Raw genomic sequence first — 143,199 nt, forward strand, 5'->3', positions numbered from 1 at the left:
GTTTCCCATCTTTGCTGATGTCAGTGATGCACAATGATTGTCCTTCTGGGGCGACATTTCACAGAAGTGGGAGCCCATCTGTAGAATAAATTCCGAAGTGGTGGGAACTGCTGATTCAAAGGGCATATGCAGAGTAACTTGCATGTTTGAATTCATGGATGTTAAATTCGGTACATTCGTGGGAAGCTCCGTGGGGCGCCAAAGCAGCTCTCCAAAGCTGCGGTTATTGGGGTGAGGATTGCAGGACCCACAGAGCGAAGTCCGGGTCCGGCTGGGAGGGGCGCTGCACGTTCTGCCCCGGCAGCGGGTCTGCAGCCCCGGGCCCACCCCTGCACCCCTGCACCCTGCACCCGTGCACCCCTCCACCCGGCGGGGACCTGCGTGCGCCCCGCCCGAGCCCTGGACCCACGACCCAGCACGTGCGATTCCACGTGAGCCTCCCGCTGGCGCGCAGATGGGGAGTGCGCATGCGCCTGCCGCTGGGAAAAGTAGGTCAGACTCCTCCTCTCACGTGACCGCTCCCCTCAGCTACCCCGGCGCCTCTCCGCTTCTCCGCCGGGCGCAGTCGGGATGCGCTCTGCAGCCAACGTGACGGGGCGGGCGCGGGTGGGGCGGGCCGGTGCGCGAGCGCCTGGCGCCCGCGAGGATTTGCCGGTTCTCCTCCCTACGGAGCCCTGCGCTCCGAAGTCGGGCGGGCGGAAGGGAGCGCTGCGCGGAGGGCGTGGGGCTGGAAATGAATGGGAGGGAAGACTGCACGTCCCTGGCGGGGGGGCGGGGGGCACCGGCTGAGCCCCCTTCCGTGCTGTCTGAAGCCACGCTGCCTGGAGGGAGGGAGCGCGGGTAGGTCTCGGGGTAACTGGGCCACACCTATCGCTTGCAGCCCCCTTTTGTATATAGTGTAACTCAGACATTCCTGGAAGCAAACTTGTGAAAGGAAATGGAAAAGAATGTTAATGGTTCGTGGAGCTTTGCAGGGATATTGGGCAGGCCCCATTTCTAATCTCCTTCCACCCCAGCCTCAGCCCCCACAAAGACACTCCCCCTAGAAAGTTTTTAAGCAGATTCCTCACCTTCCCCAAGAGATTCCGGAGATGCTGGTGGTGGGTGCCAATGGGGCAGCGTAGGGTGGGGGGAGCTGAAGGCAGCTCTCAATCAACCGAAGCCTGAGATTTTTGTTTCAGGGATAATTTTAGTTGTTGTCCCTCCTCTCCTGAGTTTTAACTTGTGGCACAAAGGGCATTGTATCAATGAGTTACAATCCAGCGGGAAGACTGATAGGCAAAATCAATGGGTTATGGTGCAACTAGAGACCAGATGCACAAAATTCTTGCATGGGTAGGGTCCCTAGGCCTGGCCAGCAGTCAGGACTGATCTGTGGGGTGACCTGCGCCCCTGCTGCCACCGCTGCCAGAGGTCACCTCCCTCTGCAGGGTGAACCAGCAGGGTGATTCTCCCCCCTACCCCCACTGGCACCCACCTTGGCTGGCCTGGGGCCTGTCGGTTGGGGGAAGCCTCGGTTGGTGGTCAGTGAACATCATAGCGACTGGTCATTCCACCTGTGGTTCTGCCTTGGGTCGATTTGCATATTAGCCTTTTATTATATAGGATGGGCTACCAGCCCCTTAATAGCGGTGCGTCCAGGTGTTATGTAAGCACCGTGGAGGTGGCGGTGGGACAGCCAAGTGCAGGGGTGGGTACCCTGAGTCCTGAAAGCTAAGTGGGAGTTAGCTGGCAGAAAAGTAAGGCCGAGGGGGTGGGAAAGTGTTCCAAACAAAGGGAAGTGCTAGCAGTTACATAATATTTCCCTCAAGGAGTTCTTTACTATAATTGTCTTAGCTGCACATATCGTTGGAATGTATGTTGTTTCCATTCATGTTATTCTAAGCCAGTCTTTAGCATAATGTACTTGTGCATAATGCTTTCCCCCTCTACTTTAAGTAAATTCCAGGAGCAGGATTGCTATGTAAAAGATACAAATATTTTGTAACTTTTGATAAAACATTGTAAATTATTCTCAAAAAAAAAAGTTGCACTGGTTTGTACCAAGGTGGCATTTAAATATTTATCATTCAGGCAGTAAATAGTCCATTATTTTTTAAATATCTTTATTGATTTTAGAGAGGAAGGGGAGGAGAGAGAGAGAGAGAGAGAAATGATGAGAGAGAATCATTGATCAGCTGCCTCCTGCATGCCCCCTACTGGGGACTGAGCCTGCAATCTGGTGCTCTTGACCAGAATCGAACCTGGAACCCTCCAGTCCACAGACTGATGCTCTATCCACTGAGCCAAACCAGCTAGGGCAGTAGTCCAAATCAATGAAACCCGATAAGATTAACACTTGATTTACTAGAAATGCCATAAATCATAATATAGCATTTCTGATTTTGGGGACTCAGGATAAAATTCTAATTGAATTTGAGTTTGAAACACAGAAACTATCAGATCAATGCATTTAATCCTTACAGGGAACCCCCTGGCGTGCCCATGTGGGTGGGGGAGAATAAGGATGAGACCATCTAAAGCGTACCACATGCCTGTCTCTGGTTGCTCCTTTCTTACTGTAAACCAAGGGCAACCGAGAAAGTAACTCCACACAAGCCAGGGCAAGCCCAGCCGTTCCCACACCTCTGCCTAAATGTCAGAACAGCCACAGAATCAGGCTGTATTCCCAAGAGGCCACTGTAACCTGCAGGAGGAAGGCTGGTCATGTGTTTGGGAACAGAGTTCCAGAAACTGACAAGTTTCCCAACTCAGTGTCTGCTGGCATCTATACCTTCGAGGAGAAAGCAATGCTATGATGTTCAAACGGGCATTTAAGCTGGCGAAAAAGGTGCCAGGGTAAAGCAAACACAAGCAAACACAAAACTCATAGACACAACAGCAGTTTGGTGATTACCAGAGGGAAAGGGGAGTGGGGGGAGGTAGAGGAGGGTGTAGAGGGTGAAGGGGGTAAATGGTGACGGAAGGAGATGACTTGGGGTGGTGAACAGGATACAATATACAGATGATGTGTTATACAATGGTATGCCTGAAGCCTATGTAATTTTATAAACCAATGTCACCCCCAAAATTCAATTTTAAAAAGGGACATTTGAGAAAGTGGTAATTTAGATGGACAATGAAAGCAGAATTTTTTTTTTTTTTTGCCTGTGTTAAGCTAGGTCATTAAGGAAAACTGAAGCCTGGTGTAGTGATAATTTTGCAGAGACGTGGCTGTAGTTCATACTATGGTTGTTTTTCTCACATCCATTGTGCACGGTCTGTAAGGAATGACCTTCTGCTTTCGCAGCCTGGATGTGAGGTGGGGCTTACTTCCCCTCAATTTCAAGGGTTGTCCTTAATTAAAGTAACAAGTCAGGGTAGTTCCATTGTCTTTTTATTAAAAGAGTTAATTCAGCAAAAGCACTTAGAAGAGTATCTGGCGCATGTTTAGTGCTCAATGAACATTTATTGTTGTTATTACTGGTGTAACAATGAGTGGTTCAATTAGAGGAAGCCTGGACTTGTTTCCATGGTTATATGATGCCATTCTTTCTCCTTGGGTGGGGGTGAAGAAGCATGTGGAACTATTGGTGCCCTCTCTCCACCTTGAGCGGGGAGGGGAGCCAAGCCAACTGCACACCTGATGGACAAGAAGGGGCAGAGGAGGTCACACCCCGATCTAACTGGATTGGCAGCCTGCACTTCCTCCTGACAGGCCATTTGTTTGCGCTGAACACATCCCTTTGTTACTTCAGTCCCTGGAGTTGGGTTTGGGTTTTCGATTATTCACCAGCAGAAGCAAATGATCAATATAGGGATCCAGTGTATTTGTCTCCTAGGGCTGCCATAATAAAACACCATTGGGTGGTTTAAGTGACAGAAAATAGTTTTCTCACAGTTCTGGAGGCTAGATGTCTGAGATCAAGGTGTCAGCGAGGTTTGTTTCTGTTCTGAGACCTCCCTCCTTGGCTTATAGAAGTCCATCTTCTGTGTTCTCACATGGTCTTCTCTCTGTGTGTCTGTGTCTTAATTTCCTCTTCTTAAAAGGACACCTCTCATAATGGACTAGGGATCACCCTTGTTTTAACTAAATTACTATTTTTAAGACCCCATTTCCAAATGCAGTCACATTCTGCGACACGATGGGCCAGGACTTCATAATATAAAATTGGGGGAAGGGGCATAGAATTCAGCCCAGAACATCCAATAAGACATTAATAATAACATGTAGATGATTTAAAAGTCGATCTCTACTCTTTTCATAGTTCTCTTCTCCAAGGTTTTGTTTAGGGGTGTGTGTGTATGTGTGTGTGTAGTCTGGGGAAGGGAGAGAAACTGAAGTTGCAAGAGCATCTCTCGAAGTATAGATCCAGAAAAACAACATGCAATGAAGCCCTGGCTGTGTCTACTCTTAAATACCTATCTGTCCTCAGGTAACTATTCGCATTGATGACAGGAAGGAAATGTAAAGGCAGCTTTGGTGGTTTTACTCTTTGTGAAGATGGGCAACTTTTCTAAAGAATCTGTTTCAGGCCAAACTCTCTTCTTTGTTTCTCCCTTAACACATCTTAGCTGGACCTTTAAGTTCTTTCTTTTTTTAATATGTTGATATTGCTTTCAGAAAGAGGAAGGGAGAGGGGGAGAGAGAGAGAAACATGTGCCCTAACCAGAAATCCAACCATGACCTCCTGGTTTATGGGTCGACACTCAACTACGAGCTAAGTAATTCATAACAATTTACCTATTTTGGTTATCATTTCTGAAACCAGGTGTGGGGCGCGGCTACAGTGTTTTGGCCAGGTTCAAGCCTCGGACTAATGAAAGGACAGGGTCCTCTCATTGCCACGTGCAAGTCCCAGCTGGAAGGGCAGGGCCCTCCCAGCACAATCATAGCCAACGGCTGTGGTTGTAAGCTTGAGCCTATGGTCCGAACATGTGGCCCCACGTACCTTGTGATAGAGTTCGGGTGCATGTAGTTGAGTGGGGATGAAACTCACGAGAATGCTGTAAACAACATGATCACGCCCCTACTTTGCCTCGTGGCATCTGCTATAAAATAAAGACATGGCTTGTGGGCGCTGTCTCCTCATCAGGGAGCAGCGTCCCACCGAGACCCAGCTTTCATTCTCTTGTCTGTCTGTTCTCAATCCTTTCACTGCCCCACTCAGGATCACCTTTGGCCGTAACAACCAGGTATGTTTTTCTGTGGAACTAATGTGCTCTAAACAACTATAAAGCCTGTGTGGCACTAGCAATAGATGGAGAGGAATATTTGGTATCAATGTTCTTTGTTAAATCCCTGAGGTACAGTCTAGTATGACAGCACTAAAAAACAAAGGTGTGATACCATTGACCCCCCTGGCGGCCTGATGTAAGAAAATTGAACTTGTTTGCTGAACTGTAAGTTAAGCAAGTTCTAGCCTTCCACTCCTTCAGACTCTCATCTCCATGGCTGCATATGAAATTTGTTCTCATTGAGCTCCAGTGAGGACCATTCAAGGAGAGAAAGATATTCAAAACATAGAGAAACGAAGAATTTCCTGTGTCCTCCAGAAGTCCAGCTCTTGGAGCTGAATAAGCAAGCCTTCTGGAGTCTAACAGAACTGACTCAGTTCCTCAGCTCCCTTTTGCTACAACTGGTCTACCTGCATCGTAACTCTGTCACCTCACCTTCTGAGCTCCAGTGCTCTTAATCTGCAACTGTGGCCAAAGCCACAGGCACAGGGCAGGGCTGCTGTGAGGATCAGAGTAAAGATGATGTCTGTAGCTCGACCGCCATGGCTCAGTGGTTGAACGTCGACCTATGAACCAGGAGGTCATGGTTCGATTCCCCGTCAGGGCATATGCCTGGGTTTCAGCTCAACCCAGTGTGAGGTGTGCAGGAGGCAGCCCATCAATGATTCTCTCTCCTCTCCCTTCCTCTCTGAAATACACACACACACACACACACACACACACACACACACACACACACACTGATGTCTATAAAGTGCTTGGCACCCTCATGTGGTTCCTGGCATCATTGGCATTATTTTCTTAAGGAAAAAAAATAGGTGCAAATAAGCAAGAACCTACTTTTCTTCATAGTTTCCGGTTATTGAGAGGAATTCAAAGGGAATCAGACTAAATTTGGAAGCTCAAGTTTGCCTGTTGGTGAACCGGGACGCCAGCTCGGAAGTGGCCGCTTGTCTACAGAGAAAGCGCACGGTGCGCACAGCACGGTGCGCACAAACAGGAAGGCGCAGGTGACGCGCCCCCAGGGAACCAGAGAAGCCCCTAAGCTCCCTTTGAGGGTCACGGTAGCAGCAAACAGGTCGTGTCCCTTGCAATCTGGTGAAAGCACGGGCCCTCTCGGGTTGAGTTGCTGCTGCAATCTAGCACAATCCTTTTCAATACGGGGAAGTGGATTCAAACGGGATATGCAGCATTTACAAGTTCTCAAATTCTTGCAGGACCTAAGATTAGTGATACAAAGCAGGTGGCTGTAAACTCTACCTGGTTATTATTGGGGAGGGGAAGAAAATTGAGCCCTTTATAAAAAACATTAACCCGTTAAAGTCTGAACTTGCTCGGGGCAAATTCTTACATCAACCTGAGTGTTCAGGAAAGTGGAAGCAGGCAGGCAGGCAGGCAGGAAGGAAGGGAGGGAGGAAAGGAGGAAGGAAGGGGGTAAGGAGAAAGGAAGGAAGAGCAAGGGAAGGGAGGACTGCCTATCCTCACACTGAAGAGAAATAAACTTCTATATTAATTAAGCCAGTGCTGTGTAGGGACGTAGGCAGCAATGACACGTTGTACTGCTGGGCCCTGCCCTTAAAAGGAAAGACCGCTTTGCCTTTTCCTTGCCTTGTGTCCAGGATGCGCACGGAGGCAGCAGAGAAGCAGTGATCTTGCGTCTGGGAGTGGAGTGTTGTCTTGAGAACAGCAGGGCCACCTGCTCGTCCTGCGCCACCCTGATGGACAGCTATGTGAGAGACAACTTCCAACCTGTCAGAAGCCCTGTGCTTTCAGGGTCTCTTTATTATAGCGTCTTGGATCCTAACAGATAGATTTCCTTTCAGACTTCAATCTGAAGTCCTTAATACGGAGACGAGCATGCCTGTCCCATAGGGACGCTAACACCTAGCGCAGTATCTGGAACAAAATACATTCTCCAAACATGTCCATGCCCCACCCACTCCCTTCACAGGATTTTCACACCTGAAAGCCCTAAGATCAGGGGCTAAGTTTGAATGGGAATCTAAATATCTGTCATTAGAAAGGTTTTCTTAAAAGGATAGAATTACTAGGTATGTATGTCAAGAGACATCTCTCTAAATTTTTTTGACATCAAAATGTTCCAATTTGGAACCTTTGCCACAGTGGGCAGGATGAGTTCATGCCTTATAGCTGTCATTCGTGGCTCTCCGTGCAGCCTGCGCCTTGACTGTCCGGCCCTCCTCCGAGGGCCACAGGAGGCGCCCACAGACCTGCAGCGGCAGGAGCACGCTGGGTTCGCTGCGTGGTGGGGCCACTCTTTCCTGAGACAGTTAAGGCCTGTGAATGTCGCCCCACTGTCAGGCCGTTAAGGAAATTGGGCAGCGGTCAGAGCCATGGTTAGGAGATTTGTGGAATAATGAGCAGAGGCCTCATCCTGCTCAACACCCACCAGGGGGGAAAGGCAGCCAACTGCGATTACCAAGGATGAGACAGGTGCTTTGCACACATCACTTCCTTCATTCCTCACCAGATCCCTAGGAACCAGTCATTATGATCCCTCATGTTATTGATGAGAAAACTGAGGCTTGGCAGATTTGACTATTTGTCCAAGAATGCTGCACGAGGCAGTTAATAAAGCCAGATTCCCTTCCATGTCATTGTGTGCTAAAACCTCATGTTCCTCCTCCCCCTCGCACCCTCCCCCCCCCCCCCAATTCTATCCCCTACCCCAGGCCCCTGACATTATGATAGAGATGTGAGCTCTGGATTAGGAGTGAAGGGAGGTCATTCCCATGACCTTGGGCTCAGTGTCCCCTCTGAAAACGGTGGGGCGCTGGAGTTGGGCTAGAAGATGGTGTAGGACCTGCGGCTGGTGCGGGAAGGACCGGGTGCTGCACAAGCCGTGCATTAGGCGGACCTCTCCGCTCCATTCTTCACCTCCAGGCACAGCTTGGAGGGCCACCGCTTCCCTGAATTCCAAGAGGAAGCCAAGGGTTAGCTGCTTCGTTCATTAAATATGGATTGAGCACCTTCTGGATGCCTGACATCGTGCCTGGGTCACAGTGATGAACAAATAGATCTGATGCCTGGCCTCACTTTAATGGGGGTGGAAGGGGGCGCCTATAAACAAACAATTACACATTTTTTTAAGTATTAAGAAAGAAAGAAGACTTTGAGGAAAAGACTTTAGAGAGGGTCACCAGGGAGGCACACACAGGAAGGTGACCTTTAGGCTGAGCCATTCAGGCTGAGAAGAAGGCAGGAGCTCTGGGGAAAGCGGCAGGAAGAGCTCTACACAGTGGGAACAGCATATGCAAAGGCCTGGAGGCTGGAAAGACGTAACAGGTTTGAGGAGCAGGCTTGAGTAAGTGAAGCTGGGAGCATAATCAGGGGCCAGAGTCGGCGTGGCAGGGCTGGAAAACGGTGGTGAGGAGTTTAGATTGTAACTGATGTGCAAGAGAAAGCCAGACAAGGATTGTAAACAGCCAAGAACAGTGATCCAACACCCCTCCCTTTTTAAATCCTGTGCCCTGTGGGGTAAGTTGTTTAGAAGTAGAACATATATTCAGAAAAGTCCACCTATTGTAAGCGTTCAGCTCAATAAATTTTAACAATGTGGAGATCACTATTTAACTAGCATCCACATCAGGAAACAAAACATGACTCCAAGCCCAGAATCTCCCCTCACATCTCGTTCCATCCATTCATCCACCCCCATCTTATGCTGAAGCTGGCCTCTAGCAGCTCGTGAGTGATGATGGCCAGATTTTCAGGAATTTATGAGCTGGTTGTTAAACAGCCACTATTAAAATTAAGCCTGGCTGCCCAGCCGGCGTGGCTCAGTGGTTGAGCACCTACCTATGGACCGGGAGGTCCCCGTTTAATTCCCAGTCAGGACATATCCTTGGGTTTCAGGCTCTGTCCCAAGTGTGGGACATGCAGGAGACAGCCCCACCCTTGATTCTCTCTCATCATTGATGTTTCTCTCTCTCTCTCTCCCTCTCCCTTCCTCTCTGAAATCACTAAAAATATTTTAAAAAGAAAGAAAAAAGTGCCTGGAACATAGCTCACTAAATCTTGGTGGAAAAGCTAAGTAAATATGGACTAGACTAGGAAGGTTCGAGGAGAGTGGAAATCAAGTGTAGGTGGGCGTGTGAAGTCCTTTTAGTCCTGTGTTCTCAGGTGGCCTTAGCTGTGGGGGCTTTCTCATGTGTATGTGAGTGAGGTGCCGGAAAGATCACTGGGCACAGAGAAAAGGGTAATAAGTACTCAGAATTCACCGCTTCCTACTAGTCGACTACGTTGTACTACTATTTATGCTCTTGAGGCCATTTCCATCTACTGTATCTGTCTGGTGGAAATGCCACATAATGTTTTGCTTCAGCACAACTTTTCCCAGCTCCGCGGTAAGTGACATGACGTTAGTAGCTAGAAATTGGCCAAGTTCGGAGTATTTCCACCAGGGAAGTCAGCCAGTACTGCAAATCATGGCTTTCCTTTCAGGAGAGCCAACTGTTGAACATTTATCAGCCCTGCTCCCCAGAGTAGGCGCTACTAAACCGGCCTCCAAACCCGTGGAGAGTCTGGGTACAGGACAGACTCTTGGGGATCTGATCCCTCTGGCCCCGCCCACACCGTGTTTGTGAGACTCATCCATGTCCCGGTGTGGAGTGGATTCAATGAGGGGAGAATGAATAGCAGGGGTACAAGGATGGGAGAGGTGGACACCAACAAAGAGGGACTTTCAGCCGGATTTTGCTTTTCGGGATAATGTCTGAGAATGGAGTTAGAAAGGGGAAGCGGAGCTTTGGGATGGAGCCCAGTGTGATTGGCCCTGATCCTGATGTCAAAAAGGGTCACAGCTCTGGGAGAGGTCGTAGGACCTCCACTGCTGTGGGGGAGAAGGGACTGAGGACTGTTTGGAAGGTAAAAATGCTTAAGGAGGGGCAGCAGCTAAAGGATTTGTAACCGATAGTTAGAGGATTAGGTGTGCAGGAAATGAACGTATGGTACAGGAGACGAGGCTTGTAGACAAGGCAGATTGTAGCCATGAAATTAAGACGCCCCTACCTTTGCAGAAAAAGCAGGTATTGTTGTAGATCCCTGGTTTCAAAGACTTCTTTGGTTTGAAACAGGATGGGGGAAGGTGACTAACACACAGGAAGAGAAAGGGGAATCTTCTCTCCATGATGAAATTGTGCTGATAAGATATAGGGAGGAGAAAACCTGGAAAGGATTATAGAGAGGAAGGGCTGATTTTTTTCCCAAGGTGCAATATTCAACAATATTTTGAATGAGTTGAAAGAAGAGGAGATACTTCCATTCTTCTGTGTTTGTTCATCCATGCAAGCGCCTAATAGGTATGTTCCAAGCAGTAGGCTCGGTGCGTTTGATGAAGAGGCAATGTCGGAACCTAGAACTTAGCTTTGACAGTCACAGTCTTATTTGAGTGGCTGGGAGGGAGAAGATGAGGCATTCAGGAGGCGGGCGGAATGGGGGACACGCACAATATAGAGCAGAGGCTAAAGCCGCCCTCTGCCTTCCCTCCCTCCTCTCCACAGCCATGGGGAAGAAAAGGTGTGCTCCACGGAGTGGAGTTCATTCTCCTTTTCTTTCTTAGATGTTAAGCTTGCTAGGATCCTAGTGTAGGACTGTCTGGAGGTCACAAAAACTAGTCTCAAGAGAAGTTCTAAAACTGGGCAGCGTTTCTTACAGACAGCCCAAGAACCCCACAAATCAGAATAACCTCTATGGTGGGCTAAATTTTGTGCCCCCCAAAAAGATATGTGCAAGTCCTAGCCCGCAGTACTGGGGAATGTGACCTCATTTGGAAGTAGGCGCTTTGGGGGTGAAATGAAGGCTCTCCAGGTGAAATCCCCCATGTTTAAGATGGGTTCTAACTCCAATGACTAGGATCTTTGTAAGAGAAAGGAGAGGGGTGTTTGAGACCCACAGGCACAGAGGCAAAGGCCACGTGAGGAGACTGGAGTGAGGCAGCCGAAGGCAGAGACTGCAGTGAGGCAGCCGCAAGCCAAATGCCTGCAGCCACCAGGAGCTGGGAGAGGAAAGGAGAGAGTGACCGCTAGACCCTGGGGGGCAGTGTGGCCCTGCTGACACCTTGACTTCCCACTTCCGGCCTCCAGGACTGTGAGAGCAAAGTTTCTGTTGTTTGCAGACACCACATGTGTGATATCTGTAAGGGCGGCCCTAGGAAACTGTCCCCTTTGTTAAGAAGGCAGAAACTAGCCCGGCCAGCATGGCTCAGAGATCCAGGATCAATTCCCGGTCAGGGCACATGCCCAGGTTGCGGGCTCCATCCTCAATGTGGGATATGCAGGAAGCATCAGATCAGTGATTCTCTCTCATCATTGATGTTTCTATCTCTCTCTCACTCTCTCTTCCTCTCTGAGATCAATTTTTAAAAATACATATTTTTTTAAAGGCAGAAATTAGGCCCTACGCTGGATTACCAAACAAGACTTTCCAGCAGCAGGCCCAGGCCTCCGACTCTTAATGAACTAACTCCTCTAAACTGTGCTCAAGTTTGACAACTACTGGTAAAGAGCAGCTGAGTATGGCTTCGTCTTTCAGGACTGAAATGGCCCAATGTTTCAAGATTCTTTTAAAAAATAAAAGAAAGGAAATCCCATAGGCTGTCTGCCATTTTCTTAGCAAAGAGCCCGGGCTTATTAGGCAATGATACAAGATACCCAGATTACTGGTTATTGGAGACTTGTAATCACTTAAGCGTTGACCGTGTAGCAACTGGAGACATGGTGACGGGTCTAAGAGCAAGCTGACGGGTCTCCTTGGACAGGAACCCTCTCTGATTCAGCGTGTGCGGAAACTCACAAGGAAGGGGACCTGAATGGCCGAGGGTTAGTCCAGGCGGGTAAGCAGAAACCGCGCTGAGAGGTAATGGAGAATCTGGGAAGCCTTGATAACAAGCATGATTAACCTGCAGATTTGGATCAAAGCTGACACGCAGAGGAGGAAGCGCCAAGCTACTTACTGATCTGCGACCGATACCGTTCACTCCCTCCAAGGTGGGCAGGAAAGAACAGTCGAAATGTGAGAGTTGGAGGAAATGATGCTTAGGCAAACTGATCAGCACCAGTGTTATTTTTTAAATATGTTTTTATTGATTTCAGAGAGGAAGGGAGAAGGAAAGAGAGAGATAGAAGCATCAGTGATGAGAGAGAATCATAGATCAGCTATCTCCTGCAGGCCCTACACTGGGGATTGAACACTCAACCACTGAGCCACACCAGCCGGGCTGATCAGCACCTTTAGGTGACCCAGGCAGATGACTCTGAATTTTGGTGCTGCCCCCATGACATGTATACAGTCACACCTTCAAATAACTGTCCAATGTCCTCTGTGTAGTGAGTAAAGTCTTAGGCACACTGAGGACCATCCAGAGGGAAGAACCACACCCCAGGCAGCAGAGGGGGTATGGATATGAAAGCAAGAGTTTCAGGCGCACAAAGGGGACTAACATTTTCTGAGGACATCAGGGAGGCGTCACCGAGGAGTGACAGCTGAGCTGAGCCTCAATGGTTGAGACCGACATTTATCACATGAGCAAAGGGAGCGAGCATGAAATGTGAGAGCATGCAAACTCACATTTATTGAGCTACTACTTTGTGCCAGGCACTAGCATAAGCCCTTTATGTGTATGCATGCATTTAATCCTCACCTGTGAGCTCCATACAGTTACTCTTCTCATCGTATAGTTGAGGAAACTGAGGCACCAAGAAGCCAAGTGACTTGCCCAAAGTCACCCAGCTAACAGGTGGTGGAGCCAAGCTGGGAGCTCTAGGCAGCTGCCATCAGAACACTGCCTCCTGCTGGTGGGATGGGGTAGAGGTGGAGGGAGGTGTTGGGGCAGGAGCCAGAAATGAGTGGATTGATGCTCAACTGGGAGGCGTCATCTACTGCATGAGAACGTGGGTTTTATTTTACGTTTCGTGCAGAGACACTGAAGGCTCCTGAGCAAGAAGATAAAATAGAATCAGTACTTATTTATTTATCTATCTATTTATTTATTTTTATTGATTTCAGAGAAGAAGGGAGAGGGAGAGATAGAAACATCACTGATGAAAAAGACCCATGATCAGCTGCCTCCTGCACGCCCCCTACTGGGGATTGAGCCTGCAACCCGGGCATGTGCCCTTGACCAGAATGGAACCTGGGGCCTTTCAGTCCATAGGCCGATGTTCTATCCACTGAGCCAAACTGCTAGGGCAGAATCAGTACTTTTGAAAGATAATTCTGGTGGACGATTGGCTAGAGATGAGAATGAAAGGGAAGTGCACAGACAGCAGTCAGTAAGGAGGCTGTTGGAATCCCCAAGGGAGAACAGAAAGTCTTAACAAAAGCAGTGACAGGACCGAGGGAGAGGGCATTTCTGAGATTAGTTAGGCTCCATCTTTGATGTTAAACATTGCATTTCGTTCTTGATATGTCACCCGGGGGGATGAGGAAGAAAGCAGGCCCAACTTGCCTCTCTCCATCTCCATGCCAGTGAGAAAGCTCCCGGGAGGGTTTCCCTACAGGGCAGGGAGCACCCTGTCCAGCTGGCACACAGTGTTAGGTATTGCATGAAGGTCAGCCTCCCTGGCATGCCCAGCGCTCCTGTCCAAAGCCACGCCAACCTGGCTGCACATGGTTTGTGCCACGTGTCGGAGTTACACCAGCTGCTTTGGTCTCTCGTCATGGAACCAGTTACCAAGGTCCCAACAGCGACGCCCACTTAGAGCACAGGTTGGCCAATCGCTTATGAGCTGGCTCACGTGGAACCCGGCCCAGTGCGAGAACGCCATGTGAGATGGTGACAGTGTCCAGGGGTCAGCTGGCCCTGCGTCGCCGCGTCACCCGGTAGAAGGCCATTGTCCCAGTGCTCCCAGGTCTGCAGGATGCCTTAGTCCCGGGAGAACTTGGTCCAGGACAGCGTGCATTCCTTTAGCAGGTTTTGGGCTCGTCCCCTTTGCCTGTTTAGCCTAACAGTAAATTCTCATCACCTCAGGACACCTGGTCTTAGATTTTCTTTGCACCTAAAAGGGCCTGCCATGTCCCCTGGAAATTATATTTCAGAGTGCAGTTCATGTAAGTTGATTTTGCTAAGCATGATCGACCCGGATCCTGAGCAAATGGAAGACTAGATTCTGAGTCGTGGCAAGTTCTTGTCTCTATCGCTCAACCATCTCTAGTTCAGCTATATTTACTAGATCTGCAATAATTTTTAAAGGGCTAATTAACCCACAAATTTGATTTCTCATCTCTTAGTGAGATACAGGAAATGGGCATCCCTTCCCTACTCTGGTGAAGGGGCTATTTGGAATTAGCTGTGTTTGATTTTTCATTGAACTTCAACCTTGGGTTTATTTTGGAGACTGGAAACAGTATAAGGTGGCTGCGCTGGAGAGAGAGAGAGAGAGAGAGAGAGAGAGAGAGAGAGAGAGAGAGAAGGGTGAGAAGAAGAGAAAGGCATGTGTGTTTGGGTGTAAAGTAGCCTCTAACATCATGGACTAAATTAACAGACACGAAGGCACACAGTGGGGGCATCTCTACGAAGGAACAGAGAAACCAGAAAATGCAAAAGTGCTTCCAGTTAACCAGCCCTCACATTCCTTAGCCCTTCCCACGGCGTCACCTCACTTAGTCCTCCTGGCAGCCCTGCAAGCTGGAAAACACAGGCATTCGTTTATATTTCACATAAAGGAAACTGAGGTCAGAGAGGTCATCCATGGTTACGGGATAGGGGCAGAATTTGAACCTGCCTGTACTGCATGGAGGTTAAGAACACACGCTCTGGAGTCAGCACAGCCATTTTCAACTCTCAGCGTCTCCAGACATTGGCTAGCTAGAGGACCATGGCTAGTCACGGATCTCTCTGGGCCTCACTGTCCTCATCTGTAAAATGGGGATAAAAATGCTACATACCCTGTGACTGTAGCAAGTAATACAAGATATAATACATTAAGGGTGTTTAACACTGTGCCAGGACACAGTTAAGCACACAATAAATGTCCCTTCTTCTCCTTTGTGTTATTATTTTAATATAGTAAATACCCACATGTGTCTGGCCCCAAACCCCGTGCTCATTCTACTGCAACCCACTGCATTCACTGATTTTTTTCCTCTCCCCTTGCCACCTATATTCTTCTTTTCTTTCTTTCTCTTCTCCAGTTTCCTTCACCTTCCTTCCTATCACACATTCGTAAGCCTCTGACTCTGAAGCACACACACACCTGCCTTACTACACTTTGTATCCATCTGTCTGAGTCTTTCCCACTGACGTTTACCAGAGCTGCAGGGACTCAGAGAAGGGCGAGGAGAGCCTGCCACGGCCTCTGCATGAGTCACCCTTCGGCGGAGAGCTCAGTCTTCCCAGCTCGCCTGTTATTGCTTTTGGTTTGCCTGTTCCTGCACCGAGCCAACAGGTCGGAGTGTCTCCGGTAGTTAAGCGAGTTAAATGTAATTTCCCTGTTTGGGGTTTTAGTTGAGTTTGGAGGTTACAGGAGGGACAAGCTGCGTTCGGCGTAGCCAGTGAACCGCCATGTGATGCCTTTCACTTCGGAATTAATTCCCTGGATCAAATGCCCTTTCTGGCAACAAGATAAACAGGTTCAGCTAGAGGTTTGGCTGGTTGGCTTGGAAGCCCTTTAGCACCGCGCTCACCTCCATCCACCCCAGGCCCTGGCCCTGGTAGGAGACAGTGGCGGGCATTGTGTGCTCGCCCAGGCTTCACACCCACCGGGGACCTGAAAGACAGACGCTGCGGACACTGCACAGATCTCTCCATAGACCTGCAGGGCCGGGCCAAGAGGCTCCTCACAGCTGCGCCCAGGGCCTACGGAAAAGGCTTCTGTACCCACCCTCACGATTCAAACTCCCAAAACGGGGCAGGTGGAAACGGCTGGCCGGCAGAGGCTTCGGGGCAACGTGGGGCTGTGCTGGCATCTCTTAAGCAGTTGATTCTGAAAAGCCTTTCTTCTACGGCCATTGCTGTTTCTAGAAGAGTTCCAAGCCTTGGGCGCCTTTGCTGTCCTTCCTGCCCTCCTCCATGAGCCCAGTGAAGGGCTTCCCACTGACTTGTCAAATCTTCTAATAATGTTTATTAGTTTGGATGTTTTCCAAGAAGGAGATTTCTTTGGGCTTTATTTTTATTGTTGTTGTATTGAAGTATGATTTACAAACAGTGAAGTGCTCAGATCTTAAATATATTGTTTAATTGGTTTAGACAAAGGTGTACACGCTTGTGTAACCCACACCCCTCATCGCCCCAGAAAGTAGCATAACTTTTTAAAGTAAAACCCAGAAAATAAAAATAAAAAAAGTAAAACCCAAGGCCATTCTCTGTGGGTCTTTGATAGAAGTACCCACTTCCACTTCACAGAATTCTAGCGATTGGATTAGCTAAATGAGTAACTCGGCTTTAAAATTATTTTTTTCTTTTTATTGAATTGATTGGGATGAGGCTGGTTAACAAAATTATACCGGTTTCAGGGGCACAATTCCACAGCTCATCATCTGACACTGTACTGTGTGCTCACCACCCCAAGTCACTTAGAACGTTACCTTCATGTTTTGTCGTACTTTTCAAACGGGGGCAAAATGTAGAGGTCGCTTGATCATATGCCCCTTTATGGGGAAACGGCAGCTCAGAGAGAGAAAGGCAGCTGCTAGAAGTCACTCTGCCTGGGCAGGTGGCCCTCCTGGTCTCCTGGCGTCCAGGTGCCTTCTCTCTGGGAGGCTTCCCTCCTGGGGCTCCAGGGAAGTGGAATGCGCCAGGACTCCGCTGTACCCCACCCCGGGATGCAGCCTTTACAGGGGCCTGTATATTCCAGAAGAGCTTTCCGTCTCACTGACAGAGCATTTTCGTTCATTTGTACCCATTCCTTCTTGCAGGCCGCCCCCCCCCCCCCCCCCCCCCCCCCCCCAGATCCTGCCACCACAGTCTCAGCGGGAGATGCGGGGAGTGAGGGGAAGACCCTGCCTGCCTGGGGCTCTGCAGGCCTGGGTGCCACGGCCCAGCCCACCCGGGCCGGAAGGGGGTTCCACCCACGCCGGGGACAGGGGTGCCCACAGCTGCAGTGGGTCAAACGGACAGCGGGAGATGCTATGGCAATGAACGCGGAGATCTCCTTTAGGGATCGTTTACAAAAAATCATTTTAATGACCATGCTGACCTCTTAACTCGAGGCCATCTGTACTCTCCTGGAGCAGGTATTCCTAAAATGCCACTCAGTGTCTGTGTCTCTCCTGCCTTCATTCAATTGCGCAACTGAGTATCCCTGTTCAGACCCCGCTGGCGGCGTGGGAAACAGTTGACAGTGCTCCTTCCCGCGCTCCCCCCGCCCCCCGCTCCCCTCTCCAGGGTACTTTTTGTATCTTATGAGAACTTCCAGTAAGGAGTTATTTTCGGTAGTTGAGGGAGCGGGTCAGGAGTGGGAGGGGCCAAGCCCGCTAGGGCCAGGAGAAGTATTCAGAAGAGTATCTACCTTCCATTGATCTACACTTGTCCTTCGCCAACTTGACTGCTCCTGGGAACCACGGGAGAGCTTTAAAGACTAAGGATGCCTGGATGTCAGCGCGCAGGTCTGACTCCGTGATTCTGGGATGCCGCCTAGGCATCTGGATTTTGAAGCTCCCCCGGCTGAAAACCACTGAAGTAAATTCCTCCCTCCTCTTCCCTCTCCGGCACAATCAGATTCTCAGTCCAGGTCCTGGGCCCTGGGGATCGGGCTCCTATCCCTTCGCAACCTGCCGGCTCCGCACGGTCCCGAAAAATCCGCGCGCGCGACCACGCCAAACACGCCGCGGCGGCGGGCGGGGCGGGGGCGTGGCCGCGCGTGGCCCCGCCTCCTGTACGCCTATCGGCGAGCGGTGCGGGCCCTGACGTCACTCTTGTCAGGGCCGCCGCACATGGGTGGCCGGATGCGCTGAGCCCGGCGCTGCGGGGCCGCGGGGCGCAGGGGAGCAGCGGCCACCCGCGCGGGGAGGGTGTGGGGTGGGACCGCGCGCGGCCTCGGGTGCTGGCGGGACGGGGCCGCGTTGGCGCGGTGTCTTCCGCCCTTCTGCGATCCTCTGCATATTTTGTCTTTTTTTTTTTTGCAATTTTAAACATTTTGCAAGGCGGTGGGTTCAAGACAGGTGAGAGCATCCCGCAGGTCGCCGCGCAGGAGCCGGGGGGCACTTGGCGCGCTCTCCGGAGACAGGCTGCACTGGAAACCTGAAAGTTTTTGGCTTTTATTTTTTATGCAGATGCACTTATAAAGATATAAGTACATTTTTGTTCTTCCCTTGTCTCCAAGCGAGTACTTTTGGCAAAGGACGGAGGAAAAAGCTCAGCAGCATTTTGGGGGGCGGTTGTTGTATTTTTTTTTAAGAAAAATATTTGCATCGCAATGGAGAAAATGTCCCGACCGCTCCCCCTGAACCCCACCTTTATCCCGCCTCCCTACGGCGTGCTCAGGTCCTTGCTGGAGAACCCGCTGAAGCTCCCCCTTCATCCTGAAGACGGTGAGCGCTGCCCTCCTGGCTGCCCCGCTCTGGGAGGGAACGACGCTCCTGGGGTCCCCTTCCTTCGCAGGGCACCCCCCTCCCCCCGCCTCTCCCCGCAGCTAGCTGGCTGGAGCATCCATCGCCCTCCGTTCCCAGGGACCCTGGCCCTGCTTTAATGCCATAGAGGAGCTCACCCATCACCCCACCTCTCCTCGAAAAATGGGGACCCCCCCTCACCGTGCAATGTTTAAAATAGTGCTGGGGACCCGGCCCAGCCTCCCGGGGTCCCGTTCCGGGTGCGCCGGTGGGAGATGTAACTTGACAGGTCAGTGTTTCACTGTCTGAGGCTTTGGCGCCCGCAGGGAAAAACCGCCCGCGGGAGCGCAGAGCTCTGGCTGGGGGAGGAGAAATCAGGGGGCTTGCTTCCGAAGGGGTGGGGGCCCGAATGGGGGGCCTCACTGCCTAGGCCGAGTATTGGGATCATATATTGTTTCTGTTATTAATTCGGATTTGGAGCTCACGAGGTGTGCGCGGAGACCCGAGTTCTCCAAGTGAAGAGTAATTGAGAAGCGGGGGGTGGGGGTGGGGGGAGGTGAGAGCTGGCGGGGGGTGGGGGCGCGGGGGGGGTGAGGGGTGGGCGCGGGGGGGGTGAGGGGTGCTGTCTCTCAGCGGGAAGCCGTGCACGCCTCCAGCGCCGACACTCGCCCGCTGCACTTTCTCGGTGGGAGGGGAGCAAGGAAGGCTCACGTGTAGCCGCGCGGGAGCCTCCTCTGGCCTGAGCCCTTTCCCGGTAAGTCCCAAACCTTCCCCCGCGGCGTTGGCTGCAGCGGGACCTGACGGAGGGGTCAGGGGTCGCGCAAGGAGGCGCTGAACCCAGCTGGTGCCGCCAGGGATTTGCGTTTGGGCTGATCCCAGTAGCAAATGCAGACCCTGTGTGGCTGGGAGTGTAAGGTCCAAGAGATCCTTTGGCTGCGAAGAGCTTGGGTGTGCTTGCATCTTCTTGCATCTTCTTTCCTGGCAGGGGCCAACCTGTTGCATTGCACAAGTTGAGGGGTTCCTTCTTGGTCTGCAGAGCACAGCTTTCCACGGAACTCGCCTTTAAGGAGTAGCGCTTGGCAGGGAGGTGCTGCCTGCAGTCTTTTTTGCATCCGTGGGTGTTTTAAGTCAGATTCTCAGGAGATGAGACTGTAGAGGATTAGAATGGATGGCGGTGGAGGCTGTGTTTCTCCGAGGAAGAAACTCAGAAGCCAAATTCCTTAATCCCAGATTCCACCGGCGCCTGAGTACTAGACTTGGCAAAATTCTGAGCGCTGCTTACAGCCCTCCTGGGGGGAGGCAGTGCTTCCAGGTAAAAACAGCTGCACACCTCCAGCGTAGGGATGCCAAGGGACCACCTTGTCCATTAGCTGTGCTTTAACAGCGTGTGTAATTTTTGTGAATCAGGTCATACTTATGTGTTTAGGGGAAGAGGCTGAAAACACTTTGTATTTTAAAAAAAAGAAAAATAAAAGAAAACTCCTTTTGTAAAATCCAGTGGAGCCCAGTGGATTTAGAAGCAAAACCTGAGCTTAGGCGGTGTTCTCAGTTGTCTTCTGTGCCAATATGAGGCGTTGGTCAAATTCCTTCCGGCTTAGAGCCTCCGTGTCTTCACTATAAACGGGGATAATCACGATTTGCAAGTTGGTTCTGAGAGTTTGGGAGTTAATATATGGAAAGGACCAGGTATGTAGTAGGTGCTCAATACACGGTTTCAAAGAAGGGTGGAGAGTCCCTGCTTTAGCAAAATTAGAGCCACCAACTCCCCAGCTTTCCACATCCGAACGACTTCATATTGTTACGGTGATGACTTTCCTGGATGCTAAATCATGCCTGGTTATTGCCCTTTTCCTTAAAAATCCCAGCAGTTTTATATAATTGCAGGTGTTACCTCCCCACTGTGGATTTAAATGATTTGCCTCCTCAAATAATGCCCCAAAGACTGTGCCCTTTTGTTTACGTCCCAGAGCAGTCTGTCTCCCTGACCCAAGGACCAGCGCTTTCTTTCCAAAGTAAATAGGAAGATATTGAAAAACAGGCCAAGATCCATGTCCTGCCTGAACTTTTAACTCTAGATCCACAAAAGCCGGCGGCCAGACAACCCTGGTGTTTGTGACCAGTAGCTTTGTAGCAGAGGCCGGGAGAGGTGGTGAAAAAGCCGCACGTTTTCTTTGTTAAAGTCCGACTCTCCCCTTTCCCCGCAGCGTTTCATAAAGACAAAGACAAGGACAAGAAGCTGGACGATGAGAGTCACAGCCCGACCATCCCCCAGTCCGCCTTCCTGGGACCCACCTTATGGGACAAAACCCTTCCCTATGACGGAGACACTTTCCAGTTGGAGTACATGGACCTGGAGGAGTTTCTGTCCGAAAACGGCATTCCCCCCAGCCCTCAGCACGACCAAAGCCCGCACCCCCCGGGGCTGCCGCCCGCCTCCTCCGCTGCCCCCTCCGTGGTGGACCTCAGCAGCCGGGCCTCTGCACCCCTCCACCCTGGCATCCCGTCCCCGACCTGTATGCAGAGCCCCATCAGACCAGGTAACCTCTCCGAAGGCTCTCCCTCCTGACTCCAGGCAGGGAGGAGGGCTAAGGGAGGGGCGGGGAGGGGAGGGTAAACTTCATTGGGGGACTTAGCTCGCTCTGAAAGAGGAGCCTCGTACAGGGTGGGGCAAAGCTGGGTGTACAGTTGTTCATCTGGAAAATGGTACAGGGATGAATAAATGCTCATACAAGAGTAAACCCTGTTTGACGCGCTCACCACTGTGCACTTGCTTTTGCCCCATGCTGTTCCACCCCCAGCAGCCGTGGTCCCACTCCAGTGAGTGTCTGCCTCACCTGGGGAGTCGGCTGAATGCAGACCAACCCTAGAAATGCTGGGTTTTCAGGCCTGGGGTCAGGGCCCAGGAATATGCATTTTAACCAGTTCTCTGGGGGATTGGGTGCAGTTGGTCCAAGGACTGCAGTTTAAGAAACACCAGCTGACAGGTGGTGATTTGGAGAATTCAGCATCCCTCTCATCTCCTGCCCCTTGTCCGCATCCCCCAACTCCCGGGATATGAGGCTCTTGCTCAGTGATGTGTGGAGACTCTATAAGGCAGTGGTTTACTTACGTCCACCCTTGTCTGGCCTAAAAGGAAAAATGATGTGAGTTAAGGGTGTGGGGCAGAGAGCCTTTTTATCTTTTCATCTCGCGTTGTCACGACTGAGAAATGGACTCTCAGACCCCTCTCCTAGTGAGCGCGGCCGCCTTTTTCAGCACCAGGCCCCACACTTCTCTCTTTAGTATCCCTCTAGAGCAGTGGTTCTCAACCTTCCTAATGCTGCGACCCTTTAATACAGTTCCTCATGTTGTGGTGACCCCCAATTTCATTGTTACAAATTGAACATAATTAAAGCATAGTGATTAATCACAAAAACAATATGTAATTGTATGTGTGTTTTCCGATGGTCTTAGGCGACCCCTGCGAAAGGGTCGTTCGAGCCCCAAAGGGGTCGCGACCCACAGGTTGAGAACCGCTGCTCTAAAGCAAGTTGTCCTTACATTTCCTTTTGTCATTTTCCTCTGTCTGAGCACACTGAATCCACTTTTATCAATGCCTGCAAGGCCGCAAGGTCGGCTGTAAATGGTGTTGAAATATTACAAAAACCATCCCCTGAAATGACCAGGACTTCAAAACCCACTGCTGAGTGCTCTGATACACACAGGGGTAGACGCAGCTGTGGCTCCGTGCCTGTAGCTCCCTGTAGTTCAAAAATGAGCAGGAAGAAAGGCCGTGTTTTGTGCACAGGTAACCAGGAACAAAGATTCAGCCAAATCCATTGTCAGGAAGGCCGCGGAGCCGAGGCCTTCGCCGCAGGGGAGGACAGAAAGCAGGACAATGGGAGATTGTGCTAGAGATCATTCCTGAGCCCGGCGTCCTCCATGCGGGGCAGGGAGAATTTCTGTGACACACAGAGCAAGTTGAAAATGAAGGACATGCGGCAAAGGAGGAAGAGCGCCCCCCTGCCTTGAAATGTTAGTGTTGGGGTTAAAGTTCTCCCATTCATAGCTCTCTGTGCCGGCCTCCTCCTCCAAACCCTACTTTGAATGATAACCCACTGCTACTGGCTGGCATGGAATTCAGTCTTAACCTCTGACCACCCAGGAGGCTGCGGAAGCTCGGGAAAACACTCTTTTATGTGACCCCGAGCCCCTGGTACTAAGAGCGTACAATGCCACTATCTTCAACTTCTTCCCGGAGACAGACAAGCAGCAAAACAAACCACCATTCAAAGTGGCACAGAACCAGGGAGAAGGGGGCAGAGCCCCAGTGGGAAGGCACCGTTGTGCCTCAGGCTTTCTGCTCTGCAGAATGGGACGTGCCACTTCGTAGCCCTGTGGCCATTCACAGGGATAGCCTCTCGATGCCTGTTTCCCTTTGTGTAGAATGACAGAACGTCTAGTTCAGTGGTCGGCAAACTCATTAGTCAACAGAGCCAAATATCAACAGTACAACGATTGAAATTTCTTTTTGAGAGCCAAATTTTTTAAACTTAAACTATATAAGTAGGTACATTGTTATTAACTTAATTAGGGTACGAAGAGCCACACTCAAGGGGCCAAAGAGCCGCATGTGGCTCGCGAGCCGCAGTTTGCCGACCACGGGTCTAGTTGATTGAGCTGTTGTGAAAAGTGGAGGTAAGGTACATAAAAGGTGCGGTGACTGGCATAAATGTTCTGCTCACGAGAGCAGCGATGACCGTTGTCATGTGTGTCAACTTTTATCATTTAGTTCGATCCCTGTCTTCTGAAATGCCTTCTTACAGTAATGAGGTACAGTATGCAGCTACTTCATCTGGGGAGAACTATCAGGAGGTGTGGACCAGTCGTTATTGGAGTGGGGTGCTTGAACCCTACCACTTACAATCAACCCTCTGCCAAATACCATGTTAGAAATACTGTATGTTTTCCCAGGAGGTCTGCAAATATTGGGCCCCACACCTTGGTTCATTAGGATCCGTGTTCATCAATGACTCAGGAAGCCGAGGTGCCCCAGTCCGATTCGCAGCCCATAGCTAGGACTCCTGGTTTCAGCGCTGTCACTGGTTAGGTTGTGGGGAAAGGAGAGGCACTAGGACCAAAGGGGTCCCTGGTGTGTCTATACACAAACTCTTCGTTGACAGGTCTTTTTTTGATCATGGAAACACACTTCAAAATAATCTCCTTCTTTGAATTGAAAACACAATGATATTCCTAACAAAAAAGGGAAAACATTAAAGCTCTTCTTCAGATCCCAAATGCAGATGAAATGCCCTCTGCTGTAGGTCCTTACAAAGATCATGATACAAACTAGAGCTTTCAGGGGGGTGGGCCTGATGCAGGGCTCCTCATGAGCAAACTGACAAAGGAGAGCGTGCTCCATTGTCCTGTGTCATCACAGTGGTGACCAGGATGGAAATGCCAGGTGAATCTTGAGGAAAATAAATCCTCAGAAGGGAAGGGCACAGAGGTAGCCTGGAGCATTCTGGGAATTGTGTAATCTCAGTCTAGAGCAGGACGTCTCCACCTTGGCCATGCTGCTGTTGTAGGTAAGTCTTCGTTGTGGGGAACTGTCCTGTGCATTGTAGGAAATTTAACAGCACACACACACACACACACACACACACACATTCACACACTCACACTCTCACACACTCACACTCTCACACACTCACACTCACAAACACACACATACTCACACACACTCACAAACTCACACACTCACACACACACTCACAAACACACATACTCACACACACACACTCACTTATTCTCACACATACTCTCACACTCTCACATACACTCTCACACACACACACTTAGATACTTCTACACACACACTCACTTATTCACACATACTTATCCACACATACACACTCTCTCTCTCTCACACACACACACACACACACACTCACACTCTCTCACACACACACTCACACACACACTCACACTCACACACACACACACACACACACACACACACACTTTAGCTGTGACAAGTGAAAATGAATCCAGTCGCTGCCAGGTATCCTCTGGAGGCAAAATCACGCCTGTTGAGAACTGATGTAGACTTTCCATGTGGACAGCAACCTGGGGCCTGAATTCGGACCCTGTCACACACGTGGATGCTTTTGACCTCCTGTAATGCTCTGTGGCCAAACTCTCGAGAGTGTCAGGAGACATTAGGTTTCAAGAAGTGTAATGTTAATAGAGCACAGGTGTACACTTTTAGTTTATAAAAGCATGGCATCGGTGAACCAGGAGACATTTTCAGAGCCGTTTTGTTAAACATTCGTTTTCTGCTATTGCATCTTCCGCGTTATGCTGGGGAGCACGTGTTATTAGGGCTCTCCGTGTGGCGGAAAGGAAACGAGGCCAGGAGGTAGCACATGGGGCATTTCTAGGTCTGCCCAAAGCATGTCTTGGAATGACAAGGTGAGCGTTCCTGTGAATTCTAATACTATCGACCGTGACTGGCCCCCACCCCCTTTCCTATTTGGCACACCCATCCTTATTCCTCTGTCTAGCTCTCTGATCAAGAAATGAATCAAGTGTCTGGAGAAATATACTTTGCCTTGAAGAAATAACCCAGGGACCCTGCACCCTCCTGTGGCTCTGGGGTGCCGTGTGAACTTGGGTTCACAGCTTCCTGGGCTGACATCCTAATGAAAGAAGAGGAGCGGTGGTTGCTGGATGCTCTAGCACCTGCTCGGGCTGCTCGGTCACCTGGGTGCAGCCTCCTGGGTGTCCCAGGCAGCAGAGGCAGGAGTCGCCCTGACCACATGGGTGATTGTGTTCCAGGTGCCATTAGGAGTGGTACTTGGAAGCGCCGGGTCCTGGAAAAATAAGAATCTGTTTGCCCGGAGGATGGAGCGGCTGCTGTAAGGACAGCAGTCCCTTTAGGGAAAGTCGTCCACAGCAGACAAAGGCTGAGTTATTTTTAAATCACATGCTGTAAAGCCAGAGTTGAAATCGTTTCCTCTGGTGGTTTTTCTTTGAATAGCTTGGGGGTGTCCTGCCCTGGTAGACCCATACCCAGCTGAGGGTTGGGGAGCCTCCCTTTCCGGGTCTGAGCATAGAGAGCGGGTCAGGATGAAGGCCGGCTACGGGTGACGAGAAAACCCTTCCACGTGGTGGTGGTGGTGGGGGGGCGGGTAGAGGAGGGAGGGGAGCAGCAGGGAGCACCCAGCATGCCCATGTGAGACGGAATGGGCATGGTTTCTGCTGGCCTTACCTTGGGAGAAGGTCTTGGCCTGGAAGGAAAATGCTGGCCGTGGGTCTGAGTAATGACGGCAGGAGGTCGTGTGCTGGTGGCTCTGGGATGAGGGGAGGTCCTGCCCAGGCACAGCGTTCTCTTGCTTTTCCCAAACTCTGGAGATGAAGCTTCCCCTCCCCGTTAGTGCAGGCGGCTCATAAGTTTTCCCACCAGCACAGTGGTGTCTGCAGGCGGGACCATGGGGCCGGAAGGTGGCTGTGTGCTGTGCCTCGGGGAAGAGCCTCAGGACCCAGGATGTCACCCAGGGGAGGGCATCAGCTTCGTCCAGGAGGCAGGCAGACTTCCCTCTGTCTCCTCTAAGAGTGTGTTTTCACCGCCGAGCGCTGTGGAGGACGGGCTTGCCCTGTTCTCCTGGCTTTGTTGTGCTGTGGCTCCTAGGACAGTGGTTCCCGGCCTCTGGCAAAAAGTATTTCAGATGGGCATGGACAGCAGGACAACTCGGTTGTTAAGAGCGTAGGCGCCCAGCTGGGGTGGCTCAGTGGTTGAGCATCGACCTATGAACCAGGAGGTCACAGTTTGATTCCTGGTCAGGGTACATACCCAGGTTGTGGGCTCAATCCCCAGTAAGGGGGCGCGCAGGAGGCAGCCGATCCATGATTCTCTCTCATCATGGATGTTTCTCTCTCCCCCCTTTCCCCTCCTCTCTGAAATCAGTAAAACTATATTAAAAAGAAAAAAAAAAGAGCGTAGGCTCTGGACCCAGGGACTTGGGCTCACATCCTGGACCCACACTGGCCTTGTCTGTACGTTTGTGTCAATTTCTCGACCTCTTTAAGCCTCGGTTTACTCATCAATAGAATGAAGACTGGGGTTCAGCAGGGCTCAGTAAGGTGTGTGGCACATGGGTACTCCGCGCTGGGAGCTGTCCTGATGATGCTAGGGGCATGGCCTAGGAAAGAGAATGACTGTGTTCGAAACCCCTGCCCTTCATCTGGAATTTGAGTCCAGTCCCCTTCCCTCTGCAAAAATAGGACATGCATTTTTTTCCCAGCATGCCCAGGATTCTGTGTAGCCTGCTTGACTTTTCTCCTTCATCCTGGGCTGGAACAAGTCCCTCCCCTGATGCTAACCCAGCATCCTCACTTCTGGGTGAGCACCTCCGGGTCTGCCAGGGTGGAACCAGCCACACGCCCGGTGCCCAGCCGCCCTCCTCCCCTGCCCCCAGCTCTCGTGAGAGCCCTGGCAACCCTGGCCGCCTGCCTGCCCGCCTGGCCCTGTGCTTCAGGCACGTGGCCGTGCCCTGTGGAGCTCGCCCAACTCCGGGTGGCCTGCTGGCTGGGCTTCCGCCCCCTCCCCCACGCTGGCTTCTCTCCCCAGGCGAACCGCAGCAAGCCAGCCAGAAATTGTAACGCTGGCCCTGGCATGGGAAAGCTGAGCTCCGGAGGGCAGTTCGGATGCCAGGGAAACCTGCTCTCTCCAGCATCCTAGCCAGACCCCAAACTTGGCCCTCTCTCCTGCCCGTCTGCCCGGAGGCCCTGTCTTCGCCGCGCCGCTGTGGTGGGCAGGATTCCTGTAGGCCGGCTCCTGCCAAGGGTCTTGGCAGAGCCTTCCCCGTTCAGCACTGTGCCTACCAGACTCGAAAAACAGCAGCGTGCAGACAGAACGAGGTGGAGGAGAAGGAAGGGCTGGGGAGGTGGGGAGAAGAGAGGCCTTGATGCCACCCTAAGGTAGAAGGCAGAGGAGGAAAAGACAGCGGTGATTTATTAGGTTTTTTTCCCCGAAACCTCGCTGCCAGCCAGCACTAATCACTTTTACCCAGGAGTCATTTTTTATGTCTCAGCAGTGAGAAGAGAGGGAAGAGGGGAGGTGGTAGGGGAAGTAATAAGATTTTTTAAAACAAATCAAACATTGGAAAAGAATATGTGAGAGAGGGACGGGGGGACAGGGTCTGTATTTGATTCTGTGATGGGAATAGGTGAGAATATTTTTCATTTACTCCCTGGTATAATATCTGGAACCGTCCCAGCAAATGTCGACCTGAAACCACTAAGCCATTGTTTTGGAATAAACTTCAAGTTCCTTAAGACAGAGGTGCCTGCTGGCTCACCTTTCACCAGGTCCATCGGAATGTCCTGCGTTTGAGACACTGTTCGCATACGGGCAATAATATAGCGACGTGTTAGAGCACAGGAATGCGGCAAGAAGCAGGCTGGCTGTGCGTCCCGCTCCGCCATGCGTGCCTGGGTCTGCAGCAGGTCATTTAAACGCTCGGCGCTTCTGATTTCCCATCTGGAACTTTGGAACCATCATTGACCTGCCTCGCGGGAGCGTGGAAGGTCCCGTGAGCCAAGGCGCGTAGAGCACTGGGTGTGGCCCCTGGCACACAGGAAGTGTCCAGGCACAGCCGCTGCGGGAGGCATCCTCGTACCACCTGATCCTATTTCTCACAGGAGGCCCTAGCACCGGAGTCTTCGTGCTTTTCCCTTCCTAGCCGATTGCAGCGGTTCTCAACCTGTGGGTCGCGACCCCTTTGATGGTCGAACGACCCTTTCACAGGGGTCACCTAAGACCATCCTGCATATCAGATATTTACATTACGATTCCTAACAGTAGCAACATTACAGTTATGAAGTAGCAACGAAAATAATTTTATGGTTGGGTCACAACATGAGGAACTGTATTTAAAGGGCCAGAAGGTTGAGAACCACTGGATTAAGGCCTTTGCTCAAGCCATTTACGTTTCTCCTCTGCTTCTCTACCTACATCGTGTCTGCCCCTCTTAGCCTCTGAGGTTTAGGTCACCTCGGGTCGCTAACTGGAATCTTCATTCATTCCTCCTCGCTCATGAGATTAAAAAACCAAACAAACAAAATGCAGTTCAAATAAGTTCTTGATTAGATTTCCCCATGGCACATTGGCCAATCAGTCAATCAGTCAACGTTGCTGTTGCATTTTTTAATCATAGGCATCAGTCATTGTACCTGAAGGCCATAGAATGGCCTTGGGGATAAATAACTGGAAAGGCATGGGATGGTGCTGGGAGGGGAAGGCGCAGAGAAAGGTCTCGTGCAGTTCCTCCTCCTGCTGGCCAGCAAGACCCGACATAGGCATCCAGAATAACAATGCTCCTGCCCGCAAAGGATCCTGTAACAGGCAAGTCCTTGCTCTTTTGGAACCTGCACTTTCTTGTCTGCAGAGTAACATCTTTGTCGGGTTTGTGTGAGCTTTCTTGAGCTGACGCGCATGAAGGGTCCAGCATGGCGCCTGGCACACAGGAGGCCAGTCTCTGCCACAGGTCAGTTCCCTTAACTTTTCTCTAGTAAATGACACGAAGGTTAGAAAGCTACAGGGGAAGTGGTAGGAGCAAGGAGCCACGTGGACAGTCCCCAGAAGTGGCGTTGGCTTTGGGCTGCACCCTGGGGAAGACAGACAAGGGCACGATTTGGCTGCTGGTCTCAAGGAGTTGGCCATGGAGTAGGGAAGATAGAACGTTTAGGTAAAAGGAGGAATGACAGGGCAAACTGGCATGTTCTCGGTGCCAAACAGTGAGTACAGGGAGGCCTCCAGGACCTGTTGAAAAGAGGAGAGTGAAAGAAAGTGAGCGAAAACTTTCACAATAAATAAGGGAGCCGTGCAGACAATGAGATCTGCCAGACCTCACAGGAAGCAGCCACTGCCCAGGGCAGGAGTGCCCCGGGTGAGGCTCCTTGGAAGGGATGGACCTTCAGCTGGGCCTGGCCTGAGAGGTGGAGGAGCCAGAAGGGTGAGTGGGCCACGGTGCCCCAGAGTTGTGGAAGCAGGAGTGCCCGCAGGGTGTTTAGGGAACAAGGTGTAGATCCAATTTGGCTGGTGCAGAAAATTCATCTGGAGGAGGCAGGGAGATGAGTCCGGAGAGGTGGGTGCCAGCCAGGCTGGCAGCTTCGGGAGCGCCAGGCTCCAGCGCCTGAGCCTGGTCCAGCAGGCTGCGGGGAGCCCTGGAAGGGTTTTGAATAGGGAAGTGGCCTGTGGACGTTTCCCCTTGGGTTCAAGGTTGGATTGGAAACATTTTTAGACACTTCACAATAGTTTCCTCTGGCAAACCGGGACTTCCTTATTATTATTGTTTTGAAAATAAATACTCTGCCCTGAACATCAAACAGCTTTCCAAAACACAGTGTTCTAATGATCTAGACAAAGTAATGCAAAAACACAGGGTTTAGGTTTCACTTATAAAGCCCATAATTTGGGTGGTTGGGGGAAACACTCTTTGGCAAGAATACCATGTGAGGGATTTGAATGGTTCCGAATTTAAAAGCCTGAAAGCAGGCCTGGTCTCACAGGAGTAGAGAAATAGACTTTCATAAACCCCAACCCATTCACATTCATCACTTTCAAATGCTTCTATTTTATAAAGCTCACGAAGTTTGCAGACAAGTATAAGGAACAGATTTCTGTGAGTGTGTGTGTGTGTGTGTGTGTGTGTTTGGTGTGTGTACGTGTCCATATGAGAGAAAGAGAATGAGAAAGCAGGCATTACTGCCTCAGTGTTACAAATAGTCCTTGGTTAAGAGGACTAACCTGCCGCAGGAATATCAAGCTAAAAATACTTAGCCGTGTTTCCGGCCAGCTCATTAATTTTACTCCTGAGAGACAAAGGAATCATTATTGCAGTTTTGCATTCTTGAGTCCCGACCTTGTATGTGTGGCTTCCTTCTTTCCTGGAACGGGAACTAATTGCATGTCGCTCGGAGATAAGGTGGCTCTGGGGGGTGTGAGTGTTCTCTGTTGGGGAAAGGAGCTTTGAGGGAGGACACAGGTTCTTGGGGGAGGGTGGGAGCTGCCGAGCGGCCCAGGCATGACATGACTTGCTCAAGTACCCCTGAAGTGGGCTCTGCCAGCCAGCCAGGCGTACAGAGAGCCGGGGGAGTTGTCATGACCCAGACAGGTTCACTCAAATAACAGGTAACCATGGACATGTGCAATCTCACCTTCAGCTATGCAGAGCAGACAGTGACAGGAGTGTTGGCAGAGTCGAGTGTCTGTTGGGGGAAAACCATACAGTCCTTGTTTCTGTCCAGTTGGCTTCTGGTGATACTCCATGACTTCATGGGAAGGTTCCTGACATGTCTCCCTCCTTCTCTGACTTTACCAAACACTGTTATTGTCTCAACTCCCTCCCTCCCCATCCAACTCATCCCGGGCACCTGGTCTTGGTTTGTGTCCTGAGCAGGCCCACGGTTCCCCGTCACACAAGGCTCCCAGAAGTTTTGTTTTTGGAAGTTTCATCTAGGGTTTTGTTTTGTGTGTTTGGTGTTTTTGGTTTTTTTTTTCCATGAATGAGTTTTGGAAGATGCTTTGCAATCTGGGGCCTTATCATCAGAGACGGCTTATCGCTAATTAAACCCCTTTCCCTCTCCAATCTTGCCGGGGAGACCCGAGATTCCTAAAAGCAATGAGTGCATGCTACAGAGAGATGCTCGAGGGAGCCTCCACACTAAATCATCTGTGACAAAATGTTCTCTCAGGAAGTGGGGTTGCATAAATGGATCAGCAGAAATAAATGCTTTGGCAGAATCTCCTTGAGTGGGAAAGAGCAGCGCTTTCTTTCCTAATTAGCTCTGGGTAGCAGTGTGCCTGGGTGTCTTTGCTGAGAAACCCAGGCGTGGACAGGGGGGCCGACAAGGGAAGTCTCTGCACTGCTCTGTAAGTGCTGCTGCCCTGAATGGAAAGAGTTAAGCAAGGCTATTCATTCATGCACAATAAATGCCTCTTGAATTGGATTGAATGGGAAAAGCAAAAGCTTGCTTGGGGAAGGATGCCACCAGGCCCTGACCAATGGGAGCCCATGCTGTAAACCAGATGAACAAGATCATCTGGCTGGGCAGTAATCAGATTACCCGGAGCGGAGCTCGCCGTACCCAAGACGGGCAGAGTTCGAAGGAGCGTGGCCAACAGCTAAACTCCACCTGCCCTGAGCCCTGGAACAGGAGACTTAAGTCGCCTTAGAGTGGAGTCATTATGCCGTGGCCTTGAATCGATGAAGGAGGCTTTTACTAGAGAAAAAAAACACAGGATGGTGGTCAATACCCTAATGTCATTCTCTCATTTTCTCCTTGACTCTCCCTGCAAGAAGGAAACGTGGCAGGGTGGTCTCCAGGTAGGAAATGAAGCCTTCCGTCAGAGTGGAATGGAACCAGGAGGAAACTGAGGAAACAAAAGTAAATTTTTTGGCCCCGGCTGGTGTTGTTCAGTGGTTGCACCTGTGAACCAGGAGGACATGGTTGGATTCTCAGTCAGGGCACATGCCCAGGTTGTGGGCTCCATCCCCAGTGTGGGGCGTGCAGGAGGCAGCTGGTCCATGATTCTCTTTCATCAATGATGTTTCTATCTCTCTCTCCCTCTCCCTTCCTCTCTGGAAGACAAGTGTGAAGATAGTTATTACACAAAGGGGATAACTGCAAGTTGATTAATTAAGAATTGGTTTGAACCTGACATGACAGTTTCCCAACCAGATGAGAGATGAGGCGTTCTTGGCAATGGTCTTGATACAGTCCGTTATGTGCTGTCCATATGGGTGAGGCAGGTTAGAGCTTTTGAAGGTACACCAGCCCAGCGTTAAGGACAGCATCAAACTAGGCAAAATTGTCTCCTCTCAAGAGGGAGGTTCGATTCTAGCTAAAGCTCCCTCAGTGTATTTTTACATCCAATCAGATGTCACTGAGTTTATAAGAGAGTGCACACACACCGTGCTCCTAACTTTAAATCAGCGAAATGCATATGGAATCATAGCAGTGCCCATGGGGTGTGAAAGCGGGGATGGTGCTGAGCATTGGCTGTAAGAGGCTGCAGGACATCAACTCATATTAGAAACGATGCTGGTTCAGGAATTGAGTCTGCTCCCAAGAGACTGAGTGGTGGCTGCATTGCCAAAGTGTGTGTTCTCTTTCCTTCCCCAGCTCTCCCTTCTGATTACAGGCAGCTTAAAATACATGTGGGCATATCTCAGTGGCCAAAAACCATGGAGATCAGGATGAAATCATTTTCAAGGCAGAAATAGCAAGCTTTCGAGAGGATATTCAGAGAAACGCAGTCCTAATAGCACCAGCACGTCACTGTCAGGCCCTTCAGGCACTAAACTAGGTTGGGTTTGGAGTCGGAGGTCTCCTGAGAAACCAGGATACCTGGACAAGTCACATACACTCTGAACCCCTCGTTTTCTCCCCTGGAACACGGCAGCCTGTTGCACAGGACGTCCTGGGGGTTAAATGACATTGGGTGGGCTAACCAGTGAGCTGACTGGGTCTGGGCCTGGGCAGAGCTGTCACCCAGCCAGTTTTAATTCCGAGTGAAAATCTGGTGTTTAAAGACGCTTTTCTAAGATATACCTGTAGTTCAGTCTTTGGGGTCTCACTTCCAGCTTTCTGAGTCGCTGGCCTGAGTCCTCACAAGGTCCATGGTGCTCCCCGGATCCACTGAGATCTCATTATAGTCCCAGCGATGCTGTTCATTAGAAGCATAACCCTAAGCAAGTCATCCGCCTGTCCAGGTTTTACTACTTCATCTGTAAGATGGGAACAGTCTGTGTCCTTCTCACTTACCAGTGTGTCATAATGTCAAATAAGATAGCCTATTCAAACATTGGCCAAATAAAAGTCCAATCAAAGTATAATCTGGGGCCCGGCCGGCATGGCTCAGCGGTTGAGCATTGACCCAGGAGCCAAGAGGTCACAGTTCCATTCCTTGTCAGGGCACATGCCCGGGTTGCAGGCTCGATCCCCGGTAGTGGGCGTACAGGAGGCATCCGATCAGTGATTCTCTCTCATCATTGATGTTTCTATCTCTCTCTCCCTCTCCCGTCCTTGCTCTGAAATCAGTAAGAACGTATTGAAAAAACTTAAGCTGCAAAGCAAAAGACATCTGACATCTGACACCTTTTGGGGGAGAAATGCAACAGCATTAAATGTAGTTATTTCTTTTTTATTATTTATTTATTTATTTATTTATTTATTTATTTTTTTGCTTGGCCCCTGCCCCCTCCCGCCTCCCCTCCCCCTTCTTGTAGTTATTTCTTTTAACATGGTCTTCATTCTGAATGGGAGCCACTGGCTCCTGGCTGGTGTCCAGCCTTCCAGGGAGCCCTGAAACCAAGTTATCCGGGAGAATCGTCACCCCAAGGCTTGGGTACTGTAGCAGTGTTTTGTGAGTCGGACAAAATAATTTTTAAAGAAGAAAAGGAAGACCCCCAAGGCCCCCAGCTCAGTCTTCTGATGCGGCTTTTCTGGAGGGGCATGGCCAGCTGTGCGCCTGGGCTGCGCCTCTGGCTGGCTGCTGGCAGGTCTGTAGGACTCCCCACGGCTCGTCAATGGACTCTAGGTGCTCAGATTGTCATCTTGTCCGATGGAGGCTGGGTCTGGGCGCAGAGGGACCGTCTTGTCTCCGTGCCAGGTGTGAGCTGCCCTGACAGAGCAGGCTCTGAGGATCCTTCAGGACTTGTCCTTCCCTGGGCACAAGGTCAGGGACTCGGGCCAGTGCTCCTTCCTGTGTCCTGGAGACGTGTTTTTCCAGCCCCGGGCACGTGCTGTTTTGCTCTCTGAGGGAGGCTTATTCTCGTTACCTTGACAGAGAGAGTGGAAGAAGGGCAGTCTATTGATTCTGCTCCCTGGTCACAGGACAGGAAGTTCGAGGTTGGCGGAGGCTGTAATTCCAGCAATGCCCATCGCATCCCCATGGGGCCGGCAGCGCACAGGCTGCGGGCTCGCTGCTCCAGCCACAAACCACAGAGCCTGGTGGCCATGGCCAGCGGTCACGGCTGCGGATTCTCTGGAAACCCAGCCCTTGGAAGGAGCAGGTGGCTGTCCCCTTCTCCCCCCCACCCCCACTCAATGCCCTGTGAGCCTTGCTGTTTAAGACAGAAGTGTCACCACCTTCTTCGAGAGGCCCTGGGGGTTTTACCAGTCTGCTCAGGGCTGGAGAGGGCCTTCAGGGACCCAGGCTGACGGCCCGATGTTCTGGAGGCTGTTTCTCTTCACCTTTGGAATGTGCTCATGCGGATCTGCTCTCCCGGTGGTGTGTGTACTCTTCAGATGCTCCTTCCTGTCAAGAGTGCTTGAGGAGGAGGGGCTTGGTCCTTCTCACAGCTCCCCCAACATGCTGCCCACAGCCAGCCAGTTGCCCCGGAGGCCGCCCTGGTTTGAATCCATGAACTGCACCAGTGGGAAAATAACAGTGGCATTTTACTGAGCACCTACTATGTGCTCCCTGGCATCCAGGTGGCCGTGACAAGGAGTGGGTCTGGGCGGGCGAGGTGCAGAGCGGAGCAGTGGGCTCGAGGTTACACGGGGTCTGTGAACAGTCTCACAGGGGGTGGACCTGACTTCCTCTGCTTCTGCGGTTTCCTCCCGTTTCCAGTGGCTGCACCTGAGCTCTACACCGGATTAACTTTCCATTATCTCAAGGCTGGTTAACCGGTTTGCAGATTAACCCTGGGGAGGGCTCGCCTGGGCCTGGGAGGTGCCCCTGCTCCGTAATTAGCTGGTTTGGGCTGATTGCCTGCCCATGGTCAGGGAGCAGAGGTGCAGTGTCTTCTAGAACTTTCCACTCCCTTCAACCAGAGGAGCCCGTTGGCCCATGAAGTCCTGCAACCCCCAGCATAGTCCCTAAGAGGTTCTGAAGCCCCACCGGGTCCTGGTACTCTGCCCCAGGCACCTTTTGGGCCCAACACCCTTCCCAAGTTGGGAAGATGGGGTCGGCTGGAGGACATAGGGAATGTGAAAGTTAGTGATTAATATGTTGAAAGGAAGCCCCAAGAGCAGGGCAGCAGCTCTCCTTTCCTCCTCAGCCTGTGGACCCCCTGCACCACACCCCCGAGTGTGGATTGACAGGCTGGAGACGCTGAGCAGCTGGTCCCTCCTGAGGGCGGAGGAGGCCACGGCCCCAGTGGCAACGAGGCAGGCGTTGCCTACAAAGCAAGCTCCTGGCGGCCCAGGCCATCCCACGTGACTACTGGGGCTGCTCTGAGCCCCTCCCCGTGGCTGCATGGGTTCACAGAAAGTTGACTGCATTTGCCAGGCCCGGTGGGATGAGGGAGTAGAAATAGGCGAATTTGCCACACCTCCCACCAGACCAGAATGCACGCAGTTGAACCTAGGGCTGCTCAGACTGCTGCACACTGGGAGTGATCTCAGTGTGTGGGGAAGGTTCCCTGGGTCCCGGGTTTGCTGCCAATCCCGAGAAAGTGTGCACGAAGGACTTCGGTCCACGGGCTGCGAGAAAGAACGCACACTCGAGTGGGATCATGCTCCACGGGTTATTTTTATGTCTGAAGTAGCGTTCGCCCGAGCCAGGGACATGTCTTTTCCTCCCCCCACTCTGTTCTGCCTTTGCATCTGGCAGGCCGGGAACGCCTGGCCTCGACACAGCCGAGCGTGAGGCCTCTGCGGTCCCTTCTCGGCCAGGGCCAGGGGTTTCCTTGGGTCCTTCTCGCCGGCTCACGTTTTCCGAGGGCTGCCGGTGCGTACAGTCTATTTTATTAGCACAGAGAATCTGCCTGGACTGCCTGGCTCTCGCAGTCACGTGGAGAGCAATGTGCTCCCCGGCTACGCCAGCCTGCAGCTCTCTGTGCAAAACACAGCCGCGCGCCGGGCGCCGGGCCAAGCTTACATTTCACTTTGGAACACGCTTTCGCATCGCTCCTGGCAGAACATCCGCGGCGGCGTCTATTTGGGGAGTAAGTCAGGGAAGTGTTGTTTCCCTGGCCCGAGTGTCGAGAGATGGGACCTCTACAAGCCACCTGACCTTTTCCCATCGTCGCCTGCAAGGTGCCCAGTAAGAAGGTGATCCCGCTCCGGCCCGGTGGCAGCCTCCTCTGCAGAGCCGCCGCCTCCCTCCCTCCCTCCCAGCCTCTCCCGTTTCCCGTGCTAAATGAGTAAACACACCCGGGACCGCCCGCCCAGGACAGAGAAACTCAGGCCAAGGTAATAACATCAAAACCAAAGTCCCGGAGCTCTTGAGTAAACGAGTTACCCTCCCAGATAAAACAATGCTGTGGTCCAAACCTCTCTTTCCAGAGATCTAAGACTTTTCAGATGCTGGTCCGAGGCCAGGCATGGGAGGAAGGAACTCCGGCGAGCCTCCTGCAATGGCAGACTCTGCAAATAAACACGCGGACTCTCCCATTCAGCTTTCCCTCGCTGGCCTGTTTTTATTTCTCTGGCCACTTGGTAGTGGCCTTCCCTCTCCAGCCCTGCTCCCTTCTCCAGCTCCCTTTTCTCAGGGACCCAGCGGATCGGTTCACCTTCAGGGAAACAAGCATCTCCTTTCAGAAGGAGGAGGTGGCATGGTTACTTCCTCCGGTTTTCCCTCATACTCCGCCCTTGCAGGTGGCTGCCTGAAGCTGGGCTCGGGGTTGGAAATAAAGTTGATTTTAGCATTGTAAACCCTGCTTAGGAAAGGTCAGGGTGGTTGGAAAACAAAGATGGATGGGAACAATACTGACTTGTCTTTTCTCAACGAAATAGACCCCTCTTGTAAGAAACCATGGACAAACTCTCCCTCCCCCATCACACCAGCCCACAGATTCCATAGGACCGCCGGAGTGCCAAGCCTTACTCTCATTCTAGCGTTTACTGCCTTGGATTGTTGCGTTTGCTGTCAGTGCCCCCAGCCAAGCAGCGACGAGTCAGGATTTAGAGGAGCTTTTCCAGCAAAGTGCATATGCCAGGCTGCTGCTTCTCGGGACAGGCCACCCTGGGAGGCCCCCCACAGTGGCCAGGCTGCCCAGTCCCTCGGGGTCTGGGATGCAGATTCCTGTCTGGCACCTGGTGATGCTGTTGCCTGCTCTGCAGAGGGAGGTGACAGAAACCCATCCCACCTGTCTCAAAAGCCAGCTGGTAATTAGCTTAAAAAAAATAATGCCAAGTTGCCACATGGCCGGGAGAAACACAGGCTCCATGTGGGGGGGCGGGGGGAGTGCTACTTCCCAGCCTAACGCTGTTGCAGTCTCATTAGTCATCCCTGGGGAGGTTAGCTAAGGTTATGGGGGGGTGAAAGTCGCCCTGCTGTGTCAGAGCTGTCTCCAGAAAGGTCAGAGACAGAGTTGAAGTTCAGAACTTTGTTTGAAACTTTGTTCCCCTTCCCCTTATCTGCCAGATTGGTACTTTTGGGGGGGGGGGGCACATTTTCTTTTCTTTTTAAAAATATTTTTTCATGGATTTCAGAGAGGAAGGGAGAGGGAGAGAGAGATAGAAACATCAATGATGAGAGAATCATTGGTCGACTGCCTCCTGCATGACCCCCAGTGGTTGAGCCCTCAACCTGGGCATGTGCCCTGACCAGCAATCGAATCGTGACCTCCTGGTTCATAGGTCGATGTTCCACCACTGAGCCACGCCGGCCGGGGAGGTTTTCTTTCTTGAGGGACAGGAGCTCTGGCAGATGATTGAGATGGTCTGTTGTCAGCCTCGGGCATCCGGTCTCCATGGTGCATTATCCTCCTCGTGTCTTAGCCACGGTTAATGTGTAAGCCCTGGCTGGTGGCCATTTGCCACCTGGCGAGACAACACCTCGAGGCCTGTGCCCCTGTCCTCCGTTGGGGAAGAGTTCAGGGGGTGCAATTTCATTTTATAACTAACTGACGCCTTTGTACGGCTTCAGTTAGCGTGCAGACCGTTAGCGTGCAGCATTCACTGTGTCTGGCCTACTTTGAAAATTAGTATGTTCCATGGTTGGACCTGAGTTGGGACGATCCTCCTGCCAGTGTGAGTACTTTCACGCTGCAGGATCTTTTCATTTTGCATAAAACTGGTGAAGGTAGGGGAACTGCCCCTCTGGGTGCTCTCGTCTCGGTAGCTGCCCGCTGGCTCTCCGCACCTCACTGGGAGGTTTCTCAGAGGCAGGGACTGAGGAGGCTTCTATCCAGCACTACGCACATGCGCTACACTACAGTGGGTACTTACTTAGCATTTGTTATTGCATTTATTTGGGTGACATTGGTTAGTAAAATTATATAGGCCCTAGCTGGTTTGGCTCAGTGGTTAGAGCGTCGGCCTGCGGACCGAAGGGTCTCAGGTTCGATTCCAGTTAAGGGCGCATGCCCAGGTTGGGGGCTCAATCCCTAGTAGGGGGCATGTAGGAGGCAGCCAATCAATGATTCTCTCTCATCATTGATGTTTCCATCTCTCTCTCCCTTCTCCCTTCCTCTCTGAAATCAATAAAGATATATTTTTTAAAAACTATATAGATTTCAGGTGTGCAATTCTATAGTACAACATCTGTATATTTATTGTGTGTTTTCCACCCCCTAGGCATGTCTCCTTCCCCCACTTTACCCTCTCCTACCTCCCCCTACCCCTCTTCCCTCTGGTAATCAGCATACTGTTGTCTGAGTCTATGAGTAGCCCCCTTCCCTCTGACAGCTGTCAATCTGTTCTCTGTATCTATGAGTCTGTTTCTATTTTGTTAGTTGGTTTATTCTGTTCATTAGATTCCACCTGTGAGTGAAATCGTATGGTTCTTGTCTTTCTCTCACTGGCTTACGTCACTGAGCATAACACTCCACAGGTCCATCCATGCTGTCGCAAAGGGTGTATTGGGTGAGTGAAATGACAAGGACCTTACTTTCATTAGTATTGATTTTTTAAAACCTATTTTCATTGATTTCAGAGAGAGGAAAGGAGAGGGAAAGAGAGAGAGATAGAAACATCAATGATGAGAGAGAATCATTGATCAGCTGTCTCCTACAGGCCCCACACTGGGGATCGAGCCCGCACGCCACCTGAGCATGTGCCCTGACCAGGAATGGACCTGTGATCTCCTTGTTCACAGGCCGATGCTCAAACACGCCGGCGGCCTGGCAGTATTGATTTTGAAAGAGTTCCTGTGCCACCTGATGTCTTCAACGCGGTGCATCTTTGCCAAGGGTCGTGATGACGGGACGAGCTTTGGGGCTGGGTGGTCTCAGGAGGCGAAGTGCAGACAGGCCCCTGCTGAAGTGGGACGGGTCAGGGCTCCTGTGAGGCTTCAGTGAGCTGCTCTCCCACATGAACATTTCCCTGTTTTCTGATCGGTTGTTAATAGTGAAGGAGGAAGCGTGTTTTCAGACAAAAGGATTAGGTCCTTACAAACACAGTTGCATCTAGCCCAGCCGGTGTTTCGGCTCGATCCCCAGTAGGGGGCATGCAGGAGGCAGCTGTTAAATGATTCTCTCTCATTGATGTTTCTCTCCCTCTCCCTGAAATCAATGAAAATATTTTAAAAACACACACACAAAAAAACAAATACAGATGGATCTTGACACAACTCCCCCCACCCTTTTTCCAGCCTTGGTGACAGGGATGGAACTGGAAATTGGTAGCATGTTCCAGGATCACCTGTAAAAGTTCTTAAAACTCATCTCACACCTCAAGTGGGCCTTTCACTGAGTGCGTAGACAACGTCCGCGGTGTGTGTGTGTGTGTGTGTGTGTGTGGTGGGCGGGGGGTAGGGGGGATGCCGTCAGAAACGCCGGCTTCCATTGGTTTGGTTGGCAGAGGCGGGAGCGTCTCCATGTGGCTTTTGGGAGTGCGGGCTTATGCAATGGCACTCCTGCCCGTGCCAGCCAGAGGTGGGGCTACTGAAACGGGCACGGCCCTACCCTGGGAGGAGGGCAGGGCTCCCAAGGCCCACGCCCTGCGCATAACCCCCGCCGAGGCTATGCTGCTGGTGGGCCTGCCCTCGGGCTTGCTTCGCGGGCAGCAGCAGGTCAGGCGTTGGGATGGGCTGATCCGGGGATTTGTGTCCTCAATCCCCTGGCGGAGTTCACCCTAAGCCCCTCCACGCTGTGTGCCCACACCGGGGGAAACACTGCGGACCTCCTGGCGACACCCGGAGGGTCTGACCCTTCCCAGGCGCTGCTGCTCTTCATTTCCTGCGTCTCAATGTAGCCATCTATAGGGGAACCCATCCCTCCTACCAGGCCAGACGCCGAGGTCTCGGACAGAAAAGGGCAGAAAATTATTCAGACCACTGAGGCATTCAAAAATCATTTTGAGAAAGGTTTAAAATATAAAAAATAAAAATACATAGCACGTGCCCTTCTTCCTACCACCCAGGTTAGCAATTTGGCATATTCACCATATATATCCATATAGACATTTATTTATGAATTTAAACATTATAGGCCAATTAAGGTCCCGAGCAACTTTTAAAAAAGAGAAATGGCCCGGCCAGTGTGGCCCAGTGGTCGAGCATCAACCTATGAACCAGGAGGTCATGGTTGGATTCCCAGTCATGGCACATGCCCAGGTTGCGGGCTTGATTCCCAACAGGGGGCGTGCAGGAGGCAGCCGATCAGTGGTTCTCTCTCATCATTGATGTTTCTCTCTCTCCCCCTCTTCCTTCCTCTTTGAAATCAATAAAAACATATATTTTTAAAAATAAACAAAATAAAAAAGAGAAATGTATTCACTAACTCATAAGGCTGAACGGTGATATTCCAGGTCTGTTTCCTGAGGTCTTCATCGCTCCCTGTAGGAATCAATGCGCCTGTTGTGCAAGTAGTTACAAGACAAGGCCGCCTCCCTTGGTAGAATGCTGAGTCCCCTTTGGTTGCACTTCCTCGGGGGCGGGGGATGGGGGGGAGCAGACAGCTCTTTGCACAGGTCCTGGGGGTGTTTCCCTTGGAATGTGGAAGGAGTATTCCTTAGCCCTGGGAGAAGCCGCACCAGAGTGACCTTTCCTCGGGGCCAAAGAAACACACACAGATGCACAAAGCCGACCTCAAAGGAAGGGCCTGGAGCGCCCGAAGGCCTCAGCCGTGTGCTGGGACACCGGCTGCCCCAAGGGCTGCAGCTGACGGGGGCACCGGTAGGAAGGCTGTCCTGCATGGTGGTCTGGGCCCTGAGATTTTCCTACCGTCCTCTTTTTTGTTCTTGTTTTTCAACAACACCTATGGCCACCATGGGCTTTCTCTCCCAACATGAAATCCTAAGAACCAGGCACTCCACAATGCGCACCAAGTTTTCTCTGAAGAGAAAGCCTCCACCAGCCCTGGCCAGTGTGGCTCAGCTGGTTGGGCAGTGTCCTGTGCACCGAAAGGTTGCCGGTTTGAATCCCAGTCAGGGCACATCCTGGTTTGCAGGCTCCATCCCCAGTGGGAGGAGACAGCTGATCAATGTTATACTCTCACATCAATGTTTCTCTCTCTCTCCCTTCCTCATGCTCTCAAAATCAATAAAAACATAGGAATTTTTTTTAAGCATGCATGATTTCATGGACAGACCGGCCATCAGCTCTGCATTTGGCCATCCATTGGATGGATGGAGGGAGTGGGAGGAGCTCACTCAGGGTTCACCTCCCTGTGGTTTTCAGAGACACGCTTGGTGCGAGCTCCTCACAGATTCGAAGCCTGGGGAGAAGGTGGTCTTGGGAGCGGTGTGTGCGAAGCATCAGCCCAGGGCATGCGGCAGCACTGGGTAAACACTAGTTCCCTTCCCCTTCCTGCGTCCGAGCCACGTTGTGGGAGAGGCATCAGCAGTCTGGAAGCTAAAAATAGGTCCGTGTGAGGATGCGCCTCTTCTCCCAGGTGTGGGCCAGATGCCGGCTGCCTGCTGAGGACTCGGGGAATGTGACGGCTCCCCTCCCGGGCTGCACAGCTCCGCCCCAGATGGAGAAGCCTCCCTTTTGACACACTTCTTGGATCTGAAAAACAAGAACAAAAAAGAGGATGGTGGGAAAATCTCAGGGCCCGGACTCAGACACGGTCATCGCGTCATTGTCCTAGCTATTTAACAACAATGAAGAGTAACGGAGAACCACAAACAAACAGACGTTGGTTTGGGGGTGCATTTATCCATTTGGCCAGCAGACATTGACTGAGGGCCAACTGTTTACCAGACACTGAACTAAATGTTGGGCATTCAGATATAAGGAAGAGGTCAGCCCTTAAAAACGAGAAGCTTACCAATTGCAAAGAGATAGATAAATAAGAGTATATTGGGCCGGTGTGCTCAGTGGTTGTGCGCCAACCTATGAACCAGGAGGTCACGGTTTGATTCCCAGTCAGGGCACATGCCCGAGTTACGGGTTCAGTCCCCATTGTGGAGAGCGCAGGAGGCAGCCCATCGATGATTCTCTCTCATCATTGATGTTTCTATCTCTCTCTCCTTCTCCCTTCCTTTCTGAAATCAATAAAAATATATTTTTAAAAAGAGTACGTTGGGTATGTACCAGGTGGAACCAGGAAGGCCAGAATGATCTGCTCTGAATGAGATGTAGCAGGAAGGTCAGAGGTGATCCATGAGCTGTGTCTTGAAGAATGAGCAACAATTGTATTGATAGGAAGCATACATTTAAGTGACTCACTGAGGTCTTTCTTGACTGAAATGAAGAGTTCTTTTCCATTAACTATGCACAGGAAATAATTCAGATTATTTGTAGTGTTGAGGGACATGGGATTAGAATAAAAAGGGGGGGAATAGAAAGAGTATGTGTGGTGGTTAATCTACCAAGTGACTAGCTCCCTCCTACCCAGATGAAGGAAGCTTTGCTGCCTCGGAGGGGAGGCGGGGCAGTTGGGCTCCACACGCCCAGGGCAGCCGCATCGGGTGCCTGAGATGTGGTAATATATTTAAAGAAGATATTGGGAGGTTAGAGGCAGATAATTGATGGGACTTGACAGTTGCTGTGGCAACACACCCACTTCCAGAAAAGCAGTGTTAGTGGGAGGGCAGGAACACTCATGGCGCTGCCCGGGCTGCCCTAGGCCTCACACGGCGTGTCCTGGGCCCCAGGCGTGGGCAGGTTGGGAAGCACAGACACCCCACATGGCTGATTGCCGCCCGCCTTTGTGGAATTGACTCTGGAGTAAGATAAGGAGATGCCTAAACCAGAGCAAAGACAACAGGGAAAACGGTGCGAGGAGGAGGAGGGGGAGGTCCCAGCCAGCATCGCCAACTCCACTCAGGAAAACATCTACCCAGTGCTGTATTTTCATAGATTGGATGACCCTGGGTTTCTATGAAAAGAAAAAAAAGTATATGGCTTAAATGTTTGTAAACTTCCCTTTCTAACTTCAACAAAGCATGCTTTGGGTCTAAATAGCATAGAGTAGCGAAAAGACTTGGGCTAATGAAAAATTGGTTTTGACAAGTTTGGGCTGAAGTGCTGGGCGATTTCCTCTGGCCTGCCACCTTCTGGCAAGTTAGAGGTATGACATGTGAAAACTCCCCTCCTGTGTGGGTGGTGCGTTTCCTTACAAGCTTGAGTGTATGAGCTACTGACATCCACAGGGCTAGCGACTTCCTCCAGACCTCAACCAGGGCCTCACGTGAGAATCATCAGTGGATCTTTTCCTTTTTGATAAAAAAATTACCCAAAAATATTTCATTGTGAATGTAGTATATGATCATCTAAGACAGTGATGGCGAACCTATGACATGCATGTCAGAGGTGACACGTGAACTCATTTTTTTTTGGTTGATTTTTCTTTGTTAAATGGCATTTAAATATATAAAATAAATATCAAAAATATAAGTCTTTGTTTTACTATGGTTGCAAATATCAAAAAATATCTATATGTGACACGGCACCAGAGTTAAGTTAGGGTTTTTCAAAATGCTGACATGCCGAGCTCAAAAGGTTCACCATCACTCATCTAAGAGCTAATATGCAAATGCTCATCACGCCCTCGCGCCCTTGCACGGGGACTGGGGGACCTGAGGCCATGCCCCCTGCCCGCGGGGCTTGACGAGGGACCTGAGGCTGCGCCCCACTCCCCTGTGGGGCTTAGTGAGGATGGGGCCGGCCGGGTCTGGGTCTCTCGCGATTTCGAGGCGCACGCGGGTGGGCAGGGACTTGACTCTGGGCCCCGTGGCCCCAGACTCTGACAGGAGGGAGATTTTCATATACATTTTACTAATTTTCTTTCATCTCTGACACTTCTATTATAGAGAAAGGGCAAATAGCAATATTAAAATATTTCCTCTAATTAATTCCCTTTTAATGTGCAAGAATTTTGTGCACTGGGCCACTAGTTTTAAAATAAAGTCAGAACTGAGTGCACAGTACCGCTTGAGTACCAATATCCCACTCGCAGATTTAACTATTAATGGTTTCTTGGATACTCTTCCAGACATTTTCTTTGTGTTTGTAAGCACATATATATTTAGTAAAATGTACAGTTCTGACTTTATTTATGTTACAATGACCATATGTATAGAATGCACATGGGAATGTGGTAATGTATGAATATACATTCTACATAATGTTATGCAACTTGCCTTTTTTATATAATATCTTTTGGACATGTTTTCCTATGAGTACAGCTTCATGAAATCCTATTGTCTGGATGTGCCATAATCTATTTAACAAGCACCTTTAGCTTGTTTTCAGCCTTGGATGCCATTCTTTGTAGATTTGCACAGCATATCTAAAGTTTAAATCCTTAGATGTGGAATTCCTAGATGCCGGATCAAAGTTGTACAGGCTCTGAAAGAATGGTGCTAGTTCAAACGCCCACCACAAGTGTGTGAGAAGGCTCTGTCCCCTTTTATTAAACAAAAACCCAACAAGAAACAAAATACAGAGCCAGGCCCCATGTCCAGCCCCTCTGATGAACGTGGAAGAGCTGCTGAGCATCTGTGTTGTTTAAAAGCTCCACAGTGGCCCTGGCCTGTTTTTCTCAGCGGCCTGTGGACCCAAGGGTCTCAGGTTTAATTCCCGGCCAAGAGCATGTACCTCGGTTGCAGGTTCGATCCCCAGCCCCAGTCAGAGCATGAGTGGGAGACAACCAATCAATGTGAGTTGTTGTGGTTTTTTTTCTCTCTCTCCCCTTTCCATTCACTCTACAAAATCAATGGAAAAAATATCCTCAGGTGACAACTAATTAATTTTTAAAAATAAATAAATTAAAGCTCCACAGTGGCCCTGGTCCCTCACAAGGGTGGGATGTGACAGCCCTGGGAGGAGGGGACAGTGAGGGGACAGTGCTTCACGATGAAACCTCGACTACACCCTTTCAGACCCAACGGCAAGGCTTCCCTTACCGTGGTCCATGGGGAGAAATGGAACCTGTTTGCTCTGCGTTTCCTGCTAAGCTGTGGGTCTTCCTTTACACACACACACACACACACACACACACACGTTAAGTGAATCCGTAATTAACATACGATCATAGTAAAGCTCCAAGAGCCAGAGAAGTAATACCTACGTACAGTTGGGTACTTTAAAAATATATATATTTTTATTGATTTCAGAGAGAGGAAATGAGAGGGAGAGAGAAAGAGAAACATCAATGATGAGAGGGAATCATTGATTGGCTGCTCCCGCACCCTCCACACTGGGGATGGAGCCCGCAACCTGGGCATGTGCCCTGACTGGGATTTGAACCGGGACCCCCTGGTTCATAGGTTGATGCTCAACCACTGAGTCACGCCAGCGGGCCAGTTGGATACTTTTCTCATGTTTCTGTATTGTTTAGTCATCCATTTCTTCTTATAGCCATTTAAGAAAGAATTATTTTGTTTCTTTGGGTGTTGCCTCGGATTCCATTAAAGCTGTTCTTTATCTTATTTCAGCATGAAAGTCCCCGGGCTGATACACAACTTGCCAGTCTGGGGATGGTCTCCTTTCCTTTGCTTTGTTAGCCTCAATAGATGATAGATAGATAGATAGATAGATAGATAATAGATAGATAGAAAGGGAGGGAGAGAGGGAGGGAGGGAGGGAGGGAGGGAGGGAGGGAGGGAGGGAGGGAAAGGGGAAGAAAATGGACTTTTGTTCTCCAGAACACCTGTTCTAAGAACTGCCCATCTTATGCAGCTATTCTGGTAGTTGACCTTCACAACCTGTTTCAGACAACGGTCACTAACCTTCAGGGATCCCTTCCCTTGAGGTCATGCCTTGCCCACTTCTGTGGGTCCCTGTCTACTGAGCTGCTGCCAAGGACAGTGTCCCCAGCTGGGAAGCATGGGACGCCTCCACCTGCCCCCCACCCATCTAAGACCTTTTGTCTCCATCTAACTTTCCTCCTTGAGGAAGCTGACTCCGCCCTTCCCGCCTCATTTGCATGTGCCCTGCATGCATATCTTCACTGTGGCCTCCCTCCCAGCCACTCATGCCCTGATTAGGTAAGAGCTCCTTCCACAAAGGAGCCTGGGGTTAGGAAGTCTGAGCTGATGGAGTCGGGGTTGATCAACACACAGGAATGGGAAAGGATTTCAGAGGCGGTGCAATATTCCGGATCCACGGAAGCGTTGCAGTGTGTGATGGGATTTCCCTTCCCACGCACAGTCCCATTGGGCACTTGCTTCAGAAGCTAAAGGAGAAAGCGTGCAATCAAGTTCAGATCCTGCGTAGTGTTTGGCACTGACTTAGCGCCTGGCTCCTGTGCGCCCACGAGGCACACAGACCTCACCTCGTGCCTGGGGAGCACGGAGCGGATTCCGGTCCCAGACAGATTTCTCCTTAGACACCAGCAGGGGCCCGGCGGGTGTTGCTCGGCAAACCCCAGTGCAAGCTGGAAAACTCCCAACTCTTCCAGAATGACGCATCTCTAAGAAATTGAGTGTTGTTCCAGTGTATGTTAGGAACTGTGGGACCATCCGCTGGCTTAGAAATGTGCCTGAGCCCAGCCGGCATGGCTCAGTGGTTGAATGTCGACCTATGAACCAGGAGGTCACAGTTCGATTCCCAGTCAGGGCACATGCCTGGGTTTCAGGCTCGATCCCCAGTGTGGGGGGTGCAGGTGATCAATGATTCTCTCTCATCGTTGATGTTTCTATCTCTCTCTTTCTCTCTGAAATCAATAACAATATTTTTTAAAAGAAAAGCATACATGTCTGAAATGTACCTGCGTCTCCCCTCTTCCCCCACCAGCGGGTTTAAGAAACCGCTCCATCGTTACTCCTGGTCTAAATCAGTGACTAGAAACTGTTCTCCTATGTGGGTGGGACTTGAATTTATTTGAGAAAACCTGAGTGCCCACCTTTTCCCAAATTTTGGTTTGCATGTGAGCGTGAAAAGCAGGCGCATGCCCACGGAATGTTGATTCAGATGACAGATGGCTGTAAACTCTCTACATTGCTCCGTCGTCTTCCCTTTCTCTCCGCCTCAATGACTGGTGCCCGAGCTGCCACCGCTTTATAATGTAACTCCTCCCGTGACACCTCGTCTCACAGGTATGAGCCGGTCGGCAGGACTAGCCTCGTGCAGTGAATTCATGAAGTTAGTCTGCCTTGCAGCGGCTGCCTGGGCTGCAGTATTAGGCCATTACTCACCTCCCCGCAAATGAGACGCTGGGGGCACAAGTCCATTTTGTTTAGTTACCAGCTGACTTCGTAGAATTAAGTTGATTTTCCCCCCAGGATCCATATCCCTGATTTAGCATAATCCCCCCCACCCCTCCTCAGGCAGGTCCTATTGCCTAGCAACACTTGTTCAGTAACCTTTCAGAACGATCACTAAGGAAGAGAGAAAACGTCCCCATTCTGTTATTCACACAGCCCGTGGCCCAGACCTTTCTAATTGCAGGTGGTCCAGGGGGTCTCTACAGGTTTTCCCCTACCATCCTCCCTGCCTCTGTAGCCCAGGCACCCCAGACAGACACTCGCCAGACCAAGAATAAAAAAAGATAGACCGTGGGAACTTGAGGTATTGGTGCACAGGTAGCAAAGGGAAAGACCTCTCTTAGGCTGGGTTGCTCAGCATCTCAAGGTGTAGACACGCCTCTCAAAATACTCCCACAGAGAAGGGAAAGCAGGCACCCAACGTCCCGAGAAGCGTGTAAGCACCCCAGGGTCCCTGCCCGGGCAGATGCGGGTGCTGCTGCATGAGGGAAATCGCCGGACATTAGCCGTTGGCATTCCTTTTGCTGGTGGACATGAGTGGGTGGAGGTGGAAGTGTAGACAGGGCTTTGGAGTTCGCCTTAATTTGAGTGTGCTCTCCCAACTATTTGTACTTTTTAAAAAAAAAAACATTTTTATTGCTGAAACCGGTTTGGCTCAGTGGATAGAGCATCGGCCTGCGGACTAAGGGGTCCTGGGTTCGATTCCAGTCAAGGGCATGTACCTTGGTTGCGGGCACATCCCCAGTAGTGGGTGTGCAGGAGGCAGCTGATCGATGTTTCTCTCTCATCGATGTTTCTAACTCTCTATCCCTCTCCCTTCCTCTCTGTAAAAAATCAATAAAATATATATTGAAAAAAAAACATTTTTATTGATTTCAGGGAGGAAGGGTGAGATAGAAACATCAATGATGAGAGAGTATCATTGATCGGCTGCCTCCTGCACGCTCCACACGGGGGATCAAGCCCACAACCCGGGTATGTGCCCTGACCCAGAATCAAACCATGACCTCCTGGTTCACAGGTCAATGCTCAACCACTGAGCCAATCCGGTTGGGTTGTTCATAGTCTTATGGGCAAGGACTTTGCCTGACATGATTTCCCATCTAGTTTGAGAATAGCTATTGCTTCAAAGTTACAGTCACTTAATCTGATAAATCTCCTAGGCTGGCATACGCCAAGTGCAATGTGATACAGACATTAAGTGTAAGGGACGTTAGAAGTTGTGATCGACCCTGGGACAGTCACGAGGAGGAAGGCTTGACTTGGACTTGATGGACGGTCGGCCTGGTAGAGGTGGAGAGGATGTGAGGGAAGAATGTCCAGGGAACAAGGCAGACCCGCTTGGCGGGAACAGAGAACACAGGATGGGAGCTTCAGAGGTTCTCGGGCGCCAGACAAGGAGTGTGGACGGGGAGGCGGTGGGAAGCCATCGGCCACCGTTGATCACGGTAGAGATGTCCTGGGAAGAGCAACCTGCTGGCTGTGTCGGCAGATAGGACTGCAGGGCCGGGAGACCAGTTCAGAAGGTACTGCAGTTGGCCAAGTCCTCCGTGGATGGGCCTGCCCTTGGCCTATGACCGGGATCTGAACCACCAAGGAAAACCTCCATGGAACGTCCGGGACTATGTATTGCTAGAGTCTGAATGAGCCTCTGCTCTCATCCCAGACTCTCATCCCAGGGATTCACTGAAGCCAGGGATCCCCACAAGTTCCCACCGCTCTTGGAGTGCGGGGGTTCTGGCCCGGGGTTCATTTCTCCCTCCCGCATGAGCGGTGTGTGGGTGACTGACCGGATGGAGACGTCGTTCCCAGGCCCCAGGAGACCCGGAGGAGAGTGTGGTCACTGGGAGTCTGGAGGCTGAATATGGCTCCGAGATGCCCGCAGGCTGGAGGCAGGGATCGCGGTGCACAGAGCCAGCGGGGACTCTGTGTGAACTTGGGTGAGAGAAGGGCACGGGGCGCTGGCCAGGGGCCAAGGCCAGGCAGCGTTGGAAAAGCGTGTTTACTTGTGGGCGCGCAGCTTGGAGACGCGCACAGGAAAGCATTTCCGTGGGTCTCCTTGAGAGACCGCACCACCGCAGACACACCTGAATGCTATTCGTGTTCATCCGGAAGCTCCAGCTTTAAAACAATCCTGTTTTTCTTCCTATGTTTGTTTGGCTTGGTGTGGGGGGTGGGGGCTGGGGAGAGGAGGAAGGGTGTTGTTTGGGCAGAGTGCGGGCTGTTTGTTCACCGTGGGCTCCTGGCTTCTCGGTGGATGCGAGGACCGTGTCACTTATCCCGTCCCCGACCCCACTCTCTCCGCTGTTTTCAAACAAAAATTTAACTTTGCCCGGAGGTGGGCAGTCAGCTTAATCATCCGCCGTGGCAGCACCTCAGAAAGTGCGGGTTTCCGATGGCTGGGCCTGCACCTTTCTCCAACTCAGACAATTAAGGAGGCCCCCAGGGCCCACGTGGTGCCGATTCAAGGGGTGCACGTTGGCATCGGAAAAGGAAGGAGCCTCTGAAATAGACTCCAGGGATGGGCGAGCTTGTTTCTCTGCTGGAGAAGAAGGCATCCCCATCCTCCGACACCCAGTGAATTGCTCGGTGGCTCAGTTTCGCCATAGGCAAGGGGTACCCATTGGCCTGCTTCTAGGGACGTCGGAGGGCAGAGGGAGGCGGCCAGTGGGGGGCACATAGTCCACCCAGGGCCAAGTGAGCATGGACATGAAAGCAGCAGCCCCCAGCCCTGCTCCTCTGCGGGGTGACTGTGCCCACACCCCAGGGGCTCTGAGGACGGCCTCGGACACACGCTGGACTGGAGCCTCCCCTTGAACCTCCAGACGTCTCCTGTGGCTTGGCCTCCGGTGTGTGGACGCGGGAGGCTTGAAATGGTCACTGGCTCTCATAGCCACTGTCGCCAGGGCAGCCTAGGGCGGGACTGGGCCTCTATGCTTTCAGGACCGCCGAAGCACAGAGGAATACGAACACTCGGAGCCAGTGGGCAGCTGGCTGGGACGTGACCGTCTGTTTCCCAGGCCTTCCCCTCACCACGCATTCCCTCCCGTACAAGGAAACGAGGCCTGCATTCTCCCGCTGCAGTTCCGTACCTGCGGGTGTGTGTGTGTGTGTGTGTGTGTGTGTGTGTGTGTGTGAAGGACATCGCCTCTTGTTTCCCACTCACAACCCTCCATACACACCTCAGGGGGCCAGTGTTGCAAGATCTGAACTGTATCTCATGCAGGCCATAGTCTCAGGCACCGGGAGTTCATTTCCGGCCCATCTGCTACTTCTCTGTGCCCTGAGGTGCTGGGGCAGCTACGAGGAAAGGAGAGGGGGCTGTCTGGGGGCATGGTGAGAAGTCAGGGCCCACTCGAGCTCTGACCACAGCTGGAACGTCTGCTGCATCCTGTGTACCTGACTCCAGACGTCTATGGTTTGAGCTCCTTTGGTCTCACCTCTCAGTTCCAGGAGGTGGGTTTCTGCTGACACGCTGGCCTGGAGCGTGATGATAAACGCGCTTGGAATGAGAGGCTGGTTAAGCCAGCCCCGGCGCCTGCCAAGGCGGGAGCTGCTGAGTCACGTCCGGGCACCATGGGCACCTGCACAGTCCCAGGGCAGAGGGCTTGTCCTGGACACGGGGTCACACGGGTCACATCCCAGGCCTCACTCGGGCTGCAGGTAGAGGAGAGTGGGAGCCAGGGGAGTGTGTGAGGGGAGGTGTGCCCCCACAGCCCTGGAGGGGCCCTCCCACCTACTGCCCATCCCACCTGGCCCTGTGAGATGATATTTCCCCACTTGACAGACGAGGGAACAGGACTCCCCGTGCTGGAGCGACAGGCCCTGGGCCACAGAGCTGTTTAGGGGCAGAGCCACGATGAGTCCACATCTGTCTGCACCTGCTGATGAGCCGTGTGTCTCAGGGCAGGTCAAGGTGGAGGGACGAAGGCCAGCGCAGAACCTCAGCACAGAGTCCCAAATGCCTTTCTTCACTCGAACGGGCCAAGCAAGCGTTCCTTGAAATACTGATAATGTAAGGGCATGGACGTACAACATCCCTCCCTGTGCCACGCCCTTGGAAGCCAGCTTCATAGCCCCCTGAGAGACTATGTGAGACATCCTCAGCCAGGATCCTCCCCCTCCCCCTCCCCCAAGAGGCAGGTCTCAGCCATCAGAGGCTTTTTAAGGGCACATGTTGGGTTGCCGGCTCAGTCCCCAGTAGGGGGCGTGCAGGAGGCAGCTGATCAATGATTCTCTCTCATCATTGATGTTTCTCTCTCTCCCTCTCCCTTCCTCTCTGAAATCAATAAAAATATATTTAAGAAAAAAGAAAGAAGGAAGAGAGGAAAAGGGAATGGGGTGCTGGTTGCCTATAACTTCCTGGGGGCTCTTGACCATGAGGCTATTCCTGCCTTTTGGGGGGGACCACCTGCTGCCCAGGAACATGTGGATCTAGAGAGGAGGGACCTGCAGGGTCCTCCCCTTTCTTCCTCTCCTGCCCCTTTGAGGGGAGCGAAGTGGATGGGAAAGAGCATGGGCTGTGGGTGGAATGCACCGAGACTGGGCTGCACCTGACCTTCTAGCTTTCTGGCCCCACCCCCATTTCCTGGTGCAGAAAGTGGGGGGCACCTACCCCCCTGCAGTGTGAACTGAGGGTTCAGTGCAGTGATCTAGTTAGGCGCCTGCCCAGGCCCCCACCAGGACTCACTTGGGTGCACCAAGTCCATTGCTTCCCTCAGGCCATTACATGATTGAGAACTTGCATTTTATCCCAACCAGCAAGGCTCAGTGGTTGAGCATTGACCTATGAACCAGGAGGTCATGGTTTGATTCCCGGTCAGGGCACATGGCCGGGTCACGGACTCGATCCCCAGTGTGGGGTGGGCAGGAGGCAGCAGATCAATGATTTTCTCTCACCGTTGATGTTTCTCTCTTCCTCTCCCTCTCCCTTCCTCTCTAAAATAAATAAAAATATATTATTTTTAAAGAAAAGAGCTTGAGTTTTGGAGTCAGAAAGATGGTGAGGTTAGTCCCTGCTTCTTCTACCAGCTGGGCAGCCCCAGGCAAATGATTATTTCTGAACTTGTCTTATACTATTCCTATTCTTTATTTCCATGTCTGGAAAATGGAAATACCAATGATTCCACCTTCCTAGGGCTGTGGTGGGGATTAAATGAAGTAATACATCGGCTGGTGAAGCCAGGGCTCCACCCAGATACTATGGCTGTGACTCAGGGTGATTCCACCCGGGGACTTCACGCGTTCACCCCTCCGTAAAGGGTAACAGATGGACCCCTTCCATTGCTTGCATACTGGATTGAACTGGCCTATAGTTTTACCCGTGTTTCTGTTGACGGCGGTTACTGTGCGGAGAGAGGTGTTGGAAAAGGGCCGCTCAGACCAAAGCGACCTTTACAGCAGGCCGTTCAGTGGTTTGTGCTGGAGTCCTGGACAGCACCCACTGGGCACCGTCTGAGGCTGGCGCAAAGGAGGTGTGTGTGAGTGTGTGTGTGTGTGTGTGTGTGTGTGTGTGTGTGAGTGATTCGTTGTTGCCTTAATGTCAGCGCAGCAGCATGTGAGGCTCAGACACTTGGAAAGTAGGGGCATCTGGACAGATCCCCAGCTGCTGGGGTTCAGGGGACTCCTCCTTTAACCTGTGCCTGAGCGTTTTCTTTCCCATCCTCTGTCTTTCTCTTTATTTCCCCCTTATGTCCTTCTTTCCTCTCTTCCTTCCTTCCTCACTCCTTCCTTCCCTTCTTTCATTCTGGTGGTTCTTCGGTTTCTCAATTCCTTTCTCTCTCTTTCTCTCCTTCCTCCCGCCCACTCCCCCCTCTGGTCCCTCCTGCTCCTGGCCTCCCCTCTTCCTTTCTGAGCCTTCTCTCTCCGCAATGTTTGGCTTAGCCTCCCGAGCGTATTACGTGCAAAGTAAGCAAAGTCCATTTTTTGAAAATCATGGTTTTTTTTTCTGATTTTTAAAGTAAAAGATACTTATGGTAGATAATTTGCAAAATATAATAAATAAAAAGAAAAGAAGTCCCTGTTTCCAACAAGTGTCCTCGTTGGGGCCTGGGAGTGTTTATTTCCGGTGACCCCATCGTTTGCACAGAGCTTCCTCTCCGTGTGTGCTCTACCTCAGGACCGGGTGCCCCCGCCAACGAGACGAGGTCCCCATCCCGTGGAGCTTCCGTGTGAGCGGAGGGAGGTGGTCAACAGACGTCAGACACGAAAGATGATTTTGGGTGGAGACAAGTATTGTAAGGAAATGAAACGGGACGGTGCAGGGGAGCCGGGGAGCCGAGGAGGTGGCATTCGAGCTGGTGTCTGGATGTGTATCAGATTGGGAACATTTAGAAAATGAATATTTAATTCCGAGGAAGTGCATTCTCATAAGTGTTGGTGCAAGTGTAAATAGATGTGACAGTTTAGCAGAACGTTTGGCAACATAAGACACACATGCCCGTTGCATGAGCAGTGCCATTTCGTGGAATCTTTTTTACAAAAGTGCTCACATATTTAAGAACCCGTCCTCGTTGGAGAGTGATTGAGGAAATATACTGAACCTTTGAGAAGAACAAAGGAGTTCTCTTCCTTTACACTAACATGGGGGATGTATGTGGTATATGGAAAGCGTTAAGGAAGAGATACGGTAGTCAGCGTGTCTGTGCAACAGCCAAGGTCTAAGAGGCTCACACAGGCGTCATCTCTAGGAAACGTTCCCTAACCTCCCTGTTATGCACTGCTGCCCACGCACTGCTGCCCACACTCTGGACGCACGTGAGGTTGGCATCCATTCGGGCACTGTCACTGTGTCCTCACTGGCTAGTTGTTGGACTGGTTCCCTGATTTGCCTGGAAAACACTTTGAAGGTAACAGTCATATATTTCTAGCCATTGTACCTGTAAGCACCTGACATGGAGCTGGTCCATGGATATGTTGCAGAAAAGAATGAACACAGGTGTTTGTTTGTTTTTTAATATATTTTTATTGATATCAGAGAGGAAGAGAGAGGGAGAGAGACATAGAAACATCAATGATGAGAGAATCATTGATTGCCTGCCTCCTGCAAGCCCTCTACTGGGGATCCAGCCCACAACCTAGGCATATGCCCTGACCGGGTATCGAACCCTGACCCCCTGGTTCATAAGTCGACAGCCAACCCCTAAGCAATGCCGGCTGGGCTGAACACAGGTATTTTTTAATTTAGTTGGTGACCATGTGTTTGTGGGTCTTGGTTGTGCGTAATCTGAGTAAAGTCCTGCTTGGTGGTGCTCCCAGGAACACCATAGGGATGAATAAGATGAACAGGGTTAGGGTCAGATATCAGTAACATGCAGACTTGTCACTCACCTTGAAGAATCACCAAGCTGTGTCTAGTGGGTCTCCCTAGGGCAGTGGTTCTCAACCTTCTGGTCCTTTAAATACAGTTCCTCATGTTGTGACCCAACCATAAAATTATTTTTGTTGCTACTTCATAACTGTAATGTTGCTACTGTTATGAATCGTAATGTAAACATCTGATATGCAGGATGGTCTTAGGCGACCCCTGTGAAAGGGTCGGTCAACCACCAAAGGGGTCTCGACCCACAGGTTGAGAACCACTGCCCTAGGGTGTTGATGAATTGAAACTCCCATGTTGTTCCAGGTCAGCTGTTGCCGGCGAACCGCAATACACCGAGTCCCATCGATCCCGACACCATCCAGGTCCCAGTGGGTTATGAGCCGGACCCGGCAGACCTCGCCCTGTCCAGCATCCCTGGCCAGGAAATGTTTGACCCTCGCAAACGCAAGTTCTCCGAGGAAGAACTGAAGCCGCAGCCCATGATTAAGAAAGCTCGCAAAGTCTTCATCCCTGAGGATCTGAAGGTAAATTGGAACTGGTAACCAGGCCGTGGGCAGGTAGAGAGTGGGAGGCTCAAGAGGCGGATTAAAAGGGTGACCCCGGGAAGACCACACAAGCTGGTGAACAAAGGACTCTTGGTTTCTGATCCTCTTTCTTGGCATGTGACTCTCAGCAAGTTGCTTCCTCGCTGGGTGTCTTCTGAAACATGCCTTTCATGTCTCGATAATGCACAGAAAGAAGGAGGAGCGATAAAATGTTGGAGATATTTGCAGCCCATGAAGGAGGCAGTCTGCAAGGAAACACATGAAAGGCCAATAAAATCAAACTATAACCTTTCAAGGTTGGAAAGAGAGAAAATCATTGGGGAAGGGCATCTTGGCCTCCCAGTCTTACAAGGGAAATTCCCTGTGGGGATTGATTGATTGATTGATAACTAATTGCTGTCCTTTCCCGGAAGGCCTCGGGGAACAACAGCTGGAGACAGGACCCCTCTCTACACGGCCCACCTCGGGTGACCAGGGCGGGATTTTGTTAAAGAAGCTGGTGGGTTCCCTGACACTACTTCTTAGTAATGTTCTCTTTATACCTCAAATAATGATCACTTGAATATCTCAACAAAAGGTTAATTCCAAGTTGGTTTTTCTCTGCTGTGTTGAAGGGACACATTATTTATAAAGGAACATAGGTTTATCTTGGAAAGTCAGATGCAACTTAAAATTATTCTGACACATTTAATGAACCTTAGGGAGGGAATTCTTTAAAATGTTGCATGTCCACTGGCATTAAATTAGAACCACTTTTGATTAGCTGTTGCTTAGACTTGTGTGTTTATGCTTCATTCCAAGCATATGGACAATGAAGATATGATTATCTACATTCAAGGTATTGGCAGCAAGCGTAATTCATTAACCCTTTCCTAATGTCCGACCCCCATCTCTCGGGCCTCAGTACGGTTCAGATGGAGTGTGGCTCCTTGGCTGGGAAATGGGAGTTTGGGGCATTGTCCTGGGACTGGCTTAGACTCCTTACCTCTACTTTTCCATCCAGAAAGAGCATTGGAGGGGAAGTGTCTGGCAGATTTGAATCACTGCCGTCATCTCCGTACCTGGAGGGATGCAGAATTGTCAGGGCTGAGCAGACCTCGGAGATTCACTAGACCAAGTTACCCTTTTGTAGTTGAAGAAATGGAGAGGCAGAAGGTGAGATAGGCCAGCACTGCTCACTGCTAGGTAGAGCAGTGATGGCAAACCTATGGCAAACCTAAGGGACAGATCAGTAGCTGTCCCCCTGAGAATCAGAAGAGGAAAGTGCATAGTAAAACACCAGAACATCTAACCTGGCCAGGGAATTGCTGGTTAGCCTACGAAGGGGTGTGAAGGGGCACCATCAGGTTAGGTTCTTGGGCGAGTAGGTATCTTCTTTGGACTGGATGGTTTCTCTCATCTTGTGCGCTTAGCCGTCTGGCTGTGTTTCAGAGCTCATCTCTTATACTAAACCCAGCAACCTGTACGGCATGGATTTCCTTTTGAATGGAAGGTAGTTTGAAAGGATGCTGCTGAGTAATAGACGTAGCTTCCAGCCAGACCTTCGTAGGGTCTCCCAATTTACAAGGTCAAAGCAGAGGGCAAGCCTACCTAACATCCCAGGTAACCTTGGCAACAGAGAGACCACGTGGAAACCTTCTGGGCTGGGATTCTGCATCTCACTGTTGTCAGAGCCAGGCCTGACCTTTTCCTGCGGCAGGTGGGAGAGGGTGGGGACATCCTCCTGCCGCGTGCCCTTGGATTTCTCCAGTTGGGAGGAAGCCTCGGGCCACAGACCACGTGCTTGTGGGAAGCGGGACGCTCTGAGCTTGGGTGGGTGGGAGACCCGACTGTGGCCCCAGCACTGGATGAGCAAACCTACTGAGTGAACCGGCCTTCCCCACCGCTGCCCGTGCTTCCTCCCTTGAGCCATGCGTTTGGGTCGGCATGCGTCCCCCGGGAGGGTGAAGGGGTGGCACACGGGGACTCCCAGCTGAGACTCTGATCACTTTGATATCTTCATACTTTGCAGCATCCATTCATTCACTTGACACATATTTTTCACTTGAGACAGAGAAGTTGGTTGAGTGAACTGGTAACTCCCTGGGCCCTGTGATGCTAGTGTGTGCCAAGCCCTGTGTCAGGGGCTGGGGATTCGGAGGTGAATTGGTCCTGGCATTGTTTCTTACCCTCCAGGCACTCCTAGTCTGGTGAGAAGGGATGCTGGCCTGGTTGGAGGAGGAGGCTTCAGGAAGATGATGGGAGAGGACTGAGGGCTCGGTCCTTGCTGGGTGGGGGTGACTGGCAGCCAGGTGGCATCTGCCCCTGGGGGCAGAGGAGAAGGGGACAGGGGATGTGGTGCCAAATGTATCAGCCCCTCAGTCTCCTGCAATACAGAGGGCGGCAGCCTGGCTTTTCTCCGCCAGGACAGCCCTGCATCCTCCCTGCCTTCTGCATCCTCCCTCCATTCCTGTTCCCACTCCCCATTCCTCGCCTTTCCTAACTCATCTCCAGGTGTGGACGGGGGAGGCTGGGGGTGTAACTGCCTCAGAGGTGAGAGCTCCAAGAGACGGAGAAGTTGGTTGAGTGAACTGGTGGCTCCCAGGGCCTTATGATGTGGTCACAAGTCCATGGCCTACACCCCATCTGTCCCCCCAACACACACAGCTTCCACAGTATCCCAGGGGGTGAGTCTCACGTCCTTCTGCAGCTCGTGGGTGCCTGTTGCCCTGGGTGCAGGTTCGAACACATCCTAAGTCAGCCCCTCTTTTGAATGACCTTGGAAACCACACTCCAAGGAGCATTGAGGAGGCTGGCAGACCTCCTGACACACCACGGGGAGGGGGGTGTGGGGGGGAATTGGGGTTTCCATCAAAGAAACACAAACAACTTGGGGCTATACCAGAGGCTACACTTGGGCCCATTCAGCCCTGGGAAACCTTTCACTCCCCCAGCTCCTCCCAGCTTCTCTCATCCACTGGCGTGGCCCTCCGCTTCCTCCATCCCCCTGCTCCCTTTCGGAAGCAAAATAACAAATCCCACCAACAGCCGTTGCACACCTGCCCAAGCTAACTCCTCTCTAAGGACAGTTCTGGTAGCAGCCAGTACGAAGGTCTTTTGTTTTCCCAGTTTGTTACATATCATGAAATATATAGAAAGCTGAGAGCGCTTTGTAAATAAAATTCCAGCCTGTGAAAGCCACAGAGGTGCCTGCACACGCTGTCCGTCTCACACCTTCTGTCCTTGATTAGGGCGGATGTCTGCTGAGGGTAAGGGGCAGGTATGGGGGCGGGCCACTGACCTTGGACCTGGCTTGCAGCCTTGGCCCCAACTCATGTGACCTCGTCCAGTGCCAACTGCCCCTTGGAATCCTGGGGGAGGGTGAGAACTGGCCTCACCCACTTACTCTGGGTGGCATGTAACTGCAGGTACTGGGCTTGCCAGGATCCAGAGCGATTTGCTCTTGCCAGTTGTTGAAAAGAGGGGCGGGGGCAGGGGGAGTGGCAAAATGCACCAGGTGGCACCATAGATCAGTTAGGAAGGGCTAAAAGAAGGCTTGCCATGAGTGTTAGTCTTCCCAGGAGTGTTTTCCTTTCTTCTGGCAGGAGGAGCCGGGAGGGGGAAGGGGGAAGAAGGGACTGCTTTCTTGTTGACCACAGTTAAACATTACTCAGGCTAATTAATGCACAGAGACCCGTGAAACAGGAAATAAGAGTCAATTATTTAAATGCTAGCCACCACTAGGAGTATGTTGATGTGGTGGCAGGTAGAAGTTTGGTGGGTTTTTCTCAATTTCTGGTTTTAATTGCCAAAATGTGCATGCCCATTATGTCATATGCCAACAGTTCAGAAGGAAATAAACTAAGAAGTTAAAGATCCCACCTTTCTCCTTGGACCCCTCCCTCGAATCCTCCTCTGAAGGCATCACTTTTCACAGCTTGGCATCAGTCACTCTGGGCCTCTTTGTACGAATACGTAATATTGTGATTTTTACTGTTGTTTCCACCACATCATAGTATATCATGGACATCTTTCTGGTTCGACTGGATCATCATTTTTAATAGCTGCAGAGTATTCGCCATCATTATTTAGTTATCAAATCTCTTACCAATAATTAGGTTCCCCTCCCCACTCCTTTCCTGTTGCAAACGGTGCCACAGTAAACACGGTGCCTGTGTCTGTGTGCACAGGCATGAAGGTTGCTGCAGGAGGAGACGTTAGAGGTGGGGTAGCTGGATCAGTGGTGCGTGCATTGAAGTAGTTGACAGATATTGCCCAGTTGCCTTCCAGCAATATTGTATCAACCCTAAATCCAAAAGCTTATGAGGCCCAGCCAGAATGGCTCAGTGGTTGAGCCTTGACCTATGAGCCAGGAAGTCATGGTTAGATTCCCGGTTAGGGCACATGCCTGGGCTGTGGGCTCCATCCCAGTAGGGGGTGTGCAGGAGACAGCCCATCCATGATTCTCTCATCATAGATGTTTCTTTCTTTCTCTCTCTCTCTCTCTCTCTCTCTCTCTCTTCTTTCCCCTCTGAAATCAATAAAAACATATATTTTTAAAAAAGCATGTGAGTGCCCATGGAAGAGAAGGGTTCGAAAAATAACAATTTCAGCAAAAAGAGTGGAGAAATCTGGAATGCCATTTAGGGTGTGCTTTCGCTCAGCCTCCGACCTCTCCTCCTGGGGCACATGCTCTGCTGGGCAGAGGGTAGGAGCGTGTGGTGACAGGCCGGTCCCTGCTCCGGGAGGGAGCCATGGTCCACAGACTCCACTCAGGGTTGCTGAGACTGTCAAGGAAGGAGCCGCAGGTTAAGACTCCTGGGCTGGTGCCTGGGCGCAACCCCAAGGCCTGCCAGCGGCCCGGCGGGCCCTCAGCTCTGCTGAAATCTAATATCTTGTTTCCTTTTCCTTCTGCACCTACCGAGCAGGATGACAAGTACTGGGCAAGGCGCAGAAAGAACAACATGGCAGCCAAGCGCTCCCGCGACGCGCGGCGGCTGAAGGAGAACCAGATCGCCATCCGCGCGTCCTTCCTGGAGAAGGAGAACTCGGCCCTGCGCCAGGAGGTGGCCGACTTGCGCAAGGAGCTGGGCAAGTGCAAGAACATTCTGGCCAAGTACGAGGCCAGGCACGGGCCCCTGTAGGACGGTATGGAGGGGGCTGGCTTTGGACTAGATGGACACTGCGTTCCCCGTATGACAGCACCACACCCCACCCGCCCCTCCCGACATCAGCACTTTACCGGAGGCATCAATCAACACAACTGACTCCCGCTGTGGCGTGTGCGCGCTGGGCGCACCGGCTTGAGTGCGCCTGTGGCCAGCGGTGTGCGTTCCTTTGCACTTGCCATTTCCAGAGAACCCTCTCACCCTCTTTTAGCTCCCCAAACAGAAAGGTGCCATGTTTTTACTGGACTATGGAGACCTCCGGCGGGGTTTCCTGCCCCCCTCCTCCTCCCCACTCCTGCCCTTTCCACGCGGCTTCCTGGTCGCTCTTCCCTGCTCTGCCAGGACCCTGAGTTTGGATCCACCCACCGAAAGGGCCCTGGGAGAACAGGAGCTCTCAGTTTTCAAGACCCGGCTGTAAGTTACCATGCCAACACGGTGCACAAAAGAACCCAGCACTACTCCACGCCCTCTTCAGTTGTAGGTCGCTTTCCTCATCTTTTCAGTTTGGATGATCATCGTCTTCGCATTGAAAGTGCTGTTTAGATTAATTAGATCCCATATTTACTTACCGTGCTATCTACTAAGTTTTCTTTTCATCCTGCCCACCCCGGATCCGTAAGAGTACTCTTATAGACCACAGAGTGTGTTATTGCACTGTCTGTACCTAAAGCAATAATCCTATTGTACGCTAGAGCATGCTGCCTGAGTATTACTAGTGGACGTAGGATATTTTCCCTCCCTGAGAATTCCACCCTCTTTTAAAAAACAAAAATGACAGCAATGCATTCGAGCATGCCCAGAACATCCCCACCCAGGACAGGGAAGCAGAGGGAAATGGCAGGTCTGAGAAGGAAGGGCTACTTTATCAGCATAGGAGCCAAAAAAAAAAAAAAAAAAAGTGCATTTTGGGAATGGCTTTTGACATGGATATGTTTGCTTTTGTTCTCTCCCTTCTCCCGTAACCCTTCCCCCACACCCCACTTTTTCATAGCCCTCTTGATATTCCCAACAACTCAATTAAGATTCAGTTTCCCCCGTTTTTTGTAATATATATATTTTTGTGACTTCTACCTGGCTGTTTTTAAACATCAGTTGAGTTAATGAGTTGGTGTTTTGTATGACCCTTTTTCCTAGTGGTGCCCTTTTCGAATGCTTCATAAATTAATGATTCTGGAGCTTATGGCTCTTATCCTGTTTGCTTTTGAACGTATGTGCTTTTATAAAGTGGACTTCTGAGAAATGAATGTAAAAGACACTGGTGTATCTCAGAAGGGGATGGTATTGTCACAAACTGTGGGTAATCCAATCAGTTTAACTGTTTACTATAGACCCAAAGGAGAGATTATGAAATTGTCTAATGTTTATACAGAGTAATTATAGGAAGTTCTTTTTTTTGTACAGTATTTTTCAGATATAAATACTGACCATGTATTTTGGAAGACATATATTATATAGAGCAAAGAGAAAAGGATAACTAGTCCATGTTTTGAAATTATATAGCAAAGATATATATATTCGTCAACGTTGTACAGAGAAGAAGGGCTTGGGGGTTTTGATGTCTTTAATATTTTAAGCCTATCACTGACACATCAGCATATTTTCTGCTTGGAAATTTCAGGACAGTATCGAGGCTCGCTGTGCTGAATCCTGCTCTAACATATAGAAGGAGATTTCTTGTTCCCTAGTAGGTCTCAGAGAGAAGTCAGTGAACGTTACCCAAAAGCACAAAATGGATGTTAGTCAAATATTTATTGGATGCTACCGTGTTTTTCAGGGAAAGCATCTGCCACAAAAATGTTCACTTCAAAATGATGGCTTCCTGGAATGGCAGATCACTGCAAACACCCCACACAGTTCAGTCCTTCCCGCGGGCACGCGTGTCTTAGGCGGTTGACGGTCGATATCGGTGCTATGTGTGACTTACGACTTGATGGGTGTTCTGACTTTAAAGATTGTTCTTCCGTTTCGCTCAGTTGTGTCATGTCAAGAGATTCTGCTGTTATTACAAAGAAACACTTTGTGCTGGATTAAAACACCCTTTTTTCCTCCGTGAGATTTCCTACTTTCCTGCGTCTAGAGTACCTGATTCTTTAGTGACCTGGTGGGCTCCTGGCCAGCCCGCCAGCAGTTGTCTCGTGGTGTTAGAGTCTCGAGAAACCCGGCTGGGCGGGTATTCCCACCAGGTATTCATTCGGTCCCAGGCGACAGAGGACAGCGGGAGATGGAGGAGCGTTGGAGCTGAAATGCATTGCTCAGGTGAAGCACTGATGACAGAAACAAGCAAGGCCTTGGGCAGTCTCAGGCAGATATGAAGAAGCGATATTCAGTGAGAGACACAAGTGAGCCAGGATCGGCCTTTTTATCGGAAAAGAGGCTCGTTGCCATAATTGTTCAATGGCACTCTTCACTAAAGCAGACACAAATGATATATGTAAGTGGTGACATGTTGAAGGGAGCATACCCTGGACCACCCAATTCACTGATGTATAAAATGGTAGCGCCCCCCCCCCCCAAAAAAAAAAACAACAAAAACTGCATTTGAGTACTGGTCTTTCTTGGAATTAGATTGTTTGTATCAAATGAGCATCACAAATGTTTTCTGCCGAAGAAATAAAACTATCATAATAAAATGTACTCTTTCACGTGCCAGGAAAGGTTTCAGAAGCCTACCTCATCTTAAACAATTTTAAACTTTGGAGTCTGCACAGGTGCCTTATATGTAGGTCATTGCCACTGCACACACGTGAGCACTCGCTCATGGACTCACTGCCTTTTGTCCAGGCCCGTTAATTGGTGAGGCAGTTCTGCTAAATGCGTGGGAGGCCGTGGCCGGGGTGGCATGACTCGGGTCCACTGGAGTCAGATGAGTTCTGCAGACTGCAGCTATTCTAACAGTCCTGCTGTCATTTCCCCCCCCTTTCCTCATAAGCCTCTTTCAGAGATCAGTTACTTGGCCATTAACAATGAAGCCCAGTCGTGGTGTGCCAACGTCCTTTAGACACGATTAGGAATGAGTGGTCCAGGGCTTCCTGGTGAGGTCCTATCGCTGTTTCTTCGGCCCAGACTTGCAGAGAAAGGCCGGAATTGCTCATCCTGTCCTGCCCATGCTACCTGTGGCGGCAGGTGGGGGATGGGCAGGCTGTAAGTGGCCCTCTCCTTCTCTTGAAGAAGTGGCTGCCTTTTGAGACCCACATTGGGCCTTGCCCCTGCAGGTGTGGAGAGTACCTGCAACACCATCGCTTAGAGCAGAAGGCCCTTTGTTGGAGGAGAATGCAGAAGGGATTCTGGCGTGGGCTGGGCAGGACGCTGTACTAGGTATCCCAGAGCTTCCTTTCAGCTCGCTGGTCTTGTGAGGGAGCTCAAAATAATTCTGCATGTGCATTGACAAGGTCTTGGGTCTATTTTTGTTTTGTTTTTTAAGCCTGTTTTTTTAATGTATTTTTATTGATTTCAGAGAGGAAGGGAGAGGGAGAGAGAGATAGAAACATCAATGATGAGAGAGAATCATTGATCGGCTGCCTCCTGCACGCCCCACACTGGGCATGGAGCCCACAACCCGAGCATGTGCCCTGACCAGGAATCCAACCGTGACCCTAGTTTGTAAGTCGACTGAACCCCACCTGCTGGCAATAATACCATTTTTTAAAAATGAGCACAGCCTTAGCCTCGATCTTGATAAATTGAACTTGGCACGAAAGTCAGTACATTTCACAGAGGGCCAAATGTATATAGGGGTGTGTGTGTGTGTGTGTGTGTGTGTGTGTGTGTGTGTGTATGTGTGTGTGTATAACTATTTAAGTCAAGACATAAAAATCTGTAATTTTGGAGCACCTTACCAAACATCACAATAATCTACCATTATCTTTTTGGCAACATCACAAAGATTGCATCCGCTAAACAGGTAAAAGTTCACAGGAGGTCGGTTTAATTGTGTACCATGATATGGGCCGTGTTTATGCTGTTCAACGCAAACCTTTATCTGTCTGTTATCCTTAATGTTGAATAAACTTTGAATTTTTTTCCTTTCTTTCATGTATTTTTGTTGACAGTCTGCTAGAAATTACATTCTGTTCCCAACTCTATCGCCAAGAGAACATTTACAGAGATTAGTTACATAGATGATAAAATACTACTACATCATTAGCGAGACATAAACATTTCTTGCATCTTTATGTGCCAGACCCGATGCTAAACACTCCCATGGAATATTCAGCCCTATGAGGTAGGGACGGCCGTTATTCCCATTTGACAGAAGACAAAATAGAAGGTTCGGCGAGGTAAAGAGCGGACCAAACATTACGCAGGTAGAAATGACAGAGGGGACTTCTCATCCGTTGAATGGGTAGTATTTAGAGCAGGGGTGGGGAATCTGTTTTCTCCCAAGCGCCTATCTGGATATTTATAACATCATTCGTGGGCCATACAAAATCATCACCTTAAACATCAGCCTGCTACATTTGGTCAGACATTTAATTAACTCACCTCTAATGCTTTGGCAGGGCCAGACCCAGTGATTTCCCGGGCCTTACATGGCCCCCGGGCTGGACGTTCCCCACCCCTGATTTAGAGCCACAGTTTCAAACTCCCGCCCAAAGTCTGTTTTCTGGGTGGATATACAAGAATCATTGGGGAACATACCACAGGGTGTAGAGCCAGAGATGCTGACTCGGTAGAACTGGGGTGGAGCCAGGAAGTAATTCTTTAAAGGCCCAGCTAACCCCCACATGTGGCCATGAACCCGGAGCCAAGGATTTATAGGCTCAGCCTTAGTTCGAGTTCATGACCCTTGGTGGAATCCACGTATAATCTCCAAAGCGTCCATCATTTCCTGAAAGTGAACGCTGTTTTCGTGTATAACTGAATTTACTTTTTCTTGTAGAGTCCCTCTCCTCCCCTCCCCCTTCCCGCCCCCGCCCCCCTTCAGGAGTCTGGGATGCAAGATGGAACGAAACCCCGGATCTATATAGGAAGGCTGATGTCAGAGCGGTTCCAGCCCAGGCAGCCTAGCAGAGCCACCTGGGGACTGCCCTGCGTGGGCTGCAGTCCCGGCCAAGGAACTCGGCGTCTCTGGCACGAGACCGGGGCTCTGCGGTGAGGAGCTCGAGGACTCAGCTCTGTCACTTAGCAGGTATGTGACCTTGAACTGCTACTACACATTTTGGAAGCTAAATCTCCTGTGAAATGTCTGTGAAATGCCGTTCTCACCGCCACCCTTGAGGGCTGTGGGGAGGAATAATGACAGAACCAATGCGCAGGTGCCTGCTCGTCCCAGGCCCGCAATCAACAACCTTGGAGGGAGCCCAGAAAGGAGAATGTGCCCGGAGCACTTTTTCCAGTTCAATGTTTCAGACCATTTGTTCCTTCAAAGAGGACGGAAAACAGGTCTCTTGCTAAGGAGAAGGAGCAGGTGGCTGGTGGGGTGGGGAGGGAAGTTGGAGGCAATCAGGTTGGCAGGGGAGGGCAGTTGAGAGCAATCAGGCTGGCAGGGGAGCGGTTAGGGGGCGATCAGGCTGGCAGGCAGGTAAGCCATTAGGAGCCAGCAGTCCTGGATCAGGCCTAAACCGGCAGTTAGATATCCCCTGAGAGGTCCCAGATTGGGGAGGGTGCAGGCCAGGCTGAGGGGCACACCCCCCATGCACGAATTTCATGCACCGGGCCTCTAGTGTATATATAATAAACATCTATATCAGCAGATATAAATATATAAATATCTATCTGTATAAAAGCCTAAGTGATCATCTGACCACTCAACCATCTGACCGGTAGCTATGACTCACACTGACCACCAGAGGGCAGATGCTCAACGCAGGAGCTGTCGAGCTGCAGTGACTTGGCAGCTGCAGTTCTCAGGTGACGCACCCAGAACCAGAGAGGAGGGAGCCCAATTCTGGGGTGCATCACCTGAGAACCACCCTCTCACAATCTGGGACCCCACGGGGGATGTTGGAGAGCCAGTTTCAGCCCAATCCTCACAGGCCAGGCTGAGGGATCCTAGTATCTATAATAATAAAAGGGTAATATGCTAATTAGACCAAACATCCTTCTGGGTGTCATTCCAGACATCCTTCCAGATGAAGCTGGGGCCAGAGCAAAGCAGCCCGGATCTCGGGTGCCGGAGGGAAGCCGGTGCTGGCAGCCGGGGGAAAGAAGGCCTACTCGTGCATGAATTTTCATGCATCGGGCCTCTAGTAAATATATAAAAATAAATATATATATAAACATATGTATCAGCAGTTCACCAAACCCATTCCTTTTTCCTCTGGACAGGGTGTCTGTGTTGCTAACATGGCTTCAAGTTCTTCTAGCTGCACCTCTTCTCCCAGGTAGATGGCAGCCCCTAAGCCACTTCGAGCTGGAAATTCTGAAGTCCCTCCTGAAAGTGGGCCCCAGGATGTAAGGACTTGGCGACCTGTGATCTTCAGCATAACCCTGCCGGCCAGGCCTGCCGGGGATGGTGCCCCCAGCCTCAGTCGCAGTGTCCGCACCGGGCCAGGTTTCTTCTCCAGCAGTCAACGCTGTGCTTTTTCTCCTGGGACTGAGAAGGGGGTGGGAGGAGGCGGGAAAAGGGTGGGTCTCCTCATGAACCTCTCACTCACAGAGGATGCACTCAGGGGAGGAACACGGTGCCCTGCCACGTGACGAGGACCCCCTGTCCATCTGAACAGCCTGGCACCGCCGAGCGTTCCCTCCCCTGTAGCTCAGGTGGCCTTTCAGCAGCACTGTGAGGTGCTTGGGGTGGGATCAGTAAGGAAACTGAGGCAAGCCCTGTCCAAATGCAGAGAGGAAGGGGCCCATATTTTGACAGCCCTCATTCCCTAGAGGGTTTGTGCTGACCCCAGCCCATCCGTGTGTCTCCTGCACGCCTGGCAAACATACCCCAACTTCCTCAGCAATAATGAATGAGTTTTGGATAAATTTGAATAAATAAAAGCCCCTGACAGGGTGCTGACTCCCCAGCCCTCACCCTGGGGCTTCTCTCCCCACCACCCCAGGGGTCAAAAATTATGGTCTGTTGCCTGGCCGGCATGGCTCAGTGGTTGAGCATTGACCTATGAACCAGGAGGTCACAGTTTGATTCCTGGTCAGGGCACATGCCGGGGTTGGGGGCTCGATCTCCAGTAGGGGGCGTGCAGGAAGCAGCCAGTCAATGATTCTCTCTCATCATTGATGTTTCTATCTCTCCCTCTCCCTTCCTCTCGGAAATCAATTAAAAATATATTTTAAAAATAAGGATTATGGCCTGTGAGGGAGGGGCCAGAGCCTAATTGATTTCATCTGAGCTGGGACTGCCTTTCCTAAAAGGAATCTGCCCCATCTTTAGCCTTATTCCCCTTTTCTGAGTATGTCTGTTTGTGGCTTTGAAGGTCCTTAAATGAGTGACCTTTGACCAGGCTCCTGTGGCAGCCAGACACGCCCTCCCTGTCCAGCCCACCCCACCTTCCATGTAGCATCACAGAGAGCCCAGCACCCTTCTCTCAGCCCCTCTCCCCCGCCCCTGCTGCTCCCCCAGCCACAGAGGGAAGCGAACACACACAAAGCCTTCATGAAAAGGTCCCCTTGAGAGACCAAAGTGCCTTTCTTCCTTTTGAATGATGATGAATCCCAGGAATAGAGGGAAAGGCAATAAAAAGAGGAGCCAGGAAGGAACCTTCCCCGTGGCCTCACAGTTCTCCATGGGAAGCTTGGATCCGAGCTATTTGTGCACCCCCCTTTCTGTCTCTCGTTCCTTCTCCCCTCCCTTGCTCCTTCCCTCTCTCTTTCCTTCCTTTCCTCCTCTGTGGTTGAGGTGGAGGGATGCGGGTGAGAGGTGGGAAGAGGGGAGAGAGATGCAGGGCCCAGGCAGGTGGATGGGACAGGAGGAGCCCAGACTTCCTGGCCCCTGACTGTGACCTTGTGAACACCCCAGTTGACCCTCTTGCTCCCCATTCACCAGTGTCTGCGTGAGCAGGAAGCCGGTGCTCAGACGCCCACCCGAGGCGCTTTGAGGATCACACAATACTGTTGGAGTCAGAGGACGCCTCGGAGGTGTTTCATCTGGTAAAGCCTTTGATTTTCAGATGAGAACACTGTGGTCTGGAGAAGGCGAGTGATGAGCTGCCTGTCCACACAGCCAAGTGCAGCCCCAGCCGCCCCCTGCCTCCCAGGCCCTGCTGTCCCACGGGGCGCCCTGTCCCCTCTGCAGCTGTCTCCCCTGTGGACCCAAAGGGCAAAGACGCTCAGATCCTCGCTCTGCAGGGAGAAGAGGAGACCCAAGAGCCTCCCGCTCAGCCCACCGCCTTCCAGGCCTAAGCACGGTCTTTAAGGACCCAGTCCTGCCCATTCCTCAAGACACAGTGAGATGTCACTTTTCTTTTGAAATCCTCTCCGGAAGGTCCCCTGGTGGGAAGCAGTCACCTCACCCTCCCCCTCCCCCCGGACCGCACCCCACTTCCACACACGCTCTCCATCTGGCCCTCTCTTTGGTGGCTAACTCCCTGCCATGTGGTATAGACACACATGTCCCCAGCGGAGCCCTCACAGATGTCAGCTTCTGGGAGGCACACTGCGGATGGCATCCGAAGCTAACCCCAACTACGCCACTCAATGCCATCTTCATTCTCTAATGGGTTTTTGTATTTGCATATTCTTTTAGCAAAGATTAAACAACAAAGGAAGGAGCTAATCTTGGGCTCTTTGCGTTAAGAATTCAATCCATTCAGACACAACTGTCCAGGGCAGCTTATTTCTCCGCCTCCTCTTTCTCCAGGTCCTGTCTGGGTGGAGAAGCTCACGAGGCCTGGGGGGAGGGGGGCTCACTTCTGGGTGCTGGCATTTCCTGGGTGTCTGCCTGGGAAGGGACCCTGCTTTGTCCTTCAGAGCTCTGTGTGTGGTCCCCGACTTGGCCTCCAGAGGTGAGTCCCCACTCCCTGCGGCCACCTTATCTACCACCCGCATCTATTTTGGTCCTTCGTTCCTTCCGGCCTCTGCATCTCCCTGGGCCCCGGGAACTCCCAGGTGTGTTCCCTGCACCACGCTGGAGCCTGCAGGTCTGCCAGTCGGACTCTGGCCCCCTCACCTGGACGCCCCCCTCCGCCCCAGTACCTGCTGTCCTGAGGCCACGTTGGGCTGGGCCCTCTCAGGACTGACTAAATCACCTCCATTTCCAAGGGTAAGTTACCCCATTCCCCTTTCTGGGTGCTGCTAACCCCTGCTAAAAATCTTTCCTCCTCTCCTACCCCAACAGCCCTGATCTTGACATTGATTTTGGGAGCAGAAATATCCACATCTGCCCCACCGGTGTGGCTCAGTGGTTGAGCATCGACCTATAAACCAGAAGGTCACAGTTTGATTCCTGCTCAGGGCACATGCCTGGGTTGGAGGCTCAATCCCCAATAGGGGGCATGCAGGAGGCAGCCGATCAATAATTCTCTCTCATCATTGATGTTTCTATCTCTCTCTCTCTCTACTTCCTTTCTGAAATCAATACAAATATATATATTTTTTAAAGTTTATAAACCAACAAGACCCTTTTGAGAAAGTAATGACAACCATAAACCCTCTCCCCAGAAAAATCCACACGTAAAACATTCTTTTCAATATATATTCTTTTCAAATATATATATGTATATATATATATATATATATATACACACACACACATATATATATATTTTTTTTTATTTTTTTTTATTTTTTTACTTTTTACAGATGAGAAAATCAAGGACCAGAAAAGAAAAGGGACTTATCCAAAGCCACTTGTCGGGGACAGTCATACCTGGAACCCTGTTGTCTTGACTCCCATCCTGTGACCCATCCTCCAAGCCTGGCAGAGCTGCCAACGTGGGCCCCTGTCACAGACGGACACGGAGGCTGCAGATAACCATTGGAACCATCCCGGGAACTGGCCCTGGGAGGATTCTTAGAAGGCAGGAAATTGCCGAGATAATAATTCCCTGGGCTTCAGGGATCGGAGAGCCCAGCGGGCATTTAAGTCCTGAAATCGAGTGACTACTCCATTGCTGCTGAGAGCTAGGCAGTAACATACAAAGCGAGTGTTCAGGAATCCACAGCTAATTGTAATCACTAATGAGTTCATTTCCAACCTCCTGGGCACAAACACCGAGAGGCAGCAAAGCGCTGTCCCTGCATCTAGGCTTATTGAGGATAAAGTCCCAGGGGGTGCAGGCACTTGCATGCTGCCCGGAGCCTGCTACTCTGAACGGCTAAAGCAGAAGGAGACACAGGTACCTGCCTGCTTCATCCCCCTGGGTCCTGCAGAGGGAGAGGGAGGAGGGGGGAGGAGGAAGGAGCAGAGAGTGTGGTGTGAAAGCAAAGGAATAAGCCACCATTCCCTAACAATGCCAGGGTCTTCCCAGCCTACACGCTCTTGCTCAGTCAGTTACGTCACCCAGTCGGCCGGCACTGGGAGTGATGGCGAGAAGACCTGGAGAAAAGCAGTAGTATTCCTTGTGGCCAGCCTGACCGTGTCTGCCTTCAAGAGCCCTGAGGACGAGTCCTCAGGAAAATCGAACAAAGCCAAACACACTCACAAAAGGACAACTTAGTCCCTCTGGGGGTCGTCATTAAACACGCGATGTCCAGGAGGAAGAGACGGTAAACCAAGCAGCCATGTGGACCAAGTCCCTGCCACCTCTCCTTCCTGGCTCCTCACAGGACACAGGCCCCTGTGCCCCTCGGACTGACGGGAGCTTCATCCCCACGCCAGTCGCTGCTGCTGATGGGTGGGATGATGGAGACACTGTCACGCTCTCTCTCCCCTTTGGAGGCCCTCCCTCCCTCCCCAGCCCTGCAGGCACCTGGCAGGTTGGCCTGCAGTCTCTCCTGCAGCCAGGAAGGTGCCTCTTCCATGGGGCTTCTATTCCTAGACACACTCCTTCCTCTGTGCTTGAGGACGCTTCCATTTATACAGCTATTGTGTGTTCGCCATGTGCTGCGCGGTCTCTCAGCCTCAGAGCCGGGAGCAGCTGGGTTCCTTCTGCACAACTCCTCTGCATTCTCCCTGGCACCCGGAATCGCTTAGCGAGCCAGATTTCCTTTCGTCATCGCCTTGGAGGCTACGAAGCTCAGAGCCAAATCTGTGACCCATCGCCAGCAATTATAGACTCTCACAAGTCATCTAAGATCCTAGCCTTCGCTCTTGTTTTTCCTCATTCTGCTTGTCCTTCACCCTGGCTTTATTCCCTGCTTTAGAAAGAATGTCATTGGGCTAATTTTTTAAAAATATATATGTATATGTCTTTTATTTCAGAGAGGAAGGGAGAGGGAGAGAGAGATAGAAACATCAATGATAAGCGAAAATCATTGATCAGCTGCCTCCTGCATGCCCCACATTGGGGGTCGAACCCGCAACCCGGGCATATGCCCTGATCGGGAATGGAATCTTGACCTCTTGGTTCATAGGTCAACGCTCGACCACTGAGCCATGCCTGCTGGGCTGGGCTAATTTTGTTGCAAGTGGGTAAACTCAAAATCCTCTCTGAAATGGGTCATGATACAAATCAAAAGTAAAGGGTATTCCATAAACATCTCTGAGATTTTCCTAATAATCTTGGAACTTTCAAGGGAAGGGAAGCTCAGAGACTTCCCATGCCGTATCCAAGGTCATGCAAGGCTGACGTTGAAGCCAGATGTCCGATCTATGTCCACCTGACTGCTGGGCTCCTGCTCTTGGTAGTCAGAACTGCTTATAGTTAGCGAGTGCTTCCCATGTACCCGGTTTTATGCTGAGTGTCCTCCGTGTATTAACTCATTTATCCTCACAACAACCCACAACGAAGCAGCCACTATTACTACAACCATTTTCCAGGTGAAAAAAGCGAGACCCCAAAAGACCCAAGAATCTGCCCAAGGTTGCTCTGCGTACTGAGATTCAAACCCAGCGGCCTGAACTTTGAACTTGTGAACTCTTTCCAGTTTCTCTAATTTATAATAGAGATAAGCATACCAAAAAGAAAAGGGAAAAATTTGCTAATTAAATGTTTGACTTCTTTCGAAGGCCCAACTGCCTGGTTATATATCACAAAGGCATATCCACTGACAAGTCCATGGAGAAATGGGTGTCTGCTACAAGTAGGTATTTCTGAGCTTCACAGTTCTTCGAGGAGCAGATGGATTACAACCGCAGAGTCTGTGTGCAGTGCCGGGTTTAAATGCCAGCCTGAGCACTGAGGGGAGGGGGCGAGTTACCTAGAGCCCAGCGGGTGGAAAGAAAAGCCTTTGCAAAGGGCAGCGCTGTTCACTGGCGCCACCTGGCAGTAGAGGTGAGAAATTGCTCTGAGAATGAAACCGACGAAGTGAAATTCCCGGAGCAAATGTATTGGGCCCCTTGCATGCGGAGCGCTTAATAGGCATCCCTTTCTTCCCTACCAAACCTGCAAAGAGATATCATTATTTTATAAATGAGGAACTCGGAGTTCAGAGTATTAATCGACCAAGGTTAATGCCAAAGACTGGGCTCAGAGGCGGAGCCTAGAGTGAGGCAATGGACGGAATGCAAAGAAAAGCAGGAGAAATGGTACAAGGAGGAAGAAGGCAGCGTGCATAGGATGCCACTGGGATGGAGCAGGGATGCCTGGGGCAGCTGGTGTGAAGGCTGGGTCATCCTGCTGCCCATTTTCTCCATCCCACAGGCATCCTTTATCCTGCGCCTTCATCCGTTCACTTGACTGTTTGGACCATTGCAGTGATTTTCAAATTGAGTTACACAGAGGCACACCCAAGCTTCTTCCAGCATTTGATTCCCTTTTAAAAAACTGGCCAACTCACCACTTGAGGGGAGTGGCTGTAAGAAGATGAGAGAGAGGCCTCGTAGGTGAAGCCTCAGGTTCCATACTCCTGTTTCAGCCACAACCACAGCCTCATTTTTATTTCTCTTAACTATATTGGGGTTGCTCTCACAATTTAGTTTTACGGAGAGGTTCTGCTTCAACAAAGTTTGACCCTGCCCTGGTCTACTGCAACATTGCCAGGGGCAGCCCTGGCTTGCCACTCTTCTCCCTGGCAATCCACCCATAGGCATCATGCCAAGTGCCTTCATCCCTATGTTACCTCCTCCCGGCTCCAGAATATCTGTGGGCTTTTCATCGGCCTCTGGATAAAGATCAAGTTGCCTCAGCCCAGCCTCTGGAGCCTCTTCCATCAGAACGAAAGGAACAGGGTGATGCCTTCTGCTCTGGAGTATCCTTAGTGCATGGTGAGCACGTAGTAAATCAATGCCAGCTTACATATTTGACTGTTCTGTTTTGTTTGTTTGTTTGTTTGTTTTTGACTGTTCTTTAAGAAAAGCTTTGCGTCCTCCCAGCCCCTAGAACACCACCTTGTGCCTAGGAATAGTGTCCCATAAATTGAATGACACATTCCCCTTCACAGCCTACTTCCTGGTGCACAGCTAGGCTTACAACTGGAAAAATGACCTGGTGATATTTAGGAAACTCTGTTGTCTGGGAAAATACCTACTTCTGGTTGGCCTGCAGATCTAACTGCTGGGATGAGCTCACGGAATCCTTGAGTACTTCACCGGTCACATGGATCTTGGTGCCCCCTTGTGGCCATCTGTCACCATGCACAGGTGAACATAAGTATCAGTGGGCATGTAACTCTGAGCCAAATATCATGGCTAGGGAGGCATTTTCCACGGAGTAACTCATTTATCCTCAGCACAATCCTCTGAGGGGGCCACCAGTCATTTCGTAACGGGATCTAAGTAACAGAGCTCACAGATGGCTAACAAGAGACTTGAATCCAGGCTGGTGAGCCTGGAGCTTTGCTGTTGACTCCGAGGCTAACGGCCATGAAGCATTATGGTAGACACAGAAAGATAAAATAAGAGGCGGGGCTTCTGGAATGGTAGAGTAACAAGCTGGGAAGACTCTCTCCCCAGCAAAATAGCAATTTAACTGAGAACATTATTTAAAATAGCCATCATTTAAATTCTGTAGAAAGTGTCCCAAGGTTTTGCAGCAAAGGAGAAACATTCTTTCAAGAAAATCTAGCCCGGCTGGTGTGGCTCAGTGGTTGAGCATTGACTCATGAACCAAGATGTCACCGGTTTGATTCCCAGTCAGGGCACATGCCTGGGTTGTGGGATTGATCCCCAGTAGGGGGCGTGCAGGAGGCACCCAATGGATGATTCTCTCTCATCATTGATGTTTCTATCTCTCTCTCCCTCTCCCTTCCTCTCTGAATTTAATAAGAATTTTTTTAAAAGAAAATCTCAATGAAAGCAGCAAAAGTCTATGGCAGTGATTGGCAAACTCATTAGTCAACAGAGCCAAATATCACAGTACAATGATTGAAATTTCTTTTGAGAGCCAAATTTTTTAAACTTAAACTATATAGGTAGGTACATTGTTATTAACTTAATTAGGGTACTGCTAAGGCTTAGGAAGAGCCACACTCAAGGGGCCAAAGAGTGGCATGTGGCTCGCGAGCCGCAGTTTGCCGACCACTGGCTATGGCATTGGAGCCATACTCTGCTCCAGGCCCCTCCCACCAGCTCCACATGAAGGAAGGTCTACCCAGGACCTACCTGTGCAGCCAGGGGCTCCTGCTCCCCTTAGGTCTCCCCTTCCTCACTAACAACCGCCTGCAAGTGCTACTCCGGGCAGGGTAAAGGTAGGTCCTGGGGCCCCAGCTGCCCATGCCCCAGCTCACTTGCAGGGCAGAGAGCCCATGCTGGGGGGTTGGGGGAGAGCGGAGAAGACAAGGGGTTTCCACACCCCCACGCACAGACAGGAGGCCCCTCTGGGAAATGGGGTCTCTGCCCCAGCTCTGGGGCAGTGGTGGAGGGGTCCGGCCTCGTGGGAGGGGCCACACGGAAAGCCCCCAGCTCTGCGGAGGCCACTGGCCCTATTCACACCAGCTACCTGCAAGAATGAATGGACAACTTCAGGCCCAAGAGCAATGATGGAAGTGACAGCAGTCTTCATTGGTTGGTGTCAGCCAGGTGCAAGCAAAATGCCAGAGCAGCCAGTTTCACAGAGAAAACCCGGGAGAGAAAGCCAAGAAGCGCTCCCCTTGATGGCAGTGAGCTCTAGAGGTCAGGAGGCGGTGCAGCGGGCAGGGCAGGGTAAAGACAGAGAAGTTTCGGGGAGCTGGAGAGGAGTGTTTAGGAGTGGGGAGGGGGGAGCCAGATCAGAATGGCTACGGAGTGAAGGGAGAAAGTGTGAATTTAAAGAGTAGTGGAGATAGATGACTTGTCTGACGATAGATGAGTTTTGCAAGTCTGTCAAGTTTTGAGGGTGGGATGCTTGTCTGGAATTAGCCATTGGGAATAAGAAGAACCTCCTTAATGTCCATCAGACCCCAAGCTGCGGGAGAGGAAGAGTTCCCACTAAGGCCAAGAGGTGTCGGAGGTACACGGAGGAGTGTTTGCGGATATAGATCAGTTTGCTGATCCCTTAGGGAAGTTCTCGGTGGGGAGTGGTTGGGGTTAGGAGGGAGGGAAGGAGAAGGGGTTGGTTACATGGGGGGATGTATACATATATCCTCTTTTATTTAAAAAACAGCATAGCATTCATGATTGTTAAATAACTTAGTAAGTAACCTTAACATAACTTGCTAATGACACGAACTTATATGTATATAAAAATAATCTCCTACTCCTCAATAAAATACAGAGAATGCCACTGGCCTCCGATTTTGTGTTACTTCATTTTCCTAGCATTCTACACGGCTGCCTCTGTTCTCCTAGCCGCCTGGGGCCCTGTTGGTGGCTTGTGGCTTTGATTCGGCTCAGCCCAGCTGGAAAACAAACCATTAGGAAATGCATTTGGGCCTCATTCTGTGCCCAGCAGACACACAAGAAGAGTATCTGTTTCATGGGGACCTGGGGAGAGGTGAGAATTCTCTGGAAAGAAGAGCAGGGGAGCACCAGAGAGCTGTTGGCCACGCCCACACCTTCCATTGTTCGTGTCCCCAGCCCACATCTGAGTCAGAGCCGCTGGACCAGCAAGGCCCCTGGGGAAGATGTGAAGCCGAAGCCGACACTCAGGTGGCAGATAATGTGAGTGGGGGGCGGTGGGCTCTCTCACTCTCTCAGGTGCAGAAGGGTTTTGTTTGGGGGCGGGGGGCGGGGGGCGGGGGGGAGATAGCAGCCAAATCAAAGGAAGAGCTGGGGCCTGGGAGGTCATGAGAACAGGTGAGGGTGATGGAGAAATGGTTCCAGTGATCACGAGACAAAGGCTGTGCTTGTCCACACAAGTCGGGCTGCCCGTCCGTGGTCAGAACCGCGGCCAGCCGTCTGCTGCCCTGAATACGGGACAATGAGCCACCTGCCATGTCCCTCTTTGATAGCCTCCGCAGTGGCATTCGTGGGGACCCCGGGGACTCAGCGACTTCCTCCTGCTGAGAGATGCTCGGAGCCCTCCACCGGGGCCTTACCTGAAGATATCACATTGATTCATTAAATGGGATAATATATCCAGCCTGCCCAGCACATAGGACGGCTGCTTTCCATCCGCCTTGTTATAAAAATACATTAAAATAATGGACAACCCATGTTGCTCTAAAAGAATTGTGGGGAGCGGGGGGGGGGGGGGGGGGGGGCGGGGGGGGGGGAGGGAGGTTGCCCCGCCAGTGTGGCTCAGTGGTTGAGCGGGGACCTCTGAACCAGGAGGTCACCATTGGATTCCCAGTCAGGGCGCATGCCCAGGTTTTCAGGCTCAACCCCCAGTGTGGGGCCTGCAGGAGGCAGCCCATCCATGATTCTCTCATCGATGTGTCTCTCTGTCTCTCCCCCTCCCTTCCAGTCTCTCTAAAAATCAATGGGAAAATACCCTCAGGCAGGGATTAACAAAACAAAACAGAAAGGTTTCCTTTAAGGTGTGTCCTGTCACCTGGGGTCAGGACCTCAGGAGGACTTTAAAGCCCTATGACACAGCCACCGAGGCTCCAAATCTTTTCATGGCGCCCTTTGGGCACACAGGCTGCTGCTGAGAGGTTCTGCAGCCCAGGCCGGAGACAAAGCCAGAGCAACACGGTCCAACAGCTGGCCCTAAGGTCGGCACCAGGGCCAGGTGCCAGGTGCGAGCAACGGCTCCGGGGCCCACCTCTGCTTCCCCCGAGGAAGGGTAACAGGGTGGCGGGAAAGCAAGAAGGGGAGGGGGGGTTGCACAGCGAGCGGTCCTCCCCGCCCAGCTCCCACACGGTGGAGGAGAGTGAGCCCAGAGAAGCACGAATATCAGGACCAGGAGCCCAGCCCGCCCTGGTTCTCGTCTGGGCCCCGCAGCCCCAGGTGCTGCTCATCCCGCCGAGGCTGAGAACAGGCGGCGGAGATGCTGGCGCCAGGCTGAGCGCAGAGGCCTGAAGCCGCCCCAGCGTCCTGGGCTCCGGAGCAGAACCCTCGCTTCTCTGTGTCGCCAGGAGGGGCCTGAGGGTCAGCCGGCAGGTGGGGCCACAGCGCCCGCGTCCTGATGCCGCCGCCCCAGGTAACACGCCCAGGGCCCCACCCCTGAGGGCCAGGCGGAGCCGGCACAAGGGGGATCGGCCCCCTCACACCGCTCAGTGCGGAGACTCCCACCGTCCTAGGGCGTCCCGGGAAGGCAGAGAAGGAAACCGGGATTGGCTTGGCTGAGAATTCAGCCAGGAGGGGGCGGGGATGGAGACCTTGATAGTCGTGAAGTTCCAGACGTGAAATAGGGACCCTCTCTGAGCCCCACGCGCGCTCTCGCGTCCTCTGTGAGTAGCTGTGTGATTCCTGCTAGGCTGCAGGTCCCTTGATGGCGTGTTTTGTGTCCCAGGCATCCCGGCTCCCCGCAGCCCAAGGTTCGCACCCAGAGCTGTGTGTGACCGCGCTCTGCAATGAGCCCAGCTGGAAACGTGTTCCCCTGGCTCCCCTGGGCTGCGCCCCCTCTTTCCACGGCTTTCATCTGCGCACCCCCTCAGTGCTGTGGCCCCCAGTGACCTTTCTCATTCCGTTTCTTTATCCCTAAAATGAAGGCGGCGCCGGTCCCCTGGGTAGCTCAAGGTTAAATGGGACAAGGTGTTTGAAAGCGTTCTGTGCCCCAGAAAGGGCTGCGAGGTTTTATTTTGGAAAGTCCTTGTCTTCCCGGAGACGGACTCCTGCCTCCTGCTAAGCCAGTGGTTCTCAACCTTGGCTGCACATTAGAATCACCTGGGAATCTTGTTAAAATCCTGATTTCTGGGCCTCATCCTCTGGAAATTCTGTTTCTTTGTTACTAATGTTGTGGCCCCACCCCATAACAAAGAAACAGAATTTCCGGAGGATGAGGCCCAGAAATCAGGATTTTAACAAGATTCCCAGGATTTTAACAAGAACCAGTGACCTAAGCCCAGCTCTGGCTTATCCACACAACTCAGTTCAGCAGACACTCGCCGTGTTATTACTGTGTCGGGCATATGGCGAAGGGCCTCACCTGGGTAATGCGTCCTGGCGATGTGAGGAGGTGAAGCGGAGGCTTGGCAGAACCCTCAGGGAGAGTGGTGTGTGGCTGGATGGACAAACTGCCGGGGTGGGGATGTGGCCCACAGGAGGCAGACATCAGGGACGATGCCTTTGCTTGTTGGGGATTGGAAGCCTAAGTCAAGCCCTAGCCACTTTGGCTCAGTGGATAGAGCGGCAGCTTGTGGACGGAAGAGTCCCTGGTTCGATTCCAGTCAGGGGCACATGCCCAGTTTCGGGCTCCATCCCCAGTAGGGGGCGTGCAGGAGACAGCTGGTCAGTGATTCTCATCATTGATGTTTCTCTCTCTCTCACACTCTCCCTTCCTCTCTGAAATCAATAACAATTCTTAAAAATAGAAAGAAAACCTAAGTCAAAATGGCCTGAACAGGTTGTTGGGGCTCCTAACCAGAAGGTCCAGGGTTAGGTGGCTTCAGGGTTCGAGGGCACAGTGGCTTAACCACGGCATCGAGGACTGTGTTTCTCCCTTTTCTGTTCTGCCGTCTACAGTGATGGCTCATCCCCTCGGGGTGTGGGATGGCTGCCAGTGGCCAGCGGGGCTCTGAGTTTCCTTGTTCACAATGAGTGGGTGGGGCAGGAGGGCACTCACACACTAAAGGTCATGATCTTGACCCCTGTCTTAATTCGTCACCCTACCTCCTGCAACTCGGGCATGTGTCCTTGACTGGAATCGAACCCAGGACCCGTCAGTCTGCAGGCTGATGTTCTATCTACTGAGCCAAACTGGCTAGGACTGGAAAGAGTGTTTTATAACATGCAACACAGATCCCCAGACATTATCTCATTTCATTGTCACAGCCATTCGGTGGGTTGCTTTGATTATTCCTAGGTTGCAAATGAAGAAAACGAGCCCCAGAGTGGCTGTCAGGAGCCTCACAGTTGGGAGGGGGAGACGCTGGGTGCAGATGGTCTCCTTTAGCCTGGGGTTCAGGCCCCCTCAGTGCAGTTGAAGAAGAATGGGCAGGTGAATTCCTGAGATGGAAATACGTACATACTCCGTGGGTTTAGTGTTTTTGTTTCGCATTATTTGCTTTCCTGTTTAGAGTTGAGCTATTCTGTGCTCTTGTATACCTATGAAATTTTCCATAATAAATAGTTAAAAAAAAAAAAAAGAGTAAGGTGGAGTTGCTTGGTCAGCCCTGGCTAAATCAAGGGAAGGTCAGGTCCCAAGGAAGTCAGGTGCTGAAGGGTTTGGGATTCAGCACTTTAAGATTTGACTTGAAGAAGAGAAAAAAGACCATTTGGGAAGAATTCATAAGAAAAATCACGTGTGAGCTCAAGCAGCTAAAAAAAAAAAAAAAAAGGCCCAAAGGAATGAGTTGTTCCCTCTGGGTTTTATAGTCTCTTGCCAGATCCTTTATTTTTTTAAAAAATATGTTTTATTGATTTTTTACAGAGAGGAAGGGAGAGAGATAGAAAGTTAGAAACATCGATGAGAGAGAGAAACATCGATCAGTTGCCTCCTGCACACCCCCTACTGGGGATGTGCCCACAACCAAGGTACATGCCCTTGACCGGAATCGAACCTGGGACCCTTCAGTCCGCAGGCCGACGCTCTATCCACTGAGCCAAACCGGTTAGGGCTCTTACCAGATCCTTTAATTATCCTTCAATTCTTTTTTTCCCAAATCTCATTTCCCCCAGATTTAAATAAAGAACAGACGATGCTTCCTAGAAGCCTTGGGCGAGTGGCCTTTCGGAATTGACTTTTGCCCGGGCGCAGGTCCTGGCTTGATCGTCACTTCACGGTGTCAGCTTGGGTTATGGCTTACCTCCTGGGAGGTCTACTTTCTCCAACGGTCATGGGGATTCCACCACTTACCACCCAATGGCCTCCCAAGAAAACTGGACAGGAAGGCAGGAAGGCAGGAAGGCCCTTGGAAAGGTGCCAGAGCAGCATGTCTTAGTCTGGGAGATGGCATTTGTAGAGCTAACCTGGGTGCATTAAGAACGATGGACAGGGCTAGTTTCAAAGCTGCCACTAAGGGAATGATAGTCCTGGGGCATGACTGCCCACCGTGACCTGCTCAATTAGGAATTCATGGTCAGACCTTCGTGAGGTTACTCTCCAAGCACCTCTTTTCTCATCCACAAATGCCAGGTGAGGAGACAGAGAGGCCAGAAATGCATGAGGGGAACCAGGAGGCAGCAATGTCAGGAGGCCAGGGCGGAGAGCAGAGAATGCTGTCAAGTGCCGGAGGGAGGATAAGCATGATGGAGGCCAGAACACGGGTGGTAGAGCCAGGCCCCCGGAGCAATGGGCTTGGGGAAGAGCCTTCGATAGGAACACGGCCACCAGTCATTAACATGGGCCGGGAGGCCTAGGTGGCGTGGCTCCAGTGGTTGAGCATCGACCTATGAACCAGGAGGTCGAGGTTCAATTCCCCAGTCAGGGCACATGCCCGGGTTGTGGGCTGGATCCCGCCCAGTGTGGGGTGTACAGGAGGCAGCCGATCAATAATTCTCTCTCATCGTTGATGTTTCTATCTCTCTCTCCCTCTCCCTTCCTCTCTGAAATCAATAAAAATATATTTTTTTAAAAATTGGATGGGAGGCGCTAAGTAAAAATGCGACCCGCCTGGATCCCAGTGCCCTGATTTCCAGCCAAGGGCTGTGTCACATTCTGAGGAAGAGAAATGGGTGGAAATGGGACTCAGCCCCAGCTGATCGCCGGGTTCTGTGCTGGACCCTTGAGGAGACAATCGCACCACGGCCCCTGGGGGCTGATGGCATCATCCCCTCCTTCCAAAGGAGGGAATCGGGGCTCAGCACGGCCGAGGCTCTGCCGTCTCCACTGGTTTCCAGGTCACACCCCCAGAACAGATCTCCGCAGGTCCGCACCAGGGGCTTCCCACCTGCCCATGGAGCCACCTTCTGTGTCTCACTGGCTCAGGCTTCTAAAGCTAGAAAAGAGAGAAATGGGCCAGATATAGGACACGATTTCCACCACCGAGGCCTCCAGGGGACACGTGAGATCAACGGGCAGGAGAGAGATGACTCGGCACAAAGAAGCTTTCTTTTTTAAAAATTGTTATTGCATTTATTTATTTATTTCTAATCCTCACCCGAGGATATTTTTTCCATTGATTTTTTAGAGAGTGGGAGGGAGGGGAGGAGGGAGGGAGGGAGGGAGGGAGAGAGAGAGAGAGAGAGAAAGAGAGAGAGAGAAACATTAACTGGTTGCCTCCAACAGGAGCCCCCACCAGAACCAGGGATCCAACCTGCAACCCAGGTATGTACCCTTGACCTGAAATCGAACCCACGACCCTTCGTTTCTCAGACCAATGCTCTAACCACTGAGCCATGGCAAGAGCTTTCTTTTAAAGGAGTAAAGGACCGCCAGGGAGGGGTGGGGTGGGCAGGGGAGCAGGGTCAGCCAGGGGACCTGAGCTCCTTCCCAGCTCCTGAGCTGCAAATCCCCACCCCGAGCAACCAGACCATTCCGGCTGCTGGAATACGCTGGCCCCTTCAGTCTTTGTGATCGGTGCTCCTTTGTAAGTTACTGTTTTTGCAGTGTTTCACTGCCCTCGGAGGTTGATGGTCACAGTACTGGCATCTGCATTTTAAAGATGAACAGGCTGAGACTCAGGGACTTGCCCATGACCTCGCTGCCAGGACTCAGGACTCAGACGCTGGGATCTTTCTAATACCCGGGAGGGGGATTCCACAGGGAATTTCATCACTAATAACAACCCCCCACACATGCGCCTGTGGGTGTATCTCTGCCAAAGAAAAAATGATTCTGATACTTGTTAAAGATGGCAGGGCAGACTGTATTGGGCGGCGGCGGGGGTTGAGGGGTGGGGGGATAGTGGGGGCAGACTACTGCATTCCAACAAGGACCAGTGGGGATTGTAGCCACGGAGCAGGGAGGAGGCCGTGGATGGAGAACTAAGGGGAAGCACCAGGGCCCGGGGATTCTGACTAAAGGCCGGCCAGAGACATCAACGGAGGGGATGAGGCACTTCATTAGCTGTCAAGAATGGGGGAGTTTTCACTCAGCTGACTCAGCAGGATTCTTGCTAAAACTGGACCAAACAGGCCACGGACAGAGCCCCAGGTCAGGGACAGAAAGAAAACTCAGGAACCAGACTCAAGTTTGATCAAAGGCGAGTCTTCGTGCTCATCACCTGCTCAAAATACTCAGGCCAGGGCCTCCTGCACCAGGTGGCTCCCTCCCGGGCCTCTGAGCCCACATGCCTCTGCTGGACTGCCCTTCCCAGCAGGTGTCAGCCTCCCCTTCTCACCCAGGCCTTCCCATGGCCCATCTATGCGTTCACGTCCACCCCCCCTCCGCCTCTTTCCTGATGAGTTTTTCTCCTTGGCGCTCATCACCATTTAACACACTATACGTTTTCTTTATACATTTGGTTTATTGTTCTGTTTTTCCCCAATGACAGCGTCCCTCCCGGAAAGTGGGGATTTGTACCTGTCTTGTTCCCTGTTGTATCCCCAATACCTGGAACAGCACCTGGCCTGTGAGAGGGACTCATTGTTTGTTGAATGAATGGGAGGCCTGAATGCAGGTCTTTGTAAATAACCCTCAGATCTTGATTATCTATGTCAACAGCAAAGGATAATAATCCGCAATGATGGATGATCCGTCCAGCCCATTCGTAATGCACGTTACCACCCATTGTTCCACTCTAATCCAGCAACACAGGAATGAACCTAGAGGAACGAGGACCTGTTTGCCTTCCATAAGCGATCTGTGTGTTATGTGGTTATGATGGGTGAAGAAAGGGAAAAGGGGGCCCAGGAATATTGGGACAAAAAACCCACCCAGCGGTCAGAGTTTGCTGCGGAAAAATTCACATGCCTCACCCCCCCGGAATAACAGATGAGTTGCTGTACAGATACTATGTATAACAGGCCCTTAGCAGGCACTCAACCCATACTAGCTGTTGTTATTGTTACTATTATGTTGTATTTTCCCCAACACTCCTCATGCCGTTCCTGAAACCTGCCAGCTTTTCCTCTGCCGGGAGGACTTCTGACTCCCCTGGGCAGAGTGAATCACTCCCTCCTCCAGTACAGCACCCGATACAAACTCTGTGATTGTGTTGCATCGTAATTGCTCATTTGTTCCCAAGTCCTCCTCCCTAGAGGCTGTCGGAGCCTGGAGGGCAGAGACTTACCTTATCTGGGATTGTATCCCCAGCCACGATCAGGTGGGTGGTACACCCCAGGATTGGTGAGAATGATGGAGGGGCTAAAGCTGGTCCAGGCGGGCACTGTCAGCAAAAAGGGAAACACCTAGACATGAGTTTCTCATTCATCCCCCCCCTTACCTGGGAAGCTCGGAAACCCCATTTCAAAGGGGTGGTTCATTCTCTGGGGCAGAGGCCCACGGGGTCCCTGTGTACCGTGAGCCTCTTCAGGGCTCCCCAAGCAGGAGCTGAATCCAGACGGGGATCTGCAGGAAGCGAGGCCCCCCGGGTGGAGAGCTAGTTCGGTCAGCATCGCTTTCTGCTGGCCTGTCCACACCGTCGCGGTCACTGGCCACGGGCATCTGGGTGGTGAGCAGATCAGCAAAAACTCGCCAAGGCCTCAGATCCAGATGAAGGGACTGGGGACAGGGAATTGGCTGGCTTGAGCCATGGGCTCGGGTTTTGTCTTTTTAATAAATTGTCATTATAGGATCCCCAGTGCCTCGACCAGTCCCTGGCACATACTTGATACCCAGTTGACATTTGCTGAATGAATGTGCGACACAGGGACCCCATCGAACCTCTGAGGGTGGGTCTGGGGGTGCTCATATAATGACAGACGGTGACCAAACTGCTACCTAGAATGTGGGTCCAATTATAGCTTTCCCCGCTTCCTACCCTTTCTCCATCCGGTGCCCAGCCTGTCTCAGGAGATACTGACTATTTAAAGAGTGTTTGAGCCTAGCCAGTGTGGCTCAGTGATATTGAGCAGTGACCTATGAACCAAGAGGTCAGGGTTTGATTCCAGTCAGGGGCACATGCCCGCCGGGTTGTGGGCTCAGTCCCCAGTGGGGGGCATGCAGGAGGCAGCAGATCAATGATTCTCTCTCATCATTGATGTTTTTTTCTCTCTCTCCCTCTACCTTCCTCTCTGAAATCAATAAAAATATATTTTAAAAAACAAAGAGCATTTGTTACAAAAGAGACAAAACCATTAGAAAGCCCATGGGGACCACAGGCCTCAGTGTACCTAGCCTTGGGGGAGTTTGATCCAGGGCCACTGTGAAGAGCTAAAAACTGCACAAGAATTTTTTTTTCGAAGCGTGCTCCTCAACTGCTCCTCGGGGTTGTTTCCGTATAAAAAAGCTCTGCAGGTGGGTGGGCTGTCCCCGTCATTTTAAAAGCTTGGCCATATGGGAAGGAGCTAACCTTTATCTAGTGCCAATCCCAGGGCAGCATGCATGCACCAGACACTCCTGGCTTCCTGTTTCATCCTACGGCTGCGCTGGGAGGGAGATGCCGTGCCTCTTTGCAGATAGCAACCGAGGCTCAAAGGTGCTGAGAAGCTTGCCTAAGCTCACCCGGCCCATCTGCCACAGGCTGGCTGATGCCACGCCCACTCAGCACCCGGCCCCCAGATGGGATTCAGAAAAACACTAGTGATTTTTTTTAATGTTTTTTTTTTTTTTTTAAGAGAACCAGATCCTTTTGCTCAATGCATTTTCTTGACTTTTGCAGGGACATTTGATGGAGGGTCCGAATTTGGCCTGCTCCAGACGGCAAGGGGACCTGGGACCTCTCCCGGAGATAAGGTAAGGCTCCAAAGCGGATTTTCCCATTAGGCCTGGCAGGTCTATTTCAGCCTAAGCACTTCTGGCTGCAGCGAAAGTCAGACGGATAATGAGCTGTGTAGGAGGATGATCGAGTTCTGTCGTGTTGAAGAGGCTCCTGGTGAGAACAGCTTAACGCCCCTCCCAAAGCAGCTACACGTTACACAGCAGGGATGGAGGTGGGAATGGCACGGAGCGTAGAGCATGTTGGCACTGTCTGTTTAAAACAGCGAAGGCCGCCCTGGCCAGGGTGGCTCAGTGGGTTGAGTATCATCCCCCAAAAGGGTGCCGGTTCGATTCCTGGTCAGGGCACGTGCCCAGGTTGTGGGTCTCAATCCCCAGTGGGACGCGTGCAAGAGACAGCTGATCAATGTTTCTCTCTCTATCCCTCTGATCTTCCCCTCTCTCTAAAATCCATCAAAATATATTTAAATAAATAAAACAGCAGAAGCAGCAGAAAGACATGAATGCAGCAATTCTAACCTTGTGAAACTAAAAACATTCCTCGGGTCCTCTGGAGAACCTGTGGCTCCGGGAGGAAGGAGGTGAGCCGTGGCCTTCCGGGTCAGTCTCATTGGGAGTTTTTTTCCGTTCCACTCTGCACCGAATTGGCCCATGAAAAGAGTGGACATAACCCTAGACACCAAGTAAACATGTGGAGGTTTGGAATGAGATGAGGTATTATTTTCAAAGGCCTTCCTCAGGGTAAGCCCAGTAATAAACCTCTGACCCAGGGATTGCACTTCTGAGAATGAAAGGAGGCTTGAGGCTTCTTGGACTCAACCCGGCTCTGCCACTTTCCTCGTACAAGGAAACAGCCCCATGGGTGCGTTTCCTCATCGGGAAAATGGGGCCATGAAATGACCTACCCATCAGGTTCTTTATAAAGATGAAATGAGGTGATCCATGCACACTCGCACGGTGCCCACTAGAGGAAGCCCTCGATTGCTTATTATTGCCTCAAAGACCCCGTCCTACACATGGACAAAGCTGTGCCACAGTGTTCCCTGCTCATAAGAAGGAAAAATGGAAAACAATATAAAAATCCAGAGTTGAGTGAATGACTAAGCGAAATAGGCTGCATATATCCAGGCCAGAAAGCTGATGGGGCCTCTGAAAATTCCGGCTATGAAAATGATATAATGATAGTTTTAAATGCTTATGATAAAATGAGTAAGAAAAAAAGGCAGTATGTAAAATTGCATGTATGGCATATTTACAAATGTATAAAATACACAACAAATCCCATAAGTAGGGGGGAAAGATTGCCAGGAAATACATGAAAATGCATTGGGATGAGTGCACTCAGGGTCATTTTTGGTATTCTCCATTTTCCAAAGTGTGTTATATATTTTAGAGCCAAAATATATGAAATGTTTAAAATGATGTGAAAGTTGGTTGTTGAATATCATCTGCCTTAAGGCCCAAGAATTGCAGAACTGGGTGCAGTTTATTGTATTGTGTTCAGGAAGGAGGACAAGAGGGGAGGAGGGTGGCCAAAATCATTCCCAGGCTTATCCATTCTTGATTGTTGGTTCTCTGGAGACTTCCGTAAACGAGCTTTACTTGGGACCCACTGATCTTTCCACCCCAATATCTCACCAACATTCCTGTGGTCACTACAGATGGGAGGAGACCATGCTAAGAGGGTTGGACGTGTTTATTTTTATTTTTTCAAATATTTTTTATTGATTTCAGAAAGGGAGAGGGAGAGAGAGAAACCTCAATGATGAGAAAGTCATTAATCGGCTGCATCCTGCACGCCCCCTACTGGAGATCAAGCCCACAACCTGTCATGTGCCCTTGACCGGAATCAAACCATAACCTCCTAGTTCATAGGTCGATGCTTAACCACTGAGCCCTGCCGGCCGAGCATTGGATGTTTTTAAAGCAGGAGGTCATGCTCAGATTGTCTTAGGAAGATAACACTGATAGTGTGGAGGATGAGCACGTCGGAGGGGTGTAACCGGTGGCAAAGGTACAAACGAGGAGGTGGCAGCAATAGTCTGGGCCTTGCAGTGAGGAGGGAGGTGAGGAACCAGACCGGGGAGTTGTGACTGGGGCGGAGCTGACAGCTCTGGCTGACTGGCTGGGGCTGGGAGTGTGTGAGGCAGAAATCCAGGAAGGATGGATGAAAGGGGCCTGGGTGTGTGTGTGTGTGTGTGTGTGTGTGTGTGTGGCCGGGGGGTAGAAGGGGGTGGTAACAAAGTATAATGAACTCAGTTTGGGGCCATTGAGTAAAATGTGCCAGTGGCATGTGGACTGTTGATGGGAGAAGTCTGGCCTTCAGAAAAGTTCAGGGGGAGATCCTGATCGGGAAGGTGGCCGTGATAGTGGACATTTGCTCTAGACGGAGGTGAGGGGCCCCTGATGGACCGCAGAGCGGGATGCTGGGCAGTGACCACGCCTCATGACACTCCGTCCTCGAAATCAGTTGCCTGAGGGCTTATGGAGGCTCTGACTGCACGAATCGAGTTTCCTTTTCTGGGAGCTTGCCCGGTGAATTTTCAGATCGAATTGTTTGATGCCTTTGCTTTTGGCGACTGAAATGCATGGTATGCGGTGACTAGGAGGCTTTGGAAATGGACAGACCTGGTGCCGGTCCCGGCTCCTGACTGTTTCCTACTTGGCAGAAGGGAAAGAATGACGTCTAATTCTCAGAGCTGTCGGGCCTGCGGTGCAATGCACGTCCGGTTGGTAATTCGAAAGCCTGTAACCTCAGCCCTACGGCGTATTATATGAGCTAGGCCAAAAGGCAGTGCTTGAGAAAGGTCCATCGTTTATAAAACTGACACCCTTGGTCCTGACTACTGTATTTTAAACTGGAAATGTGTGTTGATTAACGTTGGAGCTGGCTCTGGCATTCCAATTAGTAGAAAGTGGACTAGAAAGTTCTAGATGACAGGGCACATTTGTTTTTCTTCCCACCATGACTTTTCAGAAAAAGGCTGATACATGGATTACAAATCCAGACAAGCTCAGGCTCTCAAAAATGCACGCTCACGTTCAGTCATCTAGCTTAGAGACGGTGGAACAAATCCAAGTAACAATTTTATTCTGTCTACAGCACACGTTTTTACATACATTTTAGTGGTTTTGTCAGTGTTACAGTTGGGCAAACTTTAAATGAATCCACAGAAGTTAATATATTAAAAGTAAAATACACACAATAAAACAGCAGGCAATCCGGATGTTGAGATTCATGCAGGTGGGGTGAGGACGGAGGACCTTGCCTATGTAAGAGTCACCAGCAGATATCAGTTCTTCTGTCCCTCCTCCCCATATAATTCACCGAAATCGGAGAACTCTTAACATACACACACAAAATAAACTCTCTTTGAAAGCTGTGTCAGTACAAAAATTCAATACAAGCCTAAATGTATCATCCAACCAACGGTTCCATTGGTCAGACCCGTTACTCGGAGGCAGTCACTGTCGGCACCTGATCTAAAGGCAAGGCTGTCTCATTCATTAAAACACCAAAAGGAGATTAATCAACGAAGCAGCTAATGTGTTAATCTTAATATAAGACACTGAGGGAAAACCAAAGGTAATATTTTAAATACCACTCCACTAAGCCAGGATATAACCCATGGACTACAGATCCATGCTTTCAATACTTGTCTACCTGAAAGGGAAACAAGTGTATGGGGAGATGTAGAAGAAAGGTAGAAATGTGAATCTATGCCTCTAATTCCACAGTTTAAAAATGAGCATCAAACTGATAACACAGAGCGAGGTGACAATGACAACACTGTCGGGCACCATAGAGGCAACACCACTGTGGACGGTAATCCCTGACGGGAGTTTCAGCAGATGGCCAACCACCGACACCAGACACAGGCTGAGGAGGACCCTGAAGAGAACAGGGCGAAGGCGCAGAGAAAAAGGTTGCCTCTTTTGAAAAAGTTAATGGATATCAAAATACTTCTCCACCATTAGTAAACCAAACTAGTCAAGGCTGTGGCCCAAAGCAGCCCGGAACTCGGAGTCAGGGGTTGGCAGAAAATATCTGGAAAACTGCGGTTTTTAAAAATTGGCAATTTCTCAGGCCCCGTGAAACCATCTGAAGAGGCACAATGTTGGTTCGCCTGTGGAATGTGGACGGCTTGCTGCCAGAATGCACATGGGCGGGGACCCGCAGAGATGCGTGTCCATGGAACTTTTTCTTTCTTTTTTTTTTTTTAATGTACAAAAAAACGAAGTTACTGTTTAAAAAAGAACCATGTTGTGTCAGGATAAAACATGGTGAAAGTAGTGTAAGTTCTGCCCATGATTCTTTCCACAGCTGATGGGAAAGTGATAGAAACGAGTTTCTCTTCAAAAGGAAGCTTTGCTGTTGCACTGACTTCGACAACCCGACCTAGTGATTTAGAAAAACCCATGTAGTAAAGTCTGTAAAATCGAAATACAAAATTCTGGTTTGTAAACATCAGTTGGCCAAGTCTATCCAGAGTCCTGCATGACAGTGGAATGGAATGAATAATTAGTTCACTACCTTAACGGATTCGTCCTGGAACATTCCAGAACACAGCATTGATACGTTCACAGTAATTATAGTCAGACTATATAAAGAAAGTCAGTGCAGTTGTCTTCTTACTCCTCCTGTGCAATAGGCAGCTCTTGCCCCTCTCCCAAGTGCCATCGCTGAAATAATACTGGTGCGGACACCTGGTGCAGACCGGTCATAAATGGCGCACGAAGTCTGTGGGGCTCCGGTAAAGATACTTCCAGATGGCGTAGTAATGCACGGCGGCTGCTGTGGCCACAAACAGGTGCCAGATGGCATGGGCGAACGGGATGATGCCATCGCTCTTGAAGAAGACCACGCCCAGGCAGTAAATCAGGCCCCCGCAGGCGAGCTCGTGAAGTCCCTCGGTGTTGTTCTGTGGGCAGAGGAAGCAGAGGGAAAGTGTGGATGTTACGGAGGTGACAGGCTACAGAGGGTAACTGCAGCCCCCGCTCTGCTTCCTGATTCTAGACGATGAAGTGTCTCTGCACAGGCAGCGTCCCGGTCTGTAAATCGAGTCTCTCGACATAGACCTGGATCACCCTTTGGGTGACACGTCTTGACCCAACCCAGCAGTCAGGTCAGGGGTCCCCTAGTGCCGAGCAGCACATTCTGCTCACTGGGGGGTGTCTCTGCAGACATGGCAATTCATTTTATTTATTAAAGTTGTTATTGATTTTTAGAGAGAGAAGAAGGGAGAGGGAGAGAGCAAAACATCGATGTGAAACATGCCTCCTGCATGCTGCCCCACTGGGGATCGAGCCCACAACCCCGGCATGTGCCCTGACGGAATTGAACCGGCAACCTTTCGGCTTACAGGACGCTGCCAAACCAACTGAGCCACACCGGCTAGGGCACAGCAGTTCATTTTAATATAGAACAATCCTTGGCTTTCATCTTCCCCTTTAAAGCTTTCTTCCTACTAAGGCGCCCATGCCACTCCATTTGTAACCTACGGTCTCGCCCGAGTTTTCACTTCCTGTTGTCCTCAAGCCCTGCTCTACACTGATTGCTTTCCTGAGACTTTCCCTGCCTGTCTGAGTTTACGACTTCCTTATGGCTGACCCAGGAAAGTCATAACTAGAAGTGACCTCAGAGGTCGGGGACCATATAGTACAACACACTGTCTAACTAGATGTGGCCAGGCCTTCTTGTCTTTGCGCGTGGTGTTTCCTAGCTTCGCGGGAGGTAAAAAGACATGTATGATCTGGCACAAAAAGGAGAAACTTTAGGCCGCTCTTGGTTTTCAAAGACCTAGGCTCAGCTTCAAGATTAAACTGGGTTGTATGAATGAGAAGAGAACAGAGCCAGGCTTAGGAAGCTGACAAAACAGCTCAATCCCCTGGATTCCCGGGGACCAGGAACAGAAAGGTCTTGGGTCCTGCAGGGTTGGTGGAAACCTCACCAGATGGTGGCAAGGCCTTGAAAGGGGGCGGGCAAGTGGGTGGCCGAGAGGCCTGGGTGCTGACAGCTGTGGCCTTTAAGCCTTGCAGCAGGTCCTGTGGCCAGTTGAGCAGGGAGCATAGTCAAGTTCTAATGCAGCCGCCTACTTGAACGGGCCCATGGGCCCAGGCCAAAGCAATGGCAGCACCTGATGACCATGCCCTAAGAACCAGGCTTTGCTAAATGTCCTCTCAAAATAAACATTTTATTAGAGGTATCACTTTATATCCCAGTTTATTACTTCCAGAATATCTATAATAATAAAAGCGTAATATGCTAATTAGACCGGACATCCTTCCAAACATCCTTCCAGACAACCTTCCGGACAAAGGAAGCTGGGGCTGCGAGGGAAGCCTGGGTCCCGGGTGCCAGAGGGAAGCTGGTCCTGGGAGCTGGGGAAAGGAAGGCTTACTCTTGCATGAATTTCATGCATCAGGCCTCTAGTTTTACTATAAGCTCCTTATCTTTAACCTGAAACACATAGAAATAAAGAAAACAGAAAGAGAGTAAAAGAAAAACCAATCATGAAGTAGTAAAGTATATGAATCTTGGGAATGTCATGCTATAGAAAACTACAACTTTTTAAATAAAATTAAATTTTGGGGGGTGACATGGGTTAACAAAATGACATAGGTCTCAAGTGTACAATTCTATAATACAGCGTGTACACGTCACGCTTGATTCTAAGTTCTGTGGGGGCAAGTGTGAGGATTATCCTGTTTGATTGTAACATTACCACTTGTAAAAATGCCAATTAAAGATTGAGGCTGATAAAAATACTGGATAAACCTGCTCTGATGATACCCAGGAGGAATTTACTTCTCTGGTGGTTGATGACCCGTCTACATAGACCTTGCTTATTATATTGTTTGGGTGTCCTCAATCGCCCTCTAACTCTAGGACCTTCAAGACAGATTTTCTCATTTCAGTCCTTCATCTCCCTCCCCTTGCCTTTAGCAACTAAATTATGTGCATTCTTGGCGCTAGGGAATTGTTCAAGCCATCATATACCTCCTATCTCAAAGAGCATATTTTGTTACATTCTCTTAAGACATATTCTCTGGGGGGAAAAAACAAAACAAAACATAGCAAACCTGTAACTAATTCCTAAACCATTATCAGGTATTTTTGTGACCAGAACTATGTACAGTACAACTACATTGCTATAATGTGCCTGGCCCTGGCCAGGTAGGTCAGTTGGTTAGAGCGTTGTTTCAATGCTAAGGTTGTGGGTTTGATCTTGGTCAGGACACATACAAGAAACAACCAATCCTATATAATAAAAGGATAATATGCAAATCAACCAAATGGCAGAAAGACCGGTCGCTATGACGCAATCACCAGGGGCAGATGCTCAATGCAGGAGCTACCCTCTGGTAGTCAATGCGCTCCCTCAGGGGGAGCGTTGCTCAGCCAGAAGCCCTGAGCTGGGCTCATAGCTGGCAAGCACAGCAGCAGTGGTGGGAGCCTCTCCTGCCTCCGCAGCAGCGCTAAGGATGTCTGACTGCTCCCTGCGGGCCTAAGCCAGCAGTCGGACATCCCCCGAGGACTCCTGGACTGTGAGAGGGCACAGGACAGGCTGAGGGACTCCCCCACAACCCCCACCCCCCGCAAGTGCATGAATGTCATGCACCGGGCCTCTAGTGAATGCATAAATAAGTGGAACAACAAATTGATGTTTCTCTCTCTGTCTCTCCCTCCCTCCCTTTTCATTTTCCCCACCCTCTCTTCCTTCCTCTCTCTCTCCCTAAAAATTAAGAAAAAATTGTGCCTGTGAGCTCAGGAATGAAATTATAGGTACAATTCTGACCATGGCAGGCTGAGAAGAGAGTTCAAACGGAACTCATTGTGACTTCCTCAGTTAACACAGAGGCTAGTGCAGAAATGTAGAGGGTAGGACACTGGGGTGCAGAAGCTAAAGGCACAGTAACCAGCTGGATGGGATTGGGAGGTTGTAGGGATTGGGAGGGTGTGATGACATGTGTCTGTTTCAAGTTTTCAGCTACACATAGGTTTCTCAGTGTTAATTTGGTTTGAAAGGAAGTTCAAAATGAACCAAACGACCTTTTAAGGTCCTTCCAATTCTTAAGATTTAAGAAATCAGTAATTTATATTTTCTTCATGTAAGGAACTTCAGAAGATACCCTCTTCCATATATTTCAGGTTGAGACACTAAGTAACTCAAGCAGAAATACCCACCTTCACATAATCTCACACCTGAGTGGGGAGAAGAGTGGGAGTGAGGGTGGGGCGAACAGAAAGGTTACCCAAAAGAAACAAACACAGAAGGTTACCATAGGGAAACAAACACACTTAAATGTACAACTTTCCCAAATGATATAGATAGTAGCCAGTACAAGTTCCTGGCACTTTGCAATTTATATATATTTTTTTCGTTTGAGTCTCTAGTTAATGAACATATCATAACGTCACAAAGAAAAGCTGCATATCTTATCTATGGACAGGTAAAGAGTCCTAGTGAGTTAAAAGTAAATAAGGTGAAATAACTAAAATTATGAAGCCATTTCTTACCATTGATGTCACCACCAAGGCCGGAGAGAAGCCCATTGTGAGATAGAAAAGGAGCTCAACCAACTTATACCTGCAGGATGGAATGCAGTTCATTTAATGTGTCTATTCCGACAACACTTAAACCACTTCCATATCAGTTTTTTCTTTCAAAATACCAGTAACCTCAAGTAATCGAATAAAATGTATCCCGCCCCCGCCGCCCCCCGCCCCCCGTAGGAGACCAGTAGGCTTCTAACTGAAACTCTCTGATTGAGTAACAATGACCTAGCATTTCCTATAGGACTGACAAGGCCTCCGCCTCCACATGCCCCCTGGAAAATGCTTTCCGCCGGAACAGTTACTGTTGGGTCCAATCCACCATGCCCGTTCCCTCCCAGTTCCCTCCCAGTTCCAGAGGGCCTGCCCACAGTGCCACTGCCACCCATTGCTCTAAGAAACAAATGATGCAGATGGGCAGAGATGCAGCTTGGGCTGGTTTCTACCAGTGGCAGAGGGAGAGTAGCCCTAAGAAACAAAGGGCGTGTATTTGTGTCTCGTCATCTTGCATCTTCACACCAGAATTCCAATGTGTAAGGCTCATCACCACATCAGGCTCCCGAATGTCTGGAACGTCAGAAATTGTATGGAAACTGCACTTACATAGCTGCCTAATCAAACTAGACCGGAAGCTCCTCAAAGGCAGGGGCCACATTTATTTATGTTTGGGTTGCAGGGCCTAGAACAGTGCCTGGCACCAGGGAAGGTACTCCCTAACACCTGCCAACCCGAATGGCCAAGTGAGACTCGCCTCTCATTTTTAGTGTTTTCTACTCAAAGTCCACTGTGAAGGAACCGTATCAGGGAACTGGGGAAGAGGGGTTTGCAGGTATGGTTTACATTTTCTCCTGGAATAGGAGAAAAGATAGTTGTCTTACTTTACTTCCTATTTTATTAAGAACATAAATTAGGTGCCCTAGCTGGTTTGGCTCAGTAAATAGATTGTCGGCCTGCGGACCGAAGGGTCCCGGGTTGAATTCCAGCCAAGGGCACATGCCCAGGCTGCAGGCTCAATCCCCAGTAAGGGGCATGCAAGAGGCAGCCGATCAATGATTCTCTCTCATCATTGATGTTTTATCTCTCTCCTTCTCCCTTCCTCTCTGAAATCAATAAAAACATATTTAAAAATATACAGCATTTCTGGAGACCAAATATACATTTTAAAAAGAGAATATAAATTAGGGAATTGAGTCCAAGAAGCAAACTGTTGCCTTGGATTTATATATACTGCGTAATACCACTCAGAATTGCTAATTCTGGGGACAATGCATTTACGTGAATTTCAGAGTTGGAGAGAAGCTAGCAAAAACTACCATTGTCTTCTGAAAAGGGAAAATAATGCTTTGTGGTAAACAGAAATTATGCTAAACTCTGAGAACCATTCTACCAACCACAATAGATAAAGAATTTAATAAACTGTGTCCAATGACAATGATTCCTTGGTTGTGAGCTTCCCAAACTCGAGCATATGCAATAACGAAAAGAGCCGTGGCCTAGGAACTAGGACGCTGGGGCCCCAGTTGCAGACGAGTCACTAATTAGATGCATGTCCTAAATGTTCTCGTTTTTTAAGCGTGAAGCTGGAATAGATGACTTTGAGGTCTTCTCTAGAGTGCAGGTGCTAAATTTCAATCAACTTTCCTTTTTATATTGCTTAACACTTAGGACTATGCCTACGAATAATGAATTAACATGTGCCCCATGGTTAGGATATAAAGGGTTTAGATGCCCTTCCAAACCCCTCCTTCTCAGGGAATCTAGGTTCCTATCTAGGTAAGTGCTGTGCTGGGCACTTAATATCTATTATCTTCCATCTTCATAGGAACCTTGAAAAGTAGTTCTTTTTCTCCTGTGATGATTGTAAGTCACAGGAGATAAGGCTGGTCTGCTCATGAGGCCAGTCTTCCTGAGCAAGTGAAATGAGGTCCAACTGAGTCTCAGTGGCAGTCACCTTGTCCCTCACCTACACCTGGCCACCCTGGCCACTCATTTCTTCCCGCAGAATCTGCCCACCGATGATGAATGCCAAACATGGTTCTGAAGATTTGTTTAAAACAAGATATTTTCTCTTTATGTATTTCTACTATTTGGAAGTGCAGAGAGAGAGCAAATTGTGGTGGAGATAAAACTTAGGCGGTTACTTTTAAAACAATCAAATGTAAATTATTTTCTCTTACTTTTCATGGTAGAGAAATACATAAATGGTTCCTCCAGCTGCCATGAGCCAGATAAACCAACGCATATGAGATGCCAGGGGTCCAAGTTCACGGAGATTTAACCTAAAAATGTAAAATGACAACAAAGAACAGAGGTGATAAATGAAGGGAACTCGCAGAACCCATATTGTCCTCCAGTCTTATAGGCAGGAGAGCAAGTTCAGGGATAAGACCAGGAAGGAGAGGCACTCAACAGCCAGGGAGGCGTTTGGGGAAGTTGGGTAACATGAATCACTCAAAGATAAAATTGTCAGCCGACCTTTAAGACTCAGAATTACTTCCAACGTGGTTTAGAAACAGAAGCTATTAAAAGGAGATATGTGGGTGTCCCAGCACACCTGGGAGGCTCTAATAAGGCAGGCTGCTGTGAATTCTGCTTGCCTTCCTGTTCTGATGATGTATTTGAGAGCAGATTACTTACAAAGCTTAACAGGAACCCTGAACAAAATCCTGCCCGGGGATCACATAACCGCAGCAGATACCTAACACACAGACCTAGCGTCTCCACTATCACCCTCTCTTCCAAGAGAGAACATGAGAAGAATTTCCCCGACATATATTATAGAAGACATTTATTAGAATTGTACCGTGGGCTCTTGTGAGGCCTGGATGTTAAAATGTCGCAAATACATTTGTACTCATTTCCTATTAAGGATATGAGAGGGGGAAAAAAAACCAACGTCGTTCTGATTGGCTAGTACTATAAAATTAATAGTTCCAAATGGCAAAAGTATCACCCACGTATCAAAGATGACATGTGAACAACTGTCTACTGTAAAGATGTGACTCCTCAGCCTACATTTAAAATTGTCACGGACTTACGTTAAATTGATGTGTACTTCACAAAAGCCTTTAAGGGCTCTCTCTCCAATATAATGCAGACCTGTAATTTAGTAACAGGTGCTGGGGAGAGAGAGAGAGAGCACTTCCTTTTTACTCCAGAAGATACTTAGGTTTCTCTTGCATGATGGATGCTGCTTGAGCCAGAGTCTAGAGGCCGGCTGTTTCTAATGACTGCTGTAGTCGAGGCATGATGTGAATTTCTGAGTGTTTAAAACTGGACCACGTCTTGATAGGGAAAACGAATGTTTCTTTAGTTACAGTTTTCAAAGCAAGAAAAGATTCTATCTGACCTCTATACCAAAAGGGCAGGAAGATCAAGGAAATTGATCAGAGTATCAGATATTTTAAATAGCGAATACTTTTGGCTAGTTCTCTTACTCATACATCTAAAGAAATGCATTCCATATACAGTAGTTACTGTGCTGTGAAGTACTGAAGACCAACAGTATACATTTCAAAACTGAGCTTGTCTTCCTCATACATATTTATATCATTTCCACTTAATTAGATGTCGAAGTATTCTGAACAGCAGTAGAGGTATAAAAGAACAGAGAAGGCAAACGAAATGGATTTCAGAAGTGAGGGTGCTACTTAGACCCAAGTTCACAACACTTCTCTTTAATGATCCAATGCCAGACATATATTCTGAACAGCAGCAACTTTCTCCCCTTAAAATCTGCCATCTGACCCAAGTAGGTCAAGATGGAAAAATAACGCACGTATGTATGTGTGTTGGGGGGAGAAGGGTTGGGTATATGCATGGGGGCCGGACATAGGGGCAGGAGGAAGGGGAGAAAGGTCTGGGCAATTCTATTATAAAAACACAATTCTTCAAAAATAGAAAGACTGTATCTTACCATGGCGCATAAGACGCAGCAATGAAGAAATAGATAACCATCCTATCGCACATGTGGAAACACTGCTCCACTGTCCTAATGGGAGAGAAAACTAAGTCAGACAGTTCCCAGAAGATATGCAGACCAGAAGTATGGGTTATCACTCCAGGCCAGAAGATCCTGACTTAAAAGGGCTAGAAGCTGGGGGTAGAGGATGGAGGGAAAGAGGGGTTTTTATGTTTTTGTTTTTGTTTTTAACTCCTTGGATGACTATGATTCCTAGCCAGGTTCAGCCTTTCTAATTTTGCTTTCTAGATCAGCGATTTTCAACTAGGGTGCCACCAGAATTTTTAAAACGGGCAACACCTGACTATTGGGGCACTGACCTCTTTTCCCTTAGATTGTCAAATAAAAAAAATGACAACAGCCAACACAACAATAGCTGCCTGGTGTGAATGAATCAAAACTATACCTACTTTTTGTCCGACTGGCAAAAAATATGTTCTTTGGTGTGCCACAGAATTTCAGTAATTACTTTATGTGTGCCGTGAGATGAAAAAAAAGGTTGAAAATCGCTGCTCTAGATTGTTATGCACCATCACAGCAGGTAAAGTCAGACCTGAAATTTTATTCAAGATCCTCCACCCACCTCTTTGACCCCTCACTCTCCTCACATGTAAGATAGAAATAATAGCATCTCTATCGAGTCTGCATGAGCATTAAATGACGTAATATAGCCATATGTTTAGCACAGCACACAGTAGGTACTCAATGAATGATAATTCCCTTCCCTCTTTTACTTAAACTAAGATTACACTTGGATATTTTTTAAAAAATCAAGGCAGAGCAGGAATGCCCACGTGGGTGACAATTCTGGCAGTGCTATTTCGCTGTTCAAGAGAATCTGGTTTCTGTTGCACCTTCCTCTCCAGCCCCTGGCAGGGAGGCCCTGCCTACTGACGTATGGCATCTACAACTCTTTATTGATTTAGAAATCTAGACATCAGAGCCAAGTCAGCTGAGGCAACCACAAGCGCGGGGCTTGCCAAGAAGATAATGAAGTGCTCTGGCCTCTGGCTCTGTGACGGTGTGTCCTGAGCAGCCAGCGCAGGTACTGCTGATGCCTCGTGCGAGTGTGTCTACGGCTCCCTTGGGATTCGGTGCTGTGGTTTTATTTTTAAGCCTGGGGAGCTGTCACCTTACAGGCAAGGTAGCAGACTGCCTCCTGCCAGCAATATTGTGAAGGATGGGGTGAAAAGCACCTTGGGACTAGGAGTCAGAAGCCCTGGGATGATCAGATTCTGCAGGGATTGCTGACTCGAGCAAGTCAGGCCACATCTCTGAGCCTCAGTTTCTCCAGGTGAACATTAGCGGGTTTGGATTAGATGATCCCTCAGGATCCATCCAGCTGTAAAACTCTATGACTTCTATGATTCCACATGCGAGGAAACCAATAATATGTCATCAACCCCAGTCCTGCTCTTAAAGAAAGCATGTCTTTTTAATATTGGATTGTTTGAACAGTTGGAGATATTTTTGGACATTCTGTAAAACAAAAAGATATGTTCTGATATTATTTTAAGTCACTCTAAGTCTGCTCTGAATTCTCCTTTTTTGGAGAAGAAATTTTGCCTGTTGGGTGGTACAGAATCTATTTCATAAGCAACTAAATGGTGTGCCGCTCCCTTTGTGTCCCCCCAAATCAGTCCTTCGCTCAGAGGGGGAATGCTCCCACGTCCATCTCATTGGGAGGCTTGGGGCCAGAGTATTTTTGAAAAGTGCCTGGCAGCTAATAGTAGCAAAACACAGAACGTGTCTGAGCCCATACATACTCAGGACTTAATTCAGAAGCTGAACTCTGCAGGACAGTGGCCCCGAGCTGCCGTGTACCTCCTCGTATCTCACAGTCCTAGAGTCTTTTGTAATTTTCAAATCACTTCCACATGCATTATCTCATTCAACTGTCACAATAACCCGGCGAGGAAGGCATTGTCACCCTCACTTTAGTGATGGAGAGACGGGGGCTCCGTGAGATCCGCAAGGTGACTTCTGCAAGGCTAACATGGCAGGGCTGGGGCTCACAGTTCAGTGCACTTGGTCACTGCCCCGCGGCTGCAGCGCCCTGCAGTGCAGTAGAGTGTGCTTACGGCATTGGCACATAGGTCTCGGGATTTTAGCTGTTCAGTCCTGGGGAAGCAGTGCCATTTGTTGGTTTCTGAGCAAAGGCCTGCGCTGCTAGATACATGAGGGTCCTCAAACCTGCCCAATCCGTAGGAAGCTTCCTAAGTAATGGGATAGCATTAAAGTCTGCAACGCAGGCCCTAGCCAGTTTGGCGCAGTGGATAGAGCGTCGGCCTGTGGACTGAAGGGTTCTGGGTTTGATTCCTGTCAAGGGCACATGCCCGGGTTGCAAGCTCAATCCCCAGTAGTGGGAGTGCAGGAGGCAGCCAATCAGTGATTCTCGCTTATCACTGATGTTTCTGTCTCTCTCTTTCCCTCTCTCTTCCTCTCTGAAATCAATAAAAATATATTTGTTAAAACAATAATAGTAAAGTCTGCAAGGCAGGAGAATGTCTGCTCGCTTGCTGCATTTGGCCTACACATGCCATATGGGAGGCTGACCTGAATTAACTATTCTGACCTTCTGAAGTAGCGAGCAATCCACTGTACCTTAGGTGGCTCTTTTTCCATGACACCATGTGAAATACTGTGGAGACGATGAAGAGGGCACAGAGGCCCATGCCATAGATCCATGCTGTTATCTTCTCCCAGCAGTCGTCAGACAGCCGATGGAGGAGGGCGCTGCCCACGATGGCCGGGACAATGAGGAACTGAGGGAAGGGCACGGCAAAGTGAATATCCCGGCTCTTACCGAACTGAGACCGTGTTACAAATACGCAGGATTACCAGGGATAACTTTTTTTTTTAATAAGGGAAAGTTTATTTAGAAGAAATGGGCTCAGGAAATAAGTTACAGAGGCAAAAGAAGGGCTCTTGGAGCTTAGGAGAAGGAGAGAGGCAAGGAAACGCGCCCGGGGGACAGGAGTGGGAGAAAGGCACAGGCAAGCACCATAGAGAGCCGCTACCACTCAGAACATACCAGGGTAATTTCAGAACGGTCGCTTTAGAACAAACACTTGCCTTTCTTGGGTAATCGGAAGGAGAGCTGGATGAAGTAGTCAGTTTGTACTGGAAACAGGTATTGCTATTCAGAGCCCAGGAATTGTCCACAACTTGACTTCAAACAAATTTTAATCTAATGGCACATGTATGTCGCCTACATATTGTACTAACACTGCATGAAATAAATTACACTCTTCACTAAAGGACTAAATTGGTCTCCTTTTCTATTGCTTGTCTTCAGACTAAACACCATTTTTCCTCTAAAGCCTCACTAAATGTGACTTTCAAAGGGAATAATGGAACCACAGAAAAGGGGAAACGTATAATGACACAAGAAAAAGGCCAATGTTAGGCCATTAATAGAAAAACTATGAAAATGCATACAGATTCACAAACACTACACCTAAAAGGAAGAAATGCACCAATGCAATCATTTATTTCTGGGTAGTTTTATTTTCCTTCTACATTTTTCAGTGTTTTCTAAGTTTCTTATACTGACCATGTTTTGCTTTTATAAGAAAGAAAAAAAATTAAGAATTTAGAGATCAAATTAGCTCTTTCTTCAATAAGAAATAACATTTGTGCCCTGGCCAGTGTGGCTCAGTTGGTTGGGTGTCATGCAGTGCACCACAAGGTTGCTGGTTCAATTCCTGGTTGGGGCACATGCCCGGAGTTGCAGGCTTGGTCCCCGGTAGGGAGCATGCAGGAGGCAGCCAATCAATGTTCCACTCTCATATCATTGTTTCTTTCTCTCTCTCTCTCCCTTCCCTTCTCTCTAAAAATCAGTAATATATGTGTGTGTGTGTGTGTGTGTATATATATATATATATATATATATATATTTTTTTTTTTTTTTTTAAAGAAATATCATTTGTACTGAGGAGCACAGCCACTGTGGTAACAGGAAAGGTGTGGCTACAGGTTTCAGGGGATCATTTAGAAATAAAAAGCACCTTTATCAACCAAATGATAAAGTTCCTTGCCAAATGAACACAGCTGACTATCCTGAAAAGGCGATCATTTCATTCCAGGGTGACAGTCTTCACAAATCGTTTTCTCTGGTTTTCCTATGACTAGAGTGCTTACTATTATTCTTTTTAAAGACCTGATTCTCAGAGGAAGCAAGTCCAGGATGGACAGAGGAGACTGTAGGTCAGAGCACTGGACATGCTCACAGTTTCTGGTGACAGGACCCAGCACGGATACTCTGGTAGATAAGGTCACAAGGATGGGTAAATCCAACTAATGGGGTGGAAAAGTTACTAGAGAGAACTGCCCCTGCCTCCCTGCAAAGCCTTCTGGGAGGATGAGAAGGCAGAAAACGCATACTCACTGCATGTGTGTAACAGTTAGCAGCATGTTCATAACAAGTTGGTTTGTAGCGGCCATTGGCTGGGGCCCGGTGGTTCATGAACCTGAAGAAACAGAAAGACATCATGTGAGAGCAGCTCAAAGCGTGTGAAAAACAGTGGGTAGCCTGCCAATGGTTGTTGGTCTATTCTAAACAAAGAGGCGGCTGCTGGAAACACCTAGTCACGGGAACAGAACCGAAGCCACAAAGCAGGTGTAAACTGAGCCCGCAGCAATGATCCTAAAGCAAATGGCCAAGTTGATTCTTTCAGGTCATTCAAAAGAAAAACCTACCAACCCAAAGCAAACAGAAACCATATCCACTCCCTTCAACTGGTACCTCTCACACTGAAAAAAAGACACAACCAAATCTTAACCGTTAACAGAAAGCAAACCAAGGGGATTTCTCTAAACTTTACAAAGTCCAGTAATGGCCACTAAATGAAAAGGGACACGATGCATTTGAAAGGTTTCTATTTTTGCTCTCAAAATTTGGAAAGCTTTATACATGTAAATCTTTCAACCCTACATCCCATGATCAGCCAGCCTGTCCCACTAGTTTCTCTCTATTGCATTATCTGTTCCGGCAGCAGATAATAAATGAATGACACCTGGCTGCCTCTGGGCCACCTAAACAAGAGGTACATCTTCACCTGCACCACTCCTCAATTAAAGGAGTTTGCTTCAAAATCCAAATGCATGACTCGTAGCGGAAACCCTGGCTCTTAAATTCAAATATACACACAAATATATGTACCTAAGTATCAAAATCTGTGCCACACAGACCGATGTCCCATACTTCCCTTGGGGCTAACTTTGTGGCAAGCACCCAGGCAGTGACAAGCATGACCACGGCAGCATTCTTCCATTTCACTGTGTAGGTGAGGGTGCCCCAAACCCCACCCACACCCATGCCCAAGGGGTTCTGGTTTAGTCTGTCCTCTGGAAAAGGGAGATGTAAACCCAGGAAGATAAAGCAGCCGCCTGAACGAGATGCAGAGAAGCAAATGGAGGTGGAAGAACCCGGCAGCCTTCGGGTCTCGGGCCCCGCTGCGCTCCTGTGCTCGGAGCCTGCGCAGCATCGGCAGGCTTTGCACAATAAACTATCTTCGGGCTTGAGCTAGTTTGCGGGGAGGGGAGGGTGGACTTGGTTGTTTGCCACTAGGCACTCTGACTAGTCACACCTTATTAATGAACACACTGAAGAATGGTACCTGGCTGAACCAGAGGGCAGAGCCAGGTGGCCAAAAATAGGCTAAAACGCATGGTCAAGCCATTCCAAACAGTGTCCTGTTTATGAACAAATGACTGGCACTTTCTCCCTGAATTAAGAGGGGCCATTGTCCTTGGAACAACTAAACGAAAATACAATGGCAGTCCCTAGGAACCCCACAGAGGGAAAATCCACGGGGGAATGAATTTGGGACCGTGAAGGCCCTCCAACGGGTTAGCTACCTAACATGGGTGTACATACATACTCATCGAATGGAATTCACCAGATGGCTTGGAAACCGCGTAAGAGAAACACGCAGTTAGCAGCTTCAGAATGGATCCGAGCTATGCTCCCACATAAATAAATCTTCTCTCCCCTGATGATCCTTTAAATAATTTTACTAATTTCCTAAGGGACGGGAGTGTTGCTATCCAGCTCTTATTTGTAAAAAGGAAAATAATGACACTCTTGGGACGAACACTTTCTCAGTGTCCCCAGCATTCAAGGACCTGCCACATCATTTCCCTGAGACATAACAACAGAGCTAGAAGCCCCACGCCCTGGGAGGATCTGTAAAGGGCAAAGGGCAAGGCCCCAGGATGGATGGCAGAGGCCAGAGTAAAATCGGGAGTGCTCTGTGGAGGGCGCAGTAAGTAGGGTTTGTCCACCCACCAGTAGCCCCACCAGTAGCTGCAGACTAAAATAGCAATTTATATCTCTGGCAGCCCAATCTAAATATAGTCAGACCATTACACAGCAACCGGGGTAGACTTGCACATTTTTCTGCTAAAAGCCAAGAAGCTGGGTGGCCATGCTTGTCACAGCTCAGTCCCTGCCCACCTGGGACCACTCTGGTTAAAAATAAACTCAGTTGTGGAAAAAATCCCAACCATGTGACTTCAGGTAGGTTCTGTTACGGACAGAGCCCAAATCGGGCAAGGGGCACAGGTCGGAGAAACTGTGCAAAGAGCAGATCACTGGGCGCAGTGGCACAGAGAGCACCATTGTTCAGATGGGAAATGAACAACACCATTTTTCCACTTCTCCCTGATCTGCCAGCGCACAATCTAGCCTAAGAAATCACTCCCAAGACCCAAATGATGTAAAATGCCAATCAACTCCCACACACTGAGCAATCAATCCATGTGTCTCTGTCTCTCTCCCTCCCTTCCACGCTCTCTAAAAATATCCCTAAAAATGGGGCCCAGCTGGCATGACTCAGTGGTTGAGTGTCGACCTATGAACCAGGAGGTCACGGTTCGATTCCTGGTCAGGGCACATGCCCGAGGTGTGGGTACGATCCCCAGTGTGGGGCGTGCAGGAGGCAGCCAACCAATGATTCTCTCTCATCATTGATGTTTCTCTATCTCTCCCTCTCCCTTCCTCTCTGAAATCAATAGAAATATATATTTTTAAAAATCAATGGAAAAAAAATATCCTCAGGTGAGGATTAACATATTACTACTACTACGACTAATATCACTTCAGCCCTCCCTCGCCCCTCCACCAGAGCCCTCATCACATTTAGTAAGATTTTTAAAATGTGTTTGTTATTTCATCTTTCCCCACTATAATGTGAATCCCATAAAGGCCATCTTGTCCACCATTTCACTTCCAATCCCAAGCACAAGGCCCAGTTTATTGCTGGAGCTTAATAAATAGGTGCTGAATGAATGAACAGAAAGACAGGCATTGCAGCTGAACTGTTTTATCTTAACGGAGCAATATCCCACTGTTCCTGGTTTCAGTGGGGATGCAGCAGGTTCTGTATGTAACAAAGAGAAACAGACTGTCTTGGAGCCAGAAGAACTCTGATTCTCGCGTAAAGAAAATTCTTAAAGGCGCAGACCATGGACATTCCAAGGACTCCTTCAACATCACTTGATGGGGCAACATAAGCTGACCCCTGTGCACAGTCAATGATGAGTTCCCCTTTATGAATGAGCGTATTGCCAGAGGTGGTGACAGTGGCAGGGGACATGTAACGTAATTATTAAATGAGGGAGAAGGCAGATATAAGGACACTACCCAGGCCTATGATTCAGTGCTCTGAGAACAAGTGCAAAAAGGCAACGGGCAACCCTGGAAGACTTCCTGTGCCTTAGAATAAGGTGTTTTGCCTCATACTCCATTTGCGTGGTCCCAAGGCTGGGGCTGAGGAAAGGAGCATCCTTTCCCTTGCTTTTCGGTTGCAAGGCTGGAGAAATGAGGATGCGCCAACAAGACACAGTAGGAGCTGCTGTGGGTCCTAGGCCTCTCCACTGTACCCGTACATGTTGCAGGGTGCGCAGTGGGACAGACGAGGTGAGCTGGCAGCATGGGTGATAAAAGGGACAAGAAATTGAACCTTTGGACCTGCCCTTTCCCTAGCTGTGTGACTAGGCCAAGTTCCCTTTTATTCTTGAACCCCATCTGTTCTTCTGGTCAATGAGTATAAAATTTGTCTTCCAGGGTTATAGTTGAGGATTCGCTGAGTAACATACAGGGTGAGCAACAGTGGGTTTTAGAGTTGTTTGTATGGAAAAAGACATACAGGTTATGATTATTACAAATAGCTTTATTAACTCAAAAAAAATACCACTCACAACTGTACTATAAGCCTACTTTTGCCCACCCCCTGTACAAATACCCAGCCACTACCTGGCAAAGGTTGGCACTCGCTGCTAACAGTTATTCTAATCCAGGGGTGGGCGAACTTTTTGACTCGAGGGCCACAATGGGTTCTTAAACTGGACAGGAGGGCCGGAACAAAAGCATGGATGGAGTGTTTGTGTGAACTAATATAAATTCAAAGTAAACATCATTACATAAAAGGGTACGGTCTTTTTTTTTTTTTTAGTTTTATTCATTTCAAACGGGCCGGATCCGGCCCGCGGGCCGTAGTTTGCCCACGGCTGTATCTAATCAGTCAGAGATGCTGTGAAAGGGAGAGAATGATGGGGGGTGGGGGGGCAGGGAGGAGAATGTAGGGGGTGTGGGAAAGAACTCAAATGTACAAGTGATAAGGCAAAAGAGATACAATATGCCATGTCCCAGTGGAATCTTTCATGTCGTCTCCTTTCCTATCGTAAGCCATGCGTGCATAAAGCCCCCACTTCGGACGGTGGGCCAAGCGTCCTCTTAGCCCTCCTCCACAGAAATGGCAGAACGCTGGAAGGTGATCCGAAGCGACAATGACCGCCAAGTTTCCCTTATGAACAAACCAGCAGGGTGTTCAGGTTTTCTGGTAATGTAGGCAGAGCCACAAGCCATGGCTTACATGAAATGTGTTTACTGAGATCAAATGCTCTCCAATGGAGTCTTGATAAATCTATCAGGAGGAGCACATGCGTTCAAAGACAGGGTGCCCTCCCCTCTTGTTCCTCTGTAATTTATCTTCCATAACCACCCTGAATGCTCAAAAGCTATATAAATGAACGTGGCTTTAAATGTTAAGAGAACAGTACTCTTAACATTTCAATGTGTGACCACAAAAGCCAGGACTTTTTGTTGTTGTTATATTACTTTTTACTTTCAAGCTTTATTTCTAAGTTCAAATTGACCCGGAGAAATATCTTTCCAATCTAGTCTATAATACAAAAACAAGAAATTATGGGACCACTGAGTGTTCAAAGAAAATCAGGGTAGCCCTGGTTGGATAGCTCAGTTAGAGTGTCGGCCTAATACACCAAGGTTGTAGGTTCGATCCCCAGTCAGGGCACATGCAAGAATCAACCAATGAATGCATAAATAAGTGAAACAAATCAATGTTTCTCTCTCTCTAACAATCAATAAATTTAAAAAAAAAGAAGAAGAAAATTAGGGCATATCTAGATGTCATCAAGAAAATAACTGTTAAATAGTCATTGATATTGTGCAGCCACTGGGAACACGACAAAGTCTGGGCCACATCAACAGAAAATGATTGTACTTTTCATTTTTAAATGAAAAAAGCAGACCACACAATCACATTACATCTACGACAGATTAGAGTCCAGCAAAAAGAAAATAATTCATTCAGGTGAGATAGATGAACCCTAAATGAAGTGGATTTTTTTTCATGTCTCAACACTGTTTTAATGTTTGTGCAACCAAGATTAAAACAAACTCTTTTCTTTCTTTCTAGAGTAGAATTCAAAGGGTAGGAAACTCTTTATCAAATAAGGAAGGGGGATTTCACAGAATATTGCCCCTGTTCTCTGCAAACAGGAAGAGCGCAGACATGCAGAAGTAAGACCAAATCAAACAAACCCCATGCACAGGGCTTCGACAATCATGCCCGAACCCAGGTTACAGTCTCCGTGAAAAAGCCCCTCTGCCTTCATTCCTGACATCAGGGTCTAAAGTCGGAACATCATGGTTCCTTTTCGCCTTTAGAAGCACCGATATGATGTTCCCACTGGGGGAACAGTGCCAGGCATTCAACACCCTGAGGCACATTCAGAAGTGAACCCAAGTCTTCAAACTGATTGTCCTTCCGATAGCACAGTCCACCACAATGCTTCCTTCCCATGTTTTGGCTTCCATAGCCGGGACTGGGGGAGGAATGAAATCAGCATGATGGGTGAGTGGGCATGGAGGGGTTAGAAAATCGGAAATAAAACAAATGCACTTAAAATGTTTAAAAGAAAAGGTTCTTGCCTAAAGCCTTCACAATAACCTCCTTGGAAGATTCCAGGCCTTCCTTTCCTTCTTGCAAATCCCCCCTGTCACTGCACTCTAAGCTAGCTTGCTGGCTGGTGGAGGGCTGGGAATGGGAACAGAGGCCTGATTCAGACAAAGAGATGGAGAATTACCACAAACACAGGGGAGGTGAACTTTCACCCACTTAAACGCCGAAGAATAAGAGAAAAAAAAAAAAAAAAAGCCCAGAGCTTCCTCTGGGAACCGCGGGCCAGCCTCGGTCCATGACTGGGTGGCAGGGACCCAAAGCCCGGATTAAGGCCATCGGCGTCTCCCCCGGCTGGCCGCCGGCCTGCTCCCCAGCTCCCCATTCGGGGAGCAGCCTGCCATCCTTCCGGTGGCCCGCCTCGGTTCCTCCTCCGCCTCTCCACCGCGGGCGCCCCAACAGCAGACCTTACCACCACCCGGGTGCTAATCTGACCCTTCGCAGTGCCCCGAAGAGCACCGCCCGGGGGGCGCTAAATAAGCCTGAGGACCTTCCAGGCCCGGACAGCGCCAGGCAAGCTCAATCGGTGGAGCGTGCCTCAGTTTCCCCGTTGCCAGGGCGCTTGCAAAGCCCCGAAAAGGCCCAGCACCCCAGCTTTACGACAGATCTCGCTGCAGGGCGCAGCAGCACCGGGAGCCCCGCAGGCTGTGGGGAAAGGGGTGACGGCCAAAGCCAGAGTCTGTGGGCCCGGGGGCGGCGCCTGCGATTGGGGTTCGGGTCTCAGAGCAAGCAAGTGCCCCGCCTGGTTGGGGACCGGGGGGGGGGGCTGTTAAATCGGATGAGCAACGGGGATCTGGAAACCCGAGGTCCGCAGATCGCGAAGGGGGGACCCGGGTCAGGCACCAGGTCCCGGTCCGCGGAGGGAGGGGATCGCCCAGCGACAGCAGGGCGGGGAATCCCCGGGAGCTGGTCCCCGGCCAAGGCGGATCCACGGAGGGATGGATCCAGGTGGGGAGCCGGGACCCACATGGGAGGAGGTGGATCTGGGGCCCGCGCCTGGCACGGGCTGGGGAGCGGGGGCTCCATCCCTCTCACCGCTGGAATCGATTCTGGAACCTCATTGATCCTCCGCTCCTCCTCGCGGGCCGGGAGCTCCGTCTCGTCTGCGCCGGCGGCCGGGCGCGCGGCCCTCATGGGCTTGGGTTGCTCCGGAGGCCGCCCGGGTGCACCGCGGACCGCTCGGCGGGGCAGGGCCGGAGCGGGTCAGGCCGAGGGTCGGGATGGAGCCGGGGCCAGACCGGGCGGCTGGGGGCGGGAGGGAGGCCGCTTAAACGGGCCCGGCACCTCCCGCCTCCCGCCCGGGCTTCTCCGCCCCTGAGCCTCCGCGCCCCGCCCCGGAGTCCGGCTCCACCCCGCCGGCCCCGCCCACCTGCGTGCTCCCCGGGCCGCGGGTGCATCACGGCGCCGGGCGGCCAATCAGCGCCCCGAGCGGCGCGGCGGCAGCGCTGCCATTCATTTCTGCAGAGCCCGGGCGGAGGGGCGGGGCCTCGCGGCGGAGGGGCGGGGCTGTGGGGGAGCAGCGGGGGCTGGAAGGGCGGCACGCTTCTATAAAGGGTCTTGTTGGCCCGTGAACGTAGAAGAGGCAGAGGGGAGAGAAGGAGAAGTTATAGAGGAGGAGGTGGGCCAAAAATCTTATCAGCAACTGTGAAGAAAGTAGCAACAAACAAGGACGCCCATCTGTGTTCCAGCCCTGGCTCAGAGTCATTAATTCATTCTGCATCATTCGTGTCTTCATCCTGCCGTTCATTTATCCCTTCATCATTTTGAGGGTCAGCTTCTGCCTAAGATATGGTGCGAGACTCGGGGCAAATAAAAAAACCTTTCCTTGTCTGTCTTGTGAGGAACTTAAAATGGTCTTACTCAGATTCTTGAAAACTACAAACAAAACAAGGATGTCCTCTACAGGGACCCTTTCATGTTGTCTTCCAATTTTTTTTTTTTTTTTTTTTTAATCCAAGCAGTTTCCAAATAAAACAAAAGTAGACTTGAATCAGGGTCCTGTTGCTGAACCTAAACTCAGAAGGCTTGCTGGAAGAGAGGTTCAACGGAAAGTGAACAATGCGTGATTTCTTGATCCTTTCCCTATTCCTGGAATTGAGGTGTGTTCCCCTCCAGGTAGCCTGTTCACACGCTTCCCCCCAAACCCTAAACTGGAGACTCTCAAGGGACATAAGGCCAAGCCCTTTAGGAGTGTTTACTATGTGTGCAGTGGAGCATTGCAAAGCCGGGAATTCTTTCACTCATAATTCCAATTTCCTTTCCTTTAACACCCTCTAAATGGCCTGATGTAGAAGGGTGTTCACCAGGGTTATCTCATTAATTTCCCCCAGAACTCCAGGAGGTAGGCATTATCTTACTCATTTCACAGATAAAGAAGCTGAGAGGTTTAGAAACTGCCCAAAAGCAAAACTAGGTTTTATACCTATCTTCATCTAATTTTTAAGCCCCCAAATTTTTTCAGTACAAATCTTTTCTAACTGCCTATCCCTAAGTTTTAAAGTAGTATATCTCTTTAAAAAAACAAACACAAACAAAAAACACCCACACAAACAAGATTTGTTATGGGGTGGGGCCACACATTAGTATCAAAGAAACAGAATTTCCGGAGGATGAGGCCCAGAAATCAGGATTTTAAGAAGATTCTCAGGTGATTCTAATGTGCAGCCAAGGTTGAGAACCACTGAATTAGAGGAAGGGGTGCAGGAGAGAAGGACGTCTGGAGATAGATTTTGAAAGAGATGATGGGCATGACTTGACATACCCTTTCACATGGGGAGAAAAGCTTGAACATGATGAGAACTGATCAGTCTGGAGAAAATTTATGAGAGGTTCCTTAGGTTTAGAAACATCAGTCTAGATGGTATTGACCCAAAGGAAAAAAAAAAAAATGAGTGAGATACAAATCAGATTAAATCTATAGAATATAATATGTTGATCTACAGTGGTCTCTTCCACAGAAATGCAGGAATATTAACAGAAAGTGGCTTATTTAAACAATCTGATCCCAAATTCAAATCAACCTCATTGTTGGTGAAATGCTTCCCCCCCGCCCCCCCAAAGTAGAAGCAAGCCTCAAAAAATAGCAGTACAAGAAACAACTTTGGATTGATTTTTTTAAACACCTGCCACATTTTTTTTTTAGCGACGTGTCCTTTTAAATCTGTTCCTGAGGAGGAATCCCAAGTATGTCTGCAAAAAAGAGGAACTAGATTCAACTTTCGAGATTAGTGTGTGCAGTGGAACAGAAGAGCGTGGACATTTTTTTTTTCGAATTAGCAGAATGTGACATTTCTGTTGAGCTCAGAGATCTGGTTCTTCTGACCGCAAAACTGCAGACACACATTTGCACGGGCACAACCTGCGCCGGGAAGAAAGTATTTGTAATGGAGCAGATGCCAACTCAGAGGAAGCTCTTGGGAGAACACCTGCTCCGCTCACTGAGGGACACAGAGTTCCTGGACAGGATGCTGACCACACTAGGAGGCACTTGGAACCCAGTTCTCTGGCTGTCATCATCCAATCAGAAAGTAGCAGCTCTGCTCCTATGGTTTCAGATGCCCCAGGAAGGTTGCCTGAACTTCTGGTTGCAAGTCTTGTTCTGTGGCTGGAGTTCAACTGGTCTCTTTACAAAGATGACCAAGTAAAGCATTAGGAAAATGGAAGTGCTCCCAGCCTTGCCTCTTTCCTGAAAAAAAGAAATGCTGTCTTTCTGTACTTAGTCTTTTGTCCACATTCCATGATGTATGGTCTGAGTGTTTGTGTCCCCTCCCCCCAATATTAATATGTTGAAATCCTAATGCTCCATGTGATGGTATTAGGCCTTTGGGAGGTGATTCGGTCAACCAGCAGCCTCATGAATGAGATTCATGCCCTCATGCAAAAGAGGTCTGAGAGAGTTTCCTGGTCATGTGAGGACACGGGGAGAAGCCAGCAGTCTGCCAGCAGGAAGAGAGCCTTCACCGGAACCTGACCTTGGACGTCCAGCCTGCAGAACTGTGGGAAATAAAGTTCTATCGTGTATAAGCCACCCAGTCTGTGGTATTTTGTTATAGCAGTTCAAAGAGACTAAGACCTGACCTTTGCGGGGTACCTGTCTCTTCATGTCATGTTCCTGGATTTTCACGATGAAAACAATGGGAAGAAAAAGATCTGGAGAGAAAGGAAAGGCCTTGGTCCGTAGGCTATATTGATCTACATGATGAGGATAAGAGACAAAATAATATAATTACCAATAATACATTGGTAAAGGTATTCTATGAGGTGGGAAGAATGTAGCTAAGTAAGAGGATTTATGGAATTGTGAGGTATGAGAAGACTAGGAAAGAGATTGTGAGAAGGTTTGCTAAGAGTATGAGTTGGACACCCTAATATTTTCCAAGAAAAGTTTAGCATCCCTTCTTTATTATTCTTGGCTGTTTGGTTGCATTTATTTGAAAGTAACTTCTTTCGGAGACTGGGCCAGATGGAAGAGGGATGTACAGTTATTACACAGATTCAACTTTTTGGTCTTGGAACCAAACATGGTCTTGGAACTTTTACATCTATTAGCCCGTTTTATCTTTAAAACTATCCTGTGGGGGCAGATAATATCATGACTATTTCATAGCTGAAGACGTGCAAGCTTAGAGAGTTTTTGTGAGTTACTTAAATTTGTAAGTGTAAATGAAAAAGCCCAGGTGGTCTGACCCCAACTCTGGAGATCTTCCCCTCCAACCCTCCCTGGAGTTAACCTCAGCTCAAATTCCTTGCATCTGAGACATGGATTTCGTCCCCCTAGAGCCGTGGTCGGCAAACCTTGGCTCGTGAGCCACATGCGGCTCTTTGGCCCCTTGAGTGTGGCTCTTCCACAAAATACCACGTGCAGGCGCGCATGTACAGTGCGATTGAAACTTCGTGGCCCATGCGCAGAAGTCGGTATTTTGTGGAAGAGCCAATATTTTGTGGAAGAGCCACACTCAAGAGGCCAAAGAGCCGCATGTGGCTCCCAAGCCAAGGTTTGCCAAGTCGCAGTTTGCTGACCATGGCCCTAGAGGAAACACAAATCTAAATGATTCTCTGGAAACATAGACGGCCCTAGCTGGTTTGGCCCAGTGGATAGAGTGTTGGCCTGGGGACTGAAGGGTCCCGGGTTTGATTCCAGTCAAGGGTATGTACCTCAGTTGCAGCCTCCTCCCCAGCCCAGGCCCTGGTCGGGGCATGTGCAGAAGGCAACCAATCCATGTGTTTCTCTCACATTGATGTTTCTCTCTGTCTTTCCCTCTCTCTTCCATTTTCTCTAATAATCAATGGAAAAATATCCTCGAGTGAGGATTAAAAAAATAAATAAATAAGTGAAGCAGTAAAAAATAAAAACATGGACAAGTCATGTCAACTATTACTAAAGTTCTTGTGAATACGGAAAATGGAATTACTCTGTGCAACACTTTTAAACACCTGTGTCTCCTAAGTCCTACATCCTATGTGAGCCGCCATATTTCTTTCTCCCCAACAACCCCATTTCCCGTCCAACATTTCTTCTCCGTGCCGGTGGGGAACACCCTCCATCTCCAGAGGTCTCTCTGTACATTTTCTCACAAAAGGAAATTTGGTCTTTCTCCTTTGGCTTCCATCATTTGCATCCCAGCAAGCAATCACCCTGCTGAGCAAAACCAAAGGCTCTCCTGGGGATCCTTGTTCTTCAGAACATACAGGAAGGGAAGGGGTTGAAAATAACTGATGATGAATTATTTTTCTGTATCACACATTTATTCAGGGAACACTTATTGAAAGTCTCATGAGCACCCAGGCGCCAGATACAAAGTTGAATGAGATGCCCTATTCTCAAGGAACCTCCAGGCCCTGGGAGAGAAAAACGCTGACCATAAATCAATGACTCTTTAGTGGCACATAAGACGCTCTAATGTCATTAAGGCGGGGCAGGGAATGGGGCCTTTGAAGATGAAATGGCAGTGGGACTTCGTATCCAGTGATTAGATGAGAGAGAGTAAACATGTAAGAGATAAAGAAGTTGACATGCAAATGGGCGAGAGCATAACATATGCAAAAGCCATAAAGACCTGCAATTTTACAAGATGCAATGGAAGTCACCTGTGAAGTAGACGGTGATGGAGGAGTCAGAAGAGATGTCTTAATGAAAAGAATAAGATTCATTTTAAACGGCAGCATGTCCATTGCTGGCCAACCATGTCCTAAGACTTAATAATATTTAAGCAAGTTTCAAATTCCTGTTTTTACACTAAATCTTTGCATCTTCACACCAGTAGTACAAAATTTTGGTTGGAGAAAGTTTTATTATAAAAGTTCTTACGGAGCCCTGACCAGTTTGGCTCAGTGGATAAAGCGTCGGCCTGGGGACTGAAGGGTCCGAAGGGTCCCAGGTTTGATTCTGGTCAAGGGCATGTACCTTGGTTGTGGGCACATCCCCAGTAGGGGGTGTGCAGGAGGCAGCTGATCGATGTTTCTCTCTCATCGATGTTTCTAACTATCTCTCTCCCTTCCTCTCTGTAAAAAATCAATGAAATATATTTTTTAAAAAAGTTCTTATGGGATTTTGAATAAATAAATGAACGACCTTTAAAATTGTTTTTCTATTACAGTTGACTTTCAGTTTATTTTGTACTGGTTTCGGATGTGCAGCTCAGTAATTAGACAATCATATACTTTACAAAGTGATCCCCCCAATAATTCAAGTACCCACCTGGCAGTTGACATTGTTGCCTAGTGTTATTGACTATATTCCCCATGCTGTGCTTTACATCCCCGTGACTGTTTTGTAACTACCAGCTTGTGACTGGGTGAAAGGGGAGAAGGGATTAATAGGACTAGTGAATCTTTGTTAAGCATAAGTTCCTATGCCAGGCACTTTTGAAGGTGGGAATTGCAAAGGAATCTGGGCATGGAAGGGCTCTATGGGAACCCCTGCACTAAGAGACTTGAGCAGCCTAAGGCCTTGTCCCTGGGACAACCCAGCCCCCTTTTGATTTCCTGTCGGAAAGGCTCAAGGCTGTCTAAAATAATTTAGTTTGTTCTAGCCAACACCTGACAATAGGCCTCTGACCTTCCTTTCTTAGAGCATTTACTAAAAAAAGAAACTTACAATTATAACTCCTTCCTCTGTTCCTTTGAGATGTATATGTATCTTCTACAAGGCCAGGGTGTCTTTTCTCAAAGACCCATAAGCCATTCCTTTGAAATGTGATCCTCCATAATGATAGGGCCTCTGCCTTCCGTTCTCTATGTGGGGAACAGAATCCTGCTTCAATAATTCACAGCTAGCAGACACAGCTGGCTTCATCACATTTAAACTAACCAACCCTTTGTCATTTTTCACTTCCCTTACTCTACTTGAACTCTGGCTCCACCCCCTCCCCATTCTCCCTTTATGTTTTAAAAAAATTTATTATTTTTAAAATATACTTTTATTGATTTCAGAAGGAAGGGAGAGGGAGAGAGAAGTAGAAACATCAATGATGAGAGAGAATCATTGCACTGGCGATCGAGCCCGCAACACGGGCATGTGTTCTGAACGGGAATTGAACCATGACCTCCCGGTTCATGGTTCATTGGCTGGCTGACGGTCAACCACTGAGTCAAGTGGGCTGGGCTCATTCTCCCTTTAAACTCCCCGCCACCTCTGCACAAATTGGAATGGAGATGAGCTCTTCCACTACTGTCAGTAGTTACTGACTACAACGGGTTTTCCTCACTTGACTGAATGTCTAGCTTTGTCTCTCCAAATTAGACAAGGCATGAGCCAGGTCTGTTGGTCTAGCAATCCTGTGATGTTGGCTTTCTTATCCTTATTTTGAAGATGAGGAAACTGATAGTCCTAGAGTTTAAATAACTCACCCGGTATCATGTTTGTAGTTCATTAGTATTTGAGAGACAGAATGACATGATTATTGAGCTGCAGGAAACTTTAGGGTTCATCCTGTTCAGCCTTCTCATTTTACAGAGGATTCTGAGAACCGGAGAATGTAAATGTTGGTTGTATTTGTTGCCATTTTGTTGTTCATATTTTTGATCTTTTTCTTTTTCTTTTTCTTCCTCTTCTTAAAGAATATCTTTCAACATTTCATATAATACTGGTTTGGTGATGATGAACTCCTTTAGCTTTTTCTTGTCTGTGAAGCTCTTTATTTGCCCTTCAATTCAAATTATAGCTTTGCTGGGTAGAGTACTCTTGGTTGTAGGTCCTTGCTATTCATCACTTTGAATATTTCTTGCCATTTCTTTCTGGCCTGTATAGTTTCTGTTGAGAAATCAGCTGACAGTCAGATGGTCATTCCCTTATAGGTAACTAACTGCTTTTCTCTTGCTGCTTTTAAGATTCTCTCTTTGTCTTTTGCCCTTGGCATTTTAATTATGATGTGTCTTGGTGTGGTCCTCTTTGAATTCCTCTTGTTTAAGACTCTCTATACTTCCTGGACTTGTAAGTCTATTTCTTTCGCCAGGTAGGGGAAGTTTTCTGTCATTATTTCTTCAAGTAGGTTTTCCATATCTTGCACTCTCTTTTCTTCTGGCACTCCCATAATGTGAATGTTGGTACACTTAAAGTTGTCCCAGAGGCTCCTTACACTATCTTCATATTTTTGGATTTTTTTTTTCTCTTCTGGTTGGGTATTCTTTGCTTCCTCATATTTCAAATCATTGATTTGATTCTTAGAATCCTCTACTGTTAAATTCTGTATATTATTCCTTATTCCAGTCAGTGTATGCTTAATTTCTGACTGGTCCTTTTCCATTTTTTTTTTTTTTTTGAGGTTTCTAGAAGATTCTTTAGTAACCTTATAACCATGGTTTTGACTCTATATCCAGTAGTTTGCTTTTTCATTTCTTTCATTTGTGACATGTTTCTTTGTCTCCACATTTTGGCTGCTTCCCTGTGTTTGTTTCTATGTATTGGGTAGAGCTGTATGTCTCCTTGAGTTGGTAGAGTAGCCTTGTGTAGTAGGTTTTCTATAGGGCCCAGTGGCTCAGCCTCCCCAGTCACCTGAGCTGGGAGCTCTAGGTGTACCCCTTTGCAGTCTGTGAGCACAGTCTTGTTGTAGTTGAGACTTGATTGCTGTTGGTGTCACTGGGAGGAATTGACCTCCAGGCAAATTGACTGTGAGGACTAGCTGCAATTACAGTGGGAGAACTGCTGTGCAGGAGACATCCCTATGGAGCAGGACTTGCTTCTGTGAGGCTTTGGTGCTCACTGTGTCTGCTCCTTGAGTGTGTCACTTATGGATGTGAAGAGTTGTAATCTGATATGGTCTGACAGTGACCACTGTGTACACTGGCTCTTGGATCTTCAGGGAGGTGAAAAGTCAGCCACTGCCTGGGGCAACCTAGCAGGAGCTACAGAAAGATCTACAGGTTCCTCCTCTTTGTATTGGGTTTGAAAGTGCCCAGATGAGGCCCAGCTATAAAGCAAGGCAGGCTGGTGCTGGTGCTGGTGCTGGTGCTGGGTCTTGGGCCTTTTATTGGTAGGCTTTGGGCTCTCTTACCCAGCTGCAACTTATTTGAGAGATTTTAGCCTGAGCAAGGACAGGCCATTAGTATGCAAAAGCTGCTGCACACAGCTTGGATGAGGTTGTAAATTGGTTGAGGCAGGGTCTTAGGGAAGCACCAGGGCAGAGCAAATAGAAATGGCTGCCAGTCAGCCCTGTGGCCAGGGCGGTACCAACATAGGCACAATGATACCTGGGAATACCTCCATCTGGGAGAAAGCCACCTCCGAGTTCCTGCCCCTGATGCCAGACCATCCAGTTCCTCCTCGTATGTGCCTGTGTTCCCCAGAGCCTTTCCCTGGTGCTGGAACTCAGAGGAAGCAGGACCTTGTAAGTTCAGTTCATGGTGCCAGCCTTTTAAGAGGAACAGCTGGTTTTCCAGCAGCCTCTGTGTCAATGAGCCCCAATCTGCACTGGTTTTTACAGCCCGTAGTTTTTACTCCCTGAAGGGACTTCTCTTCCCAGCTCTGGGACCCTGAGCTGGGGGTCTGGTGTGGGGCTAGGACCCCTTGCTCCTCCGGGCGGCCTCCGCAGAGGCGATCTCCCTCCCAATTAAAAAAGCGGCACATGTGGGTGCCGGACCAGCTCATTCCACGCCTCTACCTCCCTACCAGTCTCAGTGTGCTTTCTTCTTTACCCTGACTGAATGGAAGTTGTAGGACTTCCATTCAGCCAGCTTTCCAGCAGTTCTGGATGATGGTTGTTCCGTATTTTATTTGTTCTGTATTTTACTTGTCATTTTGATGTGGTTGTGGGAGTCAGAGAGTACAGGTGTTTACTTATGGCGCCATCTTCAAAATGGAGTTTTGTGGTTTTAATGAGACACGAAACCTTTCTGAAGTTGGGAAAACCCCACAAAATAATATTTGTGAAGAAGGTATGATTCATTTATAAACAAACCCACTGAAAAGATGAAACTAAATGTCAAACCCTCTGTGTCTTGTAAACTTCACTGTATCAGAAAGAGTCACAAAGTTGGCTGACTTTCTAGCTGATAACCTATCTGTTCCTTGTTGCCAAGTCAGTTTCTCCCCAAACAATCCAGTTAAAGTTCCCTGGACAGAAATCACAACCCTTTTTGGGTGTGGGGAGGAGGCCATCTAGGCCCACGTTGGCCGGGAAGGGAAGGTTTGGAGAAGCAGAGTAACATGGGAAGACTGCGAGCCAAGACCATAGTGAAGCAGCCCAGCCGTACGTTTCTGCTGATGTGTAAACAGAGCCACGGAAAAATAGATGGGTTTACTGATAAAGAGACCAGAGTTGACTAATTACTGAGAACAAAGGAATGGGAGTATTTTCTAGCAATAACTGTAACTTTGTAAACAGAGATGGAGTGAGGGAAATTCTGATAACATTACCTTTTTCTTTACTGACTGGCCTAGGGCCACTGATAAAAGCGATGGTTTACACAGGGGCCCCAAGAAATGCTAAGCTTAAGAAGAAGAAAAAAAGCGCTTCCTGTTTACACAGCCTGTTCACATAGTCTTAGTGAAGAGGCAGCCACAACTCTGCCTGGAGGTAGGAGGCAGGGCAAGTGTTCTGTTAGTGACCCTCCCCTCCCCCACACTCACTTTATAAAGGAAGCGGTTAAGCTTCAAACACATCGGAGACCAGTTCAAGGTCAGGAGCTAGAACTCCAACAAGGAATTCTTTCCTGAGCGGAAAGAGACCCTGTGAGGAGCGTGAGTTCTGAGCCCACGAGCTGAACGTTCCACAGGGAAACGCAGGCTTTGAACAAGTGCACGCAGGTTCATTGCCAAGGAGCCCCACTTGGTTGAGCTCACACAAAGGTCAGTTTATCATAAGCTGCCAGTTCACAAAGCCCTAAGGCAGGAAACACAAGACTTTGCCAAGCCCCTGGGAACTGTTCAGCTGAAGGGAAATGATCTTTTATTTATGTCTCTCCCTCGGCTCCTTCTCCTGTTGTTGTTACTGTGTTTTCCTCCGCAGACGGGCTTCCTCTGCTGGCACAGGCTTGTCCATGACCTAAAAGCTCGCTCCATCTCCGAGTCTTCAGGACGCCCCCTCCTGCCCCAGGGAAACAGCATTTCAGCACAGAGGTCACAGGCACAGACTACGGAGACAGGTTGCCTGAGTTTGACTCCTGGTTCCAGTTTCCTCATCTATAAAAAGGAGCTAATTATAGCCTCTACCTCATAAGATAGTGTGTGAGAGGTAAATAAAGTAAGGTCTTTAATTACTCAGCACAGTGATGTCACATACTACCTACTCAATAAAGACAGCTGTGTTATTGTTAGAACGACTACTGTTTACAGCCCCTGCTTGAGTGTCTCCAAGTCCCAATTTCAAAACCTCCGTGGAGAGGACCATGGACTGAGTTCACCCTGTCTCATGCGTCCATAGGTAACCAGGCTTTCTGTAAATGGATCCAATCACTCCAGGCAGGAGGATGGACTTTGGTAGATTGAACTTAACTGACTCAGCCACCATTTCGTCAGAGGCCCCGTGTGTGGGGTGATTCTTTTAGAGTAGAATTTGTTCTCAAACATTAAATATCTCATTTTAATAAATGCTTGCAGCCCCAGGATGGTAGCCATCTGCTCTTTCTTGCCCAATTTGGGCCAGATAGATAGGGAATTCTTCCCAATCTCCACCCCAATTATATGATTTCCGACATCCCAGAGACTCAGGTATCTGGCCTACATTTGTCACATGACTACTGCAGTGTGTAAGGCAGGGGTCCTCAAACTTTTTAAACAGGGGGCCAGTTCACTGTCCCTCAGACTGTTGGAGGGCCGGACTATATTTTTTTAAAAAAAACTATGAACAAATTCCTATGCACACTGCACATATCTTATTTTGAAGTAAAAAAACAAAACGGGAACAAATACAAATTTGTATTTGCATGTGGCCCGCGGGCCATAGTTTGAGGACCCCTGGGTAAGGCATCATGGTCTGAACTGTACTTACTGTAAAGGTGGTGATGGTGGGGTTGGGTCAGAAGATGGGACATGAAGATGAATGAGGAGTACAATGTCTTTTGAGGCACTTAAGATCTGGTGGACTTCACCTGATAACTCTGAACCAAGAGAGTGTGTGATAGAGATGGTAATGGAGGTGTAAAGTATAAAGCCTCCATAAGAAAGAACAGATACAGTCTGTTTGCTATTTTGTTTTGTTTTTTGCATTTTTTTTTTTTTTAATTTCAGAGAGGAAGGGAGAAGGAGAGAGATAGAAACATCAATGATGAGAGAGAATCATTGATCAGCTGCCTCCTGCATGGCCCACACTAGGGATCAAGCCTGCAACCTGAGCATATGCCTTGACCAGGAATCAAACCATAACCTCCTGGTTCATGGGTTGACGCTCAACCACTAAGCCACACTGGCCAGGCTGTCTACTGGGGTTTTACTTATTTATTTTTAAATATACATATGTTTTTGATTTCAGAGGAAGGGAGAGGGAAAGAGGAACATCGATGAAAAACATCTGATCAGCCAGCAACCTTGGCATACGTCCTGAACAGGAATCGAACCGGTGACCTCCTGATGCATGGGCCAATGCTCAACCAACTGAACCACAGGGGCCGGACCCTGCTGGGGTTTTAAAGAAAGTCTTCGGAGAAAGTCAATTGGCTGGATAGCGACGATGGGAAGGTACTGACCAGCAAAGGTGAGTAAAAAATATATTCCATACAATTTAAGTAAATATTGTGATTAAGTTTTCAGAGATGAGAACGTATAGAGGCCATGGGAACCACAGTTAATCCTCTGGTTTTGGTTCAAGTGTAGATTACTGACTTCATGAAGAAGAGTGTTGTTGTGCAGTGGTTTGATAGGATTTCAAAGCCAGTTGTTTGTGACAAAAATGGAGTTGTGTTTAAGAGTGGGGTTGTTTTGATCTAAGAACGAAGTTGTCTCTATATGTAAAGTTGTGTTGATATCAGAGTGAAGCTGTTGTCAGGATGGATCTGTGGTTGCTGAAAAGCTCAGCTGCTGACAGGCGTCGCTGGGGGTTTATCCATAAGAACATGTGAAGAAGCAACTATGGCGAGAGGACATTTAGACTATAAATAAGTTTGTGAGGTCCATCTGAGTGTGTTGGGTCTGAGCAAGGCTTCCCTTTGCAGATGGAAATAGCTCTCCCGAGACCTGGGGGCATTAGCTCCTGCCTTGGTAAGGTGATTCTTTACAGGCGGTGGTGGAAACCATGCAGTGGCCCCAGGAAGGAGATCATCTTGCCCATCAACACTGGCACCGTCGTTCCCTAGCAACTGTGTCCTAGCAACAGGGGGACTTTTACTTTTCCGTTGGCAGCTCTTGGTCGTTTAAGCCAACTCTCCTGAAAACCAACTCATAGAAAGACACAACTCAACTGAATTTGAACTCTAGTCCTTTCATTTCCCTTTGGCTGGAACAACAGTGTCATTAATCTACCATTGGTTTACAGTATGTCATTTCTCTATTGGCTTACCAGGAGACATTATCCTATATTGGCTTTTGAAATTATTGTTATTCTTGCAGTGACCCTGTGTTAAGTGAATTATTGGTAAGAACAAGTTTAGTCTCTGAGCATAGATTTCCCTTCTGTACAAAACAAATATGTTCTGTGTATAGAAACATTGGCATTGGATCATGAAGGACTTTGACGCCAAGCTAAACAGTTGCTGCTTGGCCCAGCTGGTGTGGCTCAGTGGTTGAGCATCGACCTTTGAACCAGGAGGTCACAGTTTGATTCCAAGTCAGGGTACATGCCTAGGTTGTGGGCTCAATCCCCAGTGCGGGGTGTGCAGGAGGCAGCCGATCAATGATTTTCTCTCTTCATTGATGTTTCTATCTCTCTATCCCTCTCCATTCCTCTCTGAAATCAATAAAAAAATATATTTTTAAAAAAAGAGTTGGTGCCTGATTTTATAAACAAGTAGTACCTACAAAAGACAAATAATGAAATAGCTGCTACCTAATTTTTTTTGTTTGTTTTATGTGCTTATGTTTTTGCCCGCACGTGTTGTAAAAGTATGTCCATTTAAGCATATCTTTCTCCCAGCTTCTGGGAGATAGGAATTATATAATAACAAATGTAGCCCGAGTATTCACCTTTGTACCTGCCAGGTGCTAATCTAAGCATTCGACCTGTTTTATGTCCTCATAATAACCCTCTGAGGTAGGCGTTGTTATTCTCGTTTTACCAGGGGTGAGGGTGGCACTGAGCAGAAAACAACCTGCCTCAGGTCACCACTTGGAAAGTGGTAGAGCTGATACCTGAGCCCAGGCACACTGCTGTGTCACACGGCCTCCCACTAGCTCAGAAGTCCTTCTCCAGCAACCCCTCACCTAACTCAAACCATTCTGGGCTTTGAAGAAAAGAATGAATTGCAAGCTATGCACAGGTGATGCTTTTGATAATCAAAAAGACATGAGAGGTACCCCTGCTGGTTTGGCTCAGTGGATAGAGCACTGGCCTGCAGACTGAAAGGTCCTGGTTTCAATTCTGGGCAAGGGCACATGCCCAGGTTTCGGGCTTGATTCTCAGAAGGGGGCGCATACAGGAGGCAGCCAACCAATGATTCTCTCTCTTCATTAATGTTTTTCTCCCTCTTCCTCTCTGAAATCAATAAAAATATATTTTTTAAAAAAGACATGAGATGGAGGAAGTCTACTTACCTATGGCCTCGCTGGCCATGGGTAGCCTTTCTCTGGATGTGAGAGATAAGAAAGTGCAGCCTCCACCCAGACTTGGAAAATGGAAGAAGATCCCTGCTTCAAAGACCGGATAGCAATTCTCTAAAGGACGTCAAGCCCTGAATAATTTATGCAGTGGCTCCTTCGTCTCTCACATGAAGCTTTTACTTTCAAACCACAAGAACAAACAGGAGCACAGGTGTTTTCTTAGAATCACCGAGTGTCTGAGTTGGGAGGACTTCTTTTTTTTAATGTATTTTTATTGATTTCAGAGAGGAAGGGAGAGAGAGATAGAAACATCAATGATGAGAGAGAATTATTGATCGGCACGCCCCCTACTGGGGATGAAACCCAGAATCCGGGCATGTGCCCTGACTGGGAGTCTAACCGTGACCTCCTGGTTCACAGGTTAATGCCCAACCACTGAGCAACACCAGCCGGGCACAGTTGGGAAGAATTTCAACTGCTGTTCATCTCCACTCCAAATTCAGTCCTTGGATCCCTCACCTCCACGTTACCATCGGCCTGAGCCGTTCGCAGCTTTTTCGTTTCCACTGCCCCACACTCGGTGAATACTGGTCCGTGGCGGATACATTACCTCTGCTGATGAGAGAGGGCAGTTGGGGGGTTGTGCACAATTCCTGGCACCCTAACTTTGTGCCAGGCCTTTCTCTTCCATTCCAAGTGAATCAATAATGCAAATACTTAGGAGGGATGCTATTAAGGAGACACACTTGATTGTATTCTAAAGAGTATTTTAAAAGCCGCTCATGTGCAAAAGTTGGCGGCTTAATTATTAATAGCCAAAATGACCAGTCACACTCCACTCTGCTGTCCTTCAGACATAACTTTTGTTATGTATGTACCTATGGGTGAAGTGCTGACTTCACCCATGGTTGAAATCAGCCAGTGACTGCGAGTTCACCATTTCTGATTCATGACTGTCTTGGCTAGTGTTACTGCCAGCAAATTCTTCCTTTTATTCAGTTGAAAAATGTCTCCAACAGGAACTGGTTCATTATCGCGCTGGGATACCCATTTGTCCCCTGCTCTGCGTCTCCTAGTGGTCTTAGAACCTGTCCTAAAATTTCACAATGTTCTTCAAGTCCTTCACTCCCCTTCTATTTCCTGTACTCAGCGATGACCTACCCTGGGACATGCTAAACGCTCAGAAATTGTTCGCTGGTTGAATATCTCTCCCTGTACAAACCAGTGGACACGAATGACCCAAGTTCTCAATTCCACTCTCCCAGGATCTTATACTTGTCTTCAGGCCCCAGTCTCAGAGGAAGGAGCTCATCCCTTCTCTGAGGGCTTGTTCGTCCATTTGGGCTCCACATCTTATCTTCTTTGGCCAATTCACGGACATGATCACTTTACACATAGGAAACAGTGTCATTCCTCTTAGGTAGAAAGAATTTTCCTTCCTCAAAGGATAATTCACTCTGAGTAAATGCCCCATTTTAGAAGTTTGAGTAGTGAATCTCATCTTCATCAAGGAAACTACTGAGTCTTCCTTTCATCTGCTGTGCTGTATTCTTTTTTTTTTTTTTTTTTTTTTTTTTTATATTTTATTGATTTTTTACAGAGAGGAAGGGAGAGGGATAGAGAGTTAGAAACATCAATGAGAGAGAAACATCGATCAGCTGCCTCCTGCACATCTCCCACTGGGGATGTGCCCGCAACCCAGGTACATGCCCTTGACCAGAATCGAACCTGGGACCTTTCAGTCCGCAGGCCGATGCTCTATCCACTGAGCCAAACCGGTTTCGGCTGTTTTCTTTTTACTGTGCTGTATTCTTCCTTTCTTTCTTTCCTTCTTTTCTTTCTTTATTTTTTTATTGATTTCAGAAAGGAAGGGAAAGGGAGAGAGAGAGAGAGATAGAAACATCAATGATGAGAGAGAATCATTGATCCGCTGTCTCCTGCACATCCCCTCTCCCCCCATTGGGGATTGAGCCCACAGTCCAGGCATGTGCCCTTGACCAGAACCAAACCAGCTAAGGCTACTGTGCTGTATTCTTAATTGTAGTTGCAAATCAGAATTATCTGGTGCTCAGGCCACACCAATGAAATCAGAATTCCAGGGTGTGGAGGGAGGAACCAGGCAGCAGTATTTTTGTATTTTTAATTTTTATTGATTTCAGAGAGAGAGAGATGGAAACATCAATGAGAGAGAATCATTAATCGGCTGCCTCCTGCACGCCCCTTACTGGGGAGCAATCGGGCATGTGCCCTTGACCAGAATCGAACCTGGAACCCTTCAGTCTGCAGGCCGATGCTCTCTCCACTGAACCAAACCAGCCAGGGCAGAATCCACATTTTAACAAGATACCCTGGTGAGTCCTATGCACATTCACATGGAAAAGAAGGGGTCTGGACCAGACTCTAGAGTAGGAGTCAGCAAACTAAAGTAGGCCAGATGCAGCTCCCCGCCTGCTTTTGTACATAAAGTTTTACTAAACCAGCCACACCCATTTCTTTGCATATTGTTGTGTATGGCTGCTTTGGGGCTGCAATGGCAGAGTCAAGCAATTGTAACAGAGCCCCTTCTAGCTGACGCAGCCTATAACTTCGCTCTCTGGGCCTTTACAGAACACGTTGGCCAACCATTGCTTTAGAGGACGGAGTGCTGACGTCCAACCAAGAAAGCCTGCCTGGGCTTTGGGCAGGGTGGAGGAGAGGACAAGATGTACCTGAGCAGGCCTTTTATGTTCACTCCTGCCAGGGTCCTGCCAGATGAGCCTGCCATTTCTAACCAGATTCATTCTGGATATATTCTCCAGAGAAACAGACGGGCCAGCACAAACCCGCCCTCAGAATCATGCCCACGCGCAAGCAGACATTTCATGTCATTTAAATGATGTTGCAGAATCCTTTGACTAATGCACCATTGCTAAGTGTCTACTGGAAAAACAGGACCGCATGAATCAGGAAGATGAGCTCCGCCTGGCAATCAAAATAATCTCTTCCATTCTCCTTCCCCTCCAACTAAGACGGTTTCTACTTTTCTTCTTCTCTATGTATCAGCTTGACTACATCTTTTTTAAAAAAATGTGTGCCTTTTATAGGCATAAACCACTGGCCCCCAGCTGGAAAAGGAGAACTTCCTTGGTTTGCCCAGTAAAGGAGCATGTGGAGCTGACCTGCTCTACAAGGCACACTTTTGCAAGATCGCTGGCACAGCCTGGGTTTCAGTCTTTCCTCTGCAATCATGGAACAGAGAGAAGCGAGCCAGGTCATGGCGATATTGATCTGTGATCTTGCTCCAATGGATACTCACTTTTTAAAAATAACATCTATTGGTAGGTCAAATAGTTTTAGGAGATCTTGCATTCAACATAAAAAGGGTTTTAGAAATATATGTACATATATTTTTAATTGATCTCAGAGAGGAAGGGAGAGGGAGAGGGAGAGGGAGATAGAAACGTCAATGATGAGAGAGTATCACTGATTGGCTGCCTCCTGCATGTCCCACACTGGGGATCGAGTCTGCAACCAAGGAGAATTGCCTTGACTGGGAATTGAACATGACCTTCTGGTTCATAGGTCGATGCTCACCACTGAGCCACACAGGCTGGGCTATAAACAGGTTCCCTTATAGTAGGCTTTCTCAGAACCTTGAACACGCCAATGTGCAGTGAGAGTCTCTAAGAGATTCATTCATATGCATGATTCCCCAACTTTATTTAAGAACTAGAGGCCCAATACACGAAATTCGTGCAAGAGTAGGCCTTCCTTCCCCCGGCTGCCGGCACCAGCTTCCCTCTGGCACCGGGACCAGGGCTTCCCCTTGCAGCCCCGGCTTCGTCCAGTCTAATTAGCATATTACGCTTTTATTATTATAGATTATAGATGGAACTGTTGCCCTAGCTGGTTTAGCTCAGTGGATAGAGCATCGGCCTGTGGACTGAAGGGTCCCAGGTTCAATTCCAGTCAAGGACACTTGCTGGGTTGTGGGCTTGATCCCCAGTGTGGGGTGTGAATGATTCTCTCTCATCATTGATGTTTCTATCTCTCTCTTCCTCTCCCTTCCTCTCAATAATAATAATAAAAAAGAATGGGCCCTGACTGATTTGACTCAGTGGATAGAGCGTCGGCCTGAGGACTGAAGGGTCCCAGGTTCGATTCCGGTCAAGGGCATGTACCTTGGTTGCGGGCATATCCCCAGTAGTGGGTGTGCAGGAGGCGGCTGATCGATGTTTCTCTCATCGATGTTTCTAACTCTATCCCTCTTCCTTCCATTCTGTAAAAAAGCAATAAAATATTTTTTTTAAAAATAAAAAAGGGTGGAACTGTTTTGTAGCAGAAATTTCATGGACCACAGTTGAGGACGTGATGCATCACCCTAACCAGTCTCCTTTGGAAGCAGACCCAGGGCAGCTCCCCCACACTCCTTCACTTCTGCCAAGAAGGGAACTTGCACAGGGCTTTCTTGCAGAAGGAATGGAATGCAGAGTTTACACTTTGTTGCCTTTAGTCCTGATTTAGAAATACTGGTGCCAGATGTCCTGGGCGGAGGGACGGAGGTCCGTCTCTGAGCAAGGATGGCCCAATCAAAGTGAGACAAGACCCATCAAGTCTGGCCATGAGCCAGGTGTTTCCCAGGGCGGCCGGGCGGTGAGGGTGAAGGAACTCTCCACTCTCCACGGGGCTCTTGGGGTTTCATGCCACATCTTGCATTTGATATACAGGGTGGGGTGTCCCAAAATGAAGTGGACACACTATAACAGCTGATAGCTCAATTTTGAAAATGAAATGTATTTTAATAAACACTGCCTTTGTAATTATTCAAAGTGTGTGTGTACATTTTTGGGGGACACCCTATATATTTAAAACTCCAGTGCCAACAAACAACACTGACAACCTTAAATCCCTCCCCAAAGAAGCTCAGAATGCCTCTGCTTAAAAACGTTTTAGTGTTTGTGTAAAATAAAGGTAAAAAAAGTCAATCTCAGTACAAAGTTACTTTTTCTAAAAACCATTTCCTAAGTTAAGAAAATGCTGAAGAATCAGACCCTAGCTGGTTTGCTCAGTGGGTAGGGCATTGGCCTGTGGACTGAAGGGTCCAGCGTTATATATTTTTTTAATTGATTTCAGAGAGGAAGGGTCGGGGAGAGAGATAGACATATCAATGATGAGAGAAAATCATTAATCAGCTGCCTCCTGCACGCCCCTTACTGGGGATGGAGCCTGCAACCCGGGCATGTGGCCTGACCAGATATCGAACCATGACCTCCTGGTTCATAGGTTGATGCTCAACCACTGAGCCACACCAGCCGGACATGGAAGACACTTTTAAAATAGAGCCATCAAACTTCAGAAAGGGATTTTTCCAGTTGTGAGAAGCTTTCTTTACAAAATTTCACAATTCAATAATCTAGAAGAGAGACTGGTTGTACAACTGATTATTGGAAGCTCTGGTTACAGCAAGGCGAAGCTGGAAAGAATCTGACTATTTTTTTGGTGGCCAAACTTCTCATTTCGCAAGAGAAGGGCCAGCGAGGTACAATTACAGCCTCTCGGTCCCCTGGCTGTTAGCTGTGGAGTCCACTTGAGTGCTTCCCGTTCCTGCTTCCAAAACTGAATGAGTTGATCACTAACTTAGGGATCAAACAGTATTCTGGCAGGATTGAGGTCACTTATTGCACAACTTCCTAAGAGATGGAGCTTTTGCGCTATCAGTAGCCGCATGAGTAAATGTTTAAGGAGCAGAGAGCACTAAACAACCTGGAATGCAGGTGGGGGTTTCCATCTGCGCTTGCATCACGCTTGTTTTGGGCAGGTATGGGAAGTGGAAGAATTCACGTTAGGCCTGTCAGGAATTGGCCTTAGAATGGCCCCATATTCTCTCTCGGGAAGATCTGTGCTCTATAATGGAATATTTTCCTCTTCACTGAAGTGAGAAGAATATCAGTGCCCATCTCATAGAGCTGCTGGAGAGATCACATGAGCTGCTCATATCCAGTCTTAGAACATGGCTTGGCACTTAGCACAGATTTGGGAGACTTCAGCTATTTTGTTGTTTTTATTTTTCTTTTATTATTATTATTTTTTTACTGTCTTTTTGTTGGTTTTTATTTTTTTAAATAAATTTCAATTTAGAAAATGTCTAAATATATATGGAAAAGTTGAGAGAATAGTTCAATGATCACCCAAATGCTCAACATCCAGAAATAACAACTGTTAACATTTTGCAGTATTTGCTTTATCTACATACAGGGCAAGTGTATGTGGATATGTGAACCTTTTCTTTTCATTTTTTTTTTTTGCTAGACTTTTTGAAAATAAGTGTGAGACATCATGACACTTCAGCCCTACATACCTCAGGTTTCATGCTGTAAAAAGGATGGTCTCCTTCATAACTGTATCATTATCATAATAAGAAAAGGAATAATAATTTCCTAATAACTAATTTCTGGTCCATAATCAAATGTTCTTAATTGCCCATTTTCTAATATTTTTGAAACAGAATCCACTGAACGTTCACATAAGGGGTTTGATATCTCTTTAGTCTCCCCTAATCTAGAACAGTAGCCCACCTTGTCCCTTACTTCCCCGTGGCATTGACGTTTTGGAGTAAGAAGGCCAATCATCTTGAGGAATGTCCTACATTGTGCTGTTATTTAACTTATTCCTCTATCTGGCATATTTCCTATAAAATGGAAACTAGACTTAAAGGCTTCATTATATGTAGAATAATTATTCTGAGCAAAAATACAATGCTTCCTAGTTCAAGCAGAGTACTTCATATCGTATTACTGTTCTTTGGGGGAGGAACATCATGTCAGGCTGTCAACATTAGGTATTATTATTACCAAGAAATAATACAGTACTTAAACTCTCTTCAGTGGTCTTTTAATAAACATGCCCAGGACATGGTACCAAAAAGGAGAGTTAATCTCTGTGTGCAGTGGTGGTGATGGTGGTAAAGAGGCCATGGGGACAAGACAAACCAACCAACCAAAAAACCCGTAGATCGCTGATTTCCATGAGAGATTTTGGATAATTCAGTATCTAGGCTGGTTATATCGCGTGTTTCCTGTCAAATTTGGAGTTAAAATTTCAAAATTTATTTAAATTAAGTAAAAAAATTTCCAAGTCTTGCTATTGGCTAGAGATCATGCCAGACACTAGAGTGGGAGACAAAGATGAACTTGAATGTTACAGTCTAGTGACTTCTCAAAGTTCTCTAACACTGGCTAAAGGGAATCACTCTATAGTTGACCCTTGAATAACATGAGTTTGAACTGTGTGGGTCCAACTTCCTGTGTAATTAAAAAAATAAATGCCTGTACTGTTTTTGATCCATGACTGGGAGATCATGAATGTGAAAGGCCAATTAAATGCATCAATTTATGTAGGGGACTTGAACATCCACAAACTTTGGTGTCTGCCGGGGATCTTGGAACCAATCCCTCCGGGATGCTGAGGGGCAACTAAGTTTCTGGGGAGTCAAAAGTTAAATTTCAAATGCACAGAGTGGGGGGTTGGTGCCAGTAACCCCTATGTTGTTCAGTGGTCAGCTATTTACTCTCATCAAGGCTATTGTTTGTAGGCTGTAGGATCCATATTGATTTACTTAATTTTGTTCTTTAATTATTGTCTAAGTGCAAACAGAGGTGGAACCAGGGACAAGGCCATCTACAGAAGACGCTTATGAGGATGTGGTTACATAAATTCAATGAGTGATGTGTTTGCATTTTTTCCACTCACCCACTTGGCATCTGAGAAACCACCTCAGGTCAGGAAATTAGCTTGGAGTAGACATGAGAAGCTAATGTTTATTCAACAGTTAGTGCTTTGTCTGAAGATCAGTATTATTACTATCTACTGATTTTTTTTTCTCCACATGTCACACAGATGGGGTCAAACCCTGGCTTCGCCTCATAGTAGCTGTGTGCTTTGGACAATTAATTTCACAGTTTCTATGGCCTTTAAAAAAATTGTAGTAAGATACACATAACATAAATTTTACCATTTTAACCATTTTTAACTGTACAATTTAGTGGCATTAAGCATATTCGCAACATTGTGTAACTATCACCAGTATTTTCAGGTCTTTTTCATCATCCCAAACAGAAAGTCTGTACCCATTAAAGGATCACTCCCCCTGCCCCCCTCCTTTCAACCTCTGGTGACCTCTATTCTGTTTTCTGTCTCTGTGGATTTGCTTAGTCTAGATCAGTGATGGCGAACCTTTTGAGCTCGGCGTGTCAGCATTTTGAAAAACCCTAACTTAACTCTGGTGCCGTGTCACATATAGAAATTTTTTGATATTTGCAACCATAGTAAAACAAAGACATATTTTTGATATTTATTTTATATATTTAAATGCCATTTAACAAAGAAAAATCAACCAAAAAAATGAGTTCGTGTGTCACCTCTGACAAGCATGTCATAAGTTCGCCATCACTGGTCTAGGTACTTCATGTAAGTGTTGTGAATAAAAAAACGGGATGTGTCCATGGAAAGGAACCTTACAGGGTGACTTGATCATAAATTTCTAATTGGGGAGGTAGGTCATGGCGAGTAGTCACACCCCAGGCCTGCGACTTCTTTCGTGAAAGATTTTAAGCCAGCCCTGTCTATTTTTCTTGTGCATCTAGGTGAACACACCTTTGACATACCCTCCGGAGAGCACATAATCTTGTTAACTCTCCTGTAATCCAACCCCTGCCTTGCTTTTTCCCATCTCCATGTAATCTTCCTTACTTCATCTCAAATGCAGCGTAAAAGAAGCGTGAAACTGTCATTCTCCAGAGCATTAGCGATCTCGCTCCCTGGCACATGTTGTCAGTTTGGCGCAAATAAACTCTCATAAAAATTCTCTACAGGTTTGGGCATTTCTGATGTTGACAGTGGAATCATATATTTATCCTTTTGTGTTTGACTCATTTCATTTAGCATAATGCCTTAATGTCTCATCCATGTTGGAGCATGTATCAGCACTGCATTCCTTTTTAAGGCTGAGTAATATTTCAGTGTATGTAGGTGCTGCGTTTTGTTTATCCATTCATCTGGCGGTGGACATTTGTTTGTACCTGTTGGCTTTTGTGTCCGTATCTTTTAAAGGGGCCAATACATCTAGTTCACAGGGTGGTTGTGAAGAGAACTAGAAAAAGGCCTGGAGCATAGAAGGTGCTCACTTAATGTTATTATCTTCCTTTCTCCCTAGTGTGAAAGTTCATGTATTTCCTTTAGAACTTAAGTAAGGGTCTGTGATGAAGAGGAGATAATCATTCTTTTCCTTTTCCTGTGCCTTTTTGGGTCCTCTATTACAATTTCTCTTTTTTAAGACCATATTTTTATTGATTTCAGAGAGAAAGGGAGACGGAGAGAGAGAGACAGAAACATCAATGATGAGAGTCATTGATCGGCTGCCTCCTGCATGCCCCACACTGGGGATCAAGCCCTGCAACCCAGGCATGTGTACTGACCGGGAATTGAACCGTGACCTCCTGGTTCATAGGTGGATGCTCATGAACCAGGAGCACAATTTCTTTAATTAATAGCTTGGCTCTTTAAATTATTTAGGGGAGGAAGTACCCTGAGGATATGCTGGGGTGTAGGAAGAGGGTACAGAGGGAGACAGGATAAGGGTTAAACAGAAACACGAATTCAGTTGGTTATATGTTGCTAGGCCTAAGAACATTTGAAAGCTGAAGAATTTTCTTACTTTTTCCAAAACAGCAGTGGAGCTTCATGGAGATAGTGATCTTTGAAACCTGACCCTGCTTATTGCAAAAGCCTCAAGTGTTCAGATCTGGGCCACCCTGTCTAGGAGATGAAGATTAATCTCCCTTGAATCCTTTTCTTTCTAGGGCAGATGCTCCCCCGCCCACACCCACCCACGTTGCGGTAGGAAAGGGCAAAGGCTGTATTTTCCTTCTGTAACTTAGAAGAAATATGTATTCCAAAGGATCGCGAGAAAAGAACGTATTGAGCCGAAACCGGTTTGGCTCAGTGGATGGAGCGTCAGCTTGCCGACTGAGGGGTCCCAGGTTCGATTCCGGTCGGGGGCATGTACCTGGGTTGCGGGCACATCCCCAGTGGGAGGTGTGCAGGAGGCAGCTGATCGATGTTTCTCTCTCATCGATGTTTCTGACTCTCTATCTCTCTCCCTTCCTCTCTGTAAAAAATCAATAAAATATATTTAAAAAAAAAAAAAAAAGAACGTATTGAATCTTGGATCTGCAGGGTTCAGAGTACGCCACCCCATAGTACGTCCCTCTGATGTAAGGATTGTTTTAAGCTAACAGCAATTGAGGAAAAGCAGACCCAAGAAAAACTCTCTGCCCTTCCTCTACTACCAGGACGGTCAGGATGATTCTTAATCAACAGAGACAACTTCAGACTCCTACCAGCCCTTAGCTGACACCAGAGGTACCTACCTAAATAGCCCTCATTTTCCATAGTTTCCCCCATAAGTTCCCCTCCCCACACTTTGCTGCCCCTAAAAACTCAGTCCTTTGCCTTGGTCTTGTCACTTCTCTACAAATTTATTGTTTTTTTTGTGAAGATGCTATGTAAGCTCAAATTCTAACCATTATTTGAGCTCCTTATCACTGAATACTCCCGTGTGTATGCACGATGCACGTGTTAACAAACATCCTTTTGTTTTTCTCTTGTTAATCTGTCTTTTGTCAATCTCATGGTCATGGCCCCAACCAATGAACCTAAGATGAATAGAGGAAAATCATTTTTTTCTTCCATAGCAAATTCTTCCCGTGTAACGTAAATGGTATATCTTTAAAAGAAAGAAGCAGAGGGGATTTTGAGATGAGAGGAGGAGACAATGCGACCACAGAGGCAGAGATTAGAGCGATGGGCCACGAGCCAAGGACTCCTGGAGCCACCAGAAGCTGGAAGAGACAAGGAAGGGATTCTCCTTCACAGCCGCTCCTACAGGTCCCTTGGCAAGTTCAGTATTGGCCCAACTAAGGAGTTTTGCTCCGAGAATGGCAGCAGTGGTCCCCAGTTTGGTTTATCTTTTAAACATTGTATTGAAGTATATAGCAAACAGCGCATATATGTACACTGAATGGATTTTTAGGAACTGGGCACACCCTTGTAACCAGCACTGAGAACAAGAATCAGAACATCCCCAGCTCCTCGAGAATCCCATCACTCCCTGCTCTTCCTGCAGGAATGACTATACCGCAGTGTGTTTACCCAGTCTACCAATAATAGCAGGTTTCCAGGTGTTCACAGTAAACACCACAGGTGTTCAGAGCAGTTGGTCAAGACTATTTAAGCATGGCAGTGGGAAGGCTCTTCACTGGGTGCTATCTGGAACAACCTACAGTTTATATGTGATCTACTTGTGTGGCATCATGGGAATTTGCCTTCTGGTTTGACCCAGTCAGTTCCCCTGCAAAGAGGAGTCAGGCTGGAAAGACAGAAGGACAAGTTAGAACCAAGCCTCCGTCTTCTTCTCTCCAGTAGAAGGGTCATTACCAGCTGGTCACTCAGTGGAAACTTTAACACCAGAAGAAACTTTCCAAGGAAGTAGGTTTTGAATATGGGTTTGGTAGGAGTCTTTGGAATATTCATGTTCAAAAAGCTTACTAAAGTCTGCATTGTGTTGATTTTCATTTCCTTCTTGAATGTACCAGGAAGGCTCATTAAATATTTGTTCCTGTGAATCGTATTCCAACAGTAAGGTGGTAAGATTAAAAAATAATGAAGTTCACTCTATGGGGCTTAACGATAAATGTCATTACTTTCTAGCCACCTTTGGTATTACATCTCCATGCATGTCAATATATCAAAATGTCAAACTGTGAAGCTTTTGGAATATACTTGAGTAAATTGTGACCTTTAGTCTTGTAGGCACCATTGGACATCACACATTTTGGTGAATTCCACATAGCGGTCTGTGACTTCAGATTTCCTCAGTCAGAGGATTGCAGATCAGTAAGCAGTTGTAGGGTCATGTTTTTCCTCTGTGGACGAAAGGGGCCACATGCTGACCCGACAAGCTCAGGGGAGGCCTGCATGGCAGTCTTGCAAACTCAGAGAAAAGCAGTGATGGTGGGCAGTTACGTCCTAGGCCAGTATCTTCACTGACAAAGTCAACCTTTACCTTAACTGAGCCTATCTGTCTTTTTGCATCTATGATAACATACCCTTGAAATGTCTGGGTAACTTGTAACTTCCCTTTTTCTGGAGCCCCTGGGGCACAACCAAATGTGCTGGGCGCCAGGACAGATACCACAAATTCCTTCATTATCATGTTAATCGATCCTGCACCCACCTAAGTATGTGTCCATCATTTTACTTTTTATCCAATCCCAGGGGTTTCCCCTGCTTTGCTTTATCCCTCCTTCTTAAGCTATCACCAGTGAATTTCATGTAACCCACCTACGTCCCTCCTTTGATTGCAAGTGTATAAATACAAATGTAACCCCGCCATTCTCCGGAGCATTATCTCAATTCGTTGAGGTTCTGCTTCCCAGCATATGTTGACAGTTTGGCTCAAATAAACTCACAAAAATTCTTTACAGGTTTCAATGGTTTTTACGTTAACACCTCCAACACAGGGACACAGACTCTTAAGACATTAGTTCATGGGGTAGGAGTAGGTGAGGAGAGGATAAGCCAGGCAGTTTTCAAATAAGTCCAGATCATTACAAAAGGCATACACGAAGAACAGTGTTTATGTAGGCTTGCGTTGAAAACAAAATCTTGTTGACAGTTCCCAAGATCTTTATCTGGCTCCTCACTGAAGGGAAAACCGTTTGTATATGCACTAACCCACAGGGCGGCGCTTGCTCTTGAACAGGAAGAGAGCTGGATTTGCCTGCTCTCTCAACATCCACACTTGGGTATGTGCTCCCTGTTTTTACTTTTATTTATTCATTGTTAAATATGCTTTTATTGACTGATTGAGAGCGAGAGCGAGAGAGAAGCTGCCTCCTGCATACCCTCTACTGGGGATCCAGCCTCAACCCTGGGCATGTGACCTGACTGGGAATGGAACTGGCGACCTCTTGGTACCTGGGACAACCCTTACCCAGCTGAGCCACACTGGCCAGGCTGTGCATGTGCTCCCTGTTTTCAGCTTGTGCATGTTTCTCTTTTGTTCCTCCTTCTTACTTCATATGAAATAAAAATTAATGCAGCGTGAACTGCTTAGTCAGTGAACTGCTTAATCTTATGTTTTGAACTTGGACTTCTTTTCTCTGGGCGCAAATCAGTACTAAAGCTGAGAGTAATGACTCGATCTGGCATCTGGATGTTCTATTACGGACCGTCTCTAACTGCTCCTCCATCCAAGCGAGCAAACAGTCACAACGCATGGTCATAGGCGTTTAATTAGTCTTTCTTCTGATGATGCTGATGTGCCCCTGATGACATCCACTTGCATGCGATCAGAAGCTGACTCACTGGTCGATGATTCCGCGTAGCTCTAACTCATCTGCACGTCATCTGGGTTTGACTCATCTCTCCGAAGCGGTCACTGGACCCAATTTTCTACAGCTCAGTCCTGGATTCCTTATGTTCAAACGTACCCTTCTGAAGAAATTGCAAACCCATCTGGTATATGCTCAGTATACGTGGTTTACAGGGGTCTTTTATGAGTCAGCTCAAGGGATGAAAAGTTGGCTTAAGTGTGCCCCCTTCAGAGAAGCTGTCCCTGAGTCTCAAGATGAGGTGAGGTCTTCCTGTTAGAAACTCTCATCCCACTTAGTTCTTTTTCTTTTTTCTTTTAAATATATTTTTATTGATTTCAGAGAGGAAGGGAGAGGGAGAGGGAGATAGAAATATCAATGATGAGAGAGAATCATTGATCGGCTGCCTCCTGCACGCCCCCCACTGGGGCCCACAATCCAAGCATGTGCCCTGACCAGGACTCAGACCGTGATCTCTTGGTTCATAGGTCGACACTCAACCACTGAGCCACGCTGGCCGGGCCCACTTAGTTCTTTACAATTTTAGGATAATTACAATCATATTTATGGAGTTAATTATGCAATTACTTGTTTACTGTACTTCTTCACAAATAACTCTTTATTTAAAACCTCAAATAAGTCGTTTAATTATCCGAAGGTATTTCATTCATATTTTTTTTACAGTTTCCATTCAATACTATTTTCTATTAGTTTCCAGTGTGCACCATAGTGGCTAGACAATCATATGCTTTACAAAGTGTTCCCCCCGATCTCCAGTACCCACCTGGCCCCATACACAGTGACTACAATATTATTGACTATATTCCCTGAGCTGTACTTTACATCCCCATGACTATTTGCAACTACCAATCTGTACTTCTTAATCCCCTGCCTTTTTCACACAGCTTCTTACTGCCCCCCCCCCCCCCTCTGGCAACCATCAATCTGAAGAACTGCATCTTTTTTAGAAATTATTTTGCTATACACAGGGTTTTAAAAAATGCCTAGAGTACAGTAGGTGCTCAAAAAGATTTCTTGAATAATTACTATTATTACTAATAATATACCATGAATATTACTACTAGTAGTAAATATTTGTAGAGCTTTGACAGTTTACAAAGCACTGCACAATAACTCATTATGGATAGGTCTTAAAAACATGGTGCTGAGTACCAAAGAAACAGTACAAGGTCTATACCACAATACCATTTACATATATTTAAAGCCCCTGAACACACAGATCAGCTCTCTACAGACTTTAAGGATCCATCCACATCTAAGCACATATAATGAACATATGAGAGAGCCCAGGGGGAGGAGAGCCATGGTGTAAAGAATAAATTGAGAAACTTAATAAAATTAGACGGGAGTGAGGCCTCAACAGACTAAGGGTATTCAGACACTGGGAACAGAGAAATATGGTGATCTCAACCCTGATCTAAGGCCACAAAGAGAGAGAAGGGAACAATTTTCTAGGCTAAATTTTGGAGAAATTTAAAGTAATTATTTGTGCCATATTTTGAGTGCATTTAATTTCTCAAATACCTGATTCTTGACTCAACATCACCATACTCCTCTAAAATCATTGTCCTATTCCTCTCCTCTTTTTTCTCTTCCCCCACCTTCTCTCCCTCTTTATCCTTTCTTTAGCTCATACATTCCCAAAACATCTTTATAAAAATGATTGGCCCTGGCTGGGTACCTCAGTTGGTTAGAGCACCGTTCCAATACTCCAAGGTTGCAGGTTTGATCCCTGGTCAGGGCACATACAATCCAATGAATGCATAAATAAATGGAACAACAAATCAATGTTTCTTTCTCTCTCTGAAACCAATCAATAAAAAATAAAAAAATATTACCTATATAGCAACATAGGTGAATCTCAAAGCATAAAAATGCTGAGTGAAAAAAGCCAGACTCAAAAGGCTAGATACTTTATGATTCCATTTGTATGACATCCTGGGAAGGTAAAACCATAGGAACAGAATTCGGATCAGTGGTTGCCACAGACTGGAGTGGGGGAAGAGGATTGACTACAAAGAGAGAACATTTTGGAATGATGGGAATTTCTGTATCTTGACTTTGATGGTGGTTACACAATTGTAATTGTAGGCTAGGGCTGCCATGACAAAATACCACAGACAGTATGGTTTGAACAACAGAAATGTAGTTTTCTCTCAGGCTAGAAGCCCGAGATTAAGGTGCTGGCGGGTTGATTGCCTCTGAGGCTGCTTCTCCAGGCTTGCAGATGGCCCCCTTCTTGCTGCGTCCTTACATGGCCTTTCCTCTGTGCACGCTCACTCCTGGAATCTTTTCTTCTTCCTATTAGATTAGAGTTCCACCCTTAATAAACTCATTTAACTGTAATTACCTCCTGAGTAGCCCTATCTCCAAATACAGTCATTTTGAGGGTTAGGAGTTTGGGTGTGCACAATTTAGACCGTAATAACAAATGCCTAATAAAAATTCATAGAGTTGTGTACTTTAAAAGGGTGACTTTTACTTGAGAATAATTATACCACAATAAACAAAAAATAATTGAATTATTTATGTACAAATTATACTGTACAGTGCAGTGGCTGGTTTGTTCAGTTGGTCAGAAAGCATGATGCCGATAAAATGGTACTGTACATTTAAAAACAGACACCAATACATTTCTATGGGTATCCAGGAAAATATAACTTGTTTGTTGTTTAATCCTCATTTCTTTAAGGAGGAAAAAAAGAAACCAGAGACACCGCCCCGGCTGTGGTAGTACTGAATGAGTTAAATGTATCCTTGAAGTCGCCTTGTTTTTGAGTCTGCAATATGGTTAAATAAATAGAACAATTCGGGGCAGGCAGTTCTTGCAGAAGAGAGCTGCAAATGTAGGCTGCATTAGGACTCCACGGGGAGTTTGGTCTGGAATAGCCGATGGGAAAGGCTGCAGGTAGGAGTGGTAGCCAAGTTCATAGTTTCCTGGGCGACTTGTTTGGGGGCCAGTTGAGGTTAAACTTGAAATAATTTAGGGAAGATTTGGGGGCCAGCAGTCTGGTGATGTGGAAAATGTATGGACTTGATGGCTAGACATGGGTTTCAATATTGGCTTCTCCATATATTACCATGGGAAAATTATTTGATCACTGTGGATCTTTATTTCCTCTTCTGGAAAATGGGCTACTAAAGGCTAGCATGCAGGGTTGTCATGAGGATTTGAAATAAGGAATGTAAAACCCCAGTGTGGGGAGCTGGCACTTGGTAGCTCAGCAATCTGTAGTATTTAATATTCAGGATGCTCAGGCCTATGGGGCCAAGGACTCTGATACGGTCTAGGACCCTGAGAGCTACTTTGGGGGCCACTTGCTATGTCTAAGGGATGATGGAAGACTTTTTGCGCCCCCCCCCCCCCCCCCCCCCCCCGCCCTATAAGACCCAGAGCTGCTTTCTGGAACTTGCTGTTAAAATTACTTCCCTTATTATGACAAATTGAGTACCTAAGGAGCTGGGGATTTATCTTCATTTACCCAAGAGTATTTGGCCTCTAACTCAGAAAGAAAAGGTATTTCTTCTGCCTTAATTGGGGTTTCCACAGGATCCCCCAGGGTAGATAACAGTAGCACAATTATGGTGTGGATAACATAATGGAGAGTGTTGATTAGTAAGTCCATTGCTTGGTGTGGTGGAAAGTGCTCGGTGTTAGGAAATAGCCTGAGCCATTGATCTGTGTCCCTCCTGCCCGCCCCCTCCAAGTAGGTGATTTGAAGTAAAGAATTGTTCCTTTTGGGTCTCATTTTCTGATGCTATGAAGGGAGGATGTTGAGTTAAATGACTTTTAAGGTCCTTTCCAGCTAGGATATTCTAATAGACTATGGTTTGAAACTGTACAAGGATTTTAACGAATCAATGGATTTATACAAGGCTTGATGTAGCCTTCACTCTGTGTTGAGCCTGGTGCTATGGTCTGGGAGTCATAGATGAACAAGCCAGGCATTGGCTTTTCCCGGCCTGAGCTTGTATCTCTATGGCAATACTATCTGTCTGAGGTCAATTCCCACTTAACACTTTTTCAGTGACATAGACGGCATGTTAATTCCATTTGTGGGAGGGTCAAAGCTGGCAGTGTTGGCATTGTGGAGTTTGATTCTTGCAGAGTCAGGTTAAGCAACAAAATAAAATACTTAAAAAATTTGTTTATTGACTTAGAGGAGAGAGAGAGAGAGAGAGAGAGAGAGAGGGAGATGCTGTCCCACTTATTTTTATATTCATTGAATATTAAGCTACACATAATTCTTGCATGTGCCCTGACCACGGACTGAGCCTGCAATCTTGGCCTATTGGAACGATACTACAACCAACTGAGCTACCTGGCCAGGGCCAAAATAAAATACTTTTAAAGTTTGGGAAGAAATATATGAGATATAAAAAGTACAAATAGAAGGAAAGTCCTTAACTCAAGTTTAAAATAAATTAAATTTACAGGTACACGAGAAGACAGAGGGTTTATAACCAACCATCTGCCCTGCCCTTCTGCTCAGTCAACAGGGATTACATAGTCACAAACTAACAACAGTCACACAGTTGGAAAAGGACTGAGTCTCCCTAAGATCTCTCCACTGGACAGTGCCTTAATGCCAGTGATATGGTTGGGAATCAGTGACATCATCTCTCACGCTCCCCACTCTCCCCTCCCTTTCCTTTCACTTTCTCCTTTGAGAGCAGGGTGTGCCTTATCTAATGATGAACCCAGTCCTCTATCCATAGTCCATAGTTCTTTGATTTACACATGATAGACAATTAATAAAATATAAATAATACCTGACTTTACAGCAGTCCAGGTGAAAATAAGCCAGGAGTTTTCATTGGTATTAGTTAGCCATGTGATGGCGCTGCCAGGAATACCAAGATTGTCTTGAGCTGTGTTACCTGTAAGAGAACTCTGTACTCTGTGCTGGGCAGACACGTTCAACAAACATTGTGTCCCATTCTGGCTATCACATTTAAGGAGAGATATCAAAATTGGAGACTGTCCAAAGAAGAGTGAACACATGGATGGCAGTAGAGCAAAGTGGTTAAGGCCATCTACTTTAAAGTTAGATGGACTTCCCCAGACGGCATGGCTCAGTGGTTGAGCATCAGCCTATGAACCAGGAGGTCATGGTTCGATTCCCAGTCAGGCCACATGCCCAGGTTTGGGGCTTGATCCCCAGTGTGGGGTGTGCAGGAGGCAGCCTATCAGTGATTCTCTTTTATCATTGATGTTTCTATCTCTTTCTCCCTTTCCCTTCCTCTCTGAAATCAATAAAAATATACTTTAAAAAAAATAAAGTTAGATGGACTCAGGTCCAAGCCCTGATACTTAACCTCCCACACTCTCAGTTTTCTCATCTATACAGTGGAAGTAATGCACAGTACCTACCTCATGGAATTATGGCAAGGATGATGAGGAGGATGGTAAATTATGATTTACATTGGAAGGAATTAGAGTTGT

At 48.6% G+C, this 143,199-nt stretch overlaps 2 protein-coding genes across 3 annotated transcripts; one reads left to right on the plus strand and one right to left on the minus strand.

The window, feature by feature from the left end:
• The first annotated feature begins 18,167 nt into the window (after positions 1-18,167).
• HLF (HLF transcription factor, PAR bZIP family member) lies at positions 18,168-65,295 on the plus strand. 2 transcript variants are annotated; one of them, XM_070394073.1, is made up of 4 exons: positions 18,168-18,705; positions 20,928-21,260; positions 55,880-56,100; positions 61,026-65,295. In XM_070394073.1, the coding sequence occupies exons 1-4, from the start codon at positions 18,591-18,593 to the stop codon at positions 61,242-61,244; spliced, it is 888 nt and encodes a 295-aa protein (XP_070250174.1). In that variant the 5' UTR covers positions 18,168-18,590; the 3' UTR covers positions 61,245-65,295. The 2 variants fall into 2 exon arrangements, with proteins under 2 accessions (XP_070250174.1, XP_070250175.1); XM_070394074.1 differs by having other exon boundaries at positions 18,169-18,705; positions 61,029-65,295.
• A 24,187-nt stretch (positions 65,296-89,482) lies between these two features.
• Positions 89,483-110,513, minus strand: MMD (monocyte to macrophage differentiation associated). Its single transcript, XM_070395545.1, has 7 exons — positions 110,235-110,513; positions 103,322-103,403; positions 101,536-101,696; positions 98,887-98,961; positions 97,148-97,249; positions 94,935-95,004; positions 89,483-91,335 (listed from the first exon to the last, which is right to left on the minus strand). The coding sequence occupies exons 1-7, from the start codon at positions 110,258-110,260 to the stop codon at positions 91,135-91,137; spliced, it is 717 nt and encodes a 238-aa protein (XP_070251646.1). The 5' UTR covers positions 110,261-110,513; the 3' UTR covers positions 89,483-91,134.
• Between the last annotated feature and the right edge of the window lie 32,686 nt (positions 110,514-143,199).

This window comes from Myotis yumanensis, unplaced genomic scaffold (genome assembly GCF_028538775.1).
Source record: "Myotis yumanensis isolate MYYU_CA2020_CCGP unplaced genomic scaffold, mMyoYum1.0.hap1 SCAF_16, whole genome shotgun sequence".
Lineage (NCBI taxonomy): Eukaryota > Metazoa > Chordata > Mammalia > Chiroptera > Vespertilionidae > Myotis > Myotis yumanensis.

Coding starts and splice junctions, on each gene's coding strand:
- HLF (XM_070394073.1), top strand. CDS start 18,591: ATGGAGAAAATGTCCCGACCGCTCCCCCTGAACCCCACCTTTATCCCG. Junction 18,706..20,927: donor CCCCCTTCATCCTGAAGACG/GTGAGCGCTGCC, acceptor CTTTCCCCGCAG/CGTTTCATAAAGACAAAGAC. Junction 56,101..61,025: donor TCATCCCTGAGGATCTGAAG/GTAAATTGGAAC, acceptor GCACCTACCGAG/CAGGATGACAAGTACTGGGC.
- MMD (XM_070395545.1), bottom strand. CDS start 110,260: ATGAGGTTCCAGAATCGATTCCAGCG. Junction 101,697..103,321: donor CTAACTGTTACACACATGCA/GTGAGTATGCGT, acceptor CCCTTCCCTCAG/TTCCTCATTGTCCCGGCCAT. Junction 95,005..97,147: donor GTATTTCTCTACCATGAAAA/GTAAGAGAAAAT, acceptor TCCATCCTGCAG/GTATAAGTTGGTTGAGCTCC.